The 144,179-nt window shown below is 46.1% G+C and overlaps 2 protein-coding genes and 1 long non-coding RNA gene across 5 annotated transcripts; 2 read left to right on the top strand and 1 right to left on the bottom strand.

Annotated features, from left to right (window-relative positions):
- Positions 1-29,027: 29,027 nt before the first annotated feature.
- On the top strand, positions 29,028-89,735 carry LOC142765436 (uncharacterized). 3 transcript variants are annotated; one of them, XR_012884248.1, is made up of 6 exons: positions 29,028-29,237; positions 39,802-39,938; positions 40,009-40,100; positions 59,674-59,766; positions 60,214-60,398; positions 89,440-89,735. It is a non-coding gene; the product is annotated as an uncharacterized LOC142765436 (long non-coding RNA). The 3 variants fall into 3 exon arrangements; XR_012884247.1 differs by lacking the exon at positions 60,214-60,398 and having other exon boundaries at positions 29,029-29,237; XR_012884249.1 differs by lacking the exons at positions 60,214-60,398; positions 89,440-89,735 and adding an exon at positions 80,387-80,703 and having other exon boundaries at positions 29,029-29,237.
- Positions 89,736-99,397: 9,662 nt separating this feature from the next.
- LOC142761772 (uncharacterized) lies at positions 99,398-102,710 on the bottom strand. The gene is made up of 4 exons (XM_075867800.1): positions 102,350-102,710; positions 101,339-101,539; positions 100,356-100,499; positions 99,398-99,942 (listed from the first exon to the last, which is right to left on the bottom strand). The coding sequence occupies exons 1-4, from the start codon at positions 102,663-102,665 to the stop codon at positions 99,398-99,400; spliced, it is 1,206 nt and encodes a 401-aa protein (XP_075723915.1). The 5' UTR covers positions 102,666-102,710.
- Positions 102,711-111,432: 8,722 nt separating this feature from the next.
- Positions 111,433-112,194, top strand: LOC142765991 (uncharacterized). Its single transcript, XM_075867799.1, has one exon. The coding sequence runs from the start codon at positions 111,433-111,435 to the stop codon at positions 112,192-112,194; it is 762 nt and encodes a 253-aa protein (XP_075723914.1).
- The last annotated feature ends 31,985 nt before the right edge of the window (positions 112,195-144,179 follow it).

Below are 144,179 nucleotides of genomic sequence, written 5' to 3'. Positions count from 1 at the left end.
CAAGATGATTATCCGGCGCTCGAGTCTGAGAGCGACACTGACGCAAGCGACACTGACGCCCATGCTGAACCACAAGACGCAGGAGACCTGCCTCCTTTGTCTGAGAAAGTGACTTCTCGCCAGCGACTTCTCGCCAAACACCTATGAAGAACACAGCTCATCCGAAGCCCGAGTGCCCGTACTCAGCAGAGACCACGAGAGCTACAGCTCTGACACAGTTGGCACCACCAGTATCTCCGAGGCGCCGAGAGCTTCGATGGGACGCGGCACTCGAACAATGCGATGTGCAGACGCTCCGGTCATTGGCCCAGACAAGACCACAATGGTGATTATGCCACTGACAACGACGAGCGCCCGCGCCAGCAAATACTCGGCTCAGACCTGCAAACTGAGCTTGTCAAAGCCCATTTACCAGATTACAGGTGCGGCCTCGGGTGCGAGTGTCAGTGCCAGTGCCATAAAAATAGACCGTCCAGCCACCAAACAAGACCACCCACCGATCATGGACTTTGAGGGCTCTACGGACAGTAGTAAGCCCCAAAAATTCGCTAATGCTCCGACGACGTCAGAGCATTTCTCTCTATAGTCATGTTCACTCGTTGAGCGCTCGCCCCACCCTCTGCAAGGGGTTTGTTAAAGTTTGCGCGCTCTCTCTCTTCTTCAAAATGGCTACGGTGCATTTTCTCTCCTTAAACGTCAGGGGTTTCAGATGCCAAGATAAGCAGAGAGAAGTCATGCACTTCGCAAGGTCACGTGATGTCGACATCCTCTTTTTACAGGAATGTAACTTTAGAACTACTTTGATGTGCAATCCTTTTGTTCACATTTTGGAGTGGAAGCCTTTTTTTCGCTGACTGATTCAAAGATGTGCAGAGTCGGAGTTGTTTTCTTGACACCAGCGTTACGTCGCAGAGCACGCTGTGTTTATGATTTTGACGACCGCACACTAGCAGTAGACTTTGACCTCCACGACAGACGAGTAAGGGCGCTCGTAATATATGCCCTAGCTCAACGTAGGGGCACGGTCGATTTTTTCAATTCACTCGACTCTTTTATGTTTGACATCTACCCTACTTTCTTAGTAGGATATTTTACCTGTGTTGAGGACACCGACAGAGATGCGCGCGGACGCAGAGAAAGCAGGCAATATAGCGGAGTTAGCGCATTGCGACAACTCATCCGCAATTTCAAGCTCAGGGATGCGTGGGTCGACACTCACGGAAATGACTTCGTTGCAAAATGGCAACGGGGTGCCAACATGAGCCGGCTAAACCGCTTCTATTTTCCAGAAGTGCTAGCCACACATGTCCTTGGTTGCGAGGTCCTACATTTCTCACCAGACGTTCCGTGCATTACAGGCCACTTTCCAGTGTCTGTAAAACTTTTATTTGAACAATACACTACATTTAAAAACCATTGGAAAATGGACACCACACTCGTGGACGACCCGGAAAGCATAGCATTACTGCGCAATGCACTAGAGCAAGCATGCAAAAGGCTGCCTGAACCCCGTAACGGGGACGCATTGAAACACAGTTGGCGCGCCGAGCTTATCAAAGCGGGGCGCGAAAGAAAAGTGCACCTGACGACAGAGATAAACGACACGCTACGAAAAGCGCGCATTGTACGCAGAGGCGAGACGCTGACTTTCGCAATACACGACTACCTCGATCAGTTAAAGGCATGGTACGAACTTTTGCTACGTCTTAGTTCGCACACAGCTGCGCAGTCTTTTATCAACGAACGACCGGTTTCAGATCCAGCTGTTCTTCGAAGTGTTTGCAACGGCTCCTTGGGTGAACAAATGCATGTCCCTTTCGTTCAGTTGCCGAAAGGCGAACAATTTACACGAGCAGAAGACATAATGAGGGTCTTTGAAACACATTTTTTCGAAAATTTTGAGGGCGGAGAACGCAAACGACTTGAATTACACCACCATAGTTAATCAGTTTTGCGAGGAAATTTCCTGCGTGCCGGAGGAGCTCCGCGATGGTCTGTGCAGCCCAGTGACGCTGGATGAATTACGCATTGTGCTTCAGCGCATGAACACAACAGCCGCCGCCGGTCCTGACAGGATACCTTTGAGTTTGTACAAAACCTTCCTTGAAACAATACAAGACCACCTTTTGACAATGCTAAATGGATTTCTTGCTGACGGAATCAGACCGAATACGTTTCGTGGGAGCAGAGTTATACTCTTGCTTAAAAGCGAGGGAGAGCCGTCCAATCCAAGGGCGTGGAGGCCCATTTCCCAACTTAACTCAGATTATAAGATATTGACAGCCACCCTTTCAAACCGCATAACAACCATTCTACCGGAAATAGTAAGCGACATAAAACATGCTGTGTCCCAGGTCGTAAAATCTATTCCTTGCTTGCGCTGACTCGCGATTGATGCACGTACGCTACAAGAACACAAATATCTGGCATTTTTGTTTCCTTGAGGAAAAAGCTTTTGATCGCGTAGAATGGAACTATCTCTTCGCTGTGCTTGTGTGTTATGGCTTCCCAGCACATTTAATCGACACCCTCCGCATATTCTATACAGACTTAGAAACGTCATTAGTAGTAAATGGATATACATCTGAACCTATTGCAGTAAGTAGGGGTATTCGACAAGGCTGTCCCCTCTCCGCAATTCTCTTTGTAATATGCATAGATCCATTATTGAAACAAATCCAGAAATGCACTTCGATACGTGGTTTCGCTCTTGCAGGCTTCGGCGAAGTGAAAGTAGCGGCATATGCCGGTGACATCTCGTTGTTTATTCGGAACATAGATAGCTACAGAGCCTTTCTGCGAATATTCCACACGTATAGTTAACCGTCGGGAGCACGTCTTAATCCCGGAAAAAGCAAAGCATTGTGCTTTGAGATGCACATTGAAGAGTTCCCTGATGACGTCCAAATTGTCCAAGGCGTTAAAGTCTTAGGCGTAACTTTCATTTCGACTGGTGAGGTAGCCCGCACCACATGGAAAGAAATCCAACACAACGCGGACAGACGCATTGAAGTCGCCAGAACGTTTCAACTACCTTTTTCTGAAAGAGCTTATCTAATTAAATCCAGCATAACAGCACCACTGCTTTATGCAGCCAGAATTGCCCGACCACCTCGACAGGCTTCGCAGAGAGTGACTACTGCGTGCGGCTCCTTTTTTTTGGGATGGCTACGCCGAAGCTGTTGCCGGAGCCTTGGTCCGCCTACCAGTAAAATGGGGAGGGTTCAGTGTGCCCAACCGTGATGTAATGTGCCGCATGTAGGCTCTCAAAAACACCTGGGCGCTCTTAGAGAACTCATCGTATCAGGACAGGCAACTTGTAGTCTATCTGCCATGAACCTCTAGAAGAATTTTTGGTTTAGCAAACGACACGGGACCAGCTGCTGAGCAGCCACTAGCGTATTACTCACATGTTATAAAATCTCTGCAACAATGGCGAAACAATTTTCCAGTTCAAGAACTTATGGGAATGTCCCCCACCGACGTGAGCGAATTCATAGCATTTAAAAGCCTATCTGAAGAACAACGCCGGAAATGTCGGGCGAAAAGACGCTGGACTCTTACAAACACGTCTCTTCCTTCCGAGGTCCGTGACCTAAACTGGCTCAGGGAATGAGGGGCTTTACCAATGGCTGACCGCCTTGTGGTGTGGGGCGTGGCGCCCTCCGCCACACGCCCGCAATGCGGTCGCGTCGAAACACTGAACCATGTCTTCCATGAATGTACAGTAGGGCGCACCTTTTGGCGCATGGTTACCGGGATGTTTCAAACAAGCATGCAGTGGAAGTCTAGCCACAAAGATAACTTTGTCGGACTCTTAATGGCTATCGGAGCCTCCGTCTTATGGAAACGAAGGGGACTGGCCTGCCTGAGGGGACGCCCCCCGAGAGCCATGTTTGCCCTACTACATTGGCTAAGAAACATAATGCTTATGCATCCTAACGCAGAACTAGTCATGCTGAGAGAGGAGGCTTTTCTCCGATGGTGGTCTACGCAATTTATTATCGTAAAAAACAACAGAGTGTCCATGCCTTTCCTCCCCTATTGAGGACGTGGGCTAGAGCGTGTACCACTGTGACATTACAGTGTGTATTTTTCTTTTCTTCTTTAGAAACATGTCCTTTTGTGCAATATTGTTCTTGAGCGCGAGAGCAAATTGTCCTCACAGGTGAATGAAAAATATCACGCTACACTGTGAATGACCTCCCCTTGTTTGTTCATATAGCCTTACTGTTTATTTAGGTTTAATCATCTCGATGTCATGAATGTCCTGTTTTTGTTGCACAAATTTTGCATTGTACGTCACTGCATACGCTATAAGTTCTTTCGCTGTATATAACAGCTTGCATTGTACATACGCATTGTTCACCATTGTCCATTTTTATGTGTGCACAGAAGCTGTGTAAGATATATCCGGAAATAAATTCTCTTAAACGCTTAACGCCTCTAAACGGCTGCGAGCTAGCCTTTTTTTCGTTCGGCCCGGGGTCCCGTCACGCCGACGCTGACGCCCGGAGCGTAATCAAGAGGAAGAAGTGCCTGCTTCAGTGCATTCCCGCGCGAGGCACCGAAAGCCGCGTTCCCCGGTTATCCAGCTGGTGACCCCCCCCCCTGCAGCAAGGAGCAGAGGATGAGTCTGGGAGTGACCCTCTCTCACGGATCCACCTCGCCGCTACCCCAGCTGCTGCTACCGGCCACGCCCACCTGATCAAGGCCAAGAGACCTGTCCACGAGTGCGTAGCAACAGCTGCGCGTCACCAGTTCTACCAGACACGCCCCCGGCCCTGCTGCCGGCGCGACGGAAAGATTACGCCTACCTTAATGGCGTCTGTTTTTGCACCCCCGGTGAGTGAAAACTGTTTCTTATTTAACGCTCCGGTAGGAGACCTTTCCCTAGACGAGCTTATAGATGCTATAGAATTTACGGCAGGTGAAGATAGTGTGCTGGTCCTTCAGCACATGGGAGGCTCCAGATTTTTGATCTGTGCGCGGAACGCTAGCCAGGCAACCAAACTGATGGTAGTGGAGGGCTTCACCGTTAATGCACGAAGGTGCGAGTGGCAGCAGTAGGGCCGCCTGTCACATATGAAAACGTCTACCGCTTGCCTGCGTATGTACCAGATGAAGCAATCACCTCGGTTATGCAACAATTCGGTAAAGTTAAGAGCGTGACGTTCGCCACGGTACCGATCCGGCACACTAAACTGAATAGAGTTCGGGTGGTGAAGACAGAATTGAGCAAGCCGGCTCCTACTTCACCTCGATTCAGGGTCATAAAGTAATGCTGGAATACCGCGGCACGCGACGCGTGTGCGCACGTTGCCAGGGTGAGGGGCACATGGCTACCGCATGCACCACTCCTTATTGTAAGCGGTGCGCCGCTTTTGGCCATAGCACGGAAGGGTGCGAAGAAGCGTGCAAGCGATGCAGCGGGCGACACGGCACGCGCGAGTGCTTTTGGTGCCGCTCGTACGTGGCTGCCGCGCGCGGTTTCCCACCAGTCCATGATGAACCAGCAAACGACGAGCAGAACGATCACACTGTGACCTCGCGCAGCGCGGAGCAGACGACGGGACTCTAGGTCCTTAAACCCAGATCTCCGGCGCGTACCACCAGCAGAACACCCAACTACTGGGACAACGCCGCAGAACACGAGCCGGTCGATGAGCACGCCACGCTACCAGAACCCAAGCCCCTGATGGATGCCGGGGAAAACGGCAGTGAGTCGAACCATGATGGCACTGATTCGGAGCAGGCGGCGAGTAGTAGCCCTGAAACCAGCTCCGCCGAGACCTCGAGAGAGTCATGGGTGGTCTCGTTGTCGGAGGGCGAGGAGCAAAAAGTACCACACCACGAGACTGGTGAGGAGTTGGCGGAACTGCTCGTCGACGAGGCACACTTCCCGCCTTTGGACGTCGTCAACGCCCCACCTCGTGATACCAGCATTAGGCCTAGAGTTGGTAGTGACCATGCCAGGACACCTAATCCGTTGCAGCCAGTAGTTAACCCCAGCCCGGCAGACACGACACCGCCAGCAGGCCCCGCTAACGAGGCCTACGAAGCTTTCCTACGAACCCGACGCAGCCCGCTCACGGGCGCAGTGACCGCTCGCGCTCACGCTCGCCTCGGGCGTAGAACAGGCCAGAGGATTCGGGACAGGTCATACCTCAGGGCTCTGAAAATGTACATCGCCGACAGACCCCTATGGTATCGAGTAGCGACAGCGATGCCCCTCCCCGAGCAAATTCCCAAAGACTAGCTAGAACCTCACATGGGTGAGGGAAATCGCCTGGCAGAGAGGCCGGCCATAGACCCTGACGCGTCACGAAGTCTAATGCACACCTTAGCGCAAGCGCGCTTGAGGTGTACTCTCCCCACATTTCCTCGAAGAAGAGGCCCGAGATTATTTTTATGCGCAACCTAGCGTAGGTTAACCCTCGACGCGCCCCCGCTCTTCCCGAGGCACTGGTTTGAAACGAAGCGATATGGCGCTCCGAGTTGCTACATGGAACGTCCACGGGTTCCGTGATAAGATATAGCAGCGCGAGCTTCTGGCGGGGGCCCAAGCACTTGAGATTGACATTCTTTGTATTCAGGAGACCAACTTCAGGTCCCCACTCGATGTAGTTGTCTTTAAAAGAGAATGCCGCATCGAAGCTTTTTTTCCCTGATGAGTGCCAGGTCATGTGGTGTTGGCGCCATCCTTATCTCGGGAAGCTTCCGTCGCAAGGCCCGCTGTATCTTTGGGGAGGATGGGCACTCCCTGATGCTCGACGTCTACGTCGATGGCAGGAGGGTTCGATTCGCGTTTATTTACGCACCAGTCACGCGAACGGACACGAATGCCTTCTTCAGAGGGCTGCAGCACAACCTACAGGAACCACTACCCCACGTTATGTTAGGCGATTTTAACTGCGTAGTGGACTCGACACGGGACATCAGAGGCCCGGGCAGTGGGAGGTCTACTTTCAATGCTAAGAAATTAGTCAGAATCCTGCGTCATCTCAGGCTCACGGATGCTTGGGTACACCTTCATGAAAATTTTTTTGTACCGACCCGTGTATTCAGGACCACCGCGAGCAGGATCGACAGGATTTATGTTCCAGACTTCCTGCTATCTTCAGTGGTGTCATGCAAAACAGCAACCATATCCTCCAGGGTAGGCAGAATGACGGATCATGCCCCGGTCGTGTTGACAGTCAAAGGGACAGCCGGACCTCGTCACGACGACTCGGCATGGCGACTTGACCCCACTCTGCTACAGGACAAACTAGCCTGCAAAATATCAGGTCCTTCCTGGAAAAGTCGGCGCAGAAAGCTTCTTCTATAACACCAGGTGTCTGGGAGAGCTTGAAAAAACAGTGGAAGGGGTTCCTGCAGAGCGAACGAAGGAACAGAAAGCGCCGCCTGACGGCACGAATGGCCGAAGTGTTACGCAGAATGCGAATTGTTAAAGGCGCAGAGACCCTTACCTCCTGCACAAGGGACTACTTGGCATCCCTGAAAGTCGAATACATACGACTCCTACAAGAGAGGACGCGTAGGACGTCAGGAACGCATGGATCATTGGGCGAAACGGACGTGACGGCTGACTTGCGCGAGGTTTGCTGTAACGGAAGCTCTGGAATAAGACAGGCCATGCGTCCGGACGGTTCGACCACGGATGATCAAGCGAAAATAGCTGCCATTTTTCGAAGCTATTTCAAGTCCCTCTTTCAGGAAGTCGCCTCTGAAGATGGCTACTCACTTTCTCAACCGGTCGCAGATCTCTGCCGGAACCTCCGCAGACTTGGCAAAGGCGCTTGCGAGACCCTGTGCGGTGAAGCGTCAATTGAGAAGGTGCGATACGCAGTCGCCCACATATCCCTGAACTTGGCCCCGGGAACGGATGGCATTATGGCTGGATTTTACCTGGCCTTTCTTGACCTTTTAGGGGAATTGCTTGTAGCACTTGTGAACGAGGTGCTAAAACAGCACCGGAAACCAGCCTCGTTCGGTGTAGGTCGAGTTGCGCTGCTGCTGAAGGACGGGGCCCCCCCGGCCCTACGATCATCTTGGCGCCCCATAACCCTCCTCAATTTCGACCACAAGGTTGTGGCCACAGTTATTAACAATCGTGTGAAATGGTTCTTACCAGAAATCATCTCTCCGAGCCAGACTCGCGCTGTCCCCGGAAGATCCATGTTCGCAAACCTGGCAGTAACTAGAGATGACTTTGAGTATGCGGCCAGCAAGAGACTCTCCAGTGCCTTCCTGTCGCTCGACCAGGCAAAGGCATTCGACAGAGTCAGGCACGAATACCTGTTTGAGTTCTTGCGAGAATTTGGCCTACCAGAGGACTTCATTCACGTTATCAAGTTGCTGTATAGTGATCTGACATGCTGCATGGCCGTCAATGGCATAGCAACGACAAGCTTTGCCTACACCAGAGGCATAAGGCAGGGGTGCCCGCTGGGCCCAACTCTTTTTGTCCTATCTATCGAGCCGTTGCTGACGAGCCTATGAGGTGATGCGCACTTCAGGGGGCTACCACTGACTGGAGATGAGGAGTTGAAGGTATTGGCCTATGCCGACGATGTCCCTTGTTTGTTAGAGATGGAAGCAGCCTTGAGCGGTTTCGACACACCTACGGCCACTACGCCGAAGCGTCGGGGGCCGGAATCAACGAGAAGAAAAGCAAGGCTTTGACTTTCGGTTTGTTTCCATCGAATGCAATGGGTAACATGGAAGTGGTCGCTACAGTAAAAGTCCTGGGTGTCTATTTCTCAAGGGAAGGCGTAGCAGCCACAACGTGGCAGAAAGCCCTGGAGAGAGCTCAAAGCGTTGCCGAAAGAGCCAACCACTTAACGCTGACCCTCTGAGAAAAGGCCATTGTTGTAAAAACTGCCATGTGTGCCTTCGCGTTCTTCGCGAGTAGAGCGGCAGTGATGCCAGCTGCAACCCCAAGTAAGCTGAACAACATCATCACAGGCTTCCTGTGAGGAGGACAGCCGGCACCGGTAAAAGGAAGCCTCCTACAGCTGCCCGCGAAAGAAGGGGGTCTAGCACTGGCACACGTGCTAACTACCAGCAAAGTGCTCGCCTTTAAAACGGCATGCTCCCTGCACCAGATGAGAGACTACATGGGAAACAACCTCCTTCTGTACTGGTCCAGTACCAATAATGGCTTTCTAGGAGACGACAGGCACCCAGGTCCGTTGGAGGAAACCCCTCCCCTTTTTAGAAGGCTGCGGCGAACACCAAGAGGATGCTCGACAAGGAGGTCTCGGAGGGCGACGTCGACAAAGAACCACCGGTCCGTATAGTGGAGGAGGTGACGAGACGCCAGATGTCGGATATGGAGAGAAGCAAAGTACGGAAATGGGAAGGAAACAGGCGAAGCTTGGCGGCGGCCTACCAAAGGAAATCCAAGATTTTGTTTGGAAGAGGAATTGGGGGGTCCTCCCAACAAGGGACCGACTCTATCGGCTTGGGGTAGCCCATCCGCACGCTGCCCTAACTGCCGTGCTGACAAGGCAGTGGAGCACACATTCCTCGAATGCCCTGTGGCCAGGCCTATCTGGCGACTGGTGACAAGGGATCTCCGCATATGGCCACCGCCGGCTCTTGACCGTAACAAAGGCGCATTCGCTGGGTTGCTGGTCGCTTGCACGCTTTACGTAATATGGCAAAGGCGATGCCTAGCGGAAGCCAAGCACAGGGCCATGAAAGCAGCCTACGCTGCGGTATCCCGCATTAGACTTTTCGTGTGGCAGCACATCACAAGAGAGCTCGAGACCAGCGGCGAGAAGAACTTCCTCCGCCACTGGCATACCAGGTTTTTTTTTTAAAGAATAGCAGACTGTTGAGCCCAGTCACGCCTTATTAACCCCTCCCCACCCAGCTTTTCTTTTTTTTTCTTTTTTTTTGGGGAGGGGGGGCAAAAGAGTTGCAAACCCACCTTTTACTATGTATAAAGGAGTTAGCCATAAGGTAGTGCATGAGTGTACTCTGCGGGGTGAACACTGTTAAGAGAAAGGGCTTGCTTGCATGCTTAGTCGTTATATACATGTTCGCCATTGTATAATGACACACTCCAACATAGTGTATCAGTATGAATCACCAGTACCCATCCGCTATTTTGTACCATGTCCACAATCACAATACATGCCCTGTTCATTTGAGCAACAATGTACGGCCACAGCACCCCTGTCAATATTCCCGATTAGTTAAAAAAAATCATCTATGTGCAATGTTATGAGAAGTATATGTGTATATTGACTACATGTTATTGGTTGAATAAAAATTCTCTTTGTGCTAGCTGTGCAAATATGCTACTGTTATCGGACTTTCCATTTACCGGGCACAGGTTCGCCCAAATAAACAGTTAACTTCCAACTTAAAGTCTCCTGTCTTCGGCCACGTCACGACCCCGTGACAATATTATTCGGGTAAGAATATAGAGCAGCTGACCATGTTGATTCATATTGGGCTCAATTGCTTCATCAAGGCTGCAGGTTGACTGCTCTTGCGCCTGTAAAATGAGATTTTTGTTTTCTTTGTCGCATGCTTACTATTGACCACCCTTTTTGGTGTGTTCTCTTACAATTTTCAGCTAGCATTTTTTTACTCACTCGTGTTCTCACCGGTATAACAAGCGCACATGACATAATTTCTTGCACCGTTTCGCTCTATTGCTTTCTTACTTTGAGATAGGCAATGCGTCCGTGCGTGTCTACTCTGCTTAGATGTGGAGTACATATAATTTTGTCATACCACTCGCAATGTTTTTCGGGTCACCTGCAGTAATTTATTGGTGCGTATGACTCATAAGTTATCGCTAAGTAATTTTGATGTTAATTTGTCAGTAATGCAGTGTGTTCACCTGGCGCTTGCGAATCAACCCGACGTAGTTTTTTTTTGTGAACCTAATAGACATATCGGAGGGGTGGCTCCTCTGTTAGTCAATTGCCTACGGGAATAATTGCTCTTTTTGTTCAGTTTCCACTGTAAATCTAGTTTTTTTTTCTGGACCACCTAAAATTCTGTTTTTTTTTCTGCTGAGCCATCTTTCGTCCAATGTGATCATACCTTTAATTTACACTTTTCAGTGAAAATGTTTTCATTATACGTCACACTCAATGCTCAAGAGCCCCTTATCAATCGCAAAACACAAGTAGCGAAAACATTCTTCGTTAATCTTTATTCCTATTTTTTGTTCTACTATTTTGGACATTTATTGTGAACGTGCCTTGAATATTATTGAAGAGATTTTAACTCCTTCCAGGATCCCATTCTCGATCACATTTCCGTGTTTTTCTTGGGGATTACGGTGGATTTAAGATTGTTTTAAATATTGGATGTGGTCTCTACGAATGTTTAGGGGATTCTTTCGGCATCATATTATAGAGTGGCAAGTGTGCGGCCATACATGTGAGTAAGTTTATTTTTATCACTTCCTGAAGTGTGGCTCCTTTATTAACCGAACACATGCCTAGTCAAACAGCAGGTTTTTAATCTTTTTTGTTGTGTTGGAGACAACATTTCTTTTCTTGTTTTTGCACGGTCCTGAATGGCATGCTAGTACCGCGGTGGAGCAGTCATTGTGATTACGAAGATGTTTTGAATAAGGACCCGCAGTAGTCGATAAATACTGTTGGGCCATGAATAGGTTTTTTTAGGGCTGCTGACATACTGTAGAGTAGCTACAGCTATACCAAATTAACATAGATAGCACACAGCCGCTTCTCCTGGTAATACCTGTGTCATCTTCTTGACTTAGGTTACGGTACTAAGCCCGCTGTAACCGCCACTGTCCCCCTCTAAACGGGTCGCCTAAAGACAACAATGCAGTATTACGTTATTACCTGCAAAGTAACCCCACTTATTAACGGATGCAAGCTGTCACACAGGTGGCTTCCAACGTCGGTGAGGCCGATAACACGTCAGTGCTGGCCAGCTTGAACATGCCCAACAATGGCTTGCTGCCATCGGCTGAATAACTGCAGGGCCATTTGTAACTGCAGGGCAATTTGCTTACATACTTCGGGTGCCACAGCGACATGTAGACACTGGATGCAATGGTCATTCATTTGGTTCGAGTTAACAAGTTAACACTGCTGCCTCATCTGGAAAAAAAATCTGCTTGGCCGTTCGTGTTTTCTTCACGGTGGCTCCGTCTTACCGTCTTACGACTGGCGCTTGGACTGTTTGGACCTCAGTACGCAGCTTCCCTATATTGCCCCTAGGTGCCGCATGAATTGCTGGAGTCGTGAATAGTAACCGACGAAGCAGGTGGCAACGCCAGTGTTAAGCAAGCATAGAGTTTGTCACTCACGCATAACAGGCCATGCAGCAGCTTAAGTTGTTAGCGCACCTAACACGCGTTCCCTAACTGGCGTTTTGTCTTTCTGGTTAGCAAGATGAACTTTTTAAGTGGTAAGCAGCACCCCGCCGTGGTGGTGTAGTGGCTAAGGTAATCGGCTGCTGACCCGCAGGTGGCGGGATGGAATCCTGGCTGCGGCGGCTGCACTTCCGATGGAGGTGGGAAAGCTGTAAGCCTGTGTGCTCAGATTTTGTTGTGGCGGGATGGAATCCTGGCTGCGGCGGCTGCACTTCCAATGGAGGTGGGAAAGCTGTAAGCCTGTGTGCTCAGATTTGGGCGCACTTTAAAGAACCCCAGGTAGTAAATATTTCCACAGCCCTTCACTACGGTGTCTCTCATACCCATACGGTGGTTTTGAAACGTTAAACACCGCATATCAATCAATCAAATGGTAAGCTGCCGTGCTTAAAATCTGAAGAAAGAAAAAATGGCAGATTCCACGTACAGTGGGAATCGAAATATAAGAAGTCGAATGAGCAAGGTTGATAGGTCCTTTTAAAATCAGCATTTGTCACGAGGTAGGCGTACAGTAGGACCTACAAGACTTGCGTGTCGTGAATATAATGTTTCGATGGTTCATTTACCATTGTCGTCTATTCATGTCTCGTTATACCAAACTTGGTTAATCTGGAGCTAGCGAAACGAACGCGAGCCTGCCATGAGCCTAGCATGCATTCATGCTTTACACGACACGCACACCAGAATTATCATGTTTTGACGTTTCATTTGCCTTTGTTGCCTATTCAAGTCACATGATTCCAAATTTGGTATATGTTGAGGTCACGAAACAACTGCAAGCGCACTGTGAGCGTAGCTTGTAGTCATGTTGTTACATGACACGCATGTAATAATTAGCATGCTTGTACGTGTCATTTACCTTCGACGTCCGCTCACATCACGTAATACAATATTTGGTACATGTGAAGCGAGCGAAACAGCCTCAAGCGCATCATGAATGTAACATGTAGTCATGTTTTTACATGACACGCACCTCATGATTATCATGTTTGTACCAGTCAAACACATATGTCATTTATTAACGTCCCGTAATACGAAATTTGGTATATGTAGAGCTAGCGAAATGGTCACGAGCGTATTAGCATGGCATGTATTCATGTTCTTACTGACACTCGAGTCATGATTTCTACGTGAGAGCGTGTCAGTTACGTTTGCCATGCAGTCATGTCTACCATACCAGTCTTGCGATATGCCATCTGAATGAAACGACCAAGTACAGCAAGACGATGACATGTAAATTATGACATTCATGACATAAATATTATGATTTTCATGTTACGACCAGTCACGTATGCTCGTCAGACGGTTATGCTATGCCGCACCAATTTTGCCACACCAACGGTCAGGCGAGCTTAAGTCGTAGGCGACTAGATAGATAGATAGATAAATAGATTCGGAAAAACTCGCCGAATTTCACTAAGAAACGCTTCGAATTTAAAACGTCTAAGTGCTTCGTAAGTGGTTTGCTTGCCAGAAGTATCTGCAAGTTTCACTGCAAATGTCGTGAAAAGACGATATTCTTGCCTTTGGAGAGAATGAAAAAAAAAACGTTTATTCGATGTTCTGCGCGAGAAAATTGGTGAATTATATACTTGAATCGCTGCGTTACAAAGCATCGATCCGTGCAGTGAAGGCGAACGAGCGCGTCGAGGCACGTTAGACACGAGCGCTATCTGGCAGTTATCTTCGAAAACGAAGAAATGCGTGTGCGCCTGTCTCGGAGTGGCTAAGGTGTAGAACGCAAAGCGACGGGCAGGTGCCACCACTGTGTCGTCTTAGCAAAGCGTTAAGAACACTTGTCTTTTTGAGCATCGCATTGTATTGTCAGCGCAGCTTGATAAACGGTACGGTCCTTGGCTTATGTGTCCTTTCTCTAGTATAAAGACACACATACCAAATATTGATGTGTTGTTATGGTGCCTCATATATGCACTATAACTGCTTTTTAATTGACAATCGTCAAGTTCGAATGCTGAAACTTGAGCAAAATTTGTGGGCGCAGCGAATGGGGTTGGCTTTTGGGTATTGTTTGGAGCCGTTTGGGGTATTGTTACAGCGGACAGACTCATGTAAAAACAGACAGACAGACAGACAGACAGACAGACAGACAGACAGACAGACCAAAATTTTTGTGTCGAAATACCTCAAGAAAGCCTATCGTCCTTAGAAGCAATTCTATTCAGTGTTTCTTGAGATCCCGAATGCTTTAAAGCATGGACTAAAGGGGTGCCCAGGAAAGACTATACATCCAGCACGAATGATGTAGAGTTCAGCAAGCACTTCACGGGTGATATGAGTCTGAAAAAAAGATACTTTGGATAGCTAGTAAGGAAGATCAGAGATTGACGTGCCAAAAAAGAAGAATTCTTTCACTTATGTCCGGCAGCAGTTATGTGCGGCGAATGATAAATTTCTAACAGACTATTTAAAGACGGATAGAGAAAAGAACTGGAAGTACACTTGGGTAACTGGTGTCTAGATAATGTTGGTCTCAACCATGGCAGTATGTTTTCTGCTCATATTTCCAACCTAAATGCACCAATAACGGTTCTAGGAATTTCCCCTTATGTGACTTGATGGAGAATGACATCCGGCAAGTTGACAGAAGGCTACGGAGGAACAAGGCAGCCGGCCATGACACCACAACAACAAGCATTTTATTGGAAATTATTGATGTCTTGTGTGGTCCGTTGTGCCGCATATTTAATTATACATTTTCATTCAAAACAACCTGAAATACTTAAAACTGCCAAGGTATCGCCAGTTTACAAATATAGTGATCTTATTGTTCGGACAACCGCAGACTAATATCTGTCCTTAATAGTATGAACACCACACTTGAAAAATAATTTCGTTGCAAGTACGACCCTTTCTATGTGATCACACTGTACTTTGTTCCAGCTACATAATTTCGTTGTTAACTGGTTCACTTCAACTGCTGTATCGATGCTTACGCAATATATTTATTCCGCGCTGCATGAAAATAACACAGTAATAGCAGTATTTTCAGACATAAGAAGGGCATTCGATGCTAATAATCACTTGAATGTATGAAATAAATGCATTGCTATGGAGTTTCATGCGACTCACTTGATTTATTTTCCGGTTATTTATCGGAACGCAAACAAAATTAGTCATTGGTAACAATATTTCATCTTACAGTTATATGAAATGCGGAGTACTACAGAGTTTACTATTAGGCCGTATATTGTTCTCTCTCTAAATCTAGGACGTCCCGCAATCCCTACGGAAGTGAAGGATACTGATGTACGCAGATGACACTGTTTTAGTTTTTACAGGACACCTATTAGTAGCTCTACAAAACGACGTGACGAGTGATTAGTCTAACATTTCGGAATGGTTTGCGAAAATTGGGATCACTGTTTACTGTACTAAAACAAAATGCATAATATTTCACTGTCGCAAGTAATAAATTGATACTGAAGTTTTCAGCCTATGAATAAACAACGCTCCTGTTCATTTTGTGCCTTTTTTTAAATACTTAGGCGTAAAACCTTTGAAGGAATGCAAAAACGTACATTGAAAATAATAAGCTAAGGTGAAACAGTAGGTTCATTTTCAAATCACAACGCATTTTCTCGGCTGCGATGCTGCGCAACTACAAAATTGCTCTTTCAAGAAGTAACTTGATAAACAAACCTTCGTCATTTCCTGCTTATATTTTCTCAATTTCAATATGCAATGCGTGACATACTTCTAATGGCAATTTTAACCTGCCCAAGGGCTACAATATTTATTGATAAAGACACATATAATTTAATAGAACAAAAATATAGAACGTGATTCCTCTTGAGAATAGAACTGCGCGTGGCTTTGGCCTAGTATGAAAGTAAATTTATCGAGACAAGATACGTCAAACTTTTGTATGCTGGTTTGATCTGATTTTCTTTGTGTTGTTTATTTTACAATGATTGGCGTGTACAGTAAGCTAGTTGCAGCCTAATAAATTTTCGTGTTCACAAGATAGAATGTATACGTCTATTGCCTGTATTTATGATCGTTTCTGTTTTTACCCTAAAAGCTGACCTTTACATTCTTTATGCTTGAGGCTATCGGTCCTTATACTCCTTGTAATTTATTCTTCTCAATAAAAATGAAGTTCCTTGATTGATTGAGTGACTGATTGATGCTATCGGTCGATATACTCTTGTAATTTTATTCTTTTCAATTAAAATAAAATTCTCTTGATTGATTGAGTGACTAATTGATGGTGATGGCATAAGTTGCTATGCCGTGATCTTAAGGGCGTAGAAGGACATAAAAGAAAGATCACATAAAATGAACTTCTGCACCAACCATATCTCAACAAGCCATGTATTTAGAGCTTGTTGACATCCCGTCTTATATAAACTATGATGTCCCGTGTCTTATTTAACCTTTCACAATTGAATTTATCATGCAGACAGAGATGCTGCGACTTTTTTCTCATGTTCGAATACTGTCATATAAAGCACAGAAACAAGACGCAAGCATAAGAATGTCGCTTTTTTACATTAGCGGATTATGTTAAAGCACTTCGCTAGTATTACGTTAGAAGTTAATTTTGATATAAATTCTATTTTATACGAAAATGTCATCTTACACTAAAAAATTATTAGATATTCCACTTTATTATTGGATCAACCTCACCTTAAGTTTCTGCTGCCAGTCTAAAAACAAGTATGAAAAAATGGTACAGAATAAAACACAAAAAGAGTTCAAATTCAATTGTTTAAATTGATTTAATTAGAGGCCAGCGGAATGATACCACCACATGGCCTTGGATGGAAGTAATTGCAAGCAGATCATGCAAATAAAAAATACCACCCACATTCTTCCACGGGAGAACTTGAGTAAATGCGTCGCAGAGTGAGAGGAGTATCGCATGAATGTTGCGTAATATGGTATGGTATGGGAATGCTCAATTGTTATTTCGTCTTTATTAGTTTTATTAATAGAATGAAGGAGAAGCCTTGCCTTCTACCAGTGGTGGGACGCTGATGTGCGGTTCATTACCAGTGAACACTTGTGCAGCTCGAGCTGTTGAGTTTTACTATAGCAGACGCTGCCTGCGTCGGCCTTGCGAGGGGAGAGAAGGGGGGGGGGGAGCTAACACTTGGCACGAGACGCAAGCATGCAGCACGGTACGCGAGGCGCGAGGATGTGCTTTGGGGCTGTGGACATTGCCACCTACACACGACCTGTGGACATCATGCGATCAAGAAATTCCCCGCATTTAAAAATAGCAACACCAACAAGTCGCAGGTATGCGTTTTTTATATGGCTGTCAAGCCTTATGTTTTCAGGACTTTCTTGTCTCTTGTTCAGTAAATGTGGCATGGTACCAGAAAGTAGATATTAACAGTTGAACTCGTGTTGGCTTCCACCCAACCGCTGAGTCCTTTATGGAAGAATGCTTCCACTTATGGAACCTTCATAATGCCCCTGTTTGCTAAAATGTTACTCAGGGGTCAAATTGCACTTGTCGCATAGCTGAATACAGGCAGCCGTGGCCGTTCTTAACATATGTAAGCACTTTTCAGTGATACTGTCTTTAGTTCTTTTTATTTGGTCCCAGTTTCCGCTTTCAGAAAAGCCGACAACCACTTTTAAGGTTAAGCAGGTGGGATAGAGCATTACCGACTGTAGAATGCGAACGAAGCCATGTAATCAAGGCGCCTTAGCTATTTTAGCCAGAGTTAGAGTTTAAAAATATGCCGACACACACAATTACGACGCAACCAATTGTATGTTGCTGGACAATGTCTGGAGTGAATCAGACATTTTTTTTGTTTTGATCAATTGTTTATTTGGACCCCTCAAACTAAAAAAATGAGTAAAAAATATGAAGGAAATATTGTAGATTGGTTTTACAAACTTCTGATTAGGCTGTTTTGAACTTCATATCTGTTAATTAGTGTTTTATGCTAGTTACAAATTCCCGCGTGTAGTGGAGCATACGCACCAACGCGTATGCGGCTTCAGAAGATAACGAAAAGCCCGTCCTCTGCTTGCGCGAGAGTTTGTGCCGCCTTTGCTAGACTTGCCGTTCGCCCATTTTCCGTCACGACCTCGTTGCGACATCTCTGCTCGAGTAAACGTCATCACATTTGGTGGAGGCTGCTGAGATCCCCAAGCAGACCTGGAGCTCCGCTCTCGCAAGTTGCCCGAGAGACTACTGCAAAATATCACTCACGCAGTCACCAACCAGCCCGTCCTAGCCCAGCCAGCACCATCGGCTGCACCGTCTACCTGCCCTGGCGCTACTCGCCAGCGGGACCCACCAATATTCAGCGGAAGTGGTGAGCAAGACGTCGAAGACTGGCTCTCCTAGTACGAACGCGTAAGCGCCAGCAACAAGTCGGACGACGACTCTAAGCTCGCCTACGTTATCTTTTACTTGGCAGACGTAGCTAAGCTTTGGTTTACCAATCGCGAAACCGCCATCGCCAACTGGTCGTCCTTTAAGACCCTCGTAACTGAAGCGTTCGGCCGACCGGAGGTCCGCAAGCTCCGCGCTGACCAGTGTCTGCGCCGCAGAGCCCAGCAGCCTGGCGAGACGTTTACAAGTTACATTGAGGATGTGCTCGACCTCTGCAGGCGTGTTAACCCATCTATGCCCGAAGAAGAGAAAATTCGGCAGATTCTCAAGGGCATTGAGGGTGGCGCATTCTAGATGTTGCTAGCGAAAAGCCCGGACTCACTGGCAATCCTCGTAAGCCTGTGCCAAAGCTTCGATGAATTACGCCGTCAGCGTTCCATCACCGGACAGATAGTCTCACCACCGAATTCGATCTCGCTGTCGCACTCGCAAATGATAACGTTCGCCAAGAAAGTCTGTCCAACCAGATCAAAAACTTCATCAGGGAGGAAGTCGCCCGACAGCTCTCCCTGCTGCCGCATAGCGACGCGCCCACCGCAAGTCTGCCTTCGACACTGCAGCAGGCCATACGCACTGAAATTTGCGCTGTCCTACCTACAGTGCAGGCCCCTTACGCATACACTTCAGCAGCATCTAATCTCTCAGCTGTCAGCTACGCACCACCGGGGCCATCTTCACCTCTCAGCTACGCAGCTGTGGTTGCACGGCCCCCACCGCATCCAGTATCCTTATCGGCTCCACCTCCTCCGGCAGCGCCTCCGGTTTAAAAGCCCTCACTTCGCATTTTCCGTTCATCGAATGAGTGGCGCACCTATGACAACCGTCTTATCTGCTTCGCGTGTGGCATCGCTGGCCGATTCGCACGCTACTGCCGCCGCCGTCCCACACCTGCGTACGCCTCCTTTGGAACTCCTACCTATGCGTCGCAGCAGGCCACCACGTCTGCATACGAACAGAGGCACTCTGACTCGGATCGTCGCCCATCAACTTCTCGTTTCCCATCTCCTCGTTGCCGATCGCCATCTCCTATGCGTTGCAGACCACCTCCTAAAGAGGTAAACTAATCAGTGCAGTTCCAGAGGCAAGAACTGCAACTTGTGCGCAATTATCAAGGCCTCCATTTTCGCCGCAAATGTCGTTGATGTCAATGTAAATGGAGTCACCACACATGCATTAATTGAAACTGAGGCCGCCGTTTCTGTGATGTTTCTGTGAAGTTTGTCGCAAACTGAATAAAGTGACCACATCTCTTTGTGGCATCGTGCTGATCACGGCTAGCGCGCAACGCATTCATCCCTCGGCTGTGTGTACGGCGCGCGTCGTCATCCAAGACGTTTTGTACATCGTCCAATTTTTGTACTACCACCTTGCTCTCATGACCTCATCCTGGGTTGGGATTTCTTATCACGTCATGAAGCTATCAGCGATTGTTTCCGTGCGGAAAGGTCCCTAGTGCCAAGTTGTGAATTTCCATCGCCCGACCATTCACCTCTGCTCTGCAAACTGATCGCTGACGACGACATCACCTTGCCTCCGGAAGCTTCAGTCCCTATTAGCCTTTCATGTGTGGCGCAACCTGACGCCACGGTGGTGTTTACGCCATCTCCTGTTTTTACTGAACGCAAGGGCATCGTGCTCCCATTTGCCGTTCTTACAATTGCGTCTGGTTTAACCGTAATGCTGGTTACCAACCAATGCAACTACCCCATTGGCTTACTCCGTGGTGAAACCTTAAGATATGTACAACCTGTCGACCTTATCGATGATATTATTCTTCCCGACGAATCCCGATGTCACATAACCGCAATCACTCATGCGCCTGAGCCATCAAGCTCGCCAGCCTTCGACAATGCTATTGACGCAGACCTTCCCCCCTCGGATCGCAGCCAACGTGTTGCTCTCATTAACAAGTTTCGCTCTTCGTTCGACTTTCAGAAACCTGCTTTGCGCCGCACCACGACTGTCACTCATACTATTGAAACCGGCTCACATTTGCCTCTGCGACAGCGTCCTTACCGCGTTTCTGCCGAAGAGCGCCGCGTCATTACGGAGCAAGTAGATGACATGCTTAAACGTGGAGTCATACAGCCTTCTCAAAGCGCTTGGTCGTCACCCGTGGTTGTGGTAAAGAAAAAAGATGGCACCATTCAATTTTGCGTGGACTATCGCCGCTTAAACAAGATTACAAAGAAAGATGTTGACACGCTACCACTAATAGACGATGCTCTTGACTGTTTACAAGGCGCCGAGTACTTTACATCCTTGTATCTGCGTTCTGGGTATCGGCAGGTGCCAATAGCTGAATGTGATCGCTCTAAAACAACCTTTGTAACGCCGGATGGCCTATATGAGTTCCAAGTCATGCCATTTAGGCTCTGCAACGCGCCTGCGACGTTTGAGATCATGATAGATACCATATTGCGTGCCCACAAGTGGAAAACTTGCTTGTGTTACCTAGATGACATCGTAGTCTTTTCAGCTGATTTCTCGACACATCTTCATCGCCTCCACGAGATTCTGACGTGTCTAGCTTCTGCAGGCCTACAACTTAACACCAAAAAGTGCCACTTCGCAGCCCGAAAAATAACCATCTTGGGACACGTCATCACAAGAGACGGTGTTCTTCCGGATCCCGATAAGCTTCGAGCTGTCGCTGACTTCCCAATGCCCACATACTGAAAGCCCTAAGAAGATTCGTTGGTCTTTGCTCTTACTTTCATCGCTTCGTGCGCAACTTCGCGTCCATCATCGCACCTCTCACTAGTCTGCTTTCCAACAGCAAAGATATATCTGCATGGTCACCTGCTAGTGACGACGCATTTCGCCAGCTGCGCCGCCTGCTGACTTCACCACCTATTCTTCGTACTTGCATCAGTGCGAATTTCTGCTGCCACAGAAATTCGCACTGATGCAAGTAGCGTTGGTCTTGGCGCAGTTTTGGCACAACGGAAAGCACCCAAACCAAAAACGTAGTCGCTTATGCAAGTCGCGCTCTCAAGAAGGCTGAATTGAATTACTCCGTGACAGAGAAGGAGTGCTTGGCCATAATCTAGGCGCTTACGAAGTTTCGCCCGTACCTTTACGGCCGTCCTTTCGACGTGGTTACAGACCACCACGCTCTATGTTGGCTGTCCACCTTGAAAGACCCGTCCGGACGTCTTAGGCGTTGGGCACTTCGATTGCAGGAATACGACATCCGTGTCATATATCGTTCCGGTCACAAGCATGCGGACGCCGATGCACTTTCCCGATCGCCATTAACACCAGATGTGGCTTCTCTGTCAACCCCTTTTACCACCTTGTCACCACTCGACACCACTGACATGCTTTCGGAGCAGCGTAAGAACCCATACCTTGCCTTGTTACTGGACTACCTTACCGATCCGTCTGCTGCCCTTCCACGAGAGCGCTACGCCGCCAAGCAGCCCGCTTTTCCTTACGAGACAACATTCTGTACCGCCGCAACTACATGCCTGGTGGTCGGAAGTGGCTCCTAGCTGTCCCAACTCATATGCGCTCTGACATCTGCATGAATTTCCATGCAGATCCCCAAAGTGTTCACGCAGGTGTCCTGAAAACCTACGATAGGCTGCGCCAACGATATTACTGGCGAGGAATGTATCGCTTTGTGCAGAAATACGCTCATTCTTGCACCACTTGCCAACAGAACAAGACACCTCCGCGGCACCTTACTGGCATGTTACAGCCGCTCCCGTGCCCGGATCGCCCATTCGACTGCGTGGATATTGACCTCGATGGCCCCCTCCCATATAGTAGCTCTGGAAACGGGTGGATTATTGTCGGAGTCGATCATATGACACGCTACGCTGAGACTGCAGCTCTACCGGCAGTGACCACCCACGAAGTTGCACTCTTCCTTCTCCGCAGCTTCATTCTACGCCATGGTGCTCCGCGAGAATTAGTCAGTGATAGGGGTCGAGTGTTTCTGTCGGAGGTCATCCAAGCTATCCTCGCTGAATACAACATCATCCACCAAAATATACCGCTTACCATCCACACACAAATGGTATCACTGAGCGGTTCAACCGCACACTTGGCGACATGCTGAGGATGTACACCTCCTCCGACCACACTAACTGGGACGCTGTATTGCCTTTTGCTACCTTCGCTTATAACGCCACGACGCAAGCGACTGCCGGCTTTTCCCCGTTCTTTCTATTGTACGGCCACGAACCTTCCCACCCAATTGACACTATACTCCCGTACCGCCCTGATGCATCTGAGTGCTCCCCGCTGTCGGAAGTTGCCAGATACGCTGAATACTGCCGTCAGTTGGCTCGGTCTCTGACAAGTGAGGCTCAAGGTCTACAAAAGACTCGACACGAAGACGCTCACCACATAGCTCCTATGTTTCGTGCTGGCTTCCTTGTGTGGCTTTGGGTGCACCCGCACGTTCCTGGCCTGTCTTCAAAACTTCTGGCCCGGTACCATGGGTCGTACCGTGTCATTGACGCGACCTCTCCGGTGAATTACATCATCGAGCCACTAACACAATCACCAGATTTGTGCCGCCGAAGACGCGAGACCGTACACGTCGACCGTCTCAAGCCCTACGACGACCCCCTCATTGTGCCTACTCCCTGAATCGCCAGGATGGCTACCCTTCACCCCTGGGGTATTGTAATGGAGCATACGCACCAACGCGTATGCGCCTTTGGAAGATAACAAAAAGCCCCGTGCTCTGCTTGCGCGAGAGTTTGTGCCGCCTTTGCCAGACTTTCCGTACGCCCATTTTCCGTCGCGACCTCGTTGCGACTTCTCAGCTCGAATAAACGTCATCACACGTGTAGTAAAAAAGAAACACGTGACGAACCCACTGCAGCGCATACGAGCGCTGTCTTTCTGGTGCTCCCAAACATTACGCGCACGATCGATATGCTTTCTTCGCACCGGTTCGTGGCAGTGGGAAGCAGTCACAGCAGTTATCGCTTTTGTGGGCGATAGCGAGATATGTTCATCGTTGCAGCCTTGTTGAGACAGCACAATCGGGAAATTGGGACCTTTAGAAAGCACTAGAATCATCGTGCGTGCACTGGCGCACAAGCGGGTTTGTCACGAGGTATTTTTTTGCATTTGGAGGGTATTTGCAGTGAGTAAAGAAACACTAAAACTCAACAGATAATAAACTCTAAACTGTCTAATCGGGCACTTTGACAACCGATGAACAACTTTCTCGTTACATTGTCTGGCTGATTTTTCTTGCTTATAACATTAGGTAATAAAAGTAACCTTATTAGGCAAATATCCGAGCATGAAAAATAGTCTGACTCACTCCAGGCAACAGTCAGCAACATTAGTTTGATTGTGTTTTCATTGCTTGTGTTGGCACAAATTTAAACTCCGGCTAAAGTTAGCTAGGGAACCTTGTATAACCAAAAAAGTCTAGAGTAGGTTTCTGAATGACACCATGGACCTCTGGAAAATCTGAGATCAGGAAATACAAGGGAGATCTTATAGTTAAGTATACCAGATAATAAAGCTTTGCAGAACATTTACAGCACTCAGAAGTGCATGTGCACTCTTCAGAGTAGGTACCCTTGAGTGACATTTTCTTTTTAGCCTAAGTGCGTGACGCACATGCTGGCAGGTCAAGACCGATGGGTGAAATATCTGTGCACTAGATCATTATTTGCCTGAAATAGAGAACTACGGCACCTTCACGAATCAATCTTAAAAGTTTCCTGCTTGAGCTTCCTTGAAAGTGTTTATGTTAGGGAGTGAGAATTCTCGAGTGATAAAATGGAGCCACAATGATGTGGTAAAACTTTGTATGTATAGCTGGTGTCACAAAATTCGCATGGATGATCTCCGTAATCATCTAAACTTGCGGATATACTCACAAAACAATGTCATTATGCAAATTATGAAAAAAACTTTCTGCATAGTGGGATTCCCAAATGATGCAGCAAACTGTACGTAGTGAAATGGAGGCTACTTTCTTTATTGAAAGAGTTCGCAATGCCACCACACATAATGAGTTTAATCTGGAAGAATTCCAGATTCAGCCATTACGTCGCCACACTTCGTCCAAGTTCTGGAAGAGCAAAATTTTTGTTAGAATATATGTTTACTTAGTGCTGATGCGCAATTTTTTATGTGTGGTCGTTATTATTTTATGCACTCACCTATTCATGTACCCATGTTCAAAATGGTATCATCGATGTATTATAGCATCCTTGAATATTGTTCTTTTATGTGTTGTTTCACTCTAGCTTGAGCTAAATTGGCCCGCAGTATATCAAAATAAATAATTAAATACATAAGTAAATAAACAAAAAATAAATAAATCAAAAATAAATAATTAAATAAATAAATGAACAACATCAAACCAACCACTTAGCACAAAAGTCGTACGACTGCTCCGTCACGCACGTGCAAAGCAAGAAATTTCAGCAGCAGCAAAGTGTTGGGGCGGGCTAGGGGATTTTACATTTTGTAGAGTAAATACAGCCTAATTATCCGTGCATTTTCAAGCGGCGTAATAATACTACTCAGTGGCAACTTATCATTTTTGAAGAAGAGCAGAAAACCGCTGCAATCAGACTCATGTTGGTATGGTCTGCAGAGGCCAGTAATTTTTGAAGACACAAAAGCATAGCTGACAGTAATATAGATTCCATCGTTGTCGATAAACAATCTTCTCTCCGTAGATAGCTAAACACACAATCACTGCCGTTGTTTGCGAAATCAATTCACAACAACTGGCCACATCCGCGTTTGTGCATGCTATAGTGAACCAGAATATACTCTAGTGGCACGACCGGCAAGTGACGGCTGCTGTCTCAGCGGCCCAAAACGACACGGACGGCCGCTAGGATTTCTCGCAGTGCCAGTGCGCCTTTTCATGTCATGTGCGTGAGGTGAGCGCGCGCCGGCAGCGCGTTCTTTAAATCATAGAGGGGGAGGGAGGAAGCAACAAAAGGGAGAAGGCAGGGTGGTTAACCAGAAAGACATTCGGTTGGCTACCCTACACTGGAGCATTAGGAAAGGGGACAAGAAAGACGAGAAAGCAAAAAGAGAGGGAAAAGAAAAAAAGGGCGGGGGAGAGACTGACAGTAATTTCACTGCAGCGTGTAAAATTCTACCGCATGTCAGAGGCGTTCACACAAGCCTGTCTTTCTCAGGAAACACAGCAGGGCTTTCACTGCCTTGTGGGCTGTCGAGGCATGTGGATGTTGCTGTAATAGCACCTGCACAGAAAGAGGCCGATCATCCTCTTTCTGTGCAGGTGCTGTTACAACAACGTCCACATGCCCATCTTATAGAGTTTCCTAAAATTAAGTATAGGGGACTCTGGCGCTGCAATCGTTCAGCGACCATGAGACAGTAGCATGTGGGAGTGCTGTGGGAATGGCCACGGCAATCGGAGAATGTGCACGTACGGAGGGAGGCAGTGAGTACTGTGGTGTGGTATTGTGGCAGCGTGAGCTGCAAGGCATGGCTGGTGCTGTGAGGTATGCAGAATTGAGGGAAGATAATCTCAGGGTGGTTCGGGTGCTTTCTCAACCATGGGCTTGCTGTGAATCAGCCATTTCTCATATAGCAATCTGGTCTTCAGGTGTCACGTGATATAAAACACCTGATATTCGTGATATAAACGCAAGACCATTGTTCTGCGCTAAGCAAACGTGTAGCCTTAGTAAACCCAAATTGTGACACGGAAAAACGCAACAGTTCAGAGGTAAAAATGCGAAATGTCAGAGCATGAATGAAAAAAACGCAAGAATGATGCGAAAGTAGTACATCAAGCCCAAACACGTGAAACTTCTCTCCCCACCCTGCCCCCTGTAGTACTTTTAGTTATGATTACTTCTGAACGCCCCGCGCGGTGGTCTAGTGGCTACGTACTCAAATCGAATCCCGGCGGCGGCGGCTGCATTTTTGTTGGAGGCCGAATTGCTGTAGTCCCATGTGGTCAGATTCGGAAGCACGTCAAGAACCCCCAGATGGTAAAAATTTCCGGAGCCCTCTACTACGGCGTTTCTCATAATCAAATGAAGGTTTTGTGACGTCAAAGCCCACTTGTCATCGACATTAGTTGAGAAAGTAGTACTTAAAACATGTGTCTCATTTCTATTTCGTGTTCAGTACAGGAGGCCTACACGACATGCTCACTTCCACGGCATATTTAGGGTGAGTTTTTCATAGGTTGTGAGTCATGGTCGGTAAACACGCCAAATGTTCCACATGTGTCTTTACGTACCGGTGAATAACGCTTTTCTGAAGATCGAGCGATTACTGCCTTTCCCATTCAGTTGCTGAAGTAAACTTTTCTTCCGCTTCTCGTTTCAAACAGCTGCTGGGATGAAGCTTCACATTCATACAAACATAATTACAAATATTTGGTATTTATTGTGCTATTCTAGTATCAACTGAATTGTGCTAGACACGTGAAAACAGTTAAAGAAGGTGGATGGCGTCAAAGAGAGATACTTCATTGGTCATTTCGATGAAAATAGGTATAAGCAGCATTCAATCGTGTTAGGAATATCAACCTAAATTTATTTTGCAAATATTTATGAATATTGGTTATTCAACGTATTTTACTTATCTATATGACTGAAGCATCATTGACATCCACTATTGCTCAATGTAATATCATTCGTACTCGTGAAACAGAAGTTTGGTTACTGAAGCAGCAGTTTGAACTTGTTACTGAAAAATTTGTAAAGAGAATTGGTGAATTATTACACAAGCTTTCTTAAGCAAGTGTTAGTGTGAATGTCAGCTCTGTGAAAGGTGTTCATTTCTGTGAGTTGGTTTTGAATCATGCTCTAGGGTAAAGGGTGTAAAAACGTGCGGTTCAGCTTTCCCTAAACAATATATGATTGCACATATCATGTTACGCAAACGTGTTACGCAAACATTATTTCTCGTAAAACGTGCTTTACAAGAATTTTCGCAGCACAAGTTCCCGTTGACTTTCGAGATTTACAGTCGAGTATCAAGTGTAGCCCTGATGTGACACCACAGGTATCACACATGCTGGTAGTAGTGTTCCACTATACCAAAATCTCAAGTTACAACTGCTGAGCTCAGGTGCATGTTCAAGACTGTATTGTACAGGTAAGTCAATCTGCCGATGTTTTGAAACTGCGTTACTGTGGAAGCTTGTACAAGGAAAAATAGCAGCGCTTTTTCAGTGACCAGGAAGGCTGTATTTTGCGGTCAAAATATTTCGCATTAACAAAGTTACTTCTTTGTCTGAAAAAGCCCTGTGGTATTTTTCGCAGCCACTGTCACGACGGTGTTATATTACCTTATCATCGTGACTAATACCAAAACCAAAAAAACTGTTCACCGAAGTTATCACAAAGCATCTTTTAACTGAATAAAGGCGCGCGCATTGACGCGGACTCTAGAACAAGAAATCGCACAGACCGAGAGGGCCTTTCTTGTTCTAGTGTCCCTGTCTGTGTGCGCGCCTTTACTCAGTTAAAAGATGAACCAATATTGACTAGACGAATTATTTCAGCAACTGTTATCATGAAGCTTTGTCTTGAATATGCAGGCAGAATCTGTGAAGAGAAAGGCGGCATTTATTGTTTTCAGCTCACTACAAACACTTACGCCGTATTGTCTTTGTTCCGAAAAGTTTTTCGCTATAAAACTAAGTTATGGTACCTTTAATAGAGAGAAAAAAAACAACCTTTTGCTCATGAATAAACGTAACAGTTATCAGAAATGGTTCTTGGCAAGACTCACGAAAAAGAGATGAACAGAATGTGACGGTAGTGGATTGTGCATGATACGTTTTTTTTATATTGTGCCTCACAGACTACGGGATTGGTGGGCAGGTGATGGAATACTCAACAGAACAACAAGTAATTTTGAGGGCGCTGCTCTCTGCTGTAGGCATAACATGTACAAAGTATCTTATTTCAAGCACTCGAGACAAAACAATAAGGAAATGACTAATGAGGTGTCTTTGTGGTGAATGCTGATGGTATTCGTGGATTTTGATAATTTTCAGTATTATTAGCTTGTGCTCTAGCAATGTGCAATAGATTGGCAAAGCCGAATTCTATTGAACCTAATACTTTTTTGCATTGTCAATGTTTTAAACGAAAGGACAGCGAAGCATAAAGTGCGTGACTTTCGTGGTGAAGTATACAGAAAAGAATAAAATGTCAAATAATAACACTTCATAGCTTAAAGCGATTGCCAAGAAGTTTTACTTATATGAAGTAGTAGCCATAAAAATATCACGTGATCAGTGAGTTAGTATATATTAAGCAGTTGTACACAAAAGACATCTTCATCAGCGGCAAGAAAGTTATGCGCTTACAAATGTTTTTAATCCTTTATTTTTCGTTGGCAGTGCACACAGAAGACGATTTCAAAACTGATTATGACATTTACGAAGAAGATGAAACTACAACTCCAAACGCTGTACCATCTAGGAGACCACCAAAGAAAACTGAACGTAACCAAGTCTATTCCATAGAAGAGGTAAAATGCATTGTTGTGATAGAATAACTTTTGCATCTCTTGCAATAGTATTTTTCACAACATTTGATAAATTAGCTCAATGTTGCTATCATTCCAAAAGCGCTCGTAATAATGGAAGTCGAATATAGCTGAAAAAGAGTGATTCAGGTACAACCTCTGTTAAAGTATAGTAACAAGGATGAACATTACGGGACTCAATCTGTGCAGTAATATTTTGAATGCCATTGTGCATGTCAGGATAATTCTGCCCGGCGTACCAAGTTCTGCAATTTGGATAGAATTTAATGAACTACTGAAACGCTGACTCTGCCAAAATTTTATCAGAAAAAAATGCTGCAGCTTTTCCTGAGAAACATTACATTTTCAATCTAAGCTATAGATCACTTCCTTGATAAATTTTCCGCATCCTTTTTTTGGAAAGGACACATTTAGAAAACACCACGTGACTGCCGCCAAACGTGTGATACTTGAAGTGTCCTCAAACGTAAGTCTAACATTTGCGGGTCTTAAGACACTAGGATGTGCATTATTGTGTGCTCTTGTGATAAAGCAAGGTTGCATTAAACGTTGATCGAATATTCCGAGAAACCTTACTAATATATGCAGATCATCGAACCACAATGTGTCCTTCAATGTGAAGGAATGAATGTACTTGCAATAACGTGAGTGACAATGGCATGTCAAACAATGAGTGCCCTCTACAGGCCAGTGAAGCCGGTTTGCTTGGCACGTCAATGATAATAATATATCTGAAAATTTCCTCAATTTACAAACACACCAATCATCCTCGTAAAGTTTCACTAAAAGCAAGAAAGATTGTGCGCAAGGTGACGCTCAAAAATTACATCACGTGAAACACTTTTCCAAACATGTGAAAAGCTTCTTTGTGTGTTTCCGTCTGCGTCCTTTTGTATATAACACGCCCTGACTCGCCGTCACCAATATGCTTCTGGGACAAAAAAAAAAAAGCCCTCGATTGCTACCCCTCTGAACTTATTCTTTGAACTATCGTGACATGTTGAGCCCTGAGACATAAGTCTCCAAGCTCGCCATCTCAATTTTCACGGCAGTTTCAATACCATAGCGACCATTACTTTGACGGATTTAAACTATTCTGGTTTACGTTCATAGACTATGTGTCACAACCACCACTGGCCCACAGCTCGCAAAAAGTTTAACTTCCTTTAACTCTCGAATTTTTCGTGCTGAAGGTATCGCTTCATACACTGTCGAAGCGCACTTCTGCATTCCTTGTTACTGCTGATAGAATCAGCTTGATCATTCAACCGCTCCTTCCCGATCACTGCTTTGTCCTCCTTGAACCTTAGAACCCATCAGAATTTCTTTATATGGCCACTTCCTTCACTCCTGCTTGCAACTCGTAAGTAAATAGTGTTGTCGGGAAGAATAACATGAGGGCGGTCGAAGAGACGCTGATGTGTTCGCTTCCTTTATTGATGCAGTGAACCAGCAGTCTATGCGGAGTACGTGCATTGTGTAGCTCTGTGAAGCACACCGAGCGTCCGATATCTCATAACCCGCGCATATTCTGCCACGTGGGGCATGTCTGCCCGTGTAGTGTCCAGTTTAAAGTAATGTCCACATTATCACAACGTTCGTGCCCTCTAAAGCACAGCGCAGTCGAAAATAAAAACAAATTAAGGAGGAAAAAAAATCGGCAAACCTGATGTGACTTGGAAATCGACGTTTTGTAGAGCATGCGGAGTGAAGGTGACCGTGTAGTAATTTTTATTGAGTGACATGATATGAAATGGCGGTAAATATGTGTACAAATGCTGCAAGCATAGACAAATGTTTAGCAGGCCTAGATGTTTATATGAAAAGTTATTTGCATTATTGAAACAATGCTAACAGAAACATGAGTATTAGCAACACCGGAAGCGTAAGCTGATAAGCGCTGGTGCTCGCGAGGTTGGCAGCTCTGGACACTGCTACATAAATCAACTTCGGAGAATGGCACCTTACTACAATTGGCATTATACTGATGTGATGAGCGTATCGAAGGAGTATATATGTAATGTGTAAAAAAATTGTGTTGTGAACAATGCGAACTTAGTTAACGTTTCACAAAGGTTATGGTATATTCGAAAAGTAGTTTCGAGACCTGAGGTGGCTCGGGGGTAGAATACTTAATTGCCACGCAAAATGCTATACGATACTATTTTTGCTGGGACCGTGACATTTATTCTTTGTATTCATCGGGTCAACGCTGCTGATGTCAGCTTTTTTTTAACACTCACGAGTTAAAATTACCCATGTTTCTTATCGCCGTTTCTGGGTAGAAACAAAGTGGCTATCACCTGTGGTTCATCCCGCGTACTAGTCGCACATACCCGACTGTGGGTATGCGCCACTGTCTGACGGAAAGTGTTTGACGAGGCACGCACGTGAGGGAATTGTGACGTTATTCATGCCTTCACCAGCGCGTGACATTCGTCAAACCACCTTACTCTACTATACATACCTGCGCCGCCGTGGTGGTCTAGTGGCAAAGGTACCCGGCTGCTGACCCGCAGGTCGCGGGATCGAATCCCGGCTGCAGCGGCTACATTTCTGATGGAGGCGAGAATGTTGTATGCCCGCGTGCTCAGATTTACGTGCATGTTGAAGAACCCCAGGTGGTCGAAATTTCCGGAGCCATCCAGTACGGCGTCTCTCATTATCATATGGTGGCATTGAAACGTTGAACCCCATAAATCAGTCAATCAACTATACCTATCTACATTCACGCCAAGTTAAGTGGCTGATCACTAGAGCACCCGATTTAAGCGGCTAGACAGAGAGATAGAAAAATAGATATACAGACAGAAAGTTAGATAGACATGTAGATAAACGCCAAAAGTGCTTGCAGTACGCAATGAAGTGCTTCACATTTAATGTAATTCACGCATCTCTTTGAAGATAATAATGACGAGTGGATGAAGTTCTGGGTATTGCAGTGGCAGTAACTGTGCGTTACCTGACCAGGGCACCATATATTGTAAATTAAGTGACATACTTTGCATGTTGAAACTTGAATTTCTTTCACCTTCTAGTCGTCTCCCGCAATTCCAGGGAAATTTGTAAAATTGCTGGAGGGGAGGATGTGCCTCGAACATGACTCCGAGAACCAGCCATCTTTCCAGTGGCCAGATGCTAATTTATTAGGGTAATTTGTTGGGACACATAGCACATGAAGTGTGCCTTTCTATTACAAGTTTGCTAAAATGCATGAACAGATAAACGCATTTTAGTAAAGATCAGCTTATCTGTACTTGTCTCGATAGGTTGTTTTCGCTGGTAACAGCGATGTTTTACGTTATATTTAGCATATTTCAGTCCTGAAGTAAATTTCGAAACCGTTTTTGTGTCTCACTTATGTTTAAACTATAGCAATGGTTCTATACCACGGCCAAACTCAAGACAAAACAAGGTGCTAAGGAGCCTCGCCCGTAAAGGCAATTATATACTATATACGGGAGTGGTGGAGCATAACTTGTCGGTTGGCTACTCCGTTGACGGGTGAAAAGAGCTGAGTAGGCGGTGTACTTCTGCTGGGCAGCACTGACACCTCCTACGTCGGAAAGGAGCGCGAAACACAGATCCTGCAGCCATGGATGATGCAACTCGACCAAACCTCATTCGGAAAAGAAATTTGCAACACCAGCAGTCCATACACCAAAACCAGCCCCTATGACGGGTAGCTTGCCGCTCAGCAGTATTTCCTGAGTCGTCGGGCGCGCAGGCATGAGAGTTGTCGATGACCTCACATCAACCGCGCATATCGGCCGACGACCAGACAGTGACCAAGGTAAACTGCCCGATACCTCATACCAAGCACCCCCGCGTTCAGATGCCTCGAACGTGCTCGGCGTCGAGAGGGTAGGTGTCACAATCATAACATCTGAACTGCAGTTCTTACGTACTGAAAGGTCAGATGGCATGTTCAGCAATTCGTCAGTATTATCATGTGGTCGGGACGTCTCAGAATGTTGAAGTGAGCGGGTTCAGGTGAAAACTCTTTTGAGCGAACTTTACCCGTGAAACGTATTGCAGAAGTACAAGCTATGCATGTGCAGGTTGTGAGCTGAGTGATCGTAGCGTCGGCTTTCGGTAATTTGATGATCGGCTGAACGAGTCATCCTTTGTTCATCAGTGATCGAATCTTCCGGCGTTACTGCTGGCGCTCGCATAATCGCTAGAATAAACCTCACTATTTGCCTACAGTGCGCTATCTTAACAGAATGATCACAAAGAACTCCAATGTTCCAAAACCTTGTGGCGGGATTTGTCCTAAGCCTTGCTCAGAACTTTTCGTGGTGACACCAGATCACATCAAAAACAAAGCAAGAAACGTGCCTGGCAGTACCCCTTCTGTAAAAGTATGACCCAGATGCTTAAAGGAACCGGGCAGGGCTTATACCCCGAATTTTATGTGAAGCAACTATATGTCGAGGATTCTGTTTTGCTCTGTTCTATTCAAGAACGTCGTTTCATGTACTAGAGCTTGAATCACATTACTGTTTCAAGTTTTGGCACTTTTCAGACTTCATTAAAAAAAGATCATTTTTGTCACTATAATATGAACCATACTATTGAAAATCAATTGACCTCTACATATGTACATAAGTTTAGTCCATTCACATTGTATTGATGTATAGTTTATTCTGGCAAAGAATCCGACTTACCGTCGGATTCACCTTCCGCGCTGATGTCTGCAAACGACATTCAGACCCTTGAATCCCGCAGACGCGAACAATGGCTGGATTTCCTTCAATTATTACTTAATCAAAAACTCGCAATCGATTCATCGCCTTAGTTATCTTTTCTGTCAACAAGGAACACACGACATCATCATCAAAATTTGCTAACCTCATTTTTTGCGAGAACCGATGCCTTTATACATTCTTTTTTTCCGCGAACAGTGTCGGACTGGAACAAGTTATGCGAACCTCATTCATTGTAACGTATGTGTAACGTATTGTAAAGTATGAGGTATGCAATGTATTGTCGTTGTTTGGCGTAAGTTACTACTTGTGTTGTGGAACATAGTGTAATGTAGTGTTGTAGAACCAGGTGTGTTGTTGCTTTGCATATTGAAGTTTATTGTAGTGTATACAGAGAAGCGTGATGTTGTTACATAACGAAGTGTATTGTAGCGTGTAAAACAAAGTGTGTTTTTCGTATGATGTACGTCGTTACGTCTGTGGTATGCGTGACGTGCCCTTCCTGCTTGGACCACTTAGTGTCCGCAGTATGTAATAAATAAATAAATAAATAAATAAATAAATATGGCCCGTGTAACCGGAAAGTTGTAAAAGAATAATGACAGTTGCGAGAAAATGCAAGTTTAGTGCACTTCTGTTTTATATATTGATTAATTTACAGTCAGCAACTACCAATATAGTTATGACGCGAATCAGCTTTCTCCTTCTTTTTTATTGTGCTTGATTCTGGTGTTGTCTTACCTGAGCGTGTCTTTGTGGAGAAATATTGTAGAGGGCTGTCGATCAAGCGCAATCATAACATAGTGATCTGGTGGTTTTGGGGCGTTAAACCCCACATATCAATCAATCATAACATAATGGTGTGCCTCGATGATATGTCACAGGCATTGGAAACGTTTACTTGGTCAATGCAAAACTTTCGCGAACAACAGTTTCAAAGGGGACAAATTAGAGATTTTGCATGCCAAGAAACACTGTGTTTTTTTTTCAAGAGTGCCGTGATTTCTGTGCATGTTCTGCCAACAGAGTTACTAGCAATCACGTTTTGTTCAAGCTGCACATCAGTAAAAACGTAGCGATTGTCAATTAAAGCAATATTCTGCTGTTGCGGCGATGCAGCACGAGATTGCTTGCTGAAGGGCTCACACGAGGGATTCTAGCCTCGTTTTCGTTAGTAGCCAAAGCATGTTATTATGCAGTTATACAACGGTGATTGGAAATTCCTTAGCAACAAAATATTGTATTTTGCCACCTGAACAATATCAGACTGAAAAATTAAAGGGCAGCAGAACACTTCACGGGTATGGTTTGAAAACACCGCCGATCGATTGTAGAGCCTCCCGACAACACTGTAGTGCAATGTGATAGCGCAACACGCGACGTGAAATTTGCGATAAATTCTTGAATCAGCTAAAAGTTGATTTCACTTATCTCAACAAATGATGAAATATCTCCTTTATTGGAGGTGACTACGTTTGTGTACGAATATCTTTTTGTTCTCGTTGTGTCAACTTGTGTCCAAATGAGATCATAATACGTTGTCCATTGAAATAAGAAAACTTTATACAAAGACATGCCTCCACCTAACCTCAAGGTGCGGCGTGTCATTGTAGGCTATCACTTTTGTTAAAACAGGATGATGTCGACAGGTCGTTTGGCATGCCATGTTTCAGAAGCAACCTCAAAAGCATTGCTTTCCTTCTGTCGATATTACTTCAACCATACATCGATCTCTCACAGATTTCAAGCCTTTTTAATTCTTCCTATGACAAAATTGATCATGAGATACTGCAGAATACTGAAATACCTAATAACATGTTCATTGAAATAACTGCTCAAGCTGATAGAATACAACACATCTCCATATTTTCTGATCTGGAATATAATTACTAAAACCACGAAATTTTGGCTTGTGAATCTTACGTGATCGTGAACAGTGTATCATAATTAGCGCACGAAAAGAGATATACAAAACATTATTCCGCCATCGACCATAATTCTGTTCCATTGGATGATTAGAGTATAGCGCGCGTGAAAGTTACTGCGTCCACCTGAGGAGGCTGCTAGATAGGTGCCACTTGAAGAAAACGAGAGAAAGCGAACAATTGGGGTACCCTTAAGCTTTGCCTCTAAAAATTGAACGCGTTAGCGAAATCTGGTCTCTAGGGCCTCTTAAACCGCTAAGTGCATATTTATTAATATGTTTTGTCACACACACACACACACACACACACACACACACACACACACACACACACACACACACACACACACACACACACATACACGCGCACACACACACACAATAACTGTGTAAGTGGGCTCTGCGAATGTTGCGCCTGTAAAAACAACAGCACCAAGCTAGACTACTTTTTAAAAAACCTTGTCTAAGTTACAGAAAGCACAAGCTGAGATTTTTCAGAAGGGCGGGAAGTTTGCACTAAGTCACGTAAAGCTTGGTACAGCAAAGCACAGGCCCATCGGCGCTCCCAAACCGCGTCAACCGACACATCTAGTTTCACAATTCATAGCTTGCTCCTCGGGAGTGCGCATTTAAGGCGCCTCACATCTCATGAGCGGGCGCAGCCATACATTGCACTACAAAGCGGAGGTTTCACTGTATGGCTCCGTCAAAGGGTGTGGCTCAGATATTACGCACACGTGGCTGATCCAGGTTGTGTGGTATGAGGTGTCTATACAACGCGTTGGTCGCTTCACCTTCCTTTTTGCTTTTCCAGCATTTGTCGTTCTTTTTCGTCGATGTTCTTTTTCTCTTTCGTTGTGCATTACTTTCTCTCCATTTATTTCCCCAATCTATCTGCGCCATGCTTTACTTCCTCTCTTCCTTGCTTGCCTCCTACTCCCCATTCCATATTTATTTCCCCTGCTCACCTACCTCTCCACCCCCTTGCTACGGCATACTATCCCATGCCACATTATGCTCTGCCAAAAAATTGTTCTGTGTGAGACATGCTCAAACAATTCAACAGTTTCTAGGGTGTGCTTCAGCGAGAAAGAGAAATAGAGAGGAAAGGCAGGGAAGCTAACGAAGCTTGGTTTGGTAGGCCACCCTATACTTAGGGTGGGGGAAATCGGCAATGTTAGAATGGAAAGAGATACCTAGAAAAGAAGAGGAGTAAGAAAGAGATGAATAAATAGTCAGCTCGAGACTACACAGCGTGGTCCCACTCTGTTGTTGTTAAGCGACCGTGAAGTTCGGTGGTCCTTGAAATGCACGAGAGTGCTTTCATGGGTTTGCGTTTATGCGAAACTCGCAGCCAAGGATCCAGGATATTCTTTTCTGTAAGTGGTCGTGAATCGAACTGATGGGCCTTCGCTCTCATATCATGCAGTCCAGACTGGTATGCTTCCCAGTGGTATAAAATGTGCTCAAGCGTCTCCTCGCAGGCGCAAATCTTGCATGTTGAACTGCTCGCCATTTCAAAGAAAGAAGAATACGCATTCGTAAATGCCACGTCTAACCTCATGTGACACATGGAAAAGTTTCAGTGCGTCGTGAGTGTCCAGACGGCAAAAGAAGTTGCAAGTTTGGGTCGATTGAATACAGGCGCGTGTTGGAGAAACCTGGCGCATTTCATTGTAGAAGAGTTAAATACGGCTAGCAAGTGATTGTAGTTGCCTCGCAGCATCCTTTCTCCAGAGCGGTATGGTCGTCCGCCGGTCTCGGTCATTAGCCGATCGAGCAGCTCCATCCGCGCGGTCATTGCCAAACTCTTCAATAAGAATAAGTGCTGAATTCACAATGCATGAGATATTTCTTCGCAGCGAGTATTAACGACGTACCATTCGACGTTGTGTTTCTCCTTGGAATGCATTGCCTGTCGAATAAGCATATGCTGCAGAGAAGCGAACAGCCACTAATTTCCCCATTAGCCCACTTTATTAGGATGGTCACTCAGCTAAGAGACGTACCGCAGAAAACTCAAAGCCAGCCAGAATGGTACATTGGACTGGATAAGTCTTTGGCCTAACCACGTTTCAAGTGTACAGTTAGAAAAGGCCATTACCTGATGTATTTGCTCTGGAAGTACTTGTAAATTTTTCAGTTCCGTGAATGCATCATAGTATCACAATACGGGCAGGTTTAGTCAAACAGTTGTTTGTCTACATTGAATAATTTTCATGTGCCATGTCTATGTTGTTTGTATAACTGGAAAGAAAAAAAGGGCCTCGATGGCCGTGTGGTTTGAACCTCATCATGAAATCGAAGGTACACGGGCTCAATTGCCATCTCGAAAAAAGTTTTCCCACAAAAATTGTTTCCTTCAATATTTCCTTCACTCCATCTAACTGTCTCTCTTTTTTTCTTTTTCTTGTGCTATCTGTACTCGCTTACTCGCCCATCAGTGTTATTAGAGGCCGTGCCACATTAGTGGGTAGTTACACTTTCTCAAATTTGGTATCACATACTTTTCAATATGAATGATAGTTTTCAAACATGGTTACGTAGTTTGTGCGGAAAGAACAGCTTCACTGGTAAAAACTCCCCTGAGGCTGAAAGCCCAAGTTGTGCAGGGCTCCTAAAAATGAGGCGTGGCAGCACCAGAGTCACATTTCAAACCATGGGGCTCCTGGGCTAATGAAAATGTGGTAAATATTTGGTCACTGAACATATATAAGGATTGCCTCGTAAATCTTAACAAGAGCAGTCCCGCCATTTCTCATTTAACTATTTGTTATCGCCTCAAACGCATTTCATCTGACTTTACTTGCGGGCAGCACATTACAAAAACGGCGTCATTCTTGAATATGTATCAGTGATGTGGGTGAGTTGTTTCCCAGATGACAATCCTGAAACTGGGAAATTCGCAGATGGCTGATGTTAATTAGAACGTCATATAATTATAGTTAGCACTTCAGAGTGAACACGCACGAATTAGTTGTTGTTTTTTTTTTTGCAGCGCAAATCGCTGCAGGCAAATTCAACGCCATCACTGCAGTGGTGGGAAGGTTTATTTGGTGTATACCTTGCTTCAGAGAATGTTGCCACGCGGTTGCCGATGTAGCAGCAGTATGCCATGGGTTCATTCATATCATAGGCTGAAATAGAGAGTCCATTTGCCGTTGACGTTGTAGACTGTTAGTCTTTATATAAAACGTTACTAAATGAATAGCTTTACTCTAGGCCACACATATGTGTCCAGTGTTAAGTGCTATTCGATACTTTGTTCACAGAAAGAATTAGATAGCTATTGTTATGACCGTGCCCAGGGTGTTGCGTTTTCTACATTGTTAGAAGTACGTCTGCCTCGGCATAAAAACAATGGATGAATTATATATATATATATATATATATATATATATATATATATATATATATATATATATATATATATATATATATTTAGTCAACTTGACCCCCGCAGTGCTGTTTGATTGATTACGAGTATATACTTTTGCGAGGAAAACTAAACGTCACCCTTTTACTATTTATAATACAGCAGATTTTTTTAAAACGTCTTTTATTTGGAGAAGTATGTACCTCATCATTTGTCAGAAGTAAAACGCTGAGAAGTATTTTTCATAATGGCAATGTTGCGTGATGTCGTTTTGACACTTTGCTGTCGTTAAATTATCCGGGTTTTTGGCATCCTAAATATCAACATGTATTTTTAATAATGTGCTTAAGAAGAGTATGTTGTGTCACATAAACATAAGAAGTGTGTGCTAGATATTGCTACATGCATGGTTGTATCGCTATTTTTACATAGATGTCTGGAATAATGGTAACGAAAGGAGCATGAACGTGAAAATGCGTTTAAATCGCGTTCACAAGCTTTGAATTCAGAGTCTTATTTTTACCTATTTGCTTTCAGTTTCTTGACACTAACGATGCAATATGGGTATACAACAGCACTCAAAAAGCAAATATTACGTGCCGTGTTGATTATATGGAAGACGTAAACCGTTTTTATGCAAACATTACACGCTATACCTTGTCTAACGGCGAGGTGTAAGTAAATATTTTTGCCCGTGTTATACAATTTCAAGCATTACATTGAGCTGTGTACTTCAGTTATTAGCTCTTTTCTTTCAGGAACAGCTGAGTTCTCCTACCATCCAGAGCTTGCGACAACATCTGATGAATACAATGAAATGAGGTTAAAAAATACAGGCAAGTACACCTTCTTTCAATGATTGAAGTGGTATTTTATTCGCGATTCAGTTTTTATATTTTGTGGTTTCGCTAAATTATATACGTAAAAGAAGGGTAATTCTCAACAACCACATGTATTGTGGCCTATATTTAGACTTTTTCCTGCAGTATAGTTATAAAGAGAACAGTCTTTCTTGGAATACCTTAACGTAGAAATTTTAGTCTGTCTGTTGGTCTTTCTGTTCATCTGTCTGTCAACTGAAACGATTCCACTACCACGCCAAATCTCAACCACTTGCTGAACGTCCTCCAATACTCATTTGGTGTCTGCGATCATACTCTCTCATCTCGTGTATTACGAGGATCCAAGGTACCTGGTCGGCTCGCTGTGGTTGAGCGAAGGCTTCGGCTTTTATCGCTCCCAAGAAGCAGCCATTGTACTGGTCGTCCTGCGGCGAAGGCTCTTTGTAGGCACGAGACAAGCAGTCGATCTCAGAGTGCATTTGTACTGAATAGAAAACGACATAAACGTCTAAGTCTTGAACTCTCATAATTTAAAGTATGAGGTGTACTGGAATGACTAAGTACAAAACATTTATTAATAAATTGTGAGAGAGTGGGTTGTTCATAGGGGCCCCCCGTGTAAACACGAGGTGGGATTTCTCTTACCGGACCCTGTTAGGGCCAGCCGTGGCCTGGGCACGCTCAATCAAGGCCCATTGGGTGGTGAGGTCAAGGCAGCCAAAGAGGGCTGCCTGCGAGTCCTTCCGTAAAGGGTTGAATACAGGAGTTAGGAGTTTTTCAGCATGCCCGAACGATGTGGAAAACGTCACAGGAGTTTACCGTACAGTGCGTGTGTTTACCCGTGTCAGCAGGGTCATAATGGCTGACAACTGCCATGCACAAGATAGTAATAATATTGCCACATTGTCTGCTTGGGCGAGATACATAAGTGAAAGAGGACGAAGACGATCTATCTAAGCTGCTTCTAGGCTTGTAAATTCAATGAGCCCATTATATCAAGTTTGTCGTGAGAAACGTGACAAGACTAGGGGAGGTGCTGGGTACAACGTCTCACGATCGACCCGATGCCAAAGACCCCGCCCAGCAGCCGGAACACGAATTGCGAGTTCTTCCCATCGGCCTCTGTTCTGCCCCAGACACTTTTCAGAGGATGATGGGCACTGTTCTCGCTGGCTTGAAGTGGAAAAGCTGCCTTGTTTACCTCGATGATGTGGTCATTTTTCAGAGAGCTTCGAAGAACCCCTGAAGCGTCTGAGAAAAATTCTGGAAGCAATTCGCACAGCTGAACTCACGCTGAAACCCCAAAATTGCCCTTTCAGCTATGAAAGCTGATATTTCTGGGACATGTCATTAGTGCGGATGGGGTGCGACCTAATCCAGACTAAACTGCTGTCGTCGCCGCCTTCCCTGTTCCATCAGGTAAAAGAGCAGTACGCTGTTTTCTCGGCTTGTACACGTATTATCGCCGATTTATCGCCAACTTCTGGAAGATAGCTGAACCTCTTACGTGACTCACCCGAAAGGACGCCTCTTTATTTGGAGCGCAGAAAGAGATACATCGTTCACAGAGCTATGACAGGGAATGCAAACAGCCCTTGTTCTTGTCGATTTTAATGTGGACGCTGCTACAGAAATTCATACAGATGCCAGCAACGTCAGACTTGGTGTTGTCCTTGTACAACGACACGACGGCGTTGAGCATGTAATAACTTACGCCATTCGTACTCTTTCTCGAGCCGAGACCAACTATCCTACATCAGAAAAAGAATGCCTTGCAATCGTGCGGGCGACGACTAAATTTTGGACTTACCCCTGTGGTCGCCTCTTCAAAGTGGTGACTAACCACAACTCACTCTGTTGGCTGGCCAATCTCAGAGATCCATTCGGCCTTCTCGATTGGTGAAGTTTGGGTCTGCAGGAGTTCGACATTACGATTGTGTACAGGTCAGGGCGCAAACACGAAGATGCCGACGCGCTTTCTCGAGTGCCTGTGGGACATGCTGTCAGGGGCTTTGAGGATAAAGATGACCTTCTCGAAGCAGTTAGCGATTCTGAATTCATGTCAAAACAGCGGGCAGACGAAGAATTACGCCCATTTATTAATTCCCTGGTAGGCTGGAACTCTCAGGTCCCTCAACACATTGCTTGTAAGCTGTTCTCTTTCTGTCTCAAAAGAGGCGTTATTTACAACGAAAACGCTGGTGGTAGCGACAAAGCCTTACTATTCGTTGTTCCTACCAATATGCGTAATGATATCCACCTTGCGTGCCACGACGAGCTCACATCAGGACATTTGGGCTATTCGCGAACTCTCTCCAGAGTACGCCAATAGTATTACTGGCCGCGACTATCAACTAGTGTATATCGCTATGTGAAAGGCTGCCGTGAGTGCCAGCGCCACAAGACTGCGCCTGTGATACCAGCAGGCTTGCTCCAGTTGATAGCGCTACCACAGACACCGCTTGACCTCGTAGGAATGGACCTCTCGGACTTTTCTTTTTGTTTTTCTCTGGGAACAAATGGATTATAGTTGCCATAAATTGTCGTACTCGTTATGCTGAAACAAAAGCGTTACCCGATAGCACAGTCTCTGAAGTCGCGCAGTTCTTCGTGCACCAACGTCCTATGGGATAGTGCCCCGTCATGCGTGATTACGGACAGAGGACGTCATTTACAGCACGAATCATGGAGGACATCTTTAAATAGAGCTGCACAAGTCATCTAAAAGTGACGGCTTATCGCCCGAAATCCAATGAACTGACAGAGAGGCTTAACAAGACCATAGCAGACATGCTGTCAATGTACGTGGACGTACAACACAAAATCTGGGACGGGACTCTTCCATACATCACGTTTGCATACAATACAGCCACGCAAGAAACAACGCGATTTCCGCTTTTATGACTTGTTTACGGATGCAACGTGCGAACCATGCTCGATGCTATTCTTCCATGCAACCAAAGCAATGAACTTGCTCCAGACACTGAGAAATACACTCAATGTGCCGAAGAAGCTTCTCAGCTAGCTCGCATAAACACCAGAAACCAACAAGATGCAGACGCACGGCGTTACAACCTCCGCCTTCGAAACGTCACCTACCATGCTAGAGACCGAGTGTGGTTGTCCATTTCGGACAGGTGACTAGCCTTATCTGATAAACTCCTAAGCTGTTATTTTGCACCGTACAAGGTTCCTAGACGTGTCAAAGATCTTACCTACGAGGTATTTCCAGACGGCGCAGCGTCTTCTCGTCCAAAGCTTCAGCCCGAAACCGTGCATGCCGTTCGGCTGAAGCCCTACTTCACACAGTAGCCCTTGTGCTTCCACGCGTTAAGACAAGCCGTGACATTGCGTTGCTGCTGCTGGTTGGGTTCTCCTCTGTTTTTATGCCTTTTCTTTTCGCGCGTGACGCAAGTGTTAGTGAAACTTCCTTATTTGCGCTGCGAGTACTGGCACTCTTCCTCTTCTGGCTCTCTATATCTGGGTGTTAATGCTTTTATTTCTTTCTTTGTGAGCATCGAGTCTATGCTTTAAAGGGGGGGGGGGCTATTGCCACATGGTCTGCTTGGGTAAGATTTGTGAGTGAAAAAGAACAAAGATGATTCATCTAAGCTGCTGCTTGGCTAGTCGATTCAACGAGCCCATTATATTGACGCAAGGTAGGCTGGCAACTATAGTAGGCAGCTTCTGAGGAGAGCAACGAAGTAGTTTTGTGTGCGCGTGTTCTAGTGTTCGCGTTTCTGGCCCTTGGGTTACGAAAGTAAACGCCCTATTTTGTACCTGCGTACCTGTGTCTTTGTGACATTTTCTGGTGGAGGTGCTGGGTACGGTAGATGATACGGTCCCCTGAGAGCACCCCTGACGCAAGTTCATCGAGTAGCTCAGTGGAGCTTACCTCTGTGCACGTACGTTCCTGCCGTAATCTCCAGGGACGCGATCCAGAGCACGGTTTGCTGCCTGAACGTCAGAGGGCTATGAATCAAACACCGCCTAACGTCACCACGCCCACACCAGCGCACCTGGTTATCAAACAACCCAAGACGCCGAAGACATTTCACGGAGCTGCTTTTGAAGATGCCGACGACTGGCTCGAGCATTTCGACAGGGTCGCCGTCATCAACAATTGAACACCAGAGCAGGCGAACACAGAACTACTTTGTTGTCCTCTTCAGAGGCTGGCTACTATAGTTGCCAGCCCACCTTGCGTCAATATAATGGGCTCGTTGAATCGACTAGCAAAGTAGCAGCTACCTTGTGCCAGCCTACCTTGCGTTGCCAGCCTACCTTGCCAGCCTACCTGTGTCTTTGTGACAATATCAAGTTTGTCGTGAAAAACGCGACAATATAGACCGGATGGATGGATGGATGGATTTATATGGCTGTACCTTTTAGATCGGGCGGTGGCTGACGCCACTAAGCCGTAATACTTTGTGAACCAAAAACTGGATTTATTTTTTTTCTCTTTAAACAATGAGGTTGAGGACTCGTACTTTGCAGTGAAGGGTTTCAATTTCAATCGTGCCTTGACTTAGCCACCAATCAGATAACCTCCTTCTAGTTAATTCTGCCCGCTTAAAGCCTATTTTTCCCTCCCTGTCCCCAAACACCAGTGCTTTGAAAAACTCTGCGCCATCATCCTGAACTATAGGATGAAGCCCTTTACAGAACATTATCAAGTGTTTGGCAGTTTCCTCCTCCTCTCCAGACGCACTGAATACCGTGTCTACCCCTTTGAATTTGGTCCGATATGTCTTGGTTCGCAATACTCCCATACTGGCCTCAAACAGTAGAGAACTACCCTGAACATTATCATATATTCTTTCCTTGGCCATTTCCTGCTTAAATGTTCGAGAGATCTCTAGTGCGGACATCTTAATCATGGTGATTCTCCACATATCGGTCTCAGCTTCCTTCAGCTTCTTCTTAAGCAATAATTCTTTTTGGTTTAGCGCCCCGCTCTTTTCTAAGTATTTACTAGTCAATTTTCTGGTTAGCTTCCTCCATTTTGTATCAACATTCTTCATGTACAAATAGCTGAAGACCTTCCTAGCCCAACGCTCCTCCAACATTTCTCTCAATCGCTTCTCATTTTATCTTGCTGCTAGCTTCCTTGCCTTCAAATTATGTCCATACCACATCACCTTGTATTCCCTGATTTTGTGTATTCCCGTGAGCTCCTAAGGCAAGCCTACCTCTTCAATGTTGCTTAATTTCTAATCTTGCTCGAACTTCTGATTTCATGCACAAAACCGCATTGCCGAACGTTAGACCAGAAACCATGACCCCTTTCCATATTCCTCTCGCAACCTCATACCTATTGTAATTCTACTGTGCCCTGTTTTTCACCACCACTGCATTCTTGTTACCTTTAGTGTTCACGTATATTTTGTGTTCTTTTAGAAACTCGACCCCATTGCTTATCCCTACGCCCAGATATTTGTATTTGTCTGTTATCTCTAGCGCGACCTTCTGTATTGTAAGGTCACTACCTTCATTGTCACTAAAAATCATGACTGCTAATTTTACCTTACTGAATCTGAAATCTAACCTATCTCCCTCATTACCGCAAATGTCCATCAATCTTTGCCCTATCTCCGTCATCACCGCAAATGTCCATCAATCTCTGCAAATATTCCTTCTTGTCGGCTATTCGCACTATATCATCTGCGTACATCAATGCTGGCAGTGCCGGTTCAACGAGTTTACCTGGTTTGGCGAAAGAGAGGTTGAAGCCCAGTCCACTTCCCTATATTTTGGCCTCTAATCCTTTTAGGTACTTAATGAATAATAAGGGTGACAGGGGACACCGCTGCCTAAGCCCCCGTTTTACCCCTGCAGGCTTGGATACATGTTTTTCTCACTTTATACCCACCTTGTTACATTTATAGATATTCTTTAAAAGATTAGTGACTCCATCTTCCACGCCTAGTGTGTCCAGTATTCCCCACAATTCCTCTTGAACCACGCTATCGTACACTTCATTGATATCCAAAAATGCTAGCCTCAAAAGCCTGTGTTCTTTTTCTGCTTTTTCGGTCCACAGCGTCAGAGAACAGATTGTCTTCCAACCTCCTGTGTTTCCGAAACCCACCCTGCAGTTCCCCCAGCACCCCCTCATCCTCTATCCATCCCTGCAGTTTTTGCTTTATTATCTACATCACCTGCCTGTAGACCACTGATGTCACTGTTATAGGACGGTAGCTGTTTACGTCAGCTTTGTCCCCCTTTCCTTTATAGATCATGCTCATCCCACTAAGTTTTCATCCATCGGGGACTTCACCATCGATTATTATTTTGCTCACTGCCTCTCTCAAAGCATGCTTAGACATGGTACCTAATGTCTTCATCAGCATAATTGAAATGCCATCTGTGCCTGTTGGTGTACTACTAGGAACTCTTTTTCAGTTCTTTCCCACTCTCGTTGTAAAAATGGAGCCATTCGCCACTTGATTCATCCTTGTCTACTGTGGTGCATGAGGCGCTTCTTTGTTGAATTTTTTCTGTCACCCTTGTTTTTATATATTTAATAGCTTCGCCCCTTTTAGCCTAGCACCTTGAGCTGTAGTTATAAACCTCTGCTCTAGGCTCGTCTCATTTCTTTTTGTGTACTTCTGCCAGCCACTGAGCTCCCTTTCTTCTAATCTCTTCAATGATCAAAAGGGATGCATTCCTTCTACAGCTTAGAAAAATTTCCCATTTTCTTTCCACATCATCCGTCTGTTCAACCCTCTGCTTGGCATGCCTGTTCCCCAGAGGCTTCCTGACGTTTTGCTATGGCTCTATTAACTTCATCATCCCACCAACTTTTGGGTTTCTGTCTTCTTTTCTGCGGTGACTTGTCACGTGCCTTAGCAAGCTGTAGGTCAGTCTAATTAGATTCGTGTATGTCCACACTGTTTCATTATCCTCAGTGATTACTTTCTCAGTTTGTTTAGTAGCTATTTCTATTTGGCTTTCTGAATAAAAATTTTCCTGTAGTTGCTCATCTTGTCTCCTTCCCACTTTAACTGCTCTTCCAAAACTTAGCTTGATACGTTTGTGTTCACTACCCAGACTTCTGGAGCCACCTTCATCTATGTGCATTCACCTGAGCTTATCATACATCCTATGTGACAACAGTGCGTAATCTATCGTCAACTGCAGCCTTCCTACCTCCCATGTTATTTGCCCTTCACACTTCTCGGTACTGCTGCAAATCATCAAATCATGCCTTTCACACATATCCGTTATCATTTTGGCTGTCTTGTCAGTATACTCATCTATATCTTCTATGTGCGTATTCATATCTCCTAGTATAATTATCTCGCACTCTCCTCCTAACTCCTCAATGGCCTTTGATATACCTTCTACCATTACCTGGTTTTCTTCTCTGGCCTTTGCTCTTGTCCACAAGTACACGAAACCAAGGTGTGTCATTTGCCCTGCCACTTTCCCTTTTAGCCATAAATGTTCCTTGCACTCCTGCTTGACCCTTTGCCAGTCTGTACTTTTATGTATGAATGTTTCAATACCCATCCCCTTTCTGCTGCCTTCTGTTCTATTACAATATTTCCAAGCGTAGTCCGGATTGTTAAGAGGTTGTTCCATTGTGCTAAGATGTGTTTCCACAAAACCACATACCATCGGTCTCTCCTTCCCTAGCTGTTCTGTCTCTTCCCACTTCAGCCTGTTTGCGCCACCCTGCTTGTTAATATACCCTATGTCTTAATTGGCTCGGCGCTCGTGGCTACATCTATTTCTGCCCCGGACTCTACATATCTTAGATACTGGTGCCACTTTGGAATCGTATCTGTCCATACCACCTGCCAAAGAGTCTCCCTGGTTGTTTTTCTCGTTACTAGCTATCCTGCACCCTGAAGGGGCCGCGTGCCCCCCAAAAAAGCTGCTGCGCGTAATCCAAGTCGCCAACCCACCTCCTGACCTAGCCGCCCATCGAAGTGAAGTCTGTCTTGTTGAAAGCCACCCCATCTATGCACCTCTCTGTTTATTTACACCACCTCAAATCCTTTCTCTCGACTCATCCGCCATATTTCTTGGTTTACGTTGATAGCCGCTCTTTGCAGGTTGCTGTCACGCACCGGTACCTCCGGTATCGTGCATATCACTACCTGTACCTGAGGAGAAGTGGCGCGCATGTCATAGAACACTTTCGCCAGTGTCATTGCTAGTCCGGCTGTATCTTCGTTTAGGACATCGTTTAAACCACCTGAAATTATCACGAGGTTTTGTCTATCAGCTGTAGATTTGAGTTTTGCTCTCGCTTGTCTCATGACTGCTTCCAGATTGCGTCATGGGAACACCCCTACTGCAACCCTCTTGTCACCTCGTACCTTCTCTTTGATTGCTTCTGTGCATCGATTTAAATTTGAGTCCCCTGCAATTATCACATGCTTTGACTTTTGATGATTTGTGGGGTTTAACGTCCCAAAACCACCATATGATTATGAGAGACGCCGAGTGGAGGGCTCCGGAAATTTTGACCACCTGGGGTTCTTTAACGTGCACCCAAATCTGAGCACACGGGCCTACGACATTTCCGCCTCCATCGGAAATGCAGCCGCCGCAGCCGGGATTTGAACCCGTGACCTGCGGGTCAGCAGCCGAGTACCTTAGCCACTAGACCACCGCGGCGGGGCGCTTTGACTTTTCAGCTGGAGCGTCCTGCACCTGGGGGTTACTTGCAACTGGGACGCCGGCTGCTTTATCCCCTCCCAGCCCCACCACTACTTCGCTGAAGTTGGGTCTTGCGACAATTGAACCAGCTGAGCCCGTTTTTTTCCAAAGTTGCTAGCTCTTTCTTCTCTGCCGTTCTGGTTGATGGTTCTTTACTGTTCTCTCCGTAGGCCGCTCCATTGTTCACCTTGGCTAGTGCTTCCTCGGCTGACTTCAGCCTTTCTCCTATTGCCCTCGTTTTTTCTTGCTCTGTCGCCAACGCATTTTCCAGCTCGGTGATTGTCATCAGCAGTTCACTATGGGCAAACATCATTTTCTCTGTTTTTTCCTCGACCTCACATTGCCTACACTTCACGTTGGCTTCTTCTCCATCCGCTTCTACACTTGGGTCCATTTCAAACCCACCCCGCATCGTGAACACAATAAAGTCTTTTTATCCATGTCTTTCTGACACCAATTGTCTCTATGACTTGTCTTAGTCTATAATTACAAAACTTGAGCCTTGCCCTACGAAAAAGAGAAAGTCTAAGCTCTACTACAAAAATTTGTGTGTTCAATGTACGTGCACCTCCCCCGTAGGGTTGCAAGTGAAAAACAACAACAAAAAATGAAAATAAACCACACACACATGCACGAACTAATAAATACCTGGTGACCGAAACGCTTTTGTAGTAAATACCTGGTGACTGAAATGCTTTTTGACTGAAACGCTAAACGCTTTTCGAAAAAGGGCACCCCTAGCGCCGCGGATGCGAAATACAGTCTGCGCCATTGTGAGGGCACCGCAGAAGACAACGCAGGCTGTGTGTCAAAGCAATGCTGATGCGCGTTTCTTGCAGCGCACACAGACACCTCTTGCGTTCCTGCAGGACGCGGACCACACCGGGAGTGCACGCCGATGAGAGTCTCTTGTAGGCCGAATTCATGCATATCCAGTCATAACAAGCCAAACTGCTGGTGTTCAACCCGTTGAAAGGTACAAAATATTGCTTATTGCAGCGGAAGCAACTCAGAAAGCTTGACCGAGAGCACTAGGAGCTCGTTCAAGCTAGAAAGCGGTGCGATTGCAGCAGACGATATGAAGAACGAGCCGCCAACACAAACATCACAGCATTTATGCATTTGACGGCTCGCTTTTCATGCCCTCATGATGGCGGTAGCCATCCCACGCTCCTTTGCGAAGCAAAACTGACAAAAAGCTCACCGTCAGGTGGCGTATTTATAAAAATGGTCTATTAGTGGACTATACTCACGAAATGACTGGCGCGTGAGGGTTAGAGCAGTGAAAGAGAACGACAAAGACACTGATGGGTTGGATTGTGTTCGCGTTAGTTGCTTTTGTACAGTCACGACCACGTCTATGTAGAGCACGCGAACAGCCAGTTTTTGCCCTGTGGTGGGAAACTTTGAGACAGTTTCGAGCTATGAAGTGGTGCATTTGGAGCATTCGTGTCCTAGTTGTGAGGCTGACCACACCAGGGCTTGATACTGTCTCAGGTTCGCTCCCTTAGGGCAAATACCGGCTGCTTGCGTGCTCTACACAGACATAGCCGCTGCTGTACGTTTCATTTAGTGGCAGCGGAGGGCCTTTTTGGGATGCCCTACCGCAACCATAGACATAGACCTTATTATTGATAATGCTTTTGTTGACGCCATCATTAACAGAAACCTCCAGTGCTTCGTCCACATCGCCCCCCCCCACAAATTAACGCTACGTACAGCTCTAGTCGTCACTCTTGAGGCAGAGATACGCCAACGCTCGAAAGCAGCTGAAGATCCATAGAGAAGGCCAGCGTAGCTGGAGACACCGTCAAGGGCCCCGCATTCGGCTCCTGCTTGGCTCTACGACTCTTCAGTGGTGCACCGATGCTATCACTGCAACGACGCTGGGTATTTTTCCAGGAGCTGCCCTCAATTCGCTAGCCAATTTGGCTCCTCCTATGTACGCTCCATAGTACCTCCTATGTACCTATGTAGGTACTAGAAACGCCGGAGGAGAGCTACTAGTAGAATTCGCAAAACGCAATAATTTACGGATTTTAAATACCTTCTACCGAAAACGAGGAAACCGCAAGTGGACATGGAGGAGCCCTAATGGCAAAAATAAGAACGAAATAGACTTTATAAGGAGTGCACACCCAGGCATCGTGCAGGATGTGGAAGTGGTTGGCAAGGTACGATGCAGTGACCATAGAATGGTACGGTCTCGAATTCGCCTAGATTTGAGGAAGGAACGACAGAGACTGATACGCAAGAAGCCAATCAATGAGCTAGCACTGAGAGGGAAAGTAGAGAAATTCAGAGTCTCGCTTCAGAACAGGTACTCGGCTCTTAGTGAGGAAACCAACCTTAGCATAGATACAATGAATGATAATCTGACGAGTATCATTACGGAGTGTGCAGTGGAAGTTGGAGGCAGGGTACTTAGACAGGACACTGGTAAGCTTTCCCAAAAAACGAAGAATCTCATTACGAAGCGTCAAATCATGAAAGTCTCAAGCACAACAGACAAAATAGAACTGGCAGAGCTTTCGAAGTTGAATAACAGGCGTAAGATATCCGATGTAAGAAGGTATAACATGGAGAGAATTGAACACGCACTGAAAAACGGAGGAAGTGTCAAAGCAGTGAAGAAGAAACTTGGGATAGTAAAAAATCGGATGTATGCACTAAGGGACAAAGAAGGCAAAATTACTACCAATATGGATAGGATAGTTAAAATAGCGGAGGAGTTTTACAGAGATCTGTACAGTAGCCGAGACAACCACGACCTTAAACTATAAGAACTAGCAGTAACCCAGATGACACCCCACCAGTATTGATAGAAGAAGTCAGAAAAGCTTTGTAGAGCATGCAAAGAGGCAAAGCTGCTGGTGAGGATCAGGTAACATCAGATCTGCTGAAAGATGGAGGACTGATTGTGTTAGAAAAACTAGCCACTCTGTTTACGACGTGTCTTCTGACGGGAAGAGTACCAGAGTCTTGGAAGAACGCAAACATCATCTTAATACATAAGGAAGGAGATGACAAGGACTTGAAGAATTACAGGCCGATTAGCTTGCTCTCTGTAGTATACAAGCTATTTACAAAGGTAATTGCTAACAGAGTAAAGAAAACATTAGAATTCAATCAACCAAAGGAACAAGCAGGATTTCGAACAGGCTACTCAACAATCGACCACATTCATACTATCAATCAGGTAATAGAAAAATGCTCAGAGTATAACCAACCACTATACATAGCCTTCATAGATTACGAGAAGGCGTTTGATTCAGTAGAAATATCAGCCGTCATGCAGACACTGCGGAATCAGGGCGTCGATAAAGCATATATAAACATCCTGGAAGAAATCTACAGGGGATCAACTGCTCCCATAGTGCTTCATAAAGAAAGCAACAGAATACCAATCAAGAAGGGTGTAAGGCAGGGGGACACAATCTCCCCAATGCTATTTACCGCGTGCTTACAGGAGGTTTTCAGAAGCCTAGAATGGGAACAGTTAGGGATAAGAGTTAATGGAGAGTACCTTAGTAACCTGCGCTTCGCCGATGACATTGCATTGCTGAGTAACTCAGGGGACGAATTGCAATTCATGATTACGGAGTTAGACAAGGAGAGCAGAAAGGTGGGTTTTAAAATGGTGGGTGTGGCGGACCAGGCCTCGCCATGCTGCCTAATAGGCCGTTCCTCTGCGTTATGCAGGTCCTGCTGGCGCAATTGGCCGCTCTTCAGTCGGTCGGGATTCAGCCGGACGGGACTCAATTTGATGCACGCGCGGATCCAACAGTTCTACTGGCGCAGTTGGCCGCTCTTCAGTCGGTCGGGATTCAGCCGGACGGGACTCAACTCGATGCACGCGCGGATCCTACATTACGCTCTGCACCGCATCGTCAGTGCTTCTGGCCTCACGTTATCAACCCGCCATACCACGTGACTCCTTCAGACGCCTTTATAAGAGCCATGCCGCATCGCTTCAACTTCAGTGGGTGTGGCGGACCAGGCCTCGCCATGCTGCCTAATAGGCCGTTCCTCTGCGTTATGCAGGTCCTGCTGGCGCAATTGGCCGCTCTTCAGTCGGTCGGGATTCAGCCGGACGGGACTCAATTTGATGCACGCGCGGATCCAACAGTTCTACTGGCGCAGTTGGCCGCTCTTCAGTCGGTCGGGATTCAGCCGGACGGGACTCAACTCGATGCACGCGCGGATCCTACATTACGCTCTGCACCGCATCGTCAGTGCTTCTGGCCTCACGTTATCAACCCGCCATACCACGTGACTCCTTCAGACGCCTTTATAAGAGCCATGCCGCATCGCTTCAACTTCAGTGGGTGTGGCGGACCAGGCCTCGCCATGCTGCCTAATAGGCCGTTCCTCTGCGTTATGCAGGTTAGTGTTTATTATAGCTCTATCAAAAGTGACTATCGTGGCCTCCTGGTCCTGCCATGCCCACGCCAGTGTCTTGAAATTTTATGCAATGTTTTTTGTGCATGCAAACTTTTGTTATGTGGGGATGTTGAGTTGAACCCTGGGCCGAGCACTGAAGCCTTATTGACTAAACTGCTGGAAGGCCAAAATAAGTTGGTCACAGAGATGGCTACTTTGAGGGATCAGCAGTCCAACATGGAAAAAATGATTTCAGACCTTAACAAGCGTTTTCTCGAATTTGGAATGCATATCGATCGAATAGACGGCCTAGAACAGGCGGTCAAATCGCTACAAGCGAAAGTAGCTGACATTGATGATAGGAGCAGGCGTTCAAACCTGGTTTTGTTTGGCATTCAGGAGGGCAGCACTGAAACTGAGACAACTCTTCGCGCTGAGGTGATTGAAAACCTTTTTTGGGACAAGCTAAACGTAAGATGCAGCTCTGTTGTAAGAATCCACCGCATTGGAAAACCGGGTAAAATGAGGCCAGTAATTGTATCCTTTCAAAATTATAACGAAAAGCAGGATGTTCTTAAAAATGCACGAAAGTTAAAGGGAACAAAAATTTACATTCAGAATGACTATTCGGTGGATACTCTAAGGAAACGCAAGCTTTTATGGCAAAGTGCAAAAGAGGAAAAAAAACAGGGCAAGAAAGTGATTCTTCTGCATGATAAACTGCGAATAGATAACGAACTTTACGTATGGGATGATGTCACACATTCGAGGGTTGAACTGGTTACTCGGCGAAAAGTTTCCTCCAGGGATTGACAGATACCTTCTCGCCTTGAGGAACTGCGCCTCTTAAATATCAATGCGCGTAGCATTGTGAACAAAAGTGATATTCTTGAAGCTTTGATCTTGGGATACAGCCCTCATGTTGTTGTGATCACTGAAACTTGGCTCCGAAGTGAAGTTCACGACAACAGTATATTTCCGCCTTCGTACCAAGTATTTCGTCGAGATAGAAGTTCAAAAGGAGGTGGCGTTGCCGTCCTGATTAAACAAAACATTTCAGCAGCACTTTCAAAACAAATCAATAACCATGAAACTATTACCTTGAAATTGTCATGCTGGGGCTTTTCTTTAGTACTAGTAGCCATTTATCGCCGTCCCGATGCTCCACCGGAGTTTTTGCAGGATTTATGTGATCACGTCTTGGGTTTTAGACAACAAAAAATAATTATTGCTGGTGACTTCAACCTTCCTGGTGTAAATTGGGAGAACCCGTTTGCTTCTAATGAACCCAGTGCTCATGTTCACAGTGTACTGGACTTATTGATGTGCTGTAATTTGGAACAGGTGGTTAGACAACCTACTCGTGTTCAGGGTAGTTCCTCTTCTATATTAGATCTTGTTTTTTTGAGCCGATGCATGACCGACTTTTCTGTGACAATTGAACCTGGTCTTTCAGACCACTATATGGTGAAGTGCGTATGCCACTTCTTGACAAAGAAAAGTGCTCCTTCTAAAACTGTCGCAGTCAAAGATTACCTTCATGCAGCGGATGAAAGCGTCTTAGACTTTCTTGACATAAACTTGAGCAATTTTGGTGGGTCTGATGTTTCTGAGCTATGGGAGACATTTAAAAGGTTATGTCTATACTGCATAGATCATTTTGTGCCAAATAAAATGAAAAGGATCGCGAAAAAAAATCCGTGGATCACCCGTGACATCTTGCATCAAAAAAGGAAACTAAAACGATTACGACGTCACCGCGCATCTCAGACAACTATTCACACAAACCAGACACTTTTAAACCAGTCTATTCTATGTGCTAAGCAATTTTATTTTCAACACACTCTTCCAGACTTCATACGGACGGCTCCTGATAAATTCTGGTCGCAATTATCTCGCAAGAAAGAAGGTACTCTTCAAATAATTCACAATGATACAATCGTTGTAGATGAAACAAGCATAGCGACACATTTCAATGAGTACTTTCAAAGCGTTTTCCAAAAAGATTGCGACAGCGCACGAGGTTCTGCTACCTCTCCTTATCTCGACGCAGACATCGTGTCCTTATCTGGAGTTGTATCTATGCTTCTGAATTTAAAGACTAAAGCTTCGCCTGGTCCCGATAACATTCACAACGCATTTCTGCGTCGATACGCTGAGATGGTTGCTAAATTCCTTGTGATCATTTTCCGCGCCTCCCTGTCTTCTTCTTCTGTTCCGATAGATTGGAAAATAGCGCGAATTGTACCAATACTCAAATCAGGAGATAAATTATTGATTACAAATTATCGCCCTATATCTATTACCTGTTCTTGTTGTAAGCTTCTCGAGCACGTCATAGCTAACTACATCACTAATTTTCTTAATGAGAACAATATATTAACCCCATTTCAACATGGGTTCAGAAAAGGTTTGTCCACTGTTACTCAACTGGTCACAGTCATACATACTTTCGCATCTATTCTTGATAAATCCGGGCAAATTGATGTTATTTTCTTAGACTTTAGGAAGGCTTTTGATCTAGTTCCCCACAATAAATTGATTTTCAAACTTAAAAATATTGGCCTTCCAGAGTTTATTGTAAATTGGGTATCCGCGTACTTGTCAAATCGAACACAATTTGTTGATATAAATGGTCACTGCTCATCTAAACTTCAGGTTACATCAGGAGTTCCTCAGGGAAGTGTTTTAGGGCCCCTACTTTTTTTAATCTATATAAATGATATTGTTGAAGTTGTCCCTGAATATGTCGGAATAAGGCTATTTGCCGATGATTGCGTGCTGTACAAGGAAATTGTTACCATGAATGATCAACAGCTTTTAAATACCTGCCTTGATAACGTTTACCAGTGGTGTAAGCAATGGGATATGAAGCTAAACTCAGACAAAACAGTGTACATGAACATCACTAGAAAGAAAAACTTCTTTTCTTTTCCATATGCGCTACAAACTCACGTACTCAGGGAGGTCAGTGTGTATAAGTACCTTGGCGTAACGATAACCAAAAATCTAAGTTGGAATATGCATGTATCGAACATTTGCGCATCCGCCTTCCGTAAGCTATGCTTTCTCAAGTACAAACTTCGTTTTGCCCCGTCATCAGTGAAGCTGTTAGCCTATAATACCATCATTAGACCTTCTCTCGAGTATGCGTGCGTCATTTGGGACCCATACACTAGGAAAAACATCCATGCCATAGAAATGATTCAACGTAAATGCATCAGGTTTATATTTTCTAAGTACCGCATGACAGACTCCCCTACAGCTATCATGAAAGAAAATAATATACAAGAACTTCAACTTCGTCGCAAAATTCTGAGATTAAAATTTCTTTTTCAGTTAAAACACAAACATTTCGCACTAGATGCCTCTACGTTTATACAACCACTGACGTCACGAGAAACTAGAAATCGCCATGCTGCGTCAATAACACCATTCCAGACACGTACCAATACATTTAAGTTCTCTTTTTTTCCCAGGACCATTGTAGACTGGAACGCCCTGCCGTTTGAGTCGTTACAGAACATTGAACACTTTGATTTTATCACTTCATAACGTTAAGCCCCATAATGCTCCTATCGCTGCGCCATATGTTATTGCGAATATGTATTGGTGTGTATAGTTTTGTGTAAATATACTTAATTTGGTCACGAATTGTTACTAATTTATGTGGTGAAAATTGCTGTTGAATATTAATTGTCATGCGTACATTTATTAATTTTGTGTGCCTTGACTGCTGATTGCTTGTGATTTTTTTTCTTTTTTTTCCACTCCTGCATGGGCTCTGAAGAGAGCCTGCAGTATTCTGTAAAAAAAAAAAAAAAAAAAATGAATCTGCAGAAAACGAAAGTAATGTACAACAACCTCAGAAAAGAGCAGCGCTTCGAGATAGGTAATAGTTTACTTGAAGTTGTAAAAGACTATGTCTACTTAGGGCAGGTAATAACTGCGGAGCCGAACCACGAGATTGAAGTGACTAGAAGAATAAGAATGGGGTGGAGCACATTTCGCAAGCACTCTCAAATTATGACAGGTAGATTGCCACTATCCCTCAAGAGGAAGGTATATAACAGCTGTATCTTGCCGGTACTAAGCTACGGAGCAGAAACCTGGAGACTTACAAAGAAGGTTCAGCTTAGATTGAGGACGATGCAGCGAGCAATGGAAAGAAAAATGGTAGGTGTAACCTTAAGAGAGAAGAAGAGAGCAGAGTGGATTAGGGAACAAACGGGGGTTAAGGATATCATAGCTGAAATCAAGAAGAAGAAATGGACATGGGCCGGGCATGTAGCGCGTAGACAGGACAACCGCTGGTCGTTAAGGGTAACTGACTGGATTCCCAGAGAAGGCAAGCGGGTTAGGTGGAGACAGAAGGTTAGGTGGGCAGATGAGATTAAGAAGTTTGCGGGTATAAATTGGCAGCAGCGGGCACAGGACCGGGATAACTGACGGAACATGGGAGAGGCCTTTGTCCTGCAGTGGACGTAGTCAGGCTGATGATGATGATGATGTACGCTCCTTCGAGAAACTTCAATGCGGGCCGTCAAGGACAGGACCCCGCAAGGTGGGTAAAATTCTTGGACCTTCAAGAGATGCCAACTCTGCCGGTAAATCTCTGAGAACTGGTACATCTCGCTGAAACTCCAGTGTACATAGGGCTTGCCTTCAGTTATCTCGTGATGAGTATCTTCACTGGAAGATTTTCAGTGACTCCTGCGTGGGTTGATCTAGCCCATCCCGTCCTAGTGGACGGAGCCACTCCACCAAGCCTCGGTGAAATCTGCCTGATTGTATGTGCACTTGGGAAAGCAGCGAGACAGCGGTTCCTTGTTGTACCAAACTTGTGTGTACCGATATCTTTGACTTTGATTGGTGTGCAGAGTTTGACATTAGTTTGCAGTTCAGCGACACTGATTGCACCGTTGAACTGAGATCTACCGCTTCAACACCAAGCCGAGCAGGTGTTGAAGCTTTCGATAAGGCTTGCCCTTAGCCGTCGCATTTTCCGTTGCGTCGTTTTATTTACAGAACTGTTGAGCAAGTGCGCTCTGTGCTCCGTGACGACTACCGCATGATGAAACGTCTCACTTCTGAATTTTCTTCGCTAGTCAGCAATCTAACATAGAGCATGTGTATGGCAGTGGGTACAAACTGGAGTGAGGAACCTGAAACTGAATAATTATGCTCTGTCTTGCATCGTGTGAATGCTGCAACCTCCGTTACCATAGCTTTGTCATTTGCTGCGTGCATGCCGTTGAGAGCTATGCCAAGTGCTCTGTCGACGTGTACATTCTTGTAAAAAGCGCTGTTTGTTCCTGGTCTGGAGGCGAATTCGCATTGGCCTGGGCCCTATATCACTGTTCGGTCAAAACATTTGCAGTGCTTTGCATCAACCTGTCGGACAGTAACTTGCGCATAACGGCAGGCACTATGCTCTTTGAAGCACCGTCTGTCGTAGCAATAGTGAACCTCGTAGCACCTTCGCCACCAATCGCTTCGCCTTTAAACTGAAATGAACTCATCTCGTCACCAAGTCGACTCCGTCACAAGAAGGTGTAATTCAAGCACTTCTGCCAGAATACCGTGACTGCGTGGCTATGTCAGCTAGCGAGCTCGGTTTCACTCCATTCGTGCAGCACAGAATCAACATCTACTCTGAAGTTCCTGTTTGGCAACACCCGTGTGGAATCTCTGCCTCCAAATGCGCAGAAATCGCTAAGTGTATGGCATGCTTAAATGCGGCATAATATTGTGCTCGTGAAGTATGAGGTCGTCACCCGTAGTCGTCGTTAGGAAGAAAGACGGCATCAGCTGTTTTGTGTTGAGTACAGACTGCTAAACATGTTACTAAGCGTGACGTCTATCCGCTTCCTTGTCTTGACGATGCCCTTGACCGCCTTCAAGTTGAGTGGTTTCTCAGTACGCTGGATTTTCTTTCTGGCTATTAGCAGGTAGAACAAGACCTGAATGACGCTGAGAAGACCGCCTTTTGAATTCCGGGTGACCTGTACTAGTTTACCTGCCTGCTGTTTGGCCTCTGCAACGCTCCAGCTACATTTCAGTATGATGCATAGGGTTCTTCGGGATCTAAAGTGGCCGATGGCTATGGTTTATTTAAACGACATCATTGTCTACGCTCTCATGTTTCCCGAACACCTCACACTTTTGGAAATGGTCTTGCGTGTCTTACATTGACAGACAAGTTCGCATCGCTACACTTGAATTTTTAGCTTGCAACGTCATTTGTCGGGGGAAGAGAAAGCAAGTCTCAGCTGACTTAGAGAACTTAGAAATTCCAGGTTGTGTGCTGCTTGATATTATTTGGCTCCGGTATTTTCGGCAGCCTCGGCTACTGATAAGAAGAGTTTTTTCACCACGATAAAAGTGCTGCAGTGCCCCTTTAAGCATTAGTTGACAGATTCTTGGGAAGAGTCAGCGAACAGTTTGTTTTTCATGTCTTCTTTAAGATAACCACTATATACTTTACTTCTTTTTTTCTGCGTCTGTGTAGGCAACAACAATCCTTATGAAACGTTACTCTATATGAGTGCAAACAAGTCATGTGGACTGTTTTACGTTAATTATCATTCTGAAATACATTTACGTAAGTACATGTATTTTCATTGTTTCAATGCCTATCCCTGAGTTATAATTTACTTTATATGAAATTACGTTCTGATAGGCACACGTTATTTTATGCTGCATAAACACATGAGCAGAAATAAGAAAAACTCTTCATATCCCGATGTAATTTCCAAAGACAACTCGAAGGGAAAGACATCTGCAGTGTGTAAACTATACCAGGAACCATGGAGCCTATTTTAAGCACTCGTGGAGTGCCCATTTAGGATACTGCTGAGAACTGCCAACCACTTGACAGCTCACTGTCATTTTAACAAGTACCGAAGAGCACGCTTTGCATCTGTAGGTGATCTTTGGGCAAACGGTGCTGCACATTGTGTTGATAACGTGGCTCGTGATGTAGATGATTAGTATGAACTTTGACTGAGTCCCTCGTTGGAAGCTTCAGAACACCCTCTTCTTTCCACAGTTCACAATGCGTGGCAGCTGGTGGAAATATATATGGTTGGCCACTCAATATTATCTTCAACCTGTTTTATGCGAAGATCAACCAAGACTTTTGTGACGTATTTCTGGCACGAAAATGATGTCGAAAATATGCGCGAGATCAGAAGAGAAAGTTCTGTCAAAAGATGTCAATTCTATGACATCAGGGTACGCAACAGCAGATGCTGGACATGCTATCTACTCCGCAACAGTCACGTGTTTTGTATGCTTTAAAAAATAAGTTTTTATATCTACCATTGCCCTCTCATAGCGCTCTTGGTAAAGTACAGTAATGCATCATGAACGTGGCATTCGAGATTGCTTTCTTCAACGAGCCGTTCTTAAATGTCCGTACTATTTGGTGCGTTTCAAATAAAAGCAGTGCGATTTCGCCAACGCCTTCACTCAATCTCAGGTAGCAACCTTACTCGAAGCGTCGCAAGGTCCCTAGGTTGTTCAAGTTAGGTAACTTAATGTATCAGCATAACTCATTGCAATCACTTATGTGCATTGATCTATATCGCATCTATGCAAATATTGGTGGTGAACCGATAGCGAAAAAAAGCATGACTGATCTTTCTATGAAATGCATCGGCAGATCCCAAAAGTAAAAATGATGTCAATGTTCACAGAAGTAGTGCTTATTGTGTATCGATACTGAAAGATTGTACAGCATCTATTGCTGTTCAGCAGCTCCAACACTGTTTGGAGTAGTTCACCAACATTGACGTCTAGTGGGACATCTTCATTGCAACGACTAATAAGCGGTGCTCTTGTTCAAGTTTTTAACCTATAAATGGACACAGCGTATCGTGAATCCTGCGCAACGATGGCGTCAAAAAGTACACAATGAATGCTGTTAACTATATATACTTCCTGTCCGCATCAGTACTATATTTACTAAGGTACTCTGCTGCTAACCGGAAGGTCACGGGATTGAATCCTGGCTGTGGTGGTTGCATTTTAGACGAAGGCGAAAATGCTGTAGGTCCATGTGCTGACATTTGGCTGCACGCAAAGAACTCCATGTGGTCGAACTATCTGGAGCCCTTCACTACGGCGTCTCTCATAATCATATTGCGGTTTTAGTACTTAAAACGCCACATATTATTATTATTATGCACGTTCTGAAAGCAACCTCACTCAAGAAGAGAAGCAGCACGATAACAGCTTGCAAGTAATAGCGCAACCTACGCCTTTGTGCATATATTTAGACTACCATGCTGCACTTCAGCGTTACGGAATGTAGAGTTGAGCTGCGAACGCGCGCAGGCCTTCCACGTCCTCTCAACATCGCTGTTTTCCGGTGCTCACAGCAGCACTTCTGTTATCGGCAGTGAAACGCTGTTGGTGCATACACTATTCCGACAACGAGCGGCCACACGCCAATAGGAAGCGATGGACAAAGAATATAAATGTGTCGTCAGTGACCGCCCGATACTTACGCCGCATGTGTTTTTGCTGCTGTCGAAACGGCTTATCTTCGAAAGTGCAAGAGTACAAACGCACAGCAAGAAACAAGGACCCGACTCAAGCGCCCAATCCAAGCTAAGCGTTCATTTCGATAACTTAACAAATATATAGGTGACAAAAGTGATACCTAAAACACACACAAAAAACAAACCACATGTTACGCCAGTCATCACTCATTCATTACTGCCAAGCACACCACTAAATACAGTCGCGGCTTTGCCGCAAAGGCGAAGCAATGACTGCAATAACAACAAATTGGTATGTCACGCGAAGACTGGAAAGCAGATCAAAATGTGCCGTGCGTTGCTCATGCAAAAATGACGCACGAGGTGCTCTCACAGATACAGAGGAACTTATATTAGTGTCTCAATCGTTACTTCGCTGTGTCTTAAAATCGCACCAGTTACGCAAACGGAGGCTGTGCAGCGAGTTCAGTAACCTTTGTTCGCCCGCTAACTACACCAAAATTTTTCCGGTGAATGCCCAAGGCGCGCGATTCTCCCCACCGTGCGATAAGCACGTGAACGCGCGAGTGTCTTCCCCCCCCCCCTCGCACTCCACAAGAAGAAGTACGCGTAAGAGATCAACGCATGAGCGCGCGTCGCTGCGTCGTGGAAATTTGTTGACGCACGTTCATTTCACTATCTCGCTCGTAGTGCTGAAAACACGATGGATTCTGAGATATCGGCGTCGCCAGCGGTAAGTGGTAGGTGTAAATAGCTTGCTGAGTCTACGTTGGTGGAGGTGCTCCGTCTAGGCTCAGTGGCTAACACCATGCTCTAACAAGCAAGAGATCGGACGTTTGAATTCCACGCGCCGAAGTCTTTTTAGGGGCGAAGCTCTTTAGGCCATCAATTGTTCCTTACTATGTAGTAGCTGCAGTAGTAATAGTAGGTAGCCACCTCTAGTTTATGAGTTGGTCAATGGATAACGTTTTCACAGCATATCCACGGAGTAAAATTGATGATTGGGGCAAAGCACCGGTCCACCCGTTCATGTGTGCATCCGTTCGTGTGTCCGTTCATTCACCCATCTATCCATCCACCCGTGCTTGCATTTGTTCGTGCTTCCTTCCATCCGTCTTGCCATCCATGTGTACTACGTGCCTCTGTCCGCGCTCGGATAGATGCACACGCGGATGGATGGACGGTCGGACGCTTCGCACCACTCATCACCACAAATATCTTCTGATTCTTTTCTGGATTATTATTTTTTTTCTGCGTTTTCATATATAAAATTACGCATACATATACGGTAAATCACGGCGATAACCAACGCTGACATCGACGCTGACATCGAGAGTGTTATCCAACTGAAAATTGCAATCGCAAGAAAAGCGAAATTCCTTCTGTGTAAGCGAGACAGATGGTACACCAACACAGTCATAGTCCCAGCGTTTCATTTCTGCAACCTCAACTCTAAAACTGGTAAACAAATTACTGGTACAACTTAAAATGCAAGTGTTTTGAAGGTATGGCACGCAACCGCAATCATTGCAGTACATAGCCAAGGGACCATCTGTGAATGCACCTTATTACCACATTTTTTTACGCGCTCATTGATACATCTCTGTTTGCCAAACAAGGGTATTTCGTAACTGACTGCCTCTGCACAAGAACACATTCATTGCGATTGTTCATTTTGCAAAATTTTCTTTCTTTCTTTCAAAACAGGGTAACTTTCCATACATAGAGTTTACAGTTTCTCTGGTGTAGACACATCCAAATTTTTGCCAGACTTATTTCTAATCTTCATAATATTATGTGCTACGCCACGGATATAAGGAATAAAAGCACTCTTCTGGTTCTCCACGGAAGTAACATTATGAGGTCCACTTTGTTTCTTGAAGTCCAAAGGGAGCAATTCAGTAGCAGCCGTCACGAGAGTGAGAGCGAAAACTTTCATGTTCGAAACCAAAGTCTGGGTCTTAGCTCTAGGGAGAGACCTTACTGACCTCCCTTTAGGTGGTTACAACATGGTTCAAAATAATTGCACATGATCAGGTTGTTTCGCTTAGATTCGCAACACAGGCTTCCCATGTAATGATGTTAGAGTGCAGTGATTAGTGTTGTGACGTATTGACTCAGCGGCAGAGCCGGTATACATGGAATAAGATCGGTATAGACCGTATGTGCGGCAATGTGTTGCATTCAAGGCTTGTATTTTGTGCAGCGTGAATTAGTGTGGCAGAAAGCGTGTTTGTGCTTGCCTCAAGATTGCGGCTAATTTTTTCAAAAAAGTTTCAGGTGCACCATAAAGCTTCCTTCGGACTATTTCGAAGGATTTCAGGTGGCCTCTTTGTTCCTGATGATGTTCTATGCAGTCCACTGTCAGCATATCAATTTCAGCCCGGGCTGGGCAAGTATATGAACACCAAGGAATCGAGGCGTCAGCGTGAGTGCGGGAGTTGCCCAAGGAAGAAAGGTGATCTGGCGTGTACTCCTGGCAGACTAATCTAGCGGGATTTGGATGCCAATTAGTAGTGAGCGCATCCAGTCAGTTTGAAGGAAGTTTGTGGTGTAGGAAGGCCCGTCGCACTGCCTTGAGTCTGTAATCCCTGCGATTTCTTCAGAGGTGTGCTGATGATGTGTTACGGATTGTCTTATTGTCTGTATTTCTGCCATTGCCACGGAAGAAACGTCGTGACTACGTTTTACGGTTGTTTGACCACGCGGGTCTATCGTTGCCGTGACTGCGCTGCTGGCTCTAAAGCTGGCATCGGCGTGGTATGAGGTCGGATCACTCTGAAGCTGTCGGTGGCAGCGTGCATGGTGTCTTGATAGATCTCTCTCTCTCTCTCTCTCTCTCTCTCTCTCTCTATGTGTATGCGTTTTGGTATCGGTTGAACGACGATATATGGAAGTGCGTCCTATGAAATAGCTGGCGATGGCACAGCGGGAAGATTGGTGCTATTGTGTCCCACAAGTACTAGTAACCGATGGCCTTAATTAAAACCTGTCAGATGGTGTTTGAAGTTCTTCGTGCTTAACTAATCTTTCGCTGAACTTGTATATAGCTGTCAAATTTACCAATGAACTTGGTGCACAGCTTGCTAACGGAAAGCTCACGTGCGAGTTGCCTCGAATCAGGCTGTTGAGTTAGGGGAATCGCGTTGCGGTGAGGTGTAGTGAAAGCCACACATCATTCTGGTAATATACGGAGGCTTCTGTGTACCGCCGGATCTCAGCTTCACTGACGCCATTATTATCGTTGGCTATTCATTCGACCACATTTGTGATCTGACGGATATATTGTTGAGTTCCTTGCATCCATATGTCTGTTCTACCATACTGCCGCCAATAAAATCCCAAAATACGTATGCGTTGTTTCCTTGGTATGAGTTGGCTAACCGCTTCAAGCTCGATAAGAGGTCTTCGATTTTCTTTTTGTTTAGTAAGGTTATTCAGGACTAATGTATTTGCATTTATCAGGGGAGCACTGAACTGCAAGACTGGCGAGGTAGCGCTCAACGGTGTTTATTTCTTGCCCTAATGTGTTTTCTTGCTCGCCTGTGTTACATGTCATGCACCGAAATGTGATATATTCGGAAATATATGACACGTTGTGCGCTAGTAGAACACTCGAAGAAGGAGAGGCCACATATTCACCGTCTGGTACACTGAGACACGGCTCAACACTGAGATAGGCTATAGTGCTTGCGGTGGTGAACAAAGTCAGTGCACGGAAGCTTGTTCTCGACCTGTGGCGACACTGTGGCGGACGCGGGCACGTGAAGTGTTACGACACCGGCTTAACAGTCAATAACAGTGGAATGAACTGACAAAACGACGTGTCTAAGAATTGTGTCAGGAGTGCAGTGAGCAAGAACATGGAAAAAAATGGAAGTTTGGCGGTCAGTGACTTTTTCACATTTGCGTTTTGCATTTCGAGCACTGCCAGTTTTCTCCACTAGCGTCCCATACAAACAGGTGCTCAGGCGGCGTAAGGACATTATTCAGGTGTTTACAGAGAACAAAGCTCATATTATAAATATGTTCACCAGTGTTAATGAGGACGGTAACAGGTAGGCCATACACTTCTGGAGCAAACAGATTCTGCGCCATAGTCAGGGTGAACCAAGGGTTTTGAGGCCGGTCGTTCAATGCAGCGTAACCTCTGGGAACTGCGTTATTCAGTTCTTTTATATGGGTGTCCAGTAGGGCGGGGCGACGAATAGCCGCGGGTTTGAGATGACCGAAGCTATGATCATGTAAAGACGGCGAAAAACTGGAGCGCTGAATAGATGTCGGAGGAGCCTTTTACTGAAAGCAACATTTACTGAAATTATTTTCTATCGAGAATAGGAAGGAGCACGCAGAGATGCTGCTTCAGAGGCGCATGCAGCAGCCTAGAAAATCTGGGCTGATGTACGTTGAAGAAATGCACTGCCTATTCCAAAAAAATGACTCAGTCATGTTCGAGGACAAAAAGGTGCGCTTCATAATGAGAGGTATCCAAGAGAATCTTTTTGCTGGGCTTGTACGAAACAACCCATCTGCAGCAGACGATTTCCTAAAAGAAGCCAGTAACAATGAGAAGTATTTGCAATGGTGTGCGAAGCACTACGACTGCTTTTCAACGAGCTCAATGAGCACGAAGCTACTCCACCTAGCTTACCGCACGACAACAACCTCAGAAAACTTTTAGGCCATCATCTGCGAAGAAATGCACATGATGCTTCCGACATCACAACCGCAGGTCTCGTCCCTCGCTAAAGTAATCAAAGAGGAAGTTCATTCAGCACGTACTAGGGAAGCGTGGTCTATGCCAAGCCAAAAAATGACAGTGGCTTAGCTCAGCTATGCCAGAATATACGTAGCGTTAGCAAAGGTTCAGCTCATCATTCTCATATTACATAACATCCATAAAGGAACGTTTCCAGATATCATGCTTACACCTGTTCCAATGACACACACACGGTATATGTATTATGTGGCACATGTATATTTATTTTGCTGGGCAACTACTTCGGGATCTGATGAGTTAAGCTTCTCTGCTTTACTGCACTGTTGAGCAGCATTTGCACTCTCCTTCTCCATGGCTATATCACAGTGGCAAACGCCAGTCAGAAGCGCTATCGAGCGGCTTCAGTGCAGCGTCAAATGACGACTGCACAGGGAAGGCGCGCGCGTCGGCGTCCATATCGCTACCAAGGCTATGACCGCACTCCTCTTGAAAGCGCACACAGGCGGCGGCGAGTCGCGCGCGGCTCGCCGCCGCCGGTGTGCGCGGCGCGCCAGTGCGCCAGCCGGCATTATTGCATTATTGCATTATTGTTGTTCGCATTATTGCCCCACCACGGTGGCCCCGTGGCTAAGGTACTCGGCTGCTGACCCGCAGGTCGCGGGATCGAACCCCGGCTGCAGCGGCTGCGTTTCCGATAGAGGCGGAAATGTTGTAGGCCCGTGTGCTCAGATTTTGGTGCGCGTTAAAGAACCCCAGGTTGTCAAAATTTCCGGAGTCCTCCACTACGGCATCTCTCCTAATCATATGGTGGTTTTGGCACGTTAAACCACACAAATCAATCAATCGATTGTTGTTCGCATTATTTTGCTCTCCGCCATGTATTAGTTGATTTAAACATAAGGACGATGTCTTTTGAAAAGGGGGCCATGCCACGTGATGCCTTTTGGTTTGTCGTGAAGAAAGTGAACACTTATCACTTGTCCCAATCATCTTTACCTGCGCCAAAGTAGGCGCCTGGTATATCACGTGAAACTGATGGTACCGCGTCTCATTGTGTTCTCCTATTGATAACGAGTGCAAGCCGGTTATCACTGCGGGGTAGAATCAGTGTGTGTGTGTGTAGCAGTGATCCGTGAGTGTTCTTTTTGTGTTACACGCCAATGCAGTAGCTACGTCCTTTGAATGTTACCGCCGACCACCTAGGGCCCGAGTCTGCCAAATAAAATGGTCCCCCTTAAGTGCCTTCGAGTTCCAGCGGTACTAGTCACAACACAGTCTGACAATATCGTCGCCTGAGGATCATCGGATGGCCGTGTCAGTAAAAATGATGGAGATGCTGCCTCTATTTTTTGCGTTCAATGCCGAGTATACGGTCTCTGTGGTGGGCAGTTGACTGCATGGCGGCTCAACGTCCTTAATGAATGACGTAGCAGCGTTTTCCAGACGTCGCGTGGAACTCTAGGTGATGTGATAGCTCTTAAGTTCTTCGAATCACCGGCAGGATGATGGTTTCGTCTGATGCTTAGCAGTCTTTAACCACCAGCAGATTGAAAACACCTGGAATGCTTTTGAGGACATGCTTTGCTTTGTCTTCCTCAGTCATGTTGAGGTCGACCCTACGGCAAAGAGGAATAAGGTCAAGTAGGTATGATGCATAGGGTTCAGTCGAAGTTTGTGCTTGGCAGTACAGCTCTTGAGTAGCGGAATGTTGGCGCCTAGTTGGTCTACCGAACAGGTCAGGAACCTTCTGCTTGCACGCATCCCAACTAATTACCTTTGCGTCATCAGCCTCAAACCAAGTGCCATCTGTCTACAGAACATTGCTTTCTGTCTGCAGAGACAGAAAGCAACGTTCGCGAGCATCATCGTTAGGTCCTATAAGTAGACAGCCTCAAAACGCTCGTATTTTGCGATCTAGGCATTGACATAAACGCCGTCTCTATCTCTCAAGTTACCAAGATCACGTGGTTGAGTCAATACCACTGCCTGCACCAGCGGCCCTGGAGTCGAAGTCAAAGTAGAAGCCTCGAAAATTCCTGCGGCTTCTAGCACACGTCCAAGGCGTAGTTCTGTCTTGCGTCGTTCCCATTCATCCAAGAAAACGTTGCGAATTTATTTCTAAGCTATTTGCAATAAAAAATAGTTTAGCGACAAAGATGACAGCTGTCATTAGCCACAACACCAATAAGTCTTTTTTCTCTGTTTTCTTCACTTCACTATTGGAATCGTTGTGACACCACAACAATATCATCCGCATAGATGATACGTCTAAGTCCTAGAAGTAAGTTTAATTCGCTTACAAAAATTTTCAATGTGGCATTAAAAAGTGTTGGGGTGAGTATCAGCCCTTGGGGTGTTCCGTGGCTTAGAGCGTGCTTCGTTGTTGTAAAACTATTCATAGATATTGTATATTGTCGGTCATTGAGAAAGCTGTGGATATAGTGTTCGAAGCACCGGCCGGGATGAGTTTCATACACCTTCTATATTAGTGTAGCGTGCTTCATGTTGAATGTTTTCTTTATATCAAGACCAATAAGAGTGCGTGTAAACATCCTGTTTTACGAGCAGCGCTGCATCCTGAGGAGCAGAAACATGGCGGCGAAATACAATAACTGTTGCTGGGAGTAGATCTTGGTTATCAAGCGGCTGCTCGTACCATTCACGAGTCATTTTACTGTGATAGCAATTATATGGACAGTCTTGGCTGGTTTTCGCCGTTCCCGCCATCATTACCGTAAGTATATATATATATATATATATATATATATATATATATATATATATTATGAGGCCACGTCCGGTACGGCAGTAACCAGGTTATCATTTTAATCCAGACTCACGAGCCAGAGAGCCAGCCCGCGTGACATACGATGATGATCACTACAATGGTTTGGTCATACAGATGAAGATGAAGTACATAGTCAGCGCTCTCACTATTTTCCCCTTTTGCGAAAGAGGGCATCAAGTTGGAAAGGGTTGGGACGCCGAATATATCATTTCAGTCGAGAGACGTGGGCGACCTGGTTGGTCCCTTTGTTGATGATGACTCCGCGGGACAACATTGACTGTCGCGTGGCAGTCTACAGCCTCGGCCACGCTGCAACTTTTCAGAGAAAGTCGCTTGACTCCGGTTTTTCATCGCTAGACCGAGCAGGCATTCTCGTGGTAGAAGTTTCCTGCGATGGTGTGGTTTTCTTGGAGATGGGTCTGGCCGGCGGCCCCGACTGGATTGACATGGTCGCAGGTTGATCACAGAACGCTTTCGTTTGTCCCACCACATTTTCGAAAACAGGGCAGGAAATGGTGGATCCGGCAACGAAACGAGTAGCATCTTGTGCAGCTGTCTGCGCAATTTTCTGCGGATCAAGATGTTTTTCGGTGCGATTACACATCTTCGCGAGCTTAGGGTGAAGTCCTCATGCTGATCTGTGACGAGGCTCCTGCGAAGTGACTTGCGTAGTCCGTGACTTGCGCAGCGTTGTCGTTATGGGGCTCCCGGACGCTGTAAAGTCAGTGATTCTTGAAGCCACGCTGCGTACTGACGAGAGATCCTCGACGGAAGCCGTTACGAAAATCGGAGACTCTACCGATTCAGGTAGTGCATGCGTCGCACGCATATTGTCTTCCGTCTGGTCAGATGGGATGTTATTAGACTCAGCGAAAAGACCTGTCTCATTAGATGGTAGAATGTCCAGTAAGATGGGGGCCGTTGCCTCTAAGTCGACCGGACGACCTGCGTTCGGGCCTCTTGCGGAGCGTTGCGCAAAGCTTGCCATCAGGGACCCGCCGGACACAGCTGCCCCTTCGGGCCGATGCTCCTCAGGAGCTCTAAATATGACAGCAGAAACGTCTGTGCAAGGCAGAGTTACACAATCGTGATTGTTCTCTACATATTGGTCACTGAAAGATGACAGGATGGTAGGGGCTCAAATCGCATCCTCTAGGTCGGGCTTTTCGCGAGTTCCGTCCTGAAAGAAGGTCGAGTTACATGGGCAGGTGGCACAGGGAATTGAACCGAAAGCAACTATGAGCTTGGCGCTCCACTCCGCCCATGACTGCTGCTTCCATCCTTCATACCGGTGCCACGCCACTGCACCTTCCTGAAGACGGTCTATGGCCACATACCGCCTGCGCAAGTAGGCGTTTGGTGTGTAGCGACACCACGGACCCGAGCTAACGGGGGAGTTTCTACTCCTTCCCACGCCTAGCCGTTCGTGGCTTTGCCGTGTCTGGCGAAAAGGAGATCCTGGGGGTTGAGCCGACGCTGGGTGATTGGACCTTTAAGGCCCCCCGGCAGAGGCAACACACCCCTTTGACCCCGGCTTCACGTAGACGGCACCCCTGGGCTGACCCACCCGGGGGAAATCGGCAGTCGCCTTTTCCTATTTCTCTCTCCCTACATCTTCGTCTTTCTCATCACTTTTTGTCTGTCCGGTCTACTCCTCTCTTCTATTTGCTTCCAATTTTCCTGGTGCCAAGGGTTAACCTTGTGTAGTTACTCAACCTTGAGTAGTTATATTTGGTTATAGTGGCAATGTACGGCTAGGGTCTGCAGCCTTATGCTATTAAGTGCTTCAGCGTCCCCTGGTCGGACTCCATGGAGGGTGGTCGCCATTGCTGCCGAAAAAAGTACACTACTATGGGAACGCCTGCATTTTCCCGTCTCCTAGATCGTCTTCCGCTTAACAGGGGACGCATCGATGAAATATCAATTTTCAGCCAACCCAGACAATGCTTTCCAAAATTCCATGCTGTGCAGAGCGACAATTCGACAAAACAAGCCAGAGCCATATATTCATTTCTTGTTGCCGAATCTGTGACTGAGCTCTTTAGGCCAGGATACAAGGTTACAAAGATGGCTTGCGGAGACCTTCTCCTTGAGCTGCCTGAAAAACATCACTATGAAAAACTTGGCAGTCTCGTAGAATTTGGTAATACCCCAGTATCTGTTTCACCTCATAGATCAATGAACACATCACGTGGAGTTGTTTCAGAAGCAGAACTTCTTGAAATGTCTGAACAGGAACTGCTTGAAGGGTGGAAAGAGCAAAATGTTACGAATGTGAAACAAATCGTCATCAGACGCGACAACAAAGAAATACCTACCAAACTTTTAATACTCACTTTCGCATCTAGAACTTTGCCTTCATCTATAAACACAGGCTACATCAAACTCTCTGTCCGTCCCTACATTCCCAATTGAAGACGGTGTTATAAATGTCAACGATTTGGTCATGGCTCGCAGAACTGCCGGGGTCAGGAAACTTGTGCAAGATGTGGTAGCCACGGCCACCCATCTGATAACGGTGTTACTACGCCTCACTGCGTGAATTGTGACGGGAAACACGCCGCATATTCGTGTTCGTGTCCTAACTGAAAGAAAGAAAAAGAAATTATAACTCTTATAAAGTCAAGGAAAATATATCATTCAAGGAAGTCCGGAAGAGGGTCTCTTCTTTCTACAACACACCTTATGCTGATGTGGCGCGTATAGAGGCAGCGTCGCACCAACCCTCGCCACTTCTTGGGCCCGCGCATACCGAGCCGGCGGTTGTGGCACCTGCCCCCAAGTCGGCTGTAGCCCAGGCTACACCGCCTACTCCCAAACAGAGACTGGAGACTCCAGAGTCCTCGGGTCTCAAGGCCTCACCTCACCAGGCGAGGCCCAAAATTCGAACAGCCCGCACGTGCGGGCATCCAGTGCCTCCGAGGAAGCAATAGATACGTCGGTACCCTTGGTGCCGAAAGAGCGGCGTGGCTCCTTGGAGTGCGCCAAGAAAACAAGATAGCAGATAACGGGGCCTGGTGACGGCCCTGTCAAGTGAACTCAAACTCCCTGTCTAAACAGCCACTCGCTTTTCGTACACACAGCACTACTTTACATTCACCTTGAACACTCAAATTATACAATGGAACGTCAGGGGCCTTCTCAGAAACCTTGACGACAACCAAGAACTTTTACACGAACACTCACCAAAAGTGCTGTTTGTACAAGAAACGCACCTTATTTCAAAACACACACATTTTCTTCGTAAATACGTTATTTTCCGAAAGGACCGTGTCGATGCCATGACATCATCCGGAGGTGTTGCCATCCTAGTCAATCGAGGAATTGCATGCACATACCTAAATCTTCAAACATCCCTTGAGGCAGTGGCTGTTCAAGCTGTTATTTTTGATAAACTGATTACAATCTGCACTATTCACATTCCTCCTAGCAATCAGCTGCAAAAACGCGATTTACACTCTTCAATTGATGAACTTCCGGAGCCTTATGTTCTCCTTGGAGACTTTAATGCGCATAGCAGGCTGTCGGGTGACTCTTGGTATGACGCGCGAGGTCAACTAATTGAACAGTTCCTTCTCTCGTCGAGCGCGTGTCTCCTAAATCGAAAAAACCAACCTATTATAATCTGCTAATAACACCTACTCCTCCATAGACCTAAGCATAGTATCTCCATCTCTTGTGCTTCTACTCCAGTGAAACGTCGTCAGTAATCAGTCTGGAAGTGACCACTTACACGTAGTTTTGAGCACAACTACAGTAACTGAGTGTCCACCACGTTTTCCCAAGTGGCTCATAAACAGAGCCGACTGGGAACATTTTCATACCATCGCTCGTCTAGGTTGGAATGACATATGTACTTTGAACATTGATGTTGCTGTCAACTACGTCACAGCGGTTTTGATTGATGCTGCAACAAAATGCATCCCACAAACAACTGGACACCCTGGAAAACGGCGTGTGCCATGGTGGAACTCTGAATGCTGAAACGCGCAAACAGCAAAACAGAGCTTGGAGGTTGCTTCGAAATGCACCGACAGCAAAAAATCTTGACACCTTCAAGAAAATAAAGTCTCAAGGCAGGAGAACGCGTCGGCAGGCCAGAAGAGAAAGCTGGCAGAAGATTTTGTCAGGAATCAATTCATACACACAGAAGGCTAAAGTCTGAAACATGGTCGGTAGAATAGCAGGAAAACAAGTACACACTTCCACTCGTAAACAATCGGGGTGATACCTTGGAAGATCAGGCAAACTTCCTCGGTGCACATTTCGAACAGGTGTCCGGCTCGTCCCACTATCCTGACACTTTCCACAATACAGATACAAGAATAGAAAAGCAGAAACGCGAACACAAATGCACTAGATACGAGGCATATAACCACGCTTTCAGTCTAGCTGAGCTCCGAACATGTCTAAACTCCTGCAGTACTTCTGCCCCAGGTTCTGACCGTGTGGTGTATGAAATGTTGAAAAACTTACCAGCCAAAACACGAAAACCTTACTTTGTTTGTACAATGCTATCTGGTTTTTTGTCACTATTCCTACCTCCTGGAAAGAGGCTATTGTTATTCCCATTTTGAAAGAGGCAAGGACCCTTCTTTAGCTTCGAGTTATAGGCCTATTGCACTTACAAGCTGCTTGTGCAAAGTCTTCGAAAAAATGATAAACTGCCGACTTGTACAATTCCTTGAAACAAACAATTTGCTCGACCCATTTCAGAGCGGGTTTTGAGAAAGTATATCCACCAAAGACCACCTTGTTCGTATTTAGGCACTGATCAGAGACGCCTTCGTCTATAAACAATATTTTCTCTCTGTGTTCCTCGATATCGCAAAGGCTTATAATACAACATGGCATTTTAGAATTCTAAGAGACCGGTCCCACCTAGGCGTGCGCGGAAGAATGTTTCACATAATCGCAAGTTACCTGTCAAACCAGACATTCCGTGTCCGAGTGGGCACGGTTCTTTCTCAAACATTTGTCCAGGAAACAAGCGTGCCACAAGGTGGTGTACTTAGCTGCACACTTTTTCTCTTCAAAATGAATTCCTTGCGCTTGTCCATCCCTGGCAATATGTTTCATTGTACATATGTAGATGACGTCCAGCTTGGTATTAGATCTTGAAATCTGGCAATGTGTGAGCGGCAGGGTTCAGTTACATTTAAACAACGTCTCCAAATGGGCAGAGGAAAACAAATTCCGACTGAACCCACAAAAAAGCACGTGTGTCTTGTTCTCCCGAAAGAGAGGCATGCACTCAGAACATGACATTGAACTAAACGGTCAACCTGTGTCTGTTAATGCGGAGCATATATTCTTTGGATCAATCTTGGATAACAAGTTGACCTTCGTACCGCACATCAAGTATATAAAAACAAAATGTTTAAAAGCCATGAATATTTTAAACGTGTTGTCACGTACTACGTGGGGTAGTGACAGGCAATGTCTCGTGAACCTGTATAGAAGCCTCATTCGCACCCGCTTAGATTATGGGGCCGTTCTTTATCAGTCTGCGACTCAAACTGCTTTGAAAATGCTGGACCCCGTGCACAATTTGGGCATCCGCCTTTCTACGGGTGCTTTTCGCACCAGCCCCGTAGAAAGCCTTTATGTTGAGTCAAATGAGTGGTCACTTCATCTGCAGAGAAGTTACATGTCCTTTGTTTATTTCCTTAATGTGAAAGCAGACAAGAAGCACCCCTCATACTCTATAATAATGATTTGTCGAGCTACATTCTGTTTGAAAACAGGCCTTCGATGAGGCGGCCCTTCTTAGTTCGCCTGAAGGGTCTAGCTGAGGAAACTGGAGTGTCACTTGAACACAGTTTAACGGCTCCTGTAGCATACCCACCACCGTGGCAGTGGCGGACTATAGACTGCGATGTGTCTTTTTTAGAAGTTACAAAACATGCGCCTATTACCCATATCCGAACATACTTCCTGGAACTTCAACACAGATACACACGTCCTGAGTTCTTTACAGATGCCTCCAAGTCTAACTCCTCTGTGTACTACGCTGCTGTCGGCCCATCCTTTTCGGATGCTGGCCCTCTACATCCAGGCACAAGTATGTTCACAGCGGAAGCTTATGCGATACTTGTGGCGGGTAAACACATCAAGCAATTACAAATAAAAAAGCAGTAATTTATGCCGACTCCCTCAGTGTGGTAACGGCTCTGCACACTTAAAAAAACAAAAAAACCCAAGCCTTGTCTCACTTTACTCAATTTTGTGCACATTGTACACACTCAAACAACGTGTTGTAGTGTGCTGGGTGCCAGGGTACCGTGAGATCCAAGGCAATGTGAGGGCGGATCAGGTCGCTGCATCCGTCCACAAAAGCACTGCCCCTACACCCATAAGAACCCGGCCCTTGTTCTTAAGCCGTCTCTCAAACGAAACCTCAGGGACTACTGGCAGAGCAAGTGGGATACACACACACAAAACAAACTACACATAATAAAGCCACACCTTGGTCATTGGCTGCCAGTATCAAAATCGCGTCGTACAGAGGTAATACTAACGAGGCTCAGGATAGGACACACATACACGACACACACATATCTCTTGTCCGGTGGTGATCCACCATTGTGTGACAGATGTGGTGAAGCATTAACAGTCTTTCACATATGTTGATCCAGTGCAAACAGCTAGAAACAATAAGAAAACAACATTTTCCATTACCCTACCGACAACATATACCTTTACACCCTGCAATGTTCGTCGGTAGGGAACCGCTTTTTAGTCATAAATCATTGTTAGCGTTTTTAAAAGAAACTCATAGTTTACATATCATATACTCGGGCATTCAGTAGCACGACCTCTCCAGAGAGGTTTTTGCTGAGGTGGCTACACGAGAAAGCACTTGCCTCACGGCCCTTGGACGCAAGGGAATGATCGAGTGAGGTACTTGTGCTAATGCCATACATGTCCACCATCGTTTTGATTTATCACCAACTTTCGTCACCAATTCACACCACACACACCTTTCATGGCATGGTCATGATTTTATTACTCGGTATGTTTATACCCGCCTTACCGCACGGAATTCTTTGGCTTTTATACAGCCGCTCATCAGAATCATTGTCCATATTTTTAGTAAGCTTAACTGGCGCTCTCTTTGGCTGTGAAATGGCCCTTGTGCTACAAAACATCAAACATCATCATCATCGTCATATGGCCACATACCATTTCTGATTGTCCGTCCAGGCCGCGCGACTTGCTAGCGCGTTGATGGTTGCCACCCAGTTGTCGGCGTCGTTCCGGACCCCGTCGAATTCCGGCAGTTCATAGGTGAATGGCGATGGTGCGGCGGCACGTGAGAATGCGGATATCACTAAGGCAACGCCGTCGAGCTGGTCTGAGAGCTGTAGGAGGGTGCCCCAAAGCTGCCTGCGTTGCTCCAATAGGCTTGCCTCAAGGTCATGCGAGGCAGCTTCATCCAACACGCCGTTAGTCGCACGCAATTCTGGCAATATTGTAGGAGCTCGCTCGGAGATTGACGCTGTCAGTTCGTTAGTCTTGACGCGGAGTAGCGCGATGGTACGCCACAGGTTCACGGCGCTGTCGTGTGTGAAGTCCGAAGTGTTGGTGATCGCGTTCTTCGAATGAGTGGCGGTTGCAGCACTGACGCCGGTGAGGTTGTCGAGCAGAGAAGCCTGGACGGCGTTCCCTGGCAGGTCGTATGTTGAAAGAGTGCGGCAATGGGAATGTAGGCCATGGGAAGCGTGAGCGGCATTCCTACAACTCCAGGGGAGGCCTGGATGCCGTCCACTGGTGGTTTGAAGGGTAGCTGAAGCGGCGGGTGGGGCCCCATTGCCAAGGAAGCGTGAACGGCGTTCCTCGATGGAGAAGCCCGCACTGCCGACGAACCACGAAGACACGTACCGGTGGCTTTCCACAGAGGGTTCACTCGTCGGCTTGCGCTGACGGCTGAATCCATAGCCAAGGACGCGTGGACGGCGTACCTTGTGATATGGTACCGGTGACGTGTACTGCAGCCGCCGAATAGGCCTTGACGCCGTCCCCGAACGATTGTGGCAGTGGCGGCAGATGAACAGCTGCCGAGGAGGTCTTGACGCCGTCCTCAAGCGGCGCTTATCACGGCTGCCCTGAAGACAAAGCCGGGACGTAAGACTTCTTCTTCGTCGACTGCGCCATTGTGATGAGCGAGACAGAGAACAAAAGACAACACCCGATCCTGGGCCAGCTGTTCTTATTCTGACTTCATTCTTCTCTTCTTTGCTCTAGCTACCCGCACGCCGAAGCGCCAGCGTCTGTCTTTCTTGTCTTGTTCACGACAATATATATATATATATACATATATATATATATATATATATATATATATATATATATATATATATATATATATATATATGCAGTGAACACGTTGAGAATGCCGATTTCATGGCTTTCGAGAAAGCCGGCTTTAGGTTTAGTCTTTTGGCGAAATGGTCTAGATTCCTTTCGGTATACGGAGGCTTTACCTTGTCTGTTGCGACGTGCAAGTTACCAGTCCGTGTACGAATGCGTGACGTTTTTTTGGAAGAGTCATATGATGGTGCAATGGTGGTATATTTTCTCTGAGGTCTCGTTTAGAAAATAGGCTTACTGCGGGAAGACTTCGCGTGACTGTGATGGGTGAGTTGAAAAGCCTTCCGCTGATGAGGTATGGACAGATCTTCATCGTATTTGAACCAAACAATCATTTCTTGTTTGATCTTTTTCCATGACTTGTCGTTTTAAAATATGTGGGTGAGGTAAAATTTGAAGGCCTCGCCGGAGACGTAGTCGGTAAAGTTGGCGACCATCTCCCGTTCCGATCATGATGCAGCGGTTGCGTGAAGCTCGAAAAGGTCGAAGCAGTCCTGCACAGGTCCATCGTCCGCTGCTCCGGTGTACTTGGGGATGGGAAGGTCAGTCCGTGGTTCTGTCATGATGCCGGTATCTGCATGCGTCTGCGATCACCTCTTCTGTCGTAGATATTCAGTTGAGGCGTACTGCCGTTGGCTTAGTGAATGATGTGAGGTTGATGAGCGGTGGCCAGGTCTTCATCCTGTCGACTCGTGTGACGCTATGATGATTGGGAGACGTGGCCTGACTCATACGCCATGTTTATTCTAAAGCACTTCTTTTTCCTCAGCCTCTGCCTTCAGTCACTACCTACTTGCGTTACATATATATGTATATATATAATTATCTGCACGCGCGCCAATAAGGCGAGTGAACTGGAGGGGGGGGAGCGCTTATGGTTCCTGCACTATTGCGGCCGCGATCGGTGAACTGCTTTTGCCCCCCGTCCCAGCAGGTAAGAGCTTCCACGGGCAGCGCTTTCAACACACACCCACACACAAAAATACCTGGAGTGAGCGTCCACTTATTGATGTGCTCACACATAACAAACTGCCACCAGCGGCGACATACGACGTACAGTTTTTAGTACCAGCGTGCACTGCCGACGCGAGGCGCTTCGCATCAACGCCGTCACTGTGCACGAGCCTTGTTGTTGTCATATACTGTGGCGGTGCCACAGGAAACTTGGTTTCTTAGCGTATGTTTACTACAAATATTATTGATCCTAAAAATGCTAGCCTTGCTTCGTACAACATTTGAGTATGTTGCCATTGCATTCGTTGCTTTGCTCTTCCGGCGAAACTGTGACTTTTTTCTAAAGTATTGCCAACACTTGCCACCTGCAACCATGAAACCTGTTGTCAAAACTTTTCTGCATTACGCGAAAACAAAACTTTTTTCAAAGAATCGAAATGAGTCATACACGCAATAGATCTTCTCACTGTTTTTGATGTGTGCAGAAGAAAAATGCAAAAATGGTTGCCTAAGCTTGGGCTCAAACAAAAAAACAACAACAGACATTGCGATAAAAAAAACGTCATGTGCGTCGAAGAAACTTAAGGGTTTTACCCCCGTATTCTCAAGTGCTCCTCGACTCGACCCTTCACTCGAAAGGCTCCTTGAGTGGCGTTTTCCCATTCACAAACCGCCCTTCAATTGAAACGCTTCCTTCACTTGAGAAAATATCGAGCGTTTCCTCGAGATTGTCGAAGAAGCGATCGAGTTACCTTGAGTCGTGCCTCGAGTGAAGTTTCTGCGCTAGCATCGCGTCCATGGTGGAGCTCGTTTCGCTTTGACAGCGTTTATCGATCAATTTGCTGCCGCGTTCTTTCAACAGTGACAGTACACGTTCCCTACGGCGCTGTCTTGTAACGGTTCGACAACGGCTACTGTGGCGCCGGGACAGGTGGGCGTGGTGTCAAGCGGAGCGTTCACCAGTGCCGTGATGTGTGTTGTTTCGTGCATGAGCCAGTGGATTACCTGCCTTCGGGCGTGTTTATACTCGTCGTGCGAGTGCTCCAAGTCTTACTGCGGATGCCAGTGCTTTCAAGTGTTTCGATGAAACTTCCGCACCACACCGTCTCAAGCGTGGCACGAAAGCTTGACAAACAAGCTGAGAGGAAACGTAATAGCAAACTTTCGATGCGCTGCATTCATCATACTCCTGAGCGGCTTCCTCTCTGGTGAATGTTTAGTATACACTAGCCGAAATATACGGCGAAGCACAGTTTCGTTAGATGATGGTCCGTATCTACGGGAAGGTAAGTTCTCCTTTTTCTTGTTTTTTGTTCATTTTACCATTGCTCAGGTCAGATCACTATTAGAGACCGTTGAGGAAGAAAAAAATACAAAGCGATTCGGCCCAATGTGTTCGCTTTTGTTACTACTACGCGTGATACATAGCTTCGATATATAGTGTCTATGCAGTTCACAATACCAATGAACAACTACACCCAGCTTTAGGGAATCAAGCAGAGGCTCGTGCTCTGTGAAACGTGAACTCACGCAAGAATGCATGGAGTGTTGTATAAAAACAGAAATATATGAAATAAAAATGCAGCAGTTACATTAAAAGATTGCTTTTATGGTCGAACACCCCACCCCGAACAGGTATTGCTGGCTACGCCATTGATTCATGCAATTAGGTTATAAAATTACTTGACCATATGCCTGGTGAGCTGCCCAAGTGCCTGAGCCAAACATATGTCAAAATAGGCAAACCTCAATAAATCAACCATGTCGGTTCTTTAACGCAAGAGATATAATGAATGAGTGCATCCTTAGAAATAAAAAAATATGGCTTTCGTGTTCTAGCTATTACGTTTTACTAATATTTGGTCTTGCCTCTTTTGTGCAGGGGCTTGGCTGCTGACGGAAGAACAGAGAGGAAAGGTTTCCTAAAACGTGCCGTATTCGCAATGCATTGCAGAGTTTGCACGACTGTATACAAATTGACAAAATCTGCAGTAAATGCGTGCAGCTGCAATGCATAAGACAAGCTATGGTGTCTACTACCTCGATGTTATTTATGATGTCTTTCAATCTAGAAATTTATTTCTACAGTGTTTCCGCTGCATATGCTTGATTGATGCACACTTTGCAGTTGCACGCTTGTGTTTGCCACATGGCTCTTCATCCATGAAATGTAATAAAGGCTTCTTTTGCCATTCGTAATTTCTACTATGTTTATTTTTGAATACATAATTATCGTCATGTTCGTCTTTTCGGGATGAGACAGAATCACAAAACTCTCTTCTCTGATTCTACAGGAGGGCAGTTCTACAAAAATCAAGCTTGTTTTATATACACCAGCACCACTTTCCTTCCATGAAACCGAGATGGCGTGGTTCCAGCGTGTAGGCATGGTAATGTTAACAATAGCGGATATTTTATTTACAGGCGTTTGATCAGATAAGTCCGCAGTGTCTCTAATACTTTTGAGCATTTTTTAACACTTCGTTGCACTGGTCTTCGGTAAATCAGCAAAGTAAAATACTCTGCTTCTTGACGACACTTTCTCCAAGGTTCAGTGAACCACCACGATTATTTTTAAGACACAACAGCACCGAAAGTCAAAAGCGTCTTCACTTTTATCATTTCCAAAAGAATAAAACATCTCCTATAAACTATTTACTGCCGAGGCTTTAGAATGAAGCACGGAAAACACGATCAGTTTTAAGAGCTATTCCCGGCAATAATATTCTACAAATAAAAATAAAAATATAAATGTAAAGGTCAATCCTGCATTAACGAATGTGCTTCTGAGCTTGCAGGTAAAGAAGACAGGACAAAAATTTTAAGATGGCGCCACTGTGTGAACATGGAGACGGAAGCTACAGCGATTTAAAAGTTACGTCTATTCGAATCTGTCATATTAGAGCATCTACAAATGCAGGGCGAAAAGAAGATGAAAAAAATAACTGCTTACTCAGGTATCCTTGGAAGATTGAAATGTTAAAATTGAAACACAGAAACACAAACACGCAATGTTAACCGACTATATAAGCTTCTAATTGAAGAAAACAACAACTTTGATATGATGTTTTCGCCATTAGTTGAAGAAAGGCACACGATCGCTTTTCTTAATTTGCATAGCAGTCTGATTCAAACAGTCAGCCATGAGAGTACCATGTCTAATTTTTAACGCTACCCTGCCTCTCTCATAATCAAATGGTGGTTATGGGACGTTAAATCCCACATATTAATCAAATCAACGCTACACTGGTGTGACCTTAATTAGAAGTTGCGACCATTGCCTTCAAAAATTTCTTTTACATGCAGAAGAACTTCGAAAGTGCCATGTCGAAATTCGGAGTAAAAGAGAAAATTGAACATAGCACAGTCCCCTGAAATAAGGAACTGTTCACGTACTCCCGCAGTGAAAACGAATTCACAAACTAGTAATCTTTTGTCGGAGGTGAATTCTAAAAACACACCAATGTAATGTGATATAAAGTAGAATTTACTCACTCCACCGCGTTGCACGTTCGGTGGCTACACTAGTGATCAGAAGGCTCTCAGCAAAGCGAAGGTAAACAAACCAACAAACCATATGTTCTGCTTCCTGCCATCACTCACGTAGTTCGTTAGTCACCCCGGCGAAAGCAGGCCCCGCCGCGGTGGTCTAGTGGCTAAGGTACTCGGCTGCTGACCCGCAGGTCGCGGGTTCAAATCCCGACTGCGGCGGCTGCATTTCCGATGGAGGCGGAAATGTCTAGGCCCGTGTGCTCAGATTTGGGTGCACGTTAAAGAGCCCCAAGCGGTCAAAATTTTCGGAGCCCTCCACTACGGCGTCTCTCATATTCATATGGTGGTTTTGGGACGTTAAACCCCACAAATCAATCAACCGGCGAAAGCAGGGTCTGAAACACCCACTCAGACACTACCGTAAATATAAACTGCAATTAATAGACGCACACGAGACGAAATAACTTAAGCACGTAGAAACTATCAGCAGCAGACGAAACGCCATCATCTGCTGCCTGGGCGCAACTGTTGCCAGACTTGAAGCAGGGGTTTCGCTAACTCTACCGGCTCCAGGCTTACGGAAACCATGCTACCACTCTAAATGCATGTATTTTGCTTTAATGTCAATTTATAAAGAAGAATGCGTAAGAAAAGCGTTCATTTATTATACAAAGATATGCATTTATTATCTGAAATTGCGAATACTCTCGTTATAAGGCGCTTTTCTCGGCCCATGCAGTTCACTCAAGTGGAGGGAGCATTTCCGAGGCCTCCCTTGGCGAAGGAAGTGTGGAGGAGCGTTCATGAAATGCAGCGGCTCCTTGAGTGGAGCTCCTCCGGTGATTACGGCGTGGCAGACGAGTGGGAATGGGAAGACAAAATGACCAGATACAATGAAATTACCAAACATTATATATTACAGAGGGGCATATTCCTGCCCCCTCTCCCAAAATTAACAAAAAGACAGTCTGTCGAATGGCGGCAGTTACAAACTAGGACATATGCTAATCCTGCACTATCGCACATTATATATCCTGATATATACAAAATGGACAGGTGAGAGCGTTGCGACTCCAGAGCCACCCTGGAGCATAAGTTATGCGAATGCAGAGGGATTAGTACTCATAACAAGTATGCGGCCTCTGCTGACAGCCTTCGCGCGTGCTGGGAAGCCGCAATACTCAGCTCCGTCCTCGAAGACGAAATGTAGGCCGTCCAGCGGGCCGAGGAAGCCGCCAGGATTGAAGGACTCCTGGCCGTAAGCTAGGCGGGGCCATTTGCCCACCCCATCTACTCGCCGGACTCTGAATGAAGTTCTTTCCTCCTTATTATGCATGCAATGGAGGCGTTGGTAATGTGCTAACGCCGATGCTGGATTGCGCCACCGATGGTTACATTTTGCGCTTAGAAACCTTTTAGGAAACCTTTCCGCTGTGTTCTTCCGTCAGCAGCCTGGCCCCTGCACAAAATTGGCAAGACATAATATTATAAAAACGTAATAACTAGAACACCAAAGTCACATTTTCTTATTTCTCGGGATGAACTCATTCATTATATTTCTTGCGTTAAAGAACCGACGTGGTTGAATCATTGAGCTTTGCCTATTTTGACACATGTTTGGCTCCGGCACTTGGGCTGCTCACAAGGCATATGGTTATGTAATTTGATTACCTAATTGCACGAATCAATGGTGTAGTCAGCAATATCTCTTTCGGGGAGGGGGAGGTGTTCAAGCATAAAAAACAGTCTTATAATGTATCTGCTTTATATTTATTTTGTATGTTTCCGTTTATATACGACACTCCATGCATTCTTGCGTGCGTGCACGTTTCACAGAGCACGAGCCTCTGCTTAATTCCCTAAAGTTAGGTGTAGTTGTTCATTGGTATTGTGAGCTGCATAGACATTTTATATCGAAGCTATATTTCACGCGTAGTAGCAACAACAGCACACTTATTGGGCCCAACTGCATTGTGTTTTCTTTTTTCTAAACTGTCTCTAATAGTGATCTGACCTGAGCAATGGTAAAATGAACAAAAAAAAAACAAGAAAAAAGAGAACTTACCTTCTCGTAGATACAGACCATTATCTAACGAAAGTGTGCTTTGCCGTATATTTCGGCTAGGGTAGCAAAGATTCACCGGAGAGGAAGCCACTCAGGAGTATGATGAGTGCAGCGCATCGAAAGTTTGCTATTACGTTTCCTCTCAGCTTGTTTGTCAAGCTTTCGTGCCACGCTTGAAATGGTCTGGTGTGCAAGCGTCATCAAAACACTTCAAAGCATTGGCATCCGCAGTAAGTCTTGGAGCACTCGCACGATGAATATACGCACGCCCGAAGGCAGGTAATTCACTGGCTCATGCACAAAATACAACACATCACGGCACTGGTGAGCGCTCTGCTTGACACCACGCCTGCCTGTCCCGGCACCACAGTAGCCATTGTCGAACCGTTACAAGACAGCTCCGTAGTGAACGTGCAACGTCACTGTTGAAAGAACACGGCGGTGGCAGCCAAATTGATCAATAAACGCTGTCAAAACGAGACGGGCTCCGCCATGGACGCGATGTTGGCGCAGAAACTTCCCTCGAGGGACAATTCAAGGTAGCTCGATCGTTTCCTTGACAATCTCGAGGAAACGCTCAAAATTTTCTCAAGTGAAGGAAGCGTTTTAAGTGAAGGGCGGTTTGTGAATGAGAAAACGCCACTCAAGGAGCGTTTCGAGTGAAGGGTCAAGTCGAGGAGCGTTTGTGAATACGGGGGTAAGACCAAATGTGGGCCGACCAGTGGGCCGGGGAAGCCGCCAGGATTCAAGGACTCCTGGCCAAAACCTAGGCGGGGCCAATCGCTCACCCCATCTACTCGCCGGACTCTGAATAAACTTATTTCCTCCTCCTCCTCCTCATCCTTCAGTGGAGGAGCGCGCTCCGCCTTGACTTCGTCAAGTCGAGGGGAGCCCTTGAGTGAAGGAGCGTTTGTGAATACGGGACGAAGTCAAGGCGGAGCGTGCTCTTCCACTCAATGATCCGCTGCATTTCATGAACGCTCCTCCACACTCCCTTCGCCAAGGGAGGCCTTGGAAATGCTCCCTCCACTTCAGTGACCTACATGGGCCGAGAAAAGCACCTGATAACGAGAGTGTTCGTAATTGTGGTTAAGAAATTCATATCTCTGCGCAGTAAATGAACGTTTTTCTTAGTTATTTTTTATAAATTGACATTATAGTAAAATACATGCATTTAGAGTGGTAAAATGCTTTCCCTAAGCCCTGAGCCGGTAGAGTTAGCGAAACCCCTTCTTCAAGTTTGGCAACAGTCAAACCCAGGCAGATAAACGAACAGCTGATGGCGTTTCGTCTGCTGCTGAATGTTTCTACGGGCTTCGTTTATTTCTTATCGTGTACGTCTATTAATTGCAGTTTATACTTACGATAGTGTCTGCGTGTGTGTTGTTTGATACCCTACTTTCACCGGGGTCACTAACGAACGACGCGAGTGATGACAGGATGCACAACAGATGGTTTGTTGCTTTGTTTACTTTCGCTTTGCTGAGAGCCGTATGATCACTAGCGTAGCCACCAAACGGGTAACGTGGTAGAGTGAGTAATTTTTCTTTATAACTCGTTACATTGGTGTGCTTTTAGAATTCACCACTCCATCGTGTACAAAGATTACTTGTACGTAAATTCGTTCTCGCTACGGGAGTACGTGCGCAGCTCCTAATTTCAGGGGACTGTGCTATGTTTATTTTGCTCATTTACTGCGAATTTCAACGTGGCACTTTTGTAGTTGTTTCTCTGCATGTAATAGACAATTTAGAAGACAATTCTCGCAACTGCTATTCAAGGTTATACCAGGGTAGCGTTAAAACGTAGGCATGGTATTCTCGTGGCTGAGCGTTTGAATCAGACTGCTACGCAGGTTAAAAAAAGTGATCGTGTTCTTTCTTACTCTAAAGGCGTAACAGCATTTTAAATTTGTTGTTTTCTTTAATTAGCAGCATATATAGTCAGTTAAGAGTGCACGTTTGTGTGTGTGTGTGTGTGTGTGTGTATGTGTGTGTTTCAATTTTAAAATTTGAAACTTCCAAGGATTCTTGAGTAAGCAGTTATTTTTTCTTTCTTTCAGCCCTGCATTTGTGGATGCTTTAATATGACAGATTCAAATAGATGTAACATATAAACCTCAGTAGCTTCCGTCTCCAAGTTCACATAGCGGCCACGTCTTAAAATTTTTGTTGCGTCTCCTTTATCTGCAAGCTCAGAAGCACATCCGTTCATGAATGAATAATCTTCGCACTAATGTTCTGGTTTTGATTTGTAGAATATGATTGCCGGGAATACCTCTTGAAAACAATCGTGGTTTCTGTGCTTCATTCTAAAGCCTCGAAGGTAGATAATTTACAGGAGATGTTTTATTTTTTCGAAATCGTTAAATTTAGGCCGCTGCTGACTTTTTCCGCTGTTTTATCTTAAACACGACCATGTGGGTTCTCTGAACCTTGGAGAAAGTGTCGTCAATAAGCACAATATTTTACTGTCCTGATTTGATGAAGACCAATGCAACAAAATGGTAAAAACTGCTCAAGAGTATTGCAGACATTGGGGATACATCTGCTCATACCCCTGGGAATAAAATATCCTCTATTGTTGCAACATCAGCATGTCTGCACGTTGGCCATTAGCATGTCTGCACGCCATCTCAGTTTCGTGGAATAAAAGTGGTGCTGGAGTATATAAACAAGCTTGATTTTTGTAGAACTGCTTTCCTGTTGAATCGAAGAAGCGGATTTTGTGATTCTGTTTCATCCTGTAAAGATGAACATCACAATAAATATGCCTTAAAATGAACAAAGTAGAAATTGCGAATGGCAAAATGAACCTTTATTACATTTGGCTGATGAAGAGCCATGTGGCAAACACAAGATTGCAGCAGCGAAGTGTGCATCAATCAAACACATGCAGCTTACAAACTGTCGAAATAACGTTCGAGATCATGGGAAGTCATAAATAACACCGAGGTGCAAGACACCATAGCGTGTCTTATCCAGTGCAGCTGCACGCATTTACTGCAACTTTTATCTTTTTGTATACAGTCGTCGAAACACTACAATGCATTGCGAATACGACTCGTTTTATAAGACCTTTGCTCTGTGTTCTTCTGTCGGCATTATGGCCCCTGCACAAAATAGGCAAAGAATCATATTAGAAAAATGTAATAGACTGAACACCAGAGCCACTTATTTCTTTACTTCTCGTAGCGCACATATTCATTATTATTTACTGCGTTAAAAAACAGACATGGTTGAGTTATTGAGCTTTGCCTACTTTGCCACATGTTTGGCTTAGGCACTTGGGCAGCTTACGAGACATATGGTTACGTTTTCAATTATCTAATTGCACGAATCAATGATGTAGCCAGCAATTTCTCTTGGGGGGTTCAACCATAAAAATAACCTTATAACGTATCTGCTCCGTTTCAATTTTATATGCTTGCGTTGTTTTTATACGACCACCAGGTGGTCGAAATTTTCGGAGCCCTCCACTACGGCGTCTCTCATAATCATATCATGGTTTTTGGACGTTAAACCCTACATATCTATCTATCGTTTTTATACGACACTGCATGCATTCTTGCATACATGACCATTTCACAGAGCACGAGCCTCTCCTTGATTTTCTAAAGCTGGGTGTGGTTGCTCATTCGTATTGTGAGCATCATAGACACGGTATATCTAAGCTATGTTTCACGCGTAGTAGCAACAACAGCACACTAATCGGGCTCAATCGCATTGTTTTTGTTCTTCCTAAACTGTATCCTATAGTTATCTGACCTAAGCAAGGGGGAAAATGAACAAAAAAAGATAACAGAAAAACGTACCTTCTCGTAGATACAGACGATCATCTAACGAAAGTATGCTTCGCCGTATATTTCGGCTTGGGTAGCAAAGATTTACTAGAAAGGAAGCCGCTCAGGAGTACGGTGAATGCAGCGCATCAAAAAGTTGCTATCACGTTTTTTCTCCACTTGTTTGTCAAGTTTTCGTGCCACGCTTGAACTTATGTGGTGTGCGAGCTTCATCGAAACACTCGAGAGCACTGTCGTCCGCAGTAAATCATGGAGCACTCGCACGACGAGTGCACACCCGAAGGTAGGGAAATCACTGGCTCGTGAACGGAACACAACACATGACGGCACTGGTAAGCGCTCCTCTTGACACCACGCCCGCCTGTCCCGACGCCACTGTAGTCGTTGCCTAACCGTTCGAAGACAACTACGTAGAAAGCGCCTACCATCATTGTCGAAAGAACGCAGCGGTGGCAGCCATCGAGAAACGCCGTTAAAGGAAGACGGGCTCCGCCATGTACGCGATGTTGGTGCAGAAACTTCACTCGTGAGGCGATTCAAGGTAGCTCGATCGCTTCCTTGACAATCTCGAGGAAACGCTCGAGATTGTCTCATGTGAAAGAAGCGTTTCAAGTGAAGGGTGGTTTGTGAATGGGAAAACTCTACTTGAGGAGCGTTTTGAGTGAAGAGTCCAGTCAAGGAGTGTTTGTGAATACGGGGGTCAGTCTCGAAGCGTTGAATCAACTACCTAGACCGATTTTCTTGCAGCAAGATGGCACAAGAAGTACTCAACGAAACAATGCGTAAATGGTAGCAATGTTGTGTCTGTGATGTTGGTTCCAGATAAAATTGAAACAGTTGTGAAATCATACACGCTTGCGACTACACGTCCTGTGAGCATGCATACGCGTGTTATACGTTCATCTGTTTTATAATTCAATGTCATATAAAGTCGTAATTCACTGACGCAACAATTTCTGTGTTTTATGTCAAGCCAGAAAGTCTTTACGATGGCTGCTGCATCATAGTAAGCACTAATTCTTTAATCGCACCGCATGCGCATGCGCTATTGTGTTCTACAAAAAGCGTGGACATTCGATTCAGTATTTCTTGCCACTGTCACATGCATATAGACAAAACAAAACAATCGCAACGTTTACTCATAGGTTTCGCTATCTTCACGTTGTTACCACTGTCTTCATACTGTCTATGTATTGTTATTATTATAGCACACGAAGACCAATCTTGGCAGCATTTATATTTGCTACTTTTCCCCATTATAATCACAAGCATTTCGGAGTATTAGGTATCAAAACTCACAAGTAAAATAAATCTACTTGCCGTATCAATGATCCCGTCCTGATTCTTAACTTACCAAATTGTTTTCACAGAGATTCTGAAAAATATATTATTTCCGCGTTGCTTTATAACAATTTCTTATTCAGAACCTTCACACACACACACACACACACATATATATATATATATATATATATATATATATATATATATATATATATATATATATATATCTATTTGGCTGGTTTTGGTAAGTAATAACAACATTATATTTATTTGCATCTATATTTTGTTTCAGTGCTGGGTACGTGGTTCGAACTGAGGATTAAAAATTCTTCATTAGCCCAAGAACCCGAGCCAATGTGCACAAAACTTTACCAGGAGTTTTCTAGCAGTCAAAATACCACGTATACCTACACGTCTGCGTGTCAGTGCTTATCCAGTTACATAAATATTTGAAAAGAAGTACCCAATCTGCAAGAATTTTCAGAAAAAGTGGCATTTTCAGACCCAGTGATACTAAAATACCGAGGAGATTGGTACCTGGTACCTCAGTGAGCTCAAGAAATAAAATAAGATTTTATAAGCTCTTCATTCTTTTGTAAATTATCAAAGTTTAATGGCAGGATCAATATATATTCTGCTTATTTGTGTCATAAACTGTCAATTTCTGGCCCAGCTGCCGCCAGGATCCCCCCAGAGATCAGGCCGAGACGCCCAGCAACACCCCCATACTCGTGCGAAGTTCGGCCATGACAACCGGTTGCTTCCGTTCTCACATACCACCTTAGCACGGTGCTACTGCACTATATATTCCACGTCCTCAGCACATTAAGGCCCGTATTCACAAATGCTCCTTCACTCAAGGGCTCCCCTCGACTTGACGAAGTCAAGGTGGAGCGTGCTCCTCCACTCAAGGGGCCGCTGCGTTTCATGAACGCTCCTCGACACTTCCTTCGCCAAGGGAGGCCTTGGAAATGCTCCCTTCACTTGAGTGAACTGCATGCGCCGAGAAAAGCGCCTGATAACGAGAGTATTCGCAATTGTGGTTAAGAATTGCCTATCTATGTACATTAAGAGAACGCCTTTTCTAGTTATTCTTTTTCTAAATTGACATTAGAGCAAAATACGTGCATTTAGAGTGGTAGTGTTGTTTCCCTAAGCCTTGTGCTGATAGAGTTAGCGAAACCCTCCTTCAAGTCTGGCAACGGTCGAACCCAGGCAGCTGAACGAACAGCTCATGGCATTTCGTCTGCTTCTCAACGTGTCTACCTTCTTAGTTTATTTTGTCTTGTATGCGTCTAATAATTCCAAATCATATTTGCGGTAGTGTTTGCGTGTGTGTCGTTTGAGAGCCTACTTTCGCCGGGGAGACTAACGAACTACGTGAGTGATGACAGGAAGCGCAATAGATGGTTTGTTGCTTTGTTTACTTTCGCTTTACTGAGAAACTTCTGATCACTAATGTAGCCACAGAATGTATAACGCGGTGGAATGAGTATTTTTTACTATATATCACAGTATAGGCGTGCTTTCAGCATTCACCACCGCATTATGTATAGGGAATAATCGTACGTAAATTCGTTCTCGCTACGGGAGTACGTGCACAGTTCCTAATTTCAGGGGCCTGTGCAATGTTTATTTTTCTCATTTACTGCGAATTTTACCGTGGCGCTTTCGTAGTTGTTCCTCTGCGTATAAAAGGAAATTTGAAAGACATTGCTTGCAACTGATATTCATGGTTATACCAGGGTCGAGTTAAAAACTAGGCATGTTATACTCGTGGCTGAGCGTTCGAATTAGACTGCTACGCAAGTTAAGAAAAACGATCGTGTGCCTTTTTTTCCCTATTGCGAAAAATACTTTTTAAAGTTGTTTGCTTCATTCAGTAACATATATAGTCTGTTAAACAGGGGCTGGTGTGTGTGTGTGTGTGTGTGTGTGTGTGTGTGTCAACTTTCACATTTTAAACTTCCAAGGAATAAGGTATTGTTTTCGCATTGTTTTCTATTTACCCTGCATTTGTGGATGCGTCTAATTTGACAGATTTGCATAAAAGTAATCTTCAAATTCGTGTAGCTTCTGTCTCCAAGTTCACACAGCGGCAACGTCTTAAATTTTCTTCCCGTCTCCTTCATCTGCATGCTCCGAAGCACAATCGTTAGTGCATGATGGACCTTCGCAGTATTGTTTTGGATTTTATTTGCAATATAACTACTGGAAATACCTGTTCAAAAGGATCATGGTGTGTGTTCTGCACTCCACAACCCCGGCACAACATAAGCTATAGGGGAGGTTTTATTTTTTGGAAATCACAAAATTGAAGCTGCGTCTGACTTTTGGCGCTGTTCTGTTTTAAAAACTATCCTGTGGGTTCTCTCAACCTTCGAGAAAGTGTCGTCAAGAGCAGCGTATAATATTCTGCTGATTTATTGAAGACCAGTGCAACAAAGCGGCGAAAAATGCTCAGGAGTATTGCAGTCAACGTGGATACATCTGGTCAGAACCCTGTAAAACAAAAATATCCGCTATTGATGCATCATTAGCAAGTCTACCAGTTAGAACCACGCCATCTCAGTTCCGTGGAAGAGGAGTAGTGCTGCTTTATATAAAACAAGTTTATTTTCCTAGAACTGCTTTCCTGTAGAATCGGAGAAGTGGTTTTTGCAGTCCTGTCTCATCATGAAAATACAAACACGACGATAATTATGTATTGATAAAAGAACAAAACAAGAGTTGTGAAGGGCAAATGGACCTTTATTACACGTGGCTGATGAGGAGCAACGTGGCAAACATAAGAATGCAAATGAAAAGTGTTCATCAGTCAAACATATGCAACCTTCACACTGTAAAGATAAAGTACGAGCTCTGAGGAAATCATAAACACGATTAACGAAGTAGAAGACACCATAGCGCGCCTAATGCAGTGTAGCTGCACGCGTTCACTGCTGTTTTTGTGATTTTGTATACAGTCGTGCAAACTCTGCAATGCATTGATAATACGGCAGATTCTAGGAGGCCTTTTCTCTGTGTTCTTCTGTCGGCAGCTGGTCCCCTGCACAAAAGAGGCAAGAAATAATTTTAGAAAAACGTAATAGCTTGAATACAAAAGCCGCATTTTTCTTTAATTCTAGCTGTGCACACATTCATTAGTATGTCTCGCGTTCAAGAACAGACATGCTTCAAGTATTGAACTTTGACTATTTTGACACATGTTTGGCTCAGGCACTTGGGCAGCTGAGCAGGCATATGGGTATATAATTTCATTATCTAATTGCGCGAATCAGTGCCATAGCCAGCAATTCTTCTTCAGGGGGTAGAATTGGGGTAAATTAAAAAAACAATCTCATTATGTATCTGCTGTACTTATATTTCATATGTTTGTGTTTTCATACGACACTCGACACCCTTTTGCGTATATGCAGGTTTCACGGAGCATGATCATCTGCTTGATCCCCTAAATGTGTACTTGGTTGTTCATTGGTATTGTGAGCTGCATAGACACTGTATAAAAAAGCAATTTTTCACGCGTAGTAGCTACAGCAGCACACTCATTGCACCCAGTGTATTGTGTTGTGCTTTTCTTAAACTGTCTTTAATAGTAATCTGACCGAAGCAGCAAAAAAATAAAAAAAAACGCAGGAGAACTTACCTTCTCATTGGTATAGATGGTCGCCTAACGGAGGTGTGCTTCGTCGTAAATTTTGGCTAGCGCAGCAAAGGTTCACCGGAGAGGAAGCCACTCCGGTGAACCCAGCGCATCAAAAGTTTGCTATGCCGCTTGCTTGTCAAGCTTTCGCACCACGCTTGAACTGAAGCGGTGTGCGAGCTTCATCAAAACACTTCTAAGCACTGGAATCCGCAGTAAGTCATGGAGCACTCGCACGAAGCGTATACGCACACCCGAAGGCAGGTAATCCACTGGCTTATTCACGAAACGCAACACATCACGGCACTGGTGAGTGCTCCTTTTGACACCACGCCCGCTTGTCCCGGCGCCACAGTAGCCGTTGCTGAACCGTTCGAAGACAGCTCCGTAGTAAACGCGCACCGTCATTGTCGAAAGAACGCGGCGGTGGCAGCCTACTTAATCAAGAAACGCCGTCAAAGTGAGACGGGCCCCGCCGTGGACGCGATGCTGGCGCAAATATTTCACTCGAGGGACGATTCAAGATAGCTCGATCGCTTCTTCACAATCTCGAGGAAACGCCCAAGATTTTTTCAAGTGAAGGACGCGTTTCAAGTGAAGGGCGGTTTGTGAATAGGAAAACGCCACTTAAGGAGCGTTTCGAGTGAAGGGTCGAGTGGAGAAGCGTTTGTGAATACGGGCCTTAGGCCCGTATTCACAAACGCTCCTTCACTCAAGGGCTCCCCTCGACTTGACGAAGTAAAGGTGGAGAGTGCTCCTCCACTCAAGGGGCCGCTGCGTTTCATGAACACTCCTCCACACTTCCTTCGCCAAGGGAGGCCTTGGAAATGCTCCCTTCACTTGAGTGAACTGCATGCGCCGAGAAAAGCGCCTGATAACGAGAGTATTCGCAATTGTGGTTGAGAGTTGCCTATCTATGTACATTAAGGGAACGCCTTGTCTAGTTATTATTTTTTCTAAATTGACATTACAGCAAAATACGTGCATTTAGAGTGGTAGTGTTGTTTCCCTAAGCCTTGTGCTGATAGAGTTAGCGAAACCCTCATTCAAGTCTGGCAACAGTCGAACCCAGGCAGCTGAACAAACAGCTGAAGACATTTCGTCTGCTGCTGAACGTGTCCAGCTGCTTAGTTTATTTTGTCTTGTATGCGTCTATTAATTGCAGTTTATATTTACGGTAGTGTTCGCGTGTGTGTCGTTTGAGAGCCTAATTTTGCTGGGGTGACTAACGAACTACGTGAGTGATGACAGGAAGCGCAATAGATGGTTTGTTGCTTTGTTTGCTTTCGCTTTACTGAGAGCCGTCTTATCACTAATGTAGCAACCGAATATATAATGCGGTGAATTGAGTATTTTTTACTATATATCACAGTATGTTGGCGTGCTTTTAGCATTCACCACCGCATTATATATAAGGATTACTCGTGCGTAAGTTCGTTCTCGCTACGGCAGTACGTGCACAGTTCCTAATTTCAGGGGCCTGTGCAATGTTTATTTTTCTCATTTACTGCGAATTTCACCATGGCGCTTTCGTAGTTGTTCCTCTGCGTATAATAGGAAATTTGAAAGACATTGCTCGCAACTGATATTCAAGGTTATACCTGGGTAGCGTTAAAAACTAGGCATGTTATACTCGTGGCTGAGCGTTCGAATTGGACTGCTACGCAAGTTAAGAAAAGCGATCATGTGCCTTTTTTTCCCTATTGGCGAAAAATACATTTTAAAGTTGTTTTCTTCATTTAGTAACATATATAGTCGGTTAACAGGGACTGGTGTGTGTGTGTCAACTTTAACATTCTAAGCTTCCAAGGAATAAGTTATTGTTTTTGCATTGTTTTTCTATTTGCCCTGCATTTGTGGATGCGTCTAATTTGACAGATTTGCATAGAAGTAACCTTTAAATTTGTGTAGCTTCCGTCTCCAAGTTCACACAGTGGCAACGTCTTAAATGTTTTTCCCGTCTCGTTCATCTGCATGCTCAGAAGCACAATCGTTAGTGCATGAATGACCTTCGCACTAATGTTTTGGATTTTATTTGCAATATAACTACTGGAAATACCTGTTGAAAAGGATCGTGGTGTCTGTGCTGCATTCCAAAGCCCCGGCACAACATAAATATAGGGGATGTTTTATTTTTTTGGAAGTCATAAAATTGAAGCCGCGTCTCATTTTGTGCGCTGTTCTGTTTTAAAAAATATCCTGTGGGTTCTCTCAACCTTCGAGAAAGTGTCGTCAAGAGCAGCGTATATTATTATGCTGATTTATTGAAGACCAGTGCCACAAAGCGGTGAAAAGTTCTCAAGGGTATTGCAGTCATCGCGGATACATCTGGTCAGAACCCTGTAAATAAAATATCCGCTATTGCTGCATCATTAGCAAGTCTACCAGTTAGAACCACGCCATCTCAGTTCCGTGGAAGAGGAATGCTGCTTCTTCATATAAAACATGTTTAATTTCCTAGAACTGCTTTCCTGTAGAATCGGAGAAGTGGTTTTTGCAGTCCGGTCTCATCATGAAAAGACAAACACGACGATAATTATGTATTGATAAATGAACAAAAGAGAGGTTGTGAATGGCAAATGGACCTTTATTACATGTGACTGATAAGGAGCAACGTGGCAAACATAAGAATGCAAATGCAAAAAGTTCATCAATCAAACATATGCAACCTACATATTGTAAAGATAAAGTACGAGCAGGAGGACATCATAAATAAGATTAAGGAAGTAGACACCATAGCGCACCTAGTGCAGTGTAGCTGCACGCATTCACTGCTGTTTTTGTGCTTTTGTATACAGTCGTACAAACTCTGCAATGCATTGATAATACGGCAGATTCTAGGCGTCCTTTTCTCTGTGTTCTTCTGTCGGCAGCTGGTCCCCTGCACAAAAGAGGCAAGAAATAATATTAGAAAAACGTAATAGCTTGGATACAAAAGCCGCATTTTTCTTTAATTCTAGCAGTGTACACATTAGTATGTCTCGCGTTCAAGAACAGACATGGTTGAAGTATTGAGCTTTGACTATTTTGACACATGTTTGGCTCAGGCACTTGAGCAGCAGACCAGGCATATGGGTATATAATTTCATTATCTAATTGCACGAATCAGTGCCATAGCCAGCAATTCTTCTTCGGGGGGTAGGCATGGGGTTAAATAAAAAAAAACAATCTCATTATGTATCTGCTGTATTTATATTTCATATGTTTGCGTTTTCATACGACACTGGACGCACTTTTGCGTACATGCAGGTTTAACAGAGCATGATCATCTGCTTGATCCCCTAAATGTGTACTTGGTTGTTGATTGGTATTGTGAGCTGCATAGACACTGTATAAAGAAGCTATGTTTCACGCGTAGTAGCTACAGCAGCACACTGATTGCGCCCAATGTATTGTGTTGTGCTCTTCTTAAACTGTTTTTAATAGTAATCTGACCGAAGCAGGAAAATAAATTAAAAAAACACAGAAGAACTTCCCTTCTCATTGGTATAGATGGTCGCCTAACGGAGGTGTGCGTCGTCGTAAATTTTGGCTAGGGCAGCAAAGGTTCACCGGAGAGGAAGCCACTCCGGTGAACCCAGCGCATCAAAAGTTTGCTATGCCCCTTGCTTGCCAAGCTTTCGCACCACGCTTGAACTGATGCGGTGTGCGAGCTTCATCAAAACACTTCAAAGCACTGGAATCCGCAGTAAGTCATGAGCACTCGCACGAAGAGTATACGCACACCCGAAGGCAGGTAATCCACTGGCTCATGCACGGAACGCAACACATCACGGCACTGGTGAGTGCTCTTTTGACACCACGCCCGCTTGTCCCGGCGCAACAGTAGCTGTTGCTGAACCGTTCGAAGACAGCTCCGTAGTAAACGCGCACCGTTATTGTCGAATGAACGCGGCGGTGGCAGCCTACTTGATCGAGAAACGCCGTCAAAGTGAGACGGGCTCCGCCATGGACGCAATGCTGGCGCAAATATTTCACTCGAGGGACGATTCAAGGTAGCTCGATCGCTTCCTTGACAATCTCGAGGAAACGCTCAAGATTGTTCCAAGTGAAGGAAGCGTTTCAAGTGAAGTGCGGTTTGTGAATGGGAAAACACCACTTAAGGAGCGTTTCGAGTGAAGGCTCGAGTGGAGGAGCGTCTGTGAATACGGGCCTTAGTCCCGTATTCACAAACGCTCCTTCTCTCGACCCTTCACTCGAAACGCTCCTTAAGTGGCGTTTTCGCATTCACAAACCGCCCTTCACTTGAAACGCTTCCTTCACTTGAGAAAATCTTGAGCGTTTCCTCGAGATTTCCAAGGAAGCGATCGAGCTACCTTGAATCGTCCCTCTATCCAAGTATCATGGCGGACTACGCGTCGTTCGTCGATTATGTTTTCCGCGTCGACGAGCTGTTTGGCGACGTGGACGACTGTGTAAGCATACCACGCCAACAATTGAGAGACCGGTTGAACCCCATGGAGCTCTTCACAGACAGTGAATTTCTCGCCCGCTATCGCTTCACCAAGAGCAGCGTGAAGAAGCTACTTGAGTGCTTGTCATTTGAGGAGAGCTGCAGCAATCGTGGCCACCCTCTTCCACCTGTGATGCAGCTTCTGATTACGCTGCGCTTTTATGGAGCGGGTACTTTTCAAGTAGTGATGGGCGACTTGGTGAATGTGTCTCCACCGACGGTGAGCCGCGTCATCGAACGTGTGTCACGGCTGATCGCGAAGCACTTGTTCCCGGCTGTCGTGAATTTCCCTAACTCCGATGACAGGTTCCGTGAGACGATGGTGGAATTCTACCGGATCGCCTAGTTTCCCGGTGTGACAGGGTGCATAGATTGCACCCACGTCCGTATCAAATCACCTGGTGGGCCGAATGGCGAAGTTTACCGCTACCGGAAGGGGTACTTCTCCATAAATGTTCAGGTAACTTGCTCAGTCTTCGCTGCTAACGTTGAAAGCTTTGCAGTACTTCTAAAATGTAGTAATTCAACATTAACATTGCACAAGGCATTCCATGGGCTGCATATTAGCAAAAAAAACTTCATGGTAGATAATTCTATTATAAAACCCCGTGCATGCTATTGTAACAACGTGGCGTATTTTTATTATTTAGCTTAGCTTGTTTGCAACCCAGTAAAGCTGTATTCACAAGAAAGACCAAAGCGCGATTTAAACCCATGGATTGCTTGCTACAACACCAAACATCACATGTTATCTCGCGGTCCTCTTTCAGTCCGCGCTAAGCAATTCGCGAGATGAGCGAGCAGGCCCAGGTCTCATTTGCAATGCTATAGGTGGAGTGGAAGGGGGGGACTGAAGTTTTTGGTTGCAGTGGTAATTCACCCCTCTCGTGCGAGTGCTGGCTGCGAAGCGATCCGAATGGCGTCACATATATTCCATGAGTGTTTCGTCTGCGATGACGCCTGTCCCGTGAATGCAGCTGATATTGGCCCACAAATGGAATAGCTTTAAATTTTTACGACGGTAGCTTTGCACTTTGAAACATAAGTGAATACTACTGCACTGAAACAAGATCATGCAGGCATTAAGTAGGTTCGTAGTAGACGGCTGCTTCAGCACAAAAACACAGTATAACATGTATTGCATTTTCGATAGGTGATTGCAGGACCAAAGCTACAATTATACGACGTCGTTTCGAGCTGGCCGGGATCAGTGCATGACAGTCGTATTTTCGACAACAGTAGTGCACGTGTTCTGTACGAGAAAAAACGAGTACCGGGTATCCTACTTGGCGATGCCGGATACCGCTGCACGTCTTTCCTCATGACACCGATGTCTGACCCGCCACCGGACAGCCCTGAGAGCCGGTTAGTACGCCTGTATAACCCTTTAACTTTCATCTCCAGAACGAAACGTGTACGTGTGTGCTACCTATCGCGCTTGAAGTCTTTTATTACAATAAGCGTGGTACATGTATCGTTTTTGGTGCCCTGAATATATCCCACGTTACAATAGAATCGGCATATAAGCAGCAACAGTTTTGACTAGCGGCCTGGCTATAATACTCAAGTGTATCGTTTAAAAATTGTTGGTTCATACAGTATTACGACATTGATTTCTTTGCATAGGTATCAAGCAGCTCACATGCGCTCTAGAAACACGATCGAGCGGGCCTTTGGCGTGTGGAAACGTCGCTTCCCGTGTTTAGACATGTGGCTACAAAACTTGGCGGAGCACTCCGCCGTCATTACAACGGCCTGTGCTGCCCTACACAACCTTGCAGTCCTAAGGCAAGACGCGGAACCACCACCTGTGTTTATCCCACAACATTTAAGGCGGCAGCAGCCTGATGTGGCGAACCAAGCCGACACCCTACTCGGATCTCGATGCCGAATGCGGCTGATTACTCGTGCATTTACCTCGCCTAATGAATAAATTGTGTAACATGTTCTTTTGAGTAGACCAACAACCTCAGATTGGGAAATCTATGCATGTTCAAATACGGGTGCATGCTGAAAAGTTCCTGAATTCGCCACGTTTTAGGTTTTCTTTTCATCCTTGCTGGCTCGCAACAATAAATATTTTTTATCACACATGGAGCTGTTGCAGATGTCTTTTGAATAAAAGCATCAGGTGTGTGAGATTGCACGCATGCTTTATTTTTGTTCCGGCTGGGTTTCTACGCGCTGCTGCTGCTGTTTTTTCTGTAATTCAAAAAGGAGCTTCTGGCGCTCGATGTTGAAGCGCCATTTTTGCTGCTCCAGCTGCTGCTCTAACAGCTGCACTTGCATTTTATGCAGCTCCTGCTCCCGCTGCCCTTGCATCCTGTGCATTTTTCGTTGGTGCAAGAGCTGCTGCTTACGCAAGCGCAGCTCCAGGGCATGCAGCTGTGTCTTGCGCTGCTCATCATTTTTCAGGGCCTCCATTCGGGCCGTAGCTTCTGGGGCGAGCACACGCTCTATGGCTGCTAGGCGGCTTCGCGTTGATTTCGGCCGTGGGCGTTCTCCTGCACTAACTGAATTTTCTCCATTTTCTTCTGGAGCTGCTGCTGCTGTTCGTGACTCCTCGTTTCCAGGAGCAACTACTGCCAAGGTGTCAGAGGGACAGCTTGCGCAAGCACCTTCCGTGGGTGGCTGTGTAGTATGAGGTCCAGGGAAACCAGCACCCTCGCTCGATCGCAGTTGTGGCTGAATTGTCTCGTCTGCACACACACAATACAATTGCATGAGGTAGGGAAACGTAACACGTGTAAGCATTGTCAGCATGACTGTTATATGCGGCTGCAAGTATAAATACAAGCACGTTTTATATCACGCATCAGGCCTGAAAGTAAAAGAGAAGTGTGGCAATTTATCCGGGTCATGTCTGGCCTGTTACTTGCACACATAATTCATAATACTGTTCTGTCCAACCTCAATATCGCTATGGCAGTAGCTAAGAGACCTTTACTGCGGAATACCTCAGCAGCTTTTTATTTAAAATAACTTTACCCACATCCTTTTTCTGAAGTGTGTGATATACGTTAACCACATATTTCTTGCAAAAGGCAGGCTTAATTTTACATAAAACTGTAGAAATAACTTATCTTCAATATTCCTGTTTTATTTTAGTCACACAACCCGAGAAGCCATGTCGCCAGCACTTTTATAGTTGCATGCAGTTGGGCCGTATGACTAGCGGTGCCTGTGCTCCCGATGTCGGCAAACCCATAGCTCTTGGTGACTCCAACAGCTGGCCATGGCATGAAATTGGTTGTGTCTGCACATACAAAAGAAGCAGAACTGGTGCTCTGCTGGCATGCGACGTAATCAGAAAAGCCTCTTTATGGTAGAGGCACAAATATTTGTGTGTTTGCATGCTTCTACGTGAACACGCGACATTTTTAACAAATCAATACGTGATGAAAATATAAAAAGTAATAACAGTTGTAAATATGAAAATAGTGTGAGCTGGTGGCATGCAACACCGTCACTCTGCAAACATACAAGCCCCTTACCAGTAATCACACATGGTGACAGATACTTCATGTGCATGCATACGGTATCAGACACAAACACAATAAAGAAAGCGACTGTCCTTCACGAATATGAGCTTCAGTTGTAGCAAAAATATTGATTCAATTGGCGAATTCTATCCCTGGCAAATCAAGAGTACTAGCTCGTGGGCTAGTCAGCCTCTTGCTGCCGGGAAGTGGCGCTGGGAAAAGGGCATCTACACACATAAGCAAAGTTGAAATACAATTCCAAAGTTGGGCTTATTATAAGGCCACCCATGATGTGAAATGTATGTGTCACACAAGTACTTGCTGAACCACGTCAAATTATTCTAGGAACGTTTTAAAAGAGTATTAGCAGGCTTATTACATAGCATTACTTTCTGTTAACAACATGGCATGTTCTTGTAATGAGAATGAGAATTATTTGTACACGTAAATTTTAGTAAAATGTATATGCAAATGGTAGGAACAGAGGCATTAGTCACAAAACAAAACAACATTGAAACGCAACACCTCCCACATTGTATACATGAGAAAGTTGATGCAATATAGCAGCACGACCGTTCCTACATCTGACAGTTTTTGCCCATTCGTCTTTTACCAAGCAGCTCTTCCGTGTTGTCTTGGCTACCAGTGAGCATGCTCTCGAAAATCCGCGACGGCGATAAAGAAAGCACTGGCTGATCGAGGTGGACTCCATCGCTGTCATAAGGGTTCTGGAGCCGTGTCCCCATGTGTGATGCCGCCGCTCCAACTAGCGCCAATGAGGGGCTCATTGGCCGGCAGGTAGATGGCCCGCCCCCTAAGGTGCGAAAATGTTGTTACGTGGATACATTGAAATTTCAAGTGACAGCACAAAGAAAGTGCTTAAGGAAGACAACGCATATGCGAGAGAAATAGGCAGCGAAAATTTATGGTACACAGATAACTATTTAATGTACTACTACTACTACTACTCATTCATTTATTTATTCATCATACTTTACAAAGCCCAATACGGAATTGAGTAAGAGGGGCTAGTACAAAGTAAATAAAGAAATATACATCAGTAAATACAAGAAAAGAAATTAAGAGAAAAAACTGTACAGTGATACTAAGTTCGAGAAAAAATTGTGTCCTGCAAAAATACAGAAATACTGACAAAGAAACCAAAACTTGCACCTATATATAATATATATGTATATAGAGTGCAAAGCACGTTCAAACTGAGCAAAAGCATTTCTTAATTCATAATGAAATGACACACTTGCCACCCGGTGGCGAAAAAAAGTGCAGGAAGATTTTGCCGACAAAAAAAAAAAAGAACGGTGACGACGTGATGCTATTTAAAAAAATGTTTCTGCAAGCGAAAAACCGTCACCTCCTTCCCCTGAAAGAAAACCCTGTGCACGCCTATGATTCGCACAATTCTTGCAGGTACACATTTATTTACGACATATAATTCAGAGCGGAACCTATGCCCTTATTAGGGCGTTTTCGGATAGCTTACGCAAGAGACGCAATTTGAAAACTCATATATGACCCCCATACGCAAACGCTACGACCACGAGGCCTGCTAACTTAGTGCTATTCGAAACTCCCCGATTACAGTTGTAAACAAACGTAAACTTACCTGTGGCATACAAGTTTCGCTTTTGTTCTGACTGCTTCTTCTTCAACTTGGACTTTTCATTGTCCCACAACTTACGCAGCTGTGCCACCGTAACGCGACGAATGCCTGGTTGGCTGTTGTATTCGCTCGACAGTTTTTCCCAGGCACTGTCCTTAGCGCGCTTGGTGAGCGCGTCAGTTCTCTTGTTTTCGATAACTGCCTTGTGCCGCGTCACCAGATTGACAAGCAGTTCACGCTCCTCACGCGTGAACACGAACCGCGTTGCGGTGGTCTTCCTGCCGTCACGCGCGACGCCACCGTCATCGTTGAAAGACATTGCACCATTCGTCACTACGGCACCACGACACGAGGTGCAACAAAACTTCGTTCACACGTGCAAACGAGTCTTCGCAAAACCGGCATCTAATCCTGGTGGCTTCGGCTCTGGCGTGGCTTGGCTAATATGGTGCCGGCCTGATATCGAAACTAGCTTATAGTATTTGAAATCTCGCTTATTACTTCCACCGTATATACATTTTAATGACAGTCGACAATTTTTAACCTATCCAAAGTGTTTCAACCTAAATTTTTGTTATTTAATGTGGTATTTTATCACATACCCTCGCTACCAGATGCGTCTTGCGTAAGTCAAGTGAAGGAGCGTTTCTCGAGTAGGCCCTTGGCGAAGGAGCCCTCGAGTAGCGTTCATGAAACACATCGGCTCCTTGAGTGGAGGAGCACGCTCCGCCTTGACTTCGTCAAGTCGAGGGAAGCCCTTAAGTGAAGGAGCGTTTGTGAATACGAGCCTTAGGCTCTTTCACGTCATTCCAGGCATTGGTATCACTGGAGTTTACCCATTCTATCTTTTATGGCACAAGCGGTGTTTGTAATTGCTGTCGTCCCCTCTCTATGCATTTCCTGTGCTGTGCGTGGTCTTTCTTGGCCTCGCCCTTCTCCGCGACATCTGTGGTCTGCTCTTCGCGATACTCATATACTCCCTGTAATCTTCACAATCTCAGGACACCCCTGGCACCACTTGATATAGCTGAAACGCATCGGCCGATAACATGACCCAAGATGACCACAGCAGCCGACGCTCCACGCGTGCACAAGCCTTGGCTCACCATTATGGTAAGAAACTCAGAGTATTCTACGTGGATGCCTCCAGCCCTCACCACGGGGCTCAGTACATGGCCGTGGTCTTTCACCAAGACACTGCAGTAAACGCACCTACCTTCTGTGCAAAAGCATTACGCACGCGGAGGAGATCGCCATCGCGCTGGCCACCACAGATTGGCACTTGAGGGCAATTATCACTGACTCAAGGGGTGCCTGCCACAATATAGCACAGGGCTTCATTCCGCACCTAGCATACTAAATTTTGCGAAACAGCCAGAACCTAGGTGGCTCCACGCACCGAATGGTTATTTGGGCTCCATCTGATAAGGACCTCAATGGTAAGCATTCATCTAATGCCACTGACCATGTGGTCACTGTATGGGTGCCATCCTCATCCCCTTACGGTTCGCACCTCGAATCTAATTCTGCTTACATACTTAAAGACGGTTGCGCAGTTTTATTATATAGGCCTGAGAACTATCGCGATACCTGTATTGGCTTCACAAAGGTGGAGGAGTGAACCTCCCTTCGACTTGACACCAAAACATTATTGTGCCCGGCAATCCTAAAATACTTCCGCCCTGCTTTCACGGAGAAGTAGCCGTACTGCAAGAAAAATTTCTTAGGCCTTATCCACATGGTGAGAGCGTATCAGGAAACTCCCAACCTCACCTTTCTGCCCAACCCTTCTTTGAAGGAATGAAAGGCAGCCCTGTTCAGCTGCTCTGAACGGACGGCCCGTTGGGTTTTTGTTGTGCGCGTCTGGGCCCCGTCCGACGTCAATACGCTGCCGTGATGAGGTGGCCACCTAGTTTTTCCATGGGGCGGCCCAATTAGGGCTGATCCCCACCCTTCCTGTACACAACTTACAAAAATAAATGTTTTTCATCATCATAATCTTTTCCTCGGTCTCAGAACTCTTTGACCTCTTCTTCGGCAATCGCCATGGCGCAATCTTATGGCGTCAAAGAATTCATGTTCTCTGAGGTCACCGCGTACCGGGACAAGCCTCCATCGTAGTCACCTCCATTGTAGTCACCATCGTAGTCACCTGGAACCGCATGCTGTCTCGATAGCAACGTCAGCAGCTGGTGTCGAAGCAGAGTGTTGCGCTCAACAGAGCAGATCCGCAACCTGCCCAGCAAAACGGGCAAGCTCCTCGTGGGAACTAAAAAAAGTGTGAAAAGATATGGCCAAAAGTGACCCTAACTTCGCCATAGAACACGCGAAACCTTCACGGTTTTAGGACCCTGGGGACCCTCATAGCAAAAATCTCTTTCAACAGAGGCCCTTGTCCTAATATTCTGTTTGGGCGTCGAACTCGAATGGTACGCAGAAGTTATAATTACCTTGTGGGAACTGCGCGCACAAAGCAGAATGGCTTGGATTCAAAGTACAGTCCTCACGACACCACCTCTCTACTTCAGCCACTTACCCCCGTATTCACAGACGCTCCTTCACTCAAGGGCTTACCTCGACTTGACGAAATCAAGGCGGAACGTGCTCCTCCACTCAAGAAGCCGCAGCGTTTCGTGCATGCTCTTCCACATTTGCTTTGCCAAGGGAGGCCTTGGAAATGCTCTCTTTAATTGAGTGAGCTGCATGGTCCGAGAAAAGCGTCTAATAACGAGAGTACTCGAATTTGCGGTAAAAAATGCCTATATCTGCACAATAAACGAACGATTTTGTTAATTTTTCTTTTAAATGCAAAGCATTTCTTAGCGAACCTCAGCGACCTTGAACGTATCTATCTATCTATCTATCTATCTATCTATCTATCTATCTATCTATCTATCTATCTATCTATCTATCTATCTATCTATCTATCTATCTATGTATCTATCTATCTATCCATCTATCTAGCGACCTACAACTTTTAGCTCTCCTGGCCGTTTCAAAAAAGGTATCGATACCAAACTTGGTATGGCATAACATTTCTGCCTAATGAACACATTTGCTCAGTCGTAATATGAAAACCATTACTTCTATGTTATGAATGTCATAATATACATATCATGGTCCTGAAGCTCTTGCGGTGGTTTCGTTCACATGGCATGTTGCAAAACTAGTACGGTATGACATGATTGCATGCCGAACACAAGGAAGAGACCCTAACATGAAAATCTTGACTACTTGTCATGTAACAACATGACTACATGCCACAATAATGATGCACTAGTGGCCGTTTCGCTAGCTCCACATATACCAAATTTGGTATTACGTGACGCCAATGGATGACGAAGGTATGCGACTGGTGCAAACATAATAATGAGATGCATGTCATGCGAGAACATGACTACAAGCCACAGTGAAGGCGCCAATACATTTCGACGGGACGCGGTGTGTATGCTCGTTGGCGTTCATTTCGTCGCGTCACGCTGGCGTTACCGCGCCAGGCGCCGGTCCTGCCATACATAAAGTTTCTCAAAATTAACTAGAGGACACTCTTGCACTGCAATCGTTCAGCGACCATGGCACTGATGGTAGTACATAGTACACATATTTGCCTAGTCTTTGTACTTGCGGGTGGCGAATCGTACTTGTGGCTTCGTTTATTGCCATGTTCCGGTTTTGTTTTGAAAGAAAAATTGACCCCTTTTGAAATTCGTGAGCCAATTTTGAAAGTAAGTCTAAAAAAATTAAATGGTGAAGCGCAACTGCTGAACATTTGCTAATACTTGTTTCGTAAGAAAACAGCTCCAAGCCACACGAACAAACACGGAGCCAAAAGCTGGCCAGAAGTACAAATATTAGACAAATGTGTGTACTACCCATCTTTCTCATGCTCGCTGAAGCGCCGTGCGTTGCAGCTTCCTTAGACACTAGCGCCAGAGTTCCCTCTAGTAAGTATTGCAGGAAACTGTATGCTGCCATATACTCTCAGGCGCACGCCGCGCTGCGTTGCTTTGGCGCATGCGCGTTTTAGCACGTCCGGCTTCCCTCCGTCACGAAAAGAGGGAGACACAGTGTTGTCTTGATAATGCGTTGGCGCGAAACGCAGCAAGTCGCATTTCACGCCGGTTGCCGTCAGGCCACACCGACAGACGCTAGTCGCGCCTGACGTCAGATTATGTAGTGCTCACGTTTTGCTAACGTAGCATCGCTTTGCCCAGCGTGCGCGCGCGTCAACGCTACATTGGAGTATAGTGGGCCCTTCATGATGCGCTCGCGGTCGTTTTGCTGACTCCGCATAAAAAATTGACATTACTTGACGTCAATGAATGACGAAATATGTGACTGGTGCAAACATGATTATTCTGACACGCGTGTCGTGTAAGAACATGACAACATAGCACACTCATAACATGCTCACGTGCGTTCCGCTAGCTCCACATGTACTAAAATTGTTATCACGTCGCGTAAATAGATGACGAAGGCAAACGACACATCTAAAAATGATAATCATAACACCGAAGTCATGTATGGCATCATTTACTGCGGCTCGTAACGTCGTGCTGATTTTGATGTTACATATGAAAATTTCTCATTCGTACTTCACATATCATCGATTCTTACTATACGTGGGATCAGCTATTTTTTATATATATTGACTATACAACAAAATACATGCATTTTGAGTAGTAGCGTGGCTTTCGTAAGCCTTGATCCGGTAGAGTTCGCGAAACCATCGCTTCAAGTCTGGCAACATTCGCACTTTGGCAGCTGAACCAACAGCTCCTGGCGTTTTGCCTGCTGCTGAACGTTTCTAGGTGCTTAGTTTAGTTCGTCTCGTAGGTGTCTAATAATTAAAGTTTATATTATACGCGAAGCATTTTTTGGTGAACTTCGGTGACTGAGCGTATCAATTTATCTATCTATTCGCCTACGACTTTTGCTCTCCTGGCAGGGAGAACGCTATGAGCGTGCAACGAGAGCGGACGCACGTTGCATCGGCTCCCGCTCTATTCATGAGGACCGGTGGAACCCTGCTTCGCACTTCATGAAGATTGATTTTATCGTCTTTGTAACATCGTTCTGCACTAGAAGACACCTCTCTCATCCAGGTGGGCCGATTTTGGGGCATTTCATGTCCACTTGTTGACCTGACCTCGTGGGAGCATCGCTCGCCCGACCGAGCGTTGCACCGAACTCTGACGGCGTCGGAACTTCTCCGCCGCCGCAGCCACAGATGGAGGCCACCGCTCTTCGTAGATATGATCCCACGACGTTGGCGTGGAAAGAAATTTCAACCCTAGAGCCGAAAAACTCCGTTCCACCAACGAATATCGTGGATGAGGGACTGTTCACTGTGGTGGCCATCCGCAAGCGTCACCAGCAATCTAAAGCTACCAAAGGCTCTTCTACCTATAAGGCCATGTCCGCGAACATACCACCCGAGAAGAAGACACCCGTGTATCATGGCGGCCTACCGCTATGCCCCACCTTGCTGCAGAAAACTTCACCATCGTGCTGAAGCCTCGTGTGACAGTGGATCTCAAAGCTACTTTTAAACCAGGTGAACTAGGCGCAGAGCTCACCTCATATGTGAACGCTACCTTGAGTGACTATCACGCCCTTGTGGGAGCAAAATATTATTGTTGTCTGAACCGAAGACATCCACTCTGCGAGCGAACCTTCTCTCTTAAGAATCCTCACTCGAAACATCGCAAGGTCCTCTACCAATGATCAGCCACACCAACATTAGTTGGGAGGAGGAAGATACAACTTTATTTGAAAAGAAATCAAAGTATATGTGGTTGGGCCCGTAGACGTCCGGGAGGCCCCTGACCGACATCTCTAGTTAGGCCCGGTGCACCAGCCACAACTGGTCGTCCGAGCGAGTGACCCAAAGAGCGGCCTCCCACGAGGAAGGGGTAGGGTTAGGGATAGGGTCTACCGCCATGGGATTTGGGAAGTTCCACAAGCAATGAAAAAGGTCAGCCCGGGGTGCCCCGCTGGTGGTGCAATGTCGTTGATGATGAGTGGGGTAAAATAGGTTTGCCAAATAGAGAGAAAGCAATGAGTTTGTCTGCAGCTGGCGCCAAACTGAACTCTGATTAGGGGTGAGAGAGAAGTGCGAGGCAGGGAAATCTCGTCTGCCGTTCCGATAATACCTCGTAATCCCATGGTAGGTGTGGATTCCCTCTTGTGGTTTTCTCACGGGTTCGAGTGAGCGATCCCCCAGGGTCCGGATGGAAAGACCTCGGACATGCGCAGCGGGGAAGTGTGCCTGGCGTCATTATAGTGCACGAGCAGGAGACCACCACCTCTTTGAAAGCAAAGATTATTGGCGAGGTGGAAGCACCGCTTTCATCGGAAAGCTTGGCAAGGCTTTGGTGGCCCTTATAACTTTTCAGGGCCACTGCGTGCCACGTTTCGTGCACTACAACACCGTTCTGATTCCAATACGCAAATTTAAACGCACCATTCCAGCCTGCTACTGCTGTGGCATGGTGGGCCACTGGGTGAAGCTGTGCCCCCCCCCCCCCCCGAACGAGTAATGCTGTGGCCATTGTGGTCAAGTTGTGGGTGCTTCTGAGGAGGAGATAGCACCGCACGAGTGCAAGCCATCGTGTCTGGTTGTGGCGAGGGACACCTAACAGGATCCCAGGCTTGCAATGCGAGGTATCGCCGCCTGCAGCAGCCGGGTGGGCATGATGGCAGTCACGGCTTGTCGAAGCAGTGGTCAACGCCCAAGATATCTGGCGTCATGCCAGAAGGACGTAAGCCGAGACCTACCAAACAAGCGATGAAGAACCCTGCTACTGAGGGGCCAGTCAAAAAGCACCACCTCCACCTAAGACACCATCACAGCAAACGTCATCCAAGACACCTGATTAGGGTGCCCCCATGTTCCAATATCGGGACGTTCCACCTCTGACTGATCCCGGCGTCTTTAAGTGACCGAACAAGAAAACTGCTTCTCAGGTAGGCAACGAGGCGAGAGCTGCCTCCTCCTCCTCCCCTTGCTATTCCTTCCGCGCCTCCTCCCCTGAATTCCTTTACCTTAAACAAGAGCTTGCTGCGCTGCGGGAACATATCGCGCAGCTTCAAGCCAAAATTTCCGCCTTGGAGGCAGGTAGTCCACCAGTCCCTCCCACGTCACTCCCCACCAATATTACCATTCTCGCTCTAGAAGCGATGCCCATGTGCACCATTCGTTCCGTCTCGGTGCCTTCTAACACTGAAGAGTGATTCCAGGCTATTGAAAGTACTATGGCCGCTTTACTGACACAACTCACCGCCATAAGCAAAAGCCTGGAAACTCTTTTCAACACCGTTACCCAACAGGTGACAAGTAACATTAAAAGTTGGCTTCATGGTGTAAACCCTCGAAGCCGATGAGCGAATCCTCTGAAGGACGTTAATCGTCTCTTTAAGTTTTCACACACTATCAGCCTCGCTAAAACCTCCGAGGAATCTGACATCCTACTTGTACAGGGCACCGAAGTAGGGGTAGAGTCCCTCCCAGCCACCCCAAATTCTCAATATGGTGACTCATCTTAACTGCTCTACATCGCCACACCGAAAACATCAGTTACTCTCTTTAATTCAATGGAACTGTAGATGCTTCAAATATAGGGCCAAACGGGCCCATTTCCACCTCTATCTTGAAACATTTGAGCACCTGTGTGCCGTCATTGCCCTTCAAGAGCCCGACAAAGCCGTGCGCCTCTGAGGTTATCACACTTTTCAACGGGACCCATTCACCTACCTTCTTGTATATAAAAGCTTAACTACGCAAGAGGTCGACCTTGAAATTTCAATACTCTACTCGTACACTATGGTCACGGTTCTTCCCCTGCGCAGAACCGACCCCCCAGTTCACATCCTAAATAATTATTGCAAACCTAAACTAAACAACATCACATTCGCTGACATCTTCAGCAGGGCACTGAAGCTCGCCGGGCATGACCCCTTTTTAATAGTGGGTGACTTCAACGCCCTTAGCAGGCTTTCAGGCTATCGCAAAGAAGAAGCGCGTGGAAGGAAACTTGCGGAGCTAACTTATACGCTGGGCATGGCTCTTAAAACATACCCCGCGCAACCAACTCGTGTAGGTTACTCTGTCAGCCGGGACACCTGCCCCGACCTAACATTCAAGAAAAAAATGAGACATGCAGACTGGTTCAATTTCAAGGAAACCCTCGGTAGTGACCACTGCACTCTTAACACTACATTTTCTTCATGACCCCTACAACGCCCCGTCGCACAGGCTCACTTACCAAACTGGGAAGCTTTCTGGCTGTCCTTACCTGCCTCTTCCATCATGAAGATTACTTGTTCTCAGTAGGCTCACTCTGTGCTCGAAACCCTAAGCAAACACAAGACCAAAATACAACTCACGGATAGTCATCCGGATGCAGATAACCATCGTTTTCATTTTTGCTCCGCCCGTCACCGCCTCACAAAGAGATGGCGCCGACAAAATTGCAACCGCAAGCTCCGCATGCGGATACTGGATCTCACCCACAAGGCGGCCGAGCACGCTGCCCAGCTCGCCGACTCGAATTGAGTAGATCGCTGTAACAATGCCAGCAAGTAAATATCCAGTAGTAATACATGGAAACTCTTCCGCAGTCTGATTGATCCCACTCAAACGCGAGGTGAAACTCAAAAATAACTGCACCGAGCCTTTCGCGATTTCCACGGCTCCACAACACAACAAGCCATATCACTACGGGACCAATATCTTTACGCTCATCAGGACACGTGAGGCTCCACGTATCACTATGCAGACGGAGAGAACTCGGCACTGGATGCTCCTTTCCTGTTACACGACCGTAACGCCGCTCTAGCCGAAATGAGGCGAGGTACGGCTTCCAGGCAAGGCAAAATTACTGTTAAAATGCTGGCAAATCTACCCGATGCAGCGCACCAGTCGCTTCTTGACTAATATTGCGATCTGGTTTTGGAAAACGCCCCTCCCACTAGACTGGAGAACGTCTCTAGTAACCTTCATTATAAAGCCAGGAAAACCAATCAACACACAGAATCTCAGACCCATTTTTCTTACTCCTTGTGCGGGGAAGCTATTGGAAACTATGGTGAGGGATTGTGTCTCTCCCTTCTTAGAAGAGCGTCACATTTTCGCCGATTCCAAGTATGACTTCAGGCCCAGGAAATCTTCGCAGGACATACTCCTACAACTACACCACGAAATATTTAATCCCGTAGAACACCCCCACAATGACAAGATCATTCTAGCGCTTGAGCTTAAAGGAGCTTTCAATAACGCCAAGCACGAAGCCATCTTAGCTCACCTAAGGGCCACCAACGGCGGCGAGCGCACTTTCAACTACATCCGAAACTTTCATACTCACAGAGCTGCGCACATTCACATTCAAGGTCAGGAATACAGCCCCTATCCCCTGGGCACGCGACGCACACCACAGGGCGCTGTGTTGCCACCTGTGATGTTCCACTTAGCTATAGCACAGCTCCCGACCCGCCTGACTGCTGTCGACGGGGCAAAGCATGCGCTTTATGCCGATGACATCACTCTGCGGGCCATAGAGGGATGCCTAGGCAGCATGGAGGACAGCCTGCTAACCACAGCCCATGTAGTGGACAAATATGTGGCCTACTGTGGCCTCCTGTGTTCCCCACAGAAGTCTAAATTCGTGCACCTTCAGCCGTCGCTGAAGTGCACTTCGTCCATCAACCTTTTCCTGCATAGTGGACCTAATAATGCGGCACAGGAGATCTGTTTCCTTGGACTCCACATTCACGAAGGCCACAGGGTCGAGACAGCACTTCACAAGCTGCGTAAGTTTGGAGAACAGGTGGGCCGCATGTTCCGCTGAGTCTCCAACAAACGGCGAGATCTCAAAAGCGAGGATGCGCTTCGTCTCGCACAAGATTTTGTCACTAGTCGCATCTTGTATGTGACTCCGTACCCGCACTTACGGAAGCACTATAAAGATTCCTTGGTGGTCTCCTACGCAAAATTGTCAAGAGAGCCCTAAATCTCCCGATCACTACTTTTAATGCAAAACTTCTTGCGTTGGGAGTGGTAAACACCTATCGGGAGCTCCGGGAGGCTCACCTACCAAATCACTACACGCGTCTGGCGCAGACCCCGTCAGGCAGACGACTGTACGGCGAATAAATGTACGGCGAATAAATGACTGAAATGAAAACTTGATCTGACATGATGTGATCCATACCTTATTAAGATGACTTGGTTCGAGATGTAGAGAGGCTGAAGTATGAAGTCATTAATAAATGTTGGAAGGTAGAAAATTTTGTGAAACAGCGAAAGACGAACAATTTTTCCTCGGAGAGCCAACGGAATAAGTGACAAGTTATTTTTCATAGAGATTATGCTTGCAGTGCGGCTACAATTAGAGGATAGACCTAGCAGCGTTATAGTGTTGAAGTTCAAGAGGGGTTATAAGGGCAACATAACTGGGATACCATATTGCAGATGCATGCTCAAGTTAAAGGCGTATGAAAGACTGATAGAGTATTAGTCTTAGGGAAGAGGGTGCAGCATTTGCCTGAGTGGCTCGCAAACAAATACGCTTTAATGTGTTACGTTGTGTACGTCGAACTTTTAAGCCATTGTATTTGTTATTATGAATATTGCTGTGTAATAGGTCATATTATATTACCAAAAGTTAGTTTTCAATTCAGCTTTTTTTGGCATATTGCAGCAGAAGCTTCCAGGCCTTGGAACCTTCTGCTAACGATGGTTTGTTACGAAAAACACGGCACGATACTACGCTTCTCTAACAGGTGGCACTTCCAGCATACTAGAACTTCAGCGCACACAAACACGAGGACACACCTGAAAGGAACACACCGGATTAGCGCACCCTAACAACTGATCTTTATTCATGTTGAAACCACAAGATATACTATTTTTCCGCACCCGATGAACACTACACATGAGCGAAGCGGCATCGTGCAAATAATTCACATGAACTGATCAAACTTTTACCATAGATGATGTAACCTCACATCCTGTTCAACATTTCAACTTTTTTACCATCGAGTGAAAGTGAAGGGTGACTGACGCAAATGTCCTTCCTAATGAGACATAATGTCTTTATGATGTGAGGTCACACCATTTATGATGTGAGATTACACCGATTAAGGAGATATAGGCCTTTTGGACACTCGATATAGGCAGGTGTGCCTTCTTCCTTGGAAAAATGTCACCGTAAATAACTTTTTTTTCTGGGGGGGGGAGGATAGATGTCGACGTTCTGCATGCATTCCACAGATTCGAGTTGTCAAAGCTGCTTTAAAGAATTAGCAGGATTCGCTCTGTCGTTCTTGGCCATGCCTCTGAGCAACGGTGATGTTGAGCGCGTTTTTTTCACACATACACCTTGTCAAATTGTGCATCCGAATTAAGATGAAAACTGCAACGCTGAGCGCCATCCTCCACGTTGACTATGTATATTTGGCTGCCCAGTATTTCAACCGAGCGCAAAAATGATGGTACTATTCAACGCAAAGAACATATATGGTTCCGCCGACGTGGATGCCATGAACTATCCTGATCTGCCAGATGTCAGGGCTGATGACTGTGTGAAAGGCTCAAAGCATTCTTGCCTTTGCTCATGCATCTATATTTTCATTATGCAAAATAGATGTTTGTACGCTTCCAGGTGTGTTCGTAGTATTTTTTCCGCACTACTGTTACGTGGAAAATAACAGTAGTCAGTCCGCAGCCACAATGCAGCTCACCGACAACGTCCACTTCTTTACTCTCAGTCTGAGGCACCTCACTTGAATATGTCTCACTATGCCCTGTTTCAGTCAGCCGAAATCACGTAACATGACCCCCGGCGGCAAAAGCGCTGACCCGGCGAGATCACGGGATGATGATAGTTATAGCGCGAGAACAAAACGACGACACAGAGACAAGAAGGACACGAAAGACACGAGCGCTTCTTGTCCTTCTTGTCTCTGTGTCGTCGTTTTGTTCTCGCGCTATAACTATCATCATGCCATACCAACTAGCCCAAGCTGCCACACTTCTGAGATCACGGGGCCACAGCAGAAGCAGTGTGGTAACACTTGAGCCTTGACACATGGACAATGTCCCGGGACAGCAGAGCAGAAGAGGTTGATGAATTATCATGGACGATTTCATATGTAGTGTTAGTCACTCGTCTAAGCACGTGGTATGGGCCCGTGAAGCGAGAGAGAAGCTTCTCTGAAATGCCTGCATGTCGTGTAGGGGACCAAAGAAGAACGAGGAAACCTGTCGAAAAGTGTTCGTCGCAATGCCGCTCGTCGTAACGATGCTTCTGTGAGTCTTGGGACGCCAATAATCGGCTGCGGGCAAGCTGACGAGCGTGGTCAGCTTGGGTAATAGCGTCGCGTGCATATTCAGTAGTAGTTTGCGCAGCGGCTGGCAGGAAGTTATCCAATGGCAACGTTGGTTCGCATCCAAACAGAAGGTAAAATGGCGAGTACCCAGCAGTGTAATTCCGAAAGGAATTGTATGCGAACATCACGTAGGGTAGTGCAAGGTCCCAATCACGATGGTCGGCCGAGACGTATTTCAATAGCATGTATGTCAGGGTGCGGTTTAAACGTTCTGTAAGCCCATTTGTCGGAGATGGTACCATGTCATGACCTTATGTTGGGTAGAGCAGGAACGCAGGATATTGTCAACCACTTTCGAAAGGAACGTACGACCTCGGTCTGTCAGTAGTTGACGAGGGGCTCCCTGCACTAAAATGAGATAGCGTAGTAGAAAATCAGCGACGTCTGTAGCGCAGCTTGTTGGCATTGCTCGCGTAACTGCATAACGGGTCGCGTATTCTGTAGCAACCGCGACCCACTTGTTTCCGGAGGCGGATGCTGGGAAAGGACCGAGAAGGTCGAAACCAACACGGAAGAATGGCTCCGAAGGGATGTCGAGGGGCTGAAGATATCTGGAAGGGAGTCCCGACGGCTTTTTGCGACGCTGGCAAATTTCGCAAGCGTTGACATAACGACGTACAGAGCGCTAAAGGCCAGGCTAGTAGAAGCGGCGGCGCACACGGTCATATGTGCGAACGACACCAAGGTGACCCGCGGTTGGCGCGTCACAGACTCGCGTAGGACTGTGGAGCACAGGTGCTTTGGTATGACCAGAAGTAGGTCGTGACCATTGGGCGATAAATTATGCTGATATAAGGTGTAGTACTTTAAGGTAAACATGCGAACAAAAGCATCTTGCGGTGAAGATTCGAGCTGTTGTATTAGGTGGCTTATATCCGGATCGCGACGCTGTTCGTCCCCGAGATGAAGCGGCTGGGAGATGGAAAGTACGCAACCTACACAATCGGTGCTCGTACGATCGCAGTCGGCCACCGGGTAGCGTGACACACGCTATTTTCCTAAATAGGAACATTCGCTTAACTTCAGCTTATTTTGGGCTTATTGGGAAAAGCGCCGGTGCTTTTTTGGGCTTGTTTTGGGGTAATTGTTCGCTTGTTTGTCGGTGGCACCTGGCAGCGCTGATGCAGGGCTATGCCCAGCACCCGCCACGCAATGGCGTGCTCCACCATGTTTGTGCCTCAGGTTACTTCAAGGGCTCCCCGCCAGCCATTGTGGATTGTTACTTAAAAAAAAACACTGGCAATAGCAAATGACGTCAGTTGTGGTCGTTATTGAAGCGACGCCACTGAAACTATTATTGAGCAAAAAAAAATCTTTTCGTGCTTTAAAGCGTTTAGGGTGGGGCAAAATGAAACGTGAGGGAAAACGCAACATTTTGACTTTGCCGCCCTTTTTGGCTATGCAAAAATTACATTTATTTTTTTCTCTTCCCCAGCAATGGGTACTGGTCTACTTTTTCATGTTTAAAAGTTGATGATTGCTCAAAGAGTTTGCGCGGGAAATACTTTTATGCTCGTGTCAGTGACCAAACAATAAGAGGTGAAATTCTGCTAAACGGAAGTTTCAGATTCATGCATCATGGTATACCCGTTTCAGTACAAGGAGGAAAGTATTTATTTTTTTATTATGCTTCTAACTACTTACCACTAAAATATTAGTTCAATGTGGACCATGAACCAAAGCGTTTTTTTAATTCGGGCATATCAGATGGGCAAAACGCAACAAAAAGGCATCAGGTTGCTTTAGATTTGCTGAACCATTACCTTACAGTTATTATATTGCCACAGCTCGACCATCGCAGAAGACGCGTACCACAATTCGCGTTCGTAAAAGCCGTCAAGCAAGTAGCAAGAAAGCCGCGCCATGGAACGCCGTCCTGCACGCGCCACGATGCTACGCCATGGGACTGGCACGAGACTCGAGGGGCAGAAAAGGAGAGCGACGAAGTTAGAGTCAGGGGCGCAGACATTTTGGCTGACCATTTTTAGCTTCAAGTTTACGGGCACAAGTTCGCCCTGAATAAAGAGTTTATATAGTACCAGGTGCTATATTTATTCGTAACAATCTGGTGGAGGTGCTGGGTATGATTCCAAGCCCACCACAGGCAAGGAGAAGCCCAGATCCCAGAAGATTGGAGCCAGCAGAATTGACACCTGTGCACCAACGCACGAGTCGCCGACTACGTGGGGAGCAGCCCGAGTTTGGCCCCCTAATTGACTCATCAAGACCTGTCGAGACCTCAAGCACAAGCGTCACTACGATGGCCACCCATTCGATGCCATCTCCATCTCACCTCATCGTGGATTCGCCACGTACACCAGAGGTCTTCCACGGTGAGACCTTTGAAGACGCCGAGGACTGGCTTGAAGGCTTCGAGCGCGTTGCACGTTTGAATGGTTGGGACGAAGCCCGAAAGCTTCGTTACGTTTACGTCGCCCTGCAAGATTCGGCACGTACGTGGTTTGAGAACCACGAAGCGTGCATGCTGTCATGGGACGACTTCCGACGAGAGCTAATCGCAACCTATCCGAACACGGACCGCAAAGAGAAGGCAGAGGCTGCTCTTCAGGCGAGGAACCAGCGGAATAACGAGAGCGTGGCCATGTACATAGAAGACATGTCACGGCTCTTCCACCGAGCCGACCAAAACATGGCCGAGGAGAAGAAGTTGCGGCACCTAATGCGCGGAGTAAAGGAAGAAATTTTTGCAGGCCTGGTGCGTAATCCACCGCGAACTGTGGCGGAGTTCCGGTCCGAGGCAACGACCATGGAAAGGACGCTACAACAACGTGCGCGACTGTACAACAGAGACTTCAGCGTCTCTTCAGTCAGGGTGGAGTCAACAACCTTCCCCACCAACGTTGACGTCCTCCGGGAAATGGTGAGGGCTATTGTTAAGGAGGAGCTCCAGAAACTGCAACTTCCTCAAAGTCCTTCAGCGATGCCCTCAATCGCGGACGTTGTGCGTGAAGAAGTGCGGCAAGCAATTATTCAACCGCAGCCTCAGGTGCCACACTACACGCAACCGGAACCTCAGCCACAGCTGTCATACGCGCAAGTCGTACGGCAAGACATGAGACGCCCGAGCTTTGCACAAGCTCCCGTTATGCCACCGACCTTTCCTCGCAGTACTCCAGCGCCGATGCCAGAAGCAAGACCCCGCAAAAGTGATGTATGGCGCACGGCAGACCGGCGGCCCCTCTGCTACCACTGTGGGGAGGCAGGTCATCTTTATCGGACATGCCACTACCGTCGGGTCGGGCTACGTGGCTTCCCAGTGAATGCGCCCTGCCCTCGTAACGGTGAGCGCCCTTACGAAATCGAAGAATATTTGTCTTCGCGCTATGCCTATCCAAACACTCAGCGACATGAATCGCGGTCGATTGCACCAATGCGCAATAGGTCGCCGAGTCCACACCCATCATCTACTTTCCCGAGGCGTCGTTCACCAAGCCCGCGACGGGAAAACTAGAACCGGCGACCTGTGGAGGCAGGGCCGCTGATTTTCGAAAAACTGAAAACCCTCCATCGCTAACCGGATCAGACGATGACACTGACACAACGACGGACAAGCGCAGTAATGGTGACGTGACATCCGAGCTACAAGTCAGAATAGACGACGTAGAAACCATAGCGTTAATAGACACAGGTGCAGATTACTCAGTAATAAGTAGCATGCTCGCAAAGAAGCTGAAGAAAGTGCTCACTTATTGGACCGGACCGCAGATACGCACCGCCGGCGGGCACTTAGTCAGCCCCGTAGGATTGTGCACAGCGAGAGTGGGAATAAGAGGCCATGTGTACGCCTGCAGTTTTATTGTTCTTCCTGAATGTTCCCGTGAGGCAGTTCCCGTGAAGCAAACAGTGCCATCATCGACTTGCAGAAATCCCAAGTTTCTTTCTCTACAGAGAACACTGTTGCCGTGTGTCATGCGGAGCAACCAATTGTTTCGTCTCTTCGTATTGTGGATGAAGGTGTGACAGTGCCGCCACGTAGCAGCGTGACAGTTTCTGTGAAAAGCGACATTTTTCGTGAATATGCCGGACTAGCTGATGGAAATGTCGAACTGCTGCTCACAAAGGGAATACGCGTGGCGAGAGGTCTAGTGAACTTGCGGAACGGATATACTGATGTGCTATTGACTAACTTTACCAACGAGGTACAGCATGTGGCGAAGGGAGCAGCCATAGCATCACTTCATGACTATTTACAAGTCTCAGATGTTTGCAGCATAGAAAAAGTACCTACAACGCCCTCAACAGTGGAAAGTGTCCTCGAGAAAATAGATATTGACCGAGAGCTTTCATCTCTGCAGAAAGACCAGATTGTGGAGTTGATCAAGGAATTCGCAGAGTGTTTTTCTTCTTCTTCGAAAGTCGGACGTACGCCTGTAGCAAAGCACCGCATTGTAATCGAAGGGCATGTTAGACCAGTATGTCAGCATCCATACCGAGTAGCTCCAAAAGAAAGGGAGGCGATAAAGAAGCAAGTACAGGAGATGCTCGACGACGATGTCATACAGCCCTCCAAAAGCCCATGGGCATCGCCGGTAGTATTGGTGAAGAAGAAGGACAACACCATGCGGTTCTGTGTTGATTACAGAAAACTCAACCTCGTCACGAAGCGAGACGTGTACCCACTCCCACGAGTCGACGATACGTTGGATAAACTGCGCAATGCTCACTTTTTTTCATCGTTGGATCTAAAGAGCGGGTACTGGCAAATAGAAGTCGACGAACGAGATCGGGAAAAGACGGCGTTTGTGACACCCGACGGACTCTACGAGTTCAAAGTACTCCCATTTGGTTTGTGTTCTGCTCCCGCTACCTTCCAGAGGATGATGGACACTGTGCTCTCCGGCCTCAAATGGCAGTCATGTCTTGTCTATCTGGATGACGTAGTAATTTTTTCCACTACGTTCGAGCAGCATGTACAGAGATTGAGAACGGTACTGGACGCTATTCGTATGGCTGCACTTACGATCAAACCCGAAAAGTGCCACTTCGGGTTCCGGGAGCTCCGGTTCCTCGGGCACATTGTCAGTTCTCACGGTGTCCGCCCAGATCCGGATAAGATCACTGCGGTTGAAAATTTCCCAAGGCCAAGAGACAAGAAAGCTATGCGACGTTTCCTGGGGCTTTGTGCCTACTATAGGCGCTTTGTTGAAAATTTCTCCAAGATTGCGGAACCACTGACACGGCTTACGAAGGAAGGTGTGCCATTCATCTGGCACCAAGAGCAAGAAGACGCCTTCTCTGAGTTACGACGGCGTTTGCAGTCACCTCCCATACTTGCTCATTTTGACGAAGATGCCAAAACAGACATTCATACGGACGCCAGCAACGTTGGCCTCGGTGCTATTCTTGTTCAATGGCAGAACGGGGAAGAAAAAGTTATTGCTTATGCAAGCCGCACTCTGTCGAAAGCTGAGTATAATTATTCAGCTACGGAAAAGGAATGTCTCGCAGTGATATGGGCTATCAGTAAGTTCCGTCCATATTTATACGGTAGACCATTCCGAGCCATCAGTGACCATCATTCATTGTGCTGGCTTGCGAACCTCAAGGATCCTTCCGGAAGACTTGCTAGATGGAGCCTACGTCTACAAGAATATGACATCACCGTAGTCTACAAGTCTGGCCACAAGCACAATGACGCGGACTGCTTGTCACGAGCACCAATCCAGAACTCGTCTCCTGAGCATGAACAAGACTCCGCATTTCTTGGAGCTGTGAATGTGTCGGAGATGGCTCATGATCAACGAATGGACCCAGAATTACTTCTGCTCATTCAATACTTAGAGGGGCAGCAAGTCGAAGTACCGCGAGTTTTCATCCGTGGACTACGTTCCTACGTCCTCCGCAACAACGTTCTCTACAAGAGAAACTTTCAACACACCGGTGAAACGTTCCTACTGCTGATACCATCATCACTGCGAGCGGAAATTTTAGAAGCGTGTCATGATGACCCATCGGCAGGTCACTTGGGCATTAGTAGGACTTTGGCAAAAATCCGCCGCAGATATTACTGGCCAAAATTGATGGATTCAGTACAGCATTACGTAAGATCATGTCGAGAATGCCAAAGACGCAAAGTACCACCCCTAAAACCAGCAGGTCTTTTGAAACCGATAGAGCCACCGAAAGTCCCGTTTGAGCAGGTCGGAATGGATTTGCTAGGACCATTTCCTATGTCATCGTTTGGGAAGCGCTGGATAGTTGTAGCAACCGACTACATGACCCGGTATGCCGAGACGTCATCTCTCACAAAAGGAACGGCAAATGAAGTGGCTCAGTTTTTGTGACCCAGATAGTGCTGCGACATGGCGCACCTAGAGTTCTTATAACTTACAAAGGAACTGCGTTCACTGCCAGGCTAGTACAGTCTGTCATGAAACTAACGCACACCGACCACAGAAGAACTACCGCATACCATCCGCAAACTAACGGGTTAACTGAAAGGCTGAACAGGACGCTTGCTGACATGATCGCGATGTATGTGGACGTCGAGCATCGGACTTGGGACACCATATTACCGTATGCTACATTTGCATACAATACCGCAGTACAAGAGACAACCCACTTCACGCCATTTCAACTTGTTTATGGTCGGACAGTAATAACGACATTAGACGCGATGCTGCCTGTCAACAGCACGAATGAAGAGGACCCTGACATAAGCGAATATGTAGAAAGGGCAGAAGAGGCGCGACAACTAGCACGGAACCGCATCATTCAACAGCAGAACGTCGACGCGCACCGTTACAATCTAAGACGAAGGGATGTTCAGTACTCCCCTGGAGACCAAGTGTGGGTCTGGACGCCTGTACGTGCGCGTGGCCTATCAGAAAAGCTTATGCGGCGCTATTTTGGCCCTTACGGGGTTCTTCGTCAGCTAGGCCCATTAAACTACGAAGTGATCCCTGAAGGTCAAGTATGCACAACACGACGCAGGAATCTCCCGGAAGTTGTACATGTAGTACGTATGAAACCGTACTACGACAGGAACTGAACAACGTCGTCTAACACAAGGAGAAGTCCTATTGTTTAGAAACTGTCAGCCGGCTCTACGCATCGGGGCGATGCGTGCTAGGAGGGGGACTAATGCCACAGCTCGACCATCGCAGAAGACGCGTACCACAATTCGCGTTCGTAAAAGCCGTCAAGCAAGTAGCAAGAAAGCCGCGCCATGGAACGCCGTCCTGCACGCGCCACGATGCTACGCCATGGGACTGGCACGAGACTCGAGGGGCAGAAGAGGAGAGCGACGAAGTTAGAGTCAGGGGCGCAGACATTTTGGCTGACCATTTTTAGCTTCAAGTTTACGGGCACAAGTTCGCCCTGAATAAAGAGTTTATATAGTACCAGGTGCTATATTTATTCGTAACAATATATTTACTTCTTTAATTTGGAGAGTTCAGACGTACAAAATATTATGATACAGAGCTTCCTCACAAAAGAAGACAACAAAAAGCACTGATATCTGTTGAATCAATCCTCACTCTGCTCGCACTGCGGCGACATTCTTCTGCGTTCCTAAGGATGTTCTCAAGAAGGTCATAAAGATTGGAAGGATCTCGAGGCGTTCACAAGCACGTCTTGTCATCTAGTTTTGATGAGTTATTTTCATTCAAAATTTTAAAAAGTGACAAGTGTGTAAATCAAAAAGTTATCGCCTCGCAAAGCCCAGCTGTTGAAGTTGAAAGCCACAAAATGTCTGTGCACTTCTGCATCATAAAGGCCAAAAATGGCGAACAAAAGGTGTTACAACATATCTAGGTTTATTTCTTTAAATATTCCGAAAAAATAAAGGCATTCAAAGAGACAGCATTAGGCACAAGGATGATGATGATCTAACTTTCTTTTTCATTCGAAAGACTGATGTTCTGCAAGTAGTTTCGGAGTAACAGAGCGCCAAGGTATGTCTAGATGCAATGCGTGGAGTGCAAGAACTGGACTAATAAAAACTGCGTGAGGGCTCTGAGAGTAACTTTCAAGTCGTTCTCTTGCAAAAATTGAGAAGATGGATTTTTTTTTGCACTGCCTCGTTTTCCCGAACAGGTTGGGGCAAAATCCCAAAAGTTGGGGCAAAATTAGACATATGGTGCATTTACTTATTTCTTTAATAACAAACTTACGAAGTGTCGCAACATTGTCATATTTATGCAGCAAACACCTTGTGTAGATAGGAAAGCTTATGCATTCACATTTGATGGTAACGAGTCGAATAAAAGTATATATCCACTATTTTCAGCATTTCGTGGCATTTTGCCCCATCTTACCTTCTATCATAGTTAACCATGTCTTAATAAAAAATTACCTGTGCCTAACTGAACCATTGTCATTTCGCCTGTATTTCACGCAAGCATTGAGTGGTGATGATCTCTTTATAATAAACTACAGTATGATCCCATGAAACAAATCGTGAGGGATGCTTTGCACTTTCTTTCGAAAACAAAGCCTCGCACGCAATCCGCTGGTATTACCTGGATAGAGAATACCCTCTTGCCTAGAGCGTTCGCACAGGCACACCATCACGCAGACACACTCGTAGGAATAGTGGACTCTGTTCCAATAAAGCTGAGTCCTGCCTCGGAAACGTAAAATTTCAAGGACTGACGGGTCATGACAACACCAGTGCAAATTATGCAACCAAAGAAAAATTCGGCAGATCTCACGTACCTGAGAATCGATGTTATTCGAAGCATGTGGAGGGAAGGTGACCACGTTGCAATTTTTTTATTAAGCTACACGTCATATAATGACTCTAAATATGGGTAGGAATGCGGCACGCACAGACATATGTTGAAGAGTTGCAGATGTTTCTATAACCAGTTTTTTGCCCTTGCGCAATGATGCCAAATGAAACATGAGTATTAACAACACCGGAAGAAGATATGAAGTGCTCATACTCGCGAGGATGCTGGCCCCGGACACTGCAACATGAATCAGCTGCAGCGAATCGCAACTAACCATAATTGATGGCAGTATCAAGGAGTGACGGCTATCAAAGGAGTGACCACGTGACGGCTGTATCAAAGAAGTATATATTGCCACCTGGTGTTCTGTGCTAGGGAACAGTGAGCCAGTTCTGTGCCAGTGAACGAAGAAGACGAAGACGAGCAACCCGTGCCAGCGGAGACGTCCTTCTTTGTGTTTCAGATTTTGACAGTCATGTCACCTTATACGATTCTTCGAGCTCCTAGCGCGTGACAACTGGTGGAGGTGCTGGGTACCTATGCAAAAAACCACTCCCAGTACAAGAAGCTCCAGCCCCATGCCGATGGTTACGCCTGTTCACCGTGCTAGCCAAAGGATCCGTGTACTGGACCCCGAGTTCGGACTTCTCTCCGAGAGGATGACGGCCCCAACTATCCCAGGCAGTGCCGTACAAAGGGGCTCCAACCCAGCCGGTATGGAAGGCGCAACGCCAATGCACTATGCCCTGTTGAAACCACAAACCTCGAATCCCTTTCATGGTGCTGTCCATGATGTGCTTGAGGATTGGCTCGTCCACTATGACTTCGTTGCCGCTCATAACATGTGGAATGACACATGCCCCGACATGACTACTTCAGTTTAAATGATGGGGCACGTGTTTGGTACGAAAACCTGGCAGGTCTGTTCACGTCATTGGTGGACTTCAAACGCCGGCTTCCCGAAACGTATGCAATTCCCGATCGCCAAGAGGGAACTGAACGTGAACTCCAGTGCCGTATGCAAATGTCAAATGAAGGCGTAGCAAAGTATGTTGAGGACATGACGCGTCTTTTTCGACGAGTTGACCCTCACATGCCGGAAGAGAAGAAGAAGCGATACCTGATGCGTGGTGTGAAGGAACAGTTGTTCGGTGGTCTTGTACGCAGCCCCCCCTCCCCCCCAAGACTACACCAGAGTTCCTTGCTTAGTCTGTCCTAATTGAAAGCACGCTTCAACAACGGACGCCGACGTACGAACGACAAGTGAACTTTACCTCTCCTACGGACTACAAGGGCGGTGTTTAGGGCCACGTCGACTTCTTCCGAGAGCTCATACGCTCTGTAATCTGCGAAGAACTGCAGAAGTTATCAGTACCCCCGGCCCCCACTGTCATTTCTTTGCCCGGCATCGTCCGAGATGAAGTTCAGCACGCACTACGAGAACCGTCCTGTCAGACAGAGCCACGGCCCCTAAATGACTTCTCTCGCATGTCGTATGCGCAAACTCTGCTCCAGCCAGCACCACCTTTGACTTCGCCTCCCATCGCGGCCCCTGCCATGCTTCCGGTAGACCAAACTCGTCGCCAACCTGCACCACATTTCACTCAGCTTCATACCACGGCCCCAGCCATGCTTCAGGCTGTCTAAGCGGACCCGTACCTCAGCAACCTCCGACCGCTTCCGCGAAAATCAGACGTGTGGCGGGCCCCTGACCGACGTCCTCTTTGCTATCACTGTGGCGAACCTGGGCACATCTGCTGTCAGTGCACTTATCGAGACCTGGGACTTCGTGGTTTTTCGGCCAACTCTCCACTTCCTATGTTCGGCCAGCCCCATCTGGAAATCGCGGACTACGTTGCCCAGCAGCCCGGATCGACATCTCGTCACCACTCACGCTCTCCATCACTGCGGTGGTTCTCGCCAAATCATCGCACCTATTCGGGCGTAGTGCAGAGCCAGTCACCAAGCCCGCGCCGGCAAAAATAGTCACACCTACCTTCGGTGGCAAGGCCGCTCAGACTGGTCATGCTCAATGCCCCCTATCGACGCGGACTAAAGATACCGACGATACATCAACAATGACATCACCAGCTGATTGCGGAAGAGTTTTCTTAGATGTTCCTGCATTGCCACAAAGGACCGCAGCTGAAGTTGCCAGTTTTATGCATCAAATTGTGCTTAGATATTCCTGTTCTGCTAGATGGTCGCGAAGTTGGCGCTTTAGTGGACACTGGTGCGCACTATTCTATAATTAGCGAAAAACTGGCCGCCCTTCTGAAGAAAGTAACGACGCCTTGGAACCGAACGCCAATTCGTACAGCTGGCGGGCATATCGTCACGCCAATCAGTATGTGCACGGCAACATTGCAAGTCCGTGGTTGTACATTTGTTGTCAGTTTGAGCATTCTCCAGCAGTGTTCTCAAGACCTGATCATTGGCGTGGATTTTCTCAGGGAGCATGGAGCTATAATTGACATTCGACGACGTCTAGTCACATTCGCGACCACAGACGCCACAACAGCATACGCGCACCCCAGCCACTCCCGAGTGTATCTTCGCGTTATCGACTACGTTGTCACGTTACCACCCTGTGCAACTGTTGCGGTTCAGGTGGCCTGGGACGGAGCGATACACGGTAAAGCAGTCGTGGAAAGCAATCATTCGCTTCTGCTGTCTCAGGGTGTCTGCGTAGCAAGAAGCCTCGTTGACCTTCGTGATGATAACTGCGACGTTTTAGGGGCGAAGCTCCATATGGCGTGGCTTGTGCATCCCTCGTAGTACGTAACCACCAGTGGCACATACCCGAAATAGCGGTCCTTACGATTTTGACCTCCAAGGTGGTTCCGGTGAAAAATTTTTTCTGTGCGTTGTTGAACAATAAAAGATAGTGCTCAATGCACATGCTAATGGCTGCTAAGAGGGAATGAGAGACAGGAGCATTCGGCCTTTATGTAACGCGCACATGCCCCGCCGCGGTGGTCTAATGGCTAAGGTACTCGGCTGCTGACCCGCAGGGTGCGGGTTCGAATCCCGGCTGCGGTGGCTGCATTTCCGATGGAGGCGGAAATGTTGTAGGCCCTTGTGCTCAGATTTGGGTGCACGTTAAAGAACCCCAGGTGGTCTAAATTTCCGGAGCCCTTCACTACGGCGTCTCTCATAATCATATAGTGGTTTTGGGACGTTAAACCCCACGTATCAATCTATATCATTAGGTAACGCGCACGCTGAGATCCCCATTAGGAGCTATTGGCAAGTACATTGAGCGCGATCTGACAAGAAAGGGTTGCTACGTTATACTCGTTGGCTGTAGCCTCCTTGGTTTTAGAAAGGTTTAGCGATCGTTGGGCCACATAGCCATGAATACAGTGAACTAGTATATACAATGAACTCGAGGTTGTTAAAGGTGGGAAGTAAACCCGAAGCGCAAGCCGTAAGAAAGTGTGGTTGTGCCACCTCCCGTTTAGTCCTTGAAATGTCCGCTGGATGGCAGTGCTTCTATATGGAGAATATATGATGAAAAGATGCGAGATGGTGGTACTTGGAGTGCTGAATAGATGGACGAAAGGACACACAGGCAGATGCATGAATGGACGCATAAACGGACGCAGGCCCACATGCATGGACGAACGCAAAACGGCCGCACGAACAGACGCACGCACGGACGGGTGGATGGACGCATGGACGGTTACACAGACGTACGCAGGAACGGACGGAAGCAAGAACGAATGGACGGACCAGTGCTTCGCTCCACTACCGATCATTCACTCCGTGGATATGCTGCCACTTTTTTATCATAAACTTCAGCTACGAGCACCGGCACCTTTTCCCTTGAACTGTCATCGCCTACGCTTACCCAGTCGCCAATGTCACCGAGTATTTTGCTTCCGAGGCCACTGCTGAAGCGCCTTTCCGCAGCGTCGACATCAATCTAAATCTTTCTGAAGCGAACAAGCAGCGTTTGAGCGAGCGGTTGCTAGAATTCCTCACATGCTTTGCACGTTCTTCGAACATACGTCAAACGACGCTGTGTGTCCTTTATGTTTTCGTTGGTATTTCTGCCGAACGCTGCCTATTTCGTTTGGTGTTTTTTTGTGTAAATTTACAATATATCCGAGGATCATCGCTCTCCTGCGGGCAGCGATGGATCCAAACCCTACCATACGCAATCCGGACTTGGCGTCACCTTGGACGTCAACCTCAAGAAAGCGCAACAGCTGGGAGGGCGAGGGCACCAGTGACAGCACTAAACTGTATACGGCAAGTAGTGAAGACAGCGACAACGATTTCATCCCTGCAGTGAAGCATAAAGCTAGAAAGAGAATGGTCGGCACGTCTTCGCCAGCTAGCGTCTCCACCGTGAAGGCAACGTGCAGTTCTGAACGCCGTACCATACTTTTTGTTCCTGTCGACTCTTCGATCCACCTGGAGAACATAAACAGGCAAGTGATATCAGCGCGTCTCGAAGTTAACGTGCCTAATGAGATGAAGGACATTACACTCAACCCACGGAACAATATCTTGGCCATAGACGTTGAGCACCCGGCGGCGCTACATACCCCACGAACTGTCACGGTGCTTGGAGGCATCTATCTCAGTACTTACATTCCGCAGAATAGTGACACGATGACGGGCGTCATTTATGACGTTGATGTTTCCATACCGAACGCAGACCTTCCTGTTCTGATAAAACCAGCTAATGGGGCAACAGACATATTGCAAGTATGATGGCTTGCCAAATCCCGTTGCATCAAGGTGACCTTCAGAGGTAATTGCATCCCATCACATGTAAAGGTTTGGTCATTTTCGTCACGTTGTCCGACCACATATACCAACACCACTACAGTGCCACAACTGTCTAAAACTGGGTCATGTTAGTGCTGTTTGCAACAACAAGCAAGCATGCCCACGTTGTGCCAGACCCCACAAAGCAGAGGCTTGCCAAGCCACTCTCCTAAAATGCAGCAACTGCAACGGGAACCATGAGACCTCGTCCAAAGACTGCCCAGTACTGAAGAAAGAGAGGTGCATTCTGCCACAAATGGTTAAAGACGGATCCTCACAAAAGGAAGCGGTAACGGTTGTTCAACGACGGCGTTCCCGTCGACGGTTGTGCTCGAAGAAAATAAAAAAATGGCAGCATCTCCACGGAGTGAATGATGGGGAGTGGGGCGAAGCATTCGTCCGTACATTCGTTCTTGCTTCCGTCCGTTCCTGCGTACGTCTGTGTAACCGTCCATGCGTCCATCCACCCGTCCGTGCGTGCGTCTATTCTTCCGTTCGTCCCTGCGTTCGTCCATGCATCCGTGCCTGCGTCCGTTCATGCGTCCTTCCATGCATCTGTCTGTGTGTCCGTTCGTCCATCTATTCAGCGCTCCAAGTACCACCATCTCTCCTCTTTTCATCATATATTCTCCATACAGAAGCACCGCCATCCAGCGGACATTTCAAGGACTATGCGGGAGGTGGCACATGCACACTTTCTTAGAGCTTGCGCTTAGGGTTTACTTCCCACCATTAACCACCTCGAGTTCTTGGTATATACTTGTTCACTGTATTCATGGCTATGTGGCCCAACGCTAGCTAAACCTTTCTAAAACCGAAGAGGTTACACCCAGCGAGTATAACGTAGCAACCCTTCTTCTCAGATCGTGCTCAATGTACATGCCAATAGCTGCTAATGGGGATCGCAGCGTGCGCATTACCTAAAGGCCGAATGCTCCTGTCTCTCATTCCCCCTTAGCAGCCATTAACATGTGCATTGAGCACTATCTTTTATTGTTCAACAACGCACAGAAGAAATCTTTCATTGGAACCACCTTGGACGTCAAAATTGCGAGGACCGCTATTTCGTGTATGTGCCACTGGTGGTGACGTACTACGAGGGACGCACAGGCCACGCCATAAGGAGCTTCGCCCTTAAAAACAGTCCTGTGCCAAAGGTGCCTTCACTTACGCCGCCACCGCCACCACAACGCCGTCACGACCACAGAGACCTCCCCCGCCCCCCCCCACCAGGTGGGGTACGTCCAGAGGTGCCGGAAGACACTGTGGCGATACAGAGAACATCCGGCTCTGACTGGCCGGCTTTACCATGGGTAAACGTGTCTACGGAACCACAATATCGACAGTCAACAACGGATATGCCCCCAGCAGGCAGTCTGTCCACTCAAGAGGTACAAGTTCTTTCTGTATTCAGGTCGTTCATGAGTGTTATTCGCACTCTATTGGATAGTCTACAGATCCCTGCCGCTAAATGCACACTGTGAATCTTGGACACACTAGAACCAGTTCTCGCCGGACTTCAGTAACAAGATGGCGCACTATAGACTACATCAACCTTTCCGAGAAAAAGTAAAGCGTGCTTCCATAATTCAGTGGAACGCAAGAGGTCTACAGTCAAGAATGCCTGAGTTCAGACAATTCATTTTCAAAAATAAGATTACCATCATCATCTTTTGTCAACCGCATTTTTCAAAAAATACTTCGACTGTCGGGCTATGAATCGTTCGTTTCTTCATCGTGCATTGAGCGAAGTGAAGTTGCTGTGTACATCCGTAAAAAACTCCAAAGAGTAGAGTCTCACAATGAAAATGACTACGTGTGTCTATATTTTAAAAAGAAGAAGTCGTTTACGATGATAGGTGCATATATAGCGCCGTCACGTCGACTAGATCAACAGATAATAAATAGTATTTTTGCAATGACTCCACCACCTTGGATATTGATGGGTGACTTCAACGCCCATCATTCATTGTGGGGAAGCATCAGGACAAATCGAAAAGGCACGAACCTAGTTATTCTCGCATCAGAGCACGGGCTTCAGGTGCTGAACGACGGCAGCCCTACTTATCTCCGAGGAGTAACTTACAGCAGTTGCGTGGACTTGACATTAGTGCCGCATAGCAGTGTCCCGAAAGTCCAATGGTTCACATATCCCCACGTACGTGACAATCAGAAATCTGGACGATCCTCTTTCCCCTGGACATTCAAGACGTATGGACTGGGAAGAGTTTCCGATATCAGTGCATGCACGAACCACCGGAATCCATTGAAGAAGTGATTAGTTGTGCAATGAACCTTCCACGAAGATATGTTCGAAAGAATCGAGACGCACGGCACTCGACCAAGTGTTGTAACAACTTCGAGCGGTCCGCCGACGTGCCGAAAGACGATACAGGCGCACGAAATCTATCTCTGACCTGAGAGAATCTAGACGCATTCAGAAAAAATCCAGCGTCGAATGCACAAACTTCATGAACAACGGTGGAAGAATTTTTGTGACTCGCTAGACCCTCGAAAGCCCTTGTTTCCCGTATGGAGGACTCTTCGAGGTATTCACTGGCATCCGCAACAGCGTCATCCCTTCGCTGCTCTGGCGCTACATCAACGTCGCTCACAGCTTGATGTTTCTGGTCAATTTTGTGCAAAGATCGCCGAAGACATCTCTATACCAATCGATCTATTGCCACAGGATGTTCCAGTCGCACGAGATCAGCAAATGGAGGTTGCATTCACCATGGAAGAACTTCATGCGGCATTGAACACATGCAGACGCTCATCGTCCCCACGTCCGGATGGAGTGACCTATACTGCCCTACGTCACCTAGGCCCGAGGGCACACCGCTGTCTCCTGGACATTTTAAATAAGTCTTGGCATGATAAAATGGTGCCTGATGAGTGGAAGTGTAGTCGCCTGGTGCCTTTGCTGAAGCCCGGAAAGTCTCCATTCGATTTGGCATCATACCGGCCTATAGCACTAGCAAGCTCCGTTGAAAAAGTCATGGAGAGGATGCTGCTTACACACATGGAATGGTACCTGGAACATTATAACATCTTTCCTGATGCTATGGCTGGTTTTCGACGAGGTAGGTCCTCAGTTGATAGCGTTATTCACTTAGTGACCTCTGTTCAGCATCAGAAAGCTCAGAAGCGGCAATCGGTAGCTCTGTTCTTAGACGTGAAGGGTGCTTTTGACGACGTGACCCATGAGGCTGTTTTCAATGCTCTTGTAGCAGCTGAACTTGGAGGTCGTGTCTTTCGATGGGTAATAAGCTACCTCACAAAGAGATGCATGTTCGTTCTAACTGAAGATGGGTCTACGAATAAGTATTTCACAAGTCGTGAGGTGCCACAAGGCGGTGTTTTAAGTCCGACTCTTTTCAACCTGGTTCTCGTGGGGATCATCGAAATGCTGCCACAGACGGCTTGTATATCTCTCTACGCTGATGATATCTGAATTTGGGCGTTCGGCGTGACACGGCCTCAAGTGCGCGCGAGAATACAGAAAGTGGCTACAATGACATCAACATACCTTCGCCAGCAAGGCTTGACTATCGCCACAGAAAAATGCGCAGCGGTGGCGTTTACACGCAAACCGATGTCTTTCTACCCATTGTGCATTGATGGCAGATCAATCTTATATAAGGGCACTCATAGATTCTTAGGTGTTATCGTAGATCATGAGATAACCTGGAGCCCGCATGTCACATACCTGAAGAAAAAGCTCATTGGCATTGAGAATGTATTCAAGTTCGTCGCCGGAAAATCAAGGGGCCCATCCGTGCACTCCATGTTGCAGCTTTACACAGCCCTCTTTCTCGGAACTCTCCGGTACAGCCTTCCTGTCCTGTCCAACACGTGCAAGACTAACATCCGTGCATTGCAAAGCGTACAAGCCCAAGCACTTCGGACATGCCTTGGCCTTGCAAGATGCTCATCGACAGTGTCAACTATTGTTATTGCACAAGAACAACCGGTCACAACGCATATCATTGTCTAGACGCTGAAAGCACACATTCGGCATGTATCACGGCTACCGTCACATCATTTAGCGTGTTTGACAGCTCGGAGGCCCCATTCTTCGTACTGCGGTATTGTGACAAAACATCAGAACATACTACCGCCTGGCTTCAAACTTGCGATGCATCCAGCAGCTGCGCTATGGAGTCCTCGTCAACCTGACGTGCGTTTATCAGTTCCTGGAATCGTCAAGAAGGCAAGCATGTCAGCGCTAGCCCTGAAGCAATTGACTTTGCGTCTGTTGGACGAAAGATACTTCGACCGCATACATGTTTACACCGATGGCTCCACTAATTCCAACAGCTCTACAGGAGCAGTGGTTGTTCCATCTGAAAATGTGTTGCTTCAGTATAAGTTTTCTCACGCCATGACGTCGACAGCAGCAGAGCTCGCAGCACTTCAAGGTGCAGTAAAGTACATTCTTCGGCAGCAACCTAACCAATGGGCCATCTTTTGCGAATCCAGGTCAGCCTTAGAGTCACTACGGTTTGTTATGCAGCACGGGTTACACGAACAATCAGTATATCAGATAAGGCACGACTACCACGAAGCGCTCAAGGAAGGTCATGATATTGTATTTCAGTGGTTGCCGAGTCATTGCGGAATCGTCGGCAATGACCGCGCGGATGAAGCTGCTCAATCGGCTCATGAACAAGACCAGCGCACGCCGATACCACTCTTGAGAACGGACCCTGCAAGGCTACTACAATCACTTGCTCGCCGCATATCTCTCCTACAATAGAATACGCAGGGTTTCTCCAACACGCAGCTGTATTCAATCAACCCAAACTTGCAACTTTGTTTGCCATCCGGTCTCCCACGATGCGCTGAAACTTTACTGTGTCGCATGAGGTTGGGCGTGGCATTTACGAATTCGTACTGTCGTCTCCTTGGAATGGTGAGCACTTCGGCATGCAACATCTGCGCCTGCGAGGAAACGCTTGAGCACATTGTTTGTCATTGCCTAGCATACCAGACCGAACGACGTATTATGGAAGCCAAGCTTTGTCAGATGGATTCACGGCCACTTACAGAAGAGAAGATCCTGGGACCTTGGCCGACGACTTCCCATACGCGCAAAGCCACGACAGCCCTCTTGTATTTTTAGGGGCGAAGCTCCATAGGGCGTGGGCTGTGCGTCCCCTGTAGCCTGTATGTAGCCACCTCTAGTTTAGTTCTTGCAGTGTTCACTAGATGGCGGTACCGTCCCCTGTATGTAGCCACCTCTAGTTTAGTTCTTGCAGTGTTAACTAGATGGCGGTACCGTCTCCTGTATGTAGCCACCTCTCGTTTAGTTCTTGTAGTGTTTACTAGATGGTGGTACTTGTAGCTGATGATGAAAAGATGCAAGATGTTATAAACTAGAAAGCGGTACTTGTAGTTAATGAAAGACGCGAGATCTTATAAAATAAGAATGATGTCACATATGGCGCGTGTCATTGGTTGAAGGCAATCGTTCGATTTAGTGCGGCGACGTACGCTAGGGGGAGCGATGTAATAAAATCGAGTGGGCAAAATGTACAGAGGATTCATGGTTTACCAGGTTTACCTCCGGAACTTCGCCCACTAATCATCATTCACTTCGTGGATATGGCGGAATTTTTTAAGGACCACCAGACTACACGACCACTTGTGAAAGAACTGTGCGAGACCGTGCTGTGTAGTCTCGAGCTGACTATTCAAGCTTCTCTTTCTTACTCCTCTTCTTTTTTATCTCTTTTCGTTCTATTATTCTCCTTTTCCCACACCCCAAGTGTAGGGTAGCCAACCAAGACAAGCTTGGTTAACCTCTCTGCCTTTCCTCTCTATTTATTTCTCTCTCTCTATACGTCAAACACTGATTACGAAACACCGTATTATCACCTACTACGACGCGGATCCCATATGGCAGCAGCCTTATCGTGTTTCACCAACAGAACGGCACGCGATTCAAACGCAGGTTAAGGATTTGCTTCAGGATGGCGTGATACAGCCTTCAAGCTGCACTTGGTCATCACCAGTCGTTCTTGTGAAAAAGAAAGATGAAACGCTTCGCTTCTGTGTCGACTACAGGAAGTTGAACAATGTCACAAAGAAAGATGTGTACCTGTTGCCCAGAATGGATGATTCTCTGTACAGGCAGCGGCGTGCGAAGTATTTTTCGTCCGTCGACTAGAAGAGTGGTGATTGACAAATAAAGGTCGATGAACGTGACCAGGAAAAGACTGCTTTTGTAACGCTGAATGACCTTTATGAATTCAAAGTGCTCCATTTCGGGCTCTGTTCCGCTACAGCCACATTCCAGCGAATGATCAACAACGTCTTCGCAGACCTCAAGTGGAAAAGCTGTCTCATCTACCTCGATATTGTCGTTGCGTTTTCAGAAACGTTTGACGAGCATCTTCGTCACCTTAGGAATGTGCTCGAAGCCATTAGTTCGGCGAATATCTCACACTTGAGCCTGAGAAATGTCAATTCGGCTATGAAGAATTAAAGTTTCTTTGTCACGTCGTGAGCGCCGTTGGTGTTCAGCGTGTTCCTGACAAAATTGCTGCCGTCGCCGCTTTTCCAACTCCAACTGACCCAAAAAGTTTTTGACGATTTCTGGGTCTGTGTGCGTATTACCGGTGTTTTCATGAACATTTCTCCAACATTGTGGAGCCACTATTACTTCTCACGGGTGATGACACACCATTTCTCCGGGCTGACGAACAGCACATTGCCTTTGCAGAACTACAGCACCGGCTCTTTTCCCCTCCCGTGCTAGGCAACTTTGATGAAGATGCTGACACAGAAGTACGCCTGATGCCAGCAATATTGGTCTTGGAGCTATTTCGGTACAACAACAAGACATCATTGAACGGGTAATCACATACGCAAGTACGTGATTACCTGAATCTAACTATTCCACGTCAGAGAAAGAATATCTCGCAGTCATTTGGCAATTAAAAAGTTTAGGTCATATCTCTATAAAAGACCATATAAAGTGCTATCTGATCATCATGCTTTGTGCTGGTCGACCAATCTACGAGACCCTTCTGGACGACTAGCAGGATGTAGTCTGCGCCTACAGAAATTAGATGTCACCATCGTGTGCAAGTCAGTCAAAAAGCACGAAAATTTCGACACGCTATCACGAGCACCTCTTCAATCCACCAGTACAAGCGCAGAAGAAGACGGCGCCTTCGTGAGAACTTTGAGCGGGCCAGATCTGATGTTTCATCAACAAAATGATGCCGATCTAAGAATGATTATAGATCACTTAAAGGTGGCACCACGCCCATTCCTCATCCGATGTCGTGAACGTTGCCATCATTTTGCCTACGAAATGGCATGTTATACAGAAAGAACACTGGTGCTGGTGACAGATCTTCTCGTCATGCCTGAAGCTTTCCGCGATGACGTCTTATTAGCTTCCCACAATCCCACATCCGGCCATCTGGGCTACTCGAGAACTGTGGATAGGGTGCGACAACACTACTAGTGGCCTAAAATGTCTGCTTGTGGCAAACGCTACGTGAAGGGATTCCTTGGAGGCCAGTGTTGCAAGACACCACCTTCAAAGACTGCAGGCCATCTACAACCGATCGATACACCCGCTACACCGTTTGATCAAGTGGCAATGGACCTCCTAGGCCCTTTTTATTTGTCTTGCTCTGGCAACAAATGGATTATTGTCGCAACCAATTATTTGACGCGTTACGCTGAGACAAAGGCATTGCCACAAAGGACCGCAGCTGAAGTTGCCAGTTTTATGCATCAAAATTGAGCTACGGAACGGCGCCCTGTCATATGTCATCGCTGATCAAGGGACACCATTTACAGCGAATCTCTTGGATGGTATCTTCAGGTTGAGTTAAACAACCCATCGAAAGACCACTGTGTATCACACTCAGAGTAAAGGCTGAACAGAAAGGCTAAACGAAACCCTAGCCGACATGATCTCTATGTACCTGGATGTGCAGCACAAGAACGTGGGATGACATCCCACCGTCGGTAACATTTGCGTACAAAACAGCAACGCAGAGAACTACACGCTTCACGCCATTTCTGGTCGTTTATGGTCGAGATGTCAGAACTATGCTAGACCCTATGATTCTGTATTAGGGCATCGACAAGCCCGGCCAGTTAGCCCCCGACATCAATGAGTAGATTCAGCACGCTGAGGAAGCACGTCAACTGGCCCTTGTGCACATCAGAACTCAACAGTGCGCACATGCAAAGCGGTACAACATCCGCCATCGAGAAGTTAATTATGAACCTGGTGACCAATTTTGTGTTTGGACACCCATTAGGCAGCGAGATCTCAGTGAGAAATTCTTGAGGAAGTACTTTGGACCTTTCAAAGTACTCAGACGTGTGAGCGACGTCAACTACGAAGTGATTCCGGATGGAGGCTCACCATCAGCCCAGCGCAGGTTACCACGCTCAGAGACTGTACACGTCGTCCGCCTAAAACCATACTTTACGTGGTGATGCGAATTTTCTTCGTGTGCCAGTGAACTCTTTATGTGAACAGTTAATGCTGTTTATTGCTGATTGCCGAGCCCAGGGTGCATTTTTTCTCGTTCACTACTTTGTTTAATGTTTGCTTATGTTGCCTATTTCAACCGACTACTGTACACATTTTTCTTGTGCGTCGGGTCGATGCTCTCTTGGGGAGAAGAGTAATGCCACCTGGTGTTCTGTACCAGTAAACAGTGAGCCAGTTCGGTGCCAGTGAACGAAGAAGACGAAGACGAGCAACCCGTGCCAGTGGAGACGGCCTTCTTTGCGTCTCAGATTTTGACAGTCGCGTCTCCTTGTACGTTTCTTCGAGCTCCTAGCGCGTGACAATATATAATGTTTATAAAATTGATAGGCAGCACTACTAATAATGTTTCACAAAGATTTGCGTCTATTTGACAAGTACTTACAAGACCTGGCGTAGAATTGTAGTGAAATGCTTCATTTCCACGCAAAATGAATGGAGTCGGTTCCAGCTGTGACCCTGACATTTGCTTTTTAGTTCGTCGGGTGGACGGTATTGATGATGCATAATTCGTGAGGATCGTGCGTTAAAATTGCTATGTGTTTTCTCGTCGTTCCTAGGTAGATACTAAGTGTCAATCAGCTACGGCACATACTCCTTTGCACATACCCGCCCGTTGGTATGTGGCACTGTCTGGCGGGAAGTGTTTGAAGACGGACGTGACGGGATTGTTACATTATTCATCTCCTGACCAGTGCGTCATATTCGTCAAACTATTACCCTCCCATGGTGATTGTGGCTCACGCCAAGATAAGGGGGTGACTACGTGAGCACCCAAACGTAAGAGGCAGGGTGGATAGATAGATATGCTCAATGTCACCGAATTTCACTGAGAAATGCTTTGCATTAAAAAAAACACGCACAGGTTTAGTCGCCATCACATTAGCCACGTACATCGCCTTGACATGAACGTAAGGGCAACGTATGCATTAACCCATACTGGTAAATCTGCGCCACGTGGTTTTATTTGATTGAAATGAAACGTTGAATAAAACATTGGCGTTTGACTCAAACACGTTGACAAGCATGGTGTCACGAGACACACATTTGTTACAGCGGCACAGAAGAAAAAATTCACGAAGTTCAGAGCGCATCGTGGTTCTTCGCTTTGAGCCATTGAAGCCATAGCTATAACAGACGGCGAAGAGACTGCAGTAGCACGGATAATTGGGCTAATTGGTGTTGGTTCATTTTTCAACTGTGTAAGGGTGCGCACACAGACATGGACACTGGAAGAAGAAAATGCGCACAACAAAGGCGCTTTTGTTGTGTGCATTTTCTTGTTCTAGTGTCCACGTCTTTGTGCGCACGCTTATTCAAATAAAAGGTGAGCCAAGAAACTGATACTCAAAGTTTAGTTTAAGAATTTCAAGCAACACATAAAATGGGATTATTTCTCCACTTTCGTTCTCTGAAACCGCAAAAGAATGGTTTCTTTATTTTAAACATGAAGTCAAACGTGGTACAATTTTTTAGTACAACAAAAAGTAACGCACAGAAGCACCGACTTCGAGACATGTAAACTACAGCGTATTGGACCCCGAGAAAAGCGTGGTGGGGAAAGAGATTTTAATAATTACGATGAAGCTGAACTTCGTGCTTTCAGATGTTTTTATCAAGCTTTGGTTTCCCTACCTAAATAGAAATGCTACGTTGCAAAATATTATTTACTTGTGTCAGAATTCTTACCATTCTTTAAGAAATACTTCTATTTAGCGCGTATGCACGGAAAATAAAGGCATTGTGGCCTCGCGGTGGGGCCTATATTTATTGTTAGGTTGTCACTGACTATAGCCCATTCGAGTCTCCAAAAGTGCTTCTCTCAGCTGTGGTTCAAGCAAATTAACCCAGCTCCGACGGGCCTGGTCAGATCCTTGCAGCAGTTTCAAACGCACTGCCTTGAGGTGGTGACAAGTCAAGTTCAAGTCAAAGAGTACTTTTGCATCGTTGCCCATGTGCCAGGTTTGGGTGCACGTTAAAAAAGCCCATGTGGTCGAAAGTTCCGGAGCCCTCCACTATGGCATCTCTCATAATCATATGGTAGTTTTAGGACGTTCAACCCCGCATATCAATCAATCTGCTCCTTTATTTGAAAGAGGGATGACCCCAGTAGTCGTATCACTCCTTTGTTTTCTGATCCTCGGTATTGCGCTTTTTCTTCAGCACTCCGGTGTTTGCACTGCAAACCTTTTCAATGTGACATGCAAAGCTGAGCAAAAACTGTGGAACCTTTGGCTTCGCCTTTCAGAGTTATATGTGATACCATATCCCTAGAGTGTACTTTAAGGACTCAGTGCACAGGTTTTGTTGTGTGATGTCACTCGAGAAGTTTAAAATATAGATTGGTACAATGTAATCTGTAAAGTTGAAAGTGGCGTGTGTCAGTGAGGTTTCAGAATATGATTGCATTCTCCCTAATGGATGGCGTGGTTTAAAACCGCGAGCCAAAATGCGCGTAAAGTGTTTTCGGTGATTTATTCACATGTTCGCAAGGAAATGCGCACATTATAGTGTGTGTCTACTACAAAATTACTATGATAACCCGTTTTTCTAACACCCTAGGACAATGTACGCTTGTGACATGTAATGTGACTGCCATATTGTGTGTTCTTATAAAGGATGAAGGTTATCTTTGATGTATTTACAAGTAGGTTTGTGACTCTCTAATAGAACAACTGCTTGCCATATAAATGGCATGATTTCAATACTTACTAAGATCCATATATATTTTTTTCAATTTATCATTGTGTTTGTATCTTTCCCTATTTTTTGGCCATGAACGAGACGGTGATTTTTCGATCGACACCGGATGCTGCTGAGACGCTGATGAGTACAGACGCGAGCGCATCAAACTCCGTATGGCCCGTACTTTTAGATGTGGAGCATTCATTCATTCATTCTTACCTCATTCAAGACAATTTGCAATTGTCTTAGGGAACGTGGAAAAAGGCCCGAAGGCAGACTCTAACACTGCTTACAAACATAGGCCCTTGGTGACATCCGGATGATAGCTTTCAACAGTTCAGTTAGTTTTATATTAGCATTTGCCTTTTTACAACTTATGCAACTGATATAAAACTAGCTGTATTTGTCGTGTAGAGTTCTTTATTTTGCTTTGGTCTAGTTTCATCCCCTGCTATTGATAATTTTTATGTCTTATTTTATCAGCAGTATTGACATCATGTTATGTAATATTTGTATTGTTACTGTTAATTAAGCTCATTAGTAGTTGCTGACAAATTAGCACCTCTTGCTATACTTATGAGTGCGAAGCATTTCTTGCAGACTTTTAGCGTATCTATCTATCTATCTATCTATCTATCTATCTATCTATCTATCTATCTATCTATCTATCTATCTATCTATCTATCTATCTATCTATCTGTCTGTCTGTCTGTCTGTCTGTCTGTCTGTCTGTCTGTCTGTCTATCTATCTATCTATCTATCTATCTATCTATCTATCTATCTATCTATCTATCTATCTATCTGTCATTCTGTCTGCCTGTCTATCTATCTATCTATCTATCTATCTATCTATCTATCTATCTATCTATCTATCTATCTATCTAGTCGCCTACGAACTTTAGCTCTCCTGGCCGTTTGATAATGGTATCGATACGAAACTTGATATGTCATAACACGACTGTATTGCCAAATAACTGACTAGTAAAAACAAGACAATCATGATATGTATGTGACCAATGTCATGATGTACATTTCATTATTCTGCAGCTCTTGCGGTGGTTTAGTTCACATGGCATGTTACAAAACTGGTATGATATGACATGATTGCATGTCGAGCACGAGCGACAGACGCAAACATGAAAATCATGACATGCATGTTGTGTAACAACATGACTACATGATGCCACGCTCATGCATGTGCACGCGGCCATTTCGGTGGCTTCACTTATAACGAATTTGATATAACGCAACGTGAATGGATGATGAAGGTATGATACTGGTGCAGACATGATAAACACGAGATGCGTGTCATGTAACAACATTACTACATGCTACGCTCACGATGCGCCCGCGGCCGTTTCGCTAGCTTCATATGTACCAAACTAGGTATTGCGTGGCGTAAATGGACGACATAGGTAAACGACACATCCAAACATGATAATCACGACATGCGTGTCATGTAACATTATGACTACATGCCACACTCATGATGGGCTCATGGCCGTTTCGCTAGCTTCACATATGCAAAATTCAGTATTCCGTGATATCAATGGATAACGAAGGTATGAGACTGGTGCAAACATCGTGATCATGAGATGTGTGTCATGACTGCATACCACAGTCAAGGCACCAATACATTTCGACGTGACGTAGTGCGCGTGCTCGCTGGCCGGGTTTCGTCGCGTCACGCCGGCGTTGCCACGCCAGTCGCCGGACCTGACATATGCTCACGGGCGTGCGCTGCACAGCGTTCCTTAGACGCATGCACGTTTCGGCGTGTCTGGCGTTCTCCGTCGCGAGAAGATAGAGACGCAATATTATCTTGGTAATGACTTCGCGCGAATTGCAGCATGTCGCACTTCGCACTGGTCGCCGCCGGGCCGCGCCGACGGACGCTGGTGGTGCCGGTCATACCTGGCGTCAGACTATAGAGTGCTCGCGTTTTACTAACGTAGCGTCGCTTTGTCCTGCGTACTCGCCCGTCAACGCTACACTGGAGTATATTGGGACCTTGATGATGCGCTCGCGGCTATTTCGCTAGCTTCACATTTACCAATCTTGGTGTTACGTGACGTCAATAGATGACGAAAATATATGACTGGTGCAAAGATGATAATCTTGACACACGTGTCTTGAAAAAAAATTGCCCGCAGCTTCCCTCGGGGGAACACTGAGGAGGATGCGGAGCATATAATTGGTTAACGGGGTGTTAAAGTGCGACTTACTTGGGTCGATGGCTAAATTGGTTAACGTGGTTGTGAAATGGGGTGTTAAATTGCGACTTACTTGGGTCGATGGCTAAATTGGTTAACGTGGTTGTAGGAGGGGGTGTTAAATGAGTGAACACGTACACACGTATGCGAAAGGGCGGCGCTGGTCGAAGGAACGTCGATCATTGTGTTTGTGGATTCGTTGGAATTCATTTCACCGCGACCTTGGACGTCGATGCGCCGTACAAACCAACCGACGAGCGGCAACTGAGCGAGCGAGCGCCGACCTTGAGTATATATACGGCTCGACGGCGCATGCACTGTCAGCTGTTGAATGTTCTCGAAGCGCGACGCCACATGCGCGTCCACTGGAGAATCAGAAGAATTGTAGATGTCGAACGCGGTGTGTAGAGGAGGAAGGGTGCACAGATGGTGGAGGAGTGAAGCACGCGCGGTGTGTAGAGGAGGAAGGGATGCACAGATGGTGGAAGAGTGGGCGACGGCGCGACGGCGCATGCGCGCGTGTCAGCTGTCGAATGTTCGAGAAGCGGTGCGGACGGCGCGGACGGCGCGGACGGCGCACTACAAGGCGCGAGTATAAGATGCTTCCGCATCTAAAACATGACAACTTACCATGCTCATAGCGTTCTCACGGTAGTTTCACTAGCTCCACTTATACTAAATTTGGCATCATTTGATGTGAATAGATGATGAAGGTAAACGACACATCCAAACATAATAAACATGACATGGAAATGATGTACGGCATCATTTACCCCCACCTTGTAAGAGTGTGCTGATTATAAAGTGACATATGAACCTTTCTCATTAGTGCTTCGCATATCGTTCGGGCATCGCATACTGTACGTGTGATCTGTCATTTTTTTCATTGAAAAACAGTGGACCTTTTTAGGAATGGCACTGGAAACGTGCTCACAAAAAAGCAGTGAATTCGCAGCTTAATATGGTAAGGATGGATGGAAAGTCCTTTATTTAAAAATGAAGGAGGGGGCACAGGACCTCTTTGGGGATAAGCAGGTCTTTCTAACTGCACTACTAGTTCACAGTGTCAGGGGTTTTACACTTGTCGTATTCACTGTAAGTTGTACTGAGGTGGTATAGTGTTAGTAGTGTGGTTTTTCGGACCCCCTAAACTACTCTGATCAGGCCACTCTGACTTCCATATTGGGCAAAGAGTAACTGCGTGTCCGGGTCTGATCAGGCCGCTCTTACTTCCTTATTGTGCAAATAATAACTGTGTGTCCGGGTCCGTAAGGAGCACTCCACAATAATTTGTGGTTTGCAAAGCTTGTATGGCCATTCGCTCTTTTTCTAATGCGGAACACTGCCACAGTAAGTGGTGAAGGTCTGTGCGGCAGCGCAGCCCTGAGTGATTGCACGTCACTGTCGCAATGTTCGGTTGTCGCCATTTTGGGAAAGCGTATGTTCTGTATGCAGAATTCGCATAGACCTTATTAATGAAGACTTCTTAAAATCGCAAAAGCGGACATTTGCTGAAAAGTAGGACTGGTGGGGTAACCTGCGCAACGCGCTTTTTTACTAGCATGATGCAGGGACCTGCGTAGTAGTGCATTGTGGCTACCGAGGGAGATATTTGACTTAAAAGCTCATACAGGTTCACCCTGAGGGGTGATGGCAGGGTGGGTGGTCGACCCAACTGCCACCTGCGGAGGCAGCAGCGGCGTGTGCCGCCGGATAGCCCCTGGGCACACCCGTATGCCCCGGCGCCCAGATAAGTTCTGTTGGCCTGACGACTTTTTCAGGCCTACGAAGGATGCTTTGATAGAAGCAGCTGTAGCGTCCTCCGGCGCGGGGTGAAATATTTCTGAGTAGGCAGCGTGCGAGTCGGTAAAGACACAAAGGTGTTTCTGTATAGTGTATGGGATGCTTGCAGTCACTCACCATATGGCAGGTAGTTCGACATGCATAGGGGTACCGTTCGGTAGATGGCACCTGCCGGCCCCAGTGTAGTCGGTGGTTTGCACTCAGATCCATGCTATACAAGCTTCGCCATTGGAGAGGGCAGCATCCGTGTATATGTCGATGGTATCTAAGCTCGCTTCCCTCAGTTGTCGCGTGGCAAGAAACTGGCGGGCAGTATTATTGTGACAAGATATGGGGTGACGGAACAGTCGAGAGTCTATGGAGTTTCCCATGGGGGTAAGGACAGATTAAGAAGAGGTGCATCATCATGCCGCTGACAATCCCAGGCCAGAAAGCGACGACCTTGCTGCGTGTTTTCCAGGAGGATGGGGTATCGAGTGTGGACTTTACGGATGACATCTTGCAGAGGGGTCAAGCCCCCTGCGCTTTCAAGGGCGGATATCTTAGTGTGTTTATGGAGCCCTGTGATGGTACGGAGAGTAGCCTGATGAAGGCGTTGCAAGTTTAGGATGTCCGTTGGGGAGAACGTGTATACAGGTGCACCGCACAAAATCTTTCCTATGGCCGCCGCTCTTGCGAGGGTGCGGCAGGCTTGTTGTCGTGCACCTCTGTATTTGTTGGACAGACGACGTATC

The sequence above is a fragment of the Rhipicephalus microplus genome, chromosome 6, assembly GCF_043290135.1.
Source record: "Rhipicephalus microplus isolate Deutch F79 chromosome 6, USDA_Rmic, whole genome shotgun sequence".
Classification (NCBI taxonomy): Eukaryota; Metazoa; Arthropoda; class Arachnida; order Ixodida; family Ixodidae; genus Rhipicephalus; species Rhipicephalus microplus.
The sequence above is the reverse complement of the archived record's forward strand: the minus strand, read 5'-3'. Positions and strand labels throughout refer to the sequence as shown.

What these genes read in the sequence shown, in the direction of transcription:
- LOC142761772 (XM_075867800.1), bottom strand. Translation starts at nt 102,665, where the DNA reads ATGTCTTTCAACGATGACGGTGGCGTCGCGCGTGACGGCAGGAAGACC. An exon ending in GCGAAACTTGTATGCCACAG is followed by an intron (nt 101,540 to 102,349) that starts GTAAGTTTACGT and finishes TTCGCACCTTAG; the next exon opens with GGGGCGGGCCATCTACCTGC. An exon ending in CAACACGGAAGAGCTGCTTG is followed by an intron (nt 100,500 to 101,338) that starts GTAAAAGACGAA and finishes TTGTATGTGCAG; the next exon opens with ACACAACCAATTTCATGCCA.
- LOC142765991 (XM_075867799.1), top strand. Translation starts at nt 111,433, where the DNA reads ATGGTGAGGGATTGTGTCTCTCCCTTCTTAGAAGAGCGTCACATTTTC.